Below are 144,179 nucleotides of genomic sequence, written 5' to 3'. Positions count from 1 at the left end.
TTATACATGGTGCTATTTATTTTTTTCTCATTTTCAGGAAATTACTAAATTTTGAATGCATTTTTTCTCTTTATGGGTAAATTAATGTAGTTAAGAGGAAAACCACAAAATATGAGAAATTCAGGTAGGATACGATGTATGATAAAAGGTTAGTAAAGCTGGGAATTTCCCAATCTGGAGAAAAGAAGGCTAAGGGGAGACATGTTAGCCTCTGAAAATATGTTAAGGGATATTCCCAGGAGGATAGGGACCAATTCTCATTAGTCAGTGAGAGCAGAGCAGGAAGTAATGGGCTTAAACTGCACCTGGGAAATTTAAGTTAAATATAAGAAAACTTTTTAACCATGAGAACAATTAAGCAACGATGCAAATTATCAAGGGAAATAATGAATTCACCTTTACTAATAATATTCAAAGTAGCACTTGACACTCATACATCAGGTATAAATTAGGAATAATAAAAATCTATTCTACCAACATTCTGGGAATAGATTAGATGATCCAAGAGGGAATACTTCTCAAAATCCCCACCATGTACAAAAATAGACTCAATGGAAAGAACAACTTTTTTTTTTTTTTGAAAGAACAACTTTTAAAATATGTAAGATGAACAAAATATTCTAAAATAGTTATTTGTTTACTACCATGTGCAAAGCTCAAATTTAGCCTCTGTGGAGGAAATAAAGATAAATCCTAAATGACTCAAGCCCTCAAGTTGCTTATTTGGTAGTAAATTGGTACCCCCAATTTTAATAAATTACATATCTTTATTAAGAAAAATACTTTGAGCACTCAATCCTAATGAAAGTATATTAATTTATTTATAGATATAACATATACACAGTAAAAAATAAGTATAATATAAATTAAAAAGGGTAAAATAAAGATGAAATAAATCTTATTTGAAAAATATTTTGCCAATAGTTGTACCCTTATCTATCATTAACTTGTTATTTAAAGCCACGATAATCAATTAGACCAGTTTCATATTTAACAATGATAATTGTTACTCTTTATATAAAATCAACTTCTTCATAAGGTTAAGGTTCTTGGCTGGCTTCTTGTCACATCTAATTAAACTGTCATTATTTTTACCTTGTACAGTGGCCAAAAAAGAACTCATCCTGGGTATAGGAGAACTGTCAGCTCTGCTACTATAGATGGTTTTTTATGCTTCAATTTAGTGTAACTTGCAATCTGTGATTTTTCTACAAGAATTTTTTTAAGGTTCTTGTCCCTTATATGAGGTTTATTTCATTGGAACTAGATAATACAAGTCATAAAGCTACTTAATTGTTGACTGTAATATATATCAATATTTTAAGCAAAAATGCATTCATGAAGGGATCCCTATCAACTCTTATCTGAGTTGGGCAGATTCCTTTCTTTCCTCAGGACCTCATGTTCTGTAGGTGACTTTTGACCTTAGAATCTGTGCAATGAGGGATGGCACAACCATCAATTTATATATTGTAGTATTCGTAAAACTTAATTATGTTTACAAGTAAAATAATAGAAATAGACTACTGCTTCCAGAATTATAAGAAGACTAGACTATAGGAAAACTATAATAATAGACTAGATTATTCTAAAAGCCTTCTGGTGTAAATCAATTTAGATTTTAAATGAACATACTTTTAAATGCATTGATAAACTCACAGGAACATTTTTTAAATCCCCAAGGATTTTCCCCCTCAATAAAGTAAAAACTAGAAAAAAATATTTAGATTTTATGTACAATAGAAATATATTTTCCAGTAATGAGGGACTTCATTACAAATTTACCCTCATCAAGTAAAAAAAAAAAACTTCTAAAGGATGCATATCATAGAAAAGAAAAATGACCATAGAAGATCTGAAGTGTAAGGAATAATAGTGAACAGAGGTATTAGTGAGTATGCCAACAAATGTAGACATACATTGTATAAAAAAAAAAAAAAGGTTATGTCCAATGTATGAGGTTAAGATTAACTAGAAAGCAAGAGAGAACTAAAATACTAGGCAGTAATATAAGGTAATTTTCAATGGAGGCAATCAGAGTTAAAGTATGAAAGTTGAAATATTCTAAAGTCTTTATATTGTCTGGCAAGAGGAATAATAAAGGGATTTTTTAAATGTTAAGAATACAAGGTAAATTTTCAAAGATAACCACCAAGAACATAGAGTCAAATGGTGTAATGAAATTTTAAAAAATCAGTGCAATCAAAGCAAAAGAAAGAGGAAATAAGACAAAGGTAATGTAAAAAAGTAGGACAGATGAAAAACACAAAATAAGAAAGTAGAAAAATATGTACCAGCAATCACAATAAATGTAAGTGAAAAAAGTATTAAACTCATTAATGAAAATGGTAATATTTCTAGATTGCATAAATACCACATATAGCAAAAGCTGTTTTCCAAGGACACACCTAAATCATAAAGGTAAGCAAATATTTTAATGTAAAAGATGGGGAAAAAGGCAAAACTAGCCTGAAAAATTTAGATAAGAATAATTCAGGATTTTATGTCAAAAGCAATACCAAGGTGGAAAGGACTCACTAGACAGTGATAAAGTTCCAGTTTGCTTGGAACATGTAGCAATTCTAAACCTGTGTACACCTGATGAAATAGCCTTGAACATATAAGGTAAAACTTGACAGAACTAAAAGGAGACATGAACAAATCCACTATCAGAATGGGAGATTTACACATCTCTCACATTATAGGATATTGTTTATTTTTGAATAACACAACAGTTTTAGTGAACTTATAAAGAACTCTGCACTCAATAATTATAGAATATCCATTCTTCTTCAAGTACCATGAAAAAAATACAAATTTCAAAGGATACACTCTGTGAACATTAGACAATGAAATTAAGCTAGGAGGTGAAAGCCCTCTTAAACATTTTGGGAAAAGAACTTCATAAATAACAATGAAGGAATCTTAATAGGAGTTTGGAAACATTTAGGATGGATAATAACAAAAACACTTGTGTCAGTTTGAGTCCTCTGAGAAGCAGACACCAATACAGAATGAGATGTACATGAGCTATTTTGGGGAGATGCCCTTGAAGAATAAAGAGGGACGGGGAAGGAGTAGGCCACCAGAGCCTTCAGACTGTGATGCAGGACTGACGTCTGTGAAAAGACAAAAGAAAGGAGGATTAGGAGGGAAGAACTTCACACAGTCGCAGTTCTGAGAAAACCTCAGCCAAGCTGATGGGAGTCCCCAAGTCAAGGCTGCCCATTGAAAGAGTCCCATATCCAGCAAATGAGGCCCTGCTCTGGCACCCTAGCTGTGCTTGGTCCTTGGCTCTGAGCAGCCTGGGAGGGTATCAGATGGTGCAGCAGCTGCCGTTCAGCCGTGTTCTCACAGCACAGCCTTTCAAAGGAGAGACGAGCAGCGCACCTCCACAGTCACCACCACACAAAGCATATGCACTGACACTTCTGGAATAGAGTTAGACCACATTTTGAGAGAAATGTATGGCAGTAAGTACTTATATTAGAATAAAAGCTTAAAATTAATGAGCTTTGTGTTCACCGTAAGATAGAAAAAATGTCAATAGAATAACCCCAAAGAAAATAGGAGCAAGGAAACAGTAAAGATGAAAGCATAAATTAATGTGATATAAACCAAAAAAAAAAAAAAATATGGAATACACATGTTAAAAATAAATTGTTGAAACATTTAGTGAAATATATAAACCATTGGCAAAATGGATCAAGAAAAAAAAGCATAAAATATTAACATGAAAAGGAACATAATTGTAGTTACAGTAAACAGTTAAAATGATAAAGGAATAATATGAACAATGTGAATTATAAATAGAAAACCTTAGATAAAATGGATAAAATTACTAGAAAAATATACCAAAAGTGACTCAGAAGAACAGGAATACCAAATAACCCTAACTAATCTAGAAATTAAATCAGTATTTTAAAGTCTTCCTACCAAGAAAATACCAAGGCCAACTGATTTTTATGTGAGTTCTGCCAAACATTTAGGGATATGATCATTCCCAATAAATAAAAATTCTTCTAGAAAATATAAAATGGCAAGCACTTCCTACCTCATTTTACATAAGCACGTATAAAATTATAAATGTCTATTATATATAACATATATAATACTTATATATAAATATTTGTATATACATAGTATAAACTTTAGTACCCAAACTCAGTAAAAAAAAAAAAAAAAAGTATAGAAAATTATAAAGCTAACTCATTGATGAATATAGATGTTAAAATCTCATCATTTGTACACATCCAAACGTATGTGTCTCATTAAGCATAAGTAGAAAACCAACTTAGAAACTGCACGCAGCATGATATAATTTTAGAAAGTTCAAAACACAAAAGTAAGCACTGCATTGCTTAGAAATGCATGGATTCATTCACGAGATCATTTAGAATCGAGACTACCTGTGCATGGAAGGGAGGAGAATGAGGTCTCTGCGGGTACATGGCAGAGATTCAGTGTTATTAGTAATGTTCTCTGTAGTAAGCTGGATGGTGACGCTTTGAAATTATTTTTGTAGTATAAGATACTTTTAGAGGTGGAAAGGACCTGTGAAATAAACAAGTCTGGTTTCTAATTTTACTAGTCAACAAACCAGGCTAGATATTTCTAAGTGCTTTACATACAGTCACACAAAATCATGTGACTCTTTACTCATGTTCTTTTCATCATAAAACACTTATAGAAGTTGAATGATTTTTCTGTCTGGATTTTTTTGGTCCATTTAAACTGTCATTAGGTATGAAATCCTTATGCCAAACATTAAATAACCCATTACTTGGCATTCACATTTTAATATTTGTTTCAATCATTTACTTTACATATGGTATAAGAAATTATTTTTAAATAGGGAAATATAAATAGCTATCATTTGTTAATTGCTCCCTATGTGTTTATCACTGTGATAAATTCTTTTTTTTAATTTATTTATTTAATTTTTGGCTGCATTTGGTCTTCACTGCTGCGTGTGGGCTTTCTCAAGTTGAGGTGAGTGAGGACTACACTTCATTGCAGTGTGCAGGCTTCTCATTGCAGTGACTTCTCTTGTTGCAGAGCATGGGCTCTAGAGCATGCCGGCTCAGTAGTTGTGGCTCGTGGGCTCTAGAGTGCAGGCTCAGTAGTTATGGCGCATGCGCTTAGTTGCTCCGCAACCTGTGGGATCTTCCTGGACCAGGGTTCAAACCTGTGTACTCTGCATTTGCAGGCAGTTTCTTAACCACTGCACCACCAGGGAAGCCCTGTTATAAATTCTTTATAAATATTATTGACTAATTTGATGTCTGGTTTTATCAAATTTAGAGTCAAACTTTATTCTTGGGGACCATTTTCCTGATTGCATCATTATTAGCTGTAATATAGTGACTTAATTTGCAGAAACACTTAGGGGGGGTGAGGACAGTTTTCCTAGAGGAATACAATGAGAAGAAGTCAGCTAGGTAAGAAATGGAATTGAAGGTGGCAGAGGAACAGGTTGCACAGGAGAGGAAGAGAGATGCTCTAGGGGATAATGGACCCTGCAAGTAGGAGGACAATGGAGTCCTTATGTCCTAAGTGTAATGAAACAGAAACAGCAGAAAAGCTATGGACCCTGAACAGCAAATGTAGGCTAGGTACAGGGAGATCTTTTTAGAAATCTTGAGGTCCAGTTGTAAGGGATGTGCTACTTAGCTCTCCATTCCAAACCCAATGCCTATGACCCCAGAGGGGCAGCATTACTTGTGGGGACCCCTAAAGGAACTTTTTTTTTGTTTTTTTTTTTAAATCAGTCTATAGAGTAACATCTCTGAGATGGAATTTCAAATGAGTTGTAATTCTTAACTGCCTGCTTTTGTGGGTTGAGTTTCACACCCAAAAGGAGTGATTAGCACATACTATGAAAGCCATGGGAGACAATGAACATGTGACATGAAAGTGGAGGGTACCAGTGGCTGCAACCTGAGGGACAGCAGCATTTAAAAGAACAGAGGGAGCAGCACCTGCAACTACAGCTGAAAGGACATCCATGGAGACAGGCGGAAACCTGACAAGTGTGGAGTTATATAAATCAAGGAGAGGTGGAGGATTTCAAGAAGTTAGGGTGAAGTCAGGGCCAAACACTGCTGAGGATTTAATGAAGATAAAGGCTGAGATGTTCACACTGGATTTCGTGACAATGAGGTCACTGGTTTCGTTGGAGTTGTTGGGAAAAACAGATGGCAACATGTAAAGGAGTGACCACTCAGTGAGGAAGAGGAGACAGCCAGGGTGCATGACAGTTTTGAGATGTTTGCTTCTGAACAGGTGATAGAGATAGGACAGCGATTGAAAGCAGATGTGAGCAGGAGGAAAGGTTTCCTTTGTTTTTAATTTTATTGAAATATAGTTGATTTACAATGTTGTATTAGTTTCAGGTGTATAGCAAAGTGATTCAGTTATACATATACATATACCCACTCTTTTTTAGATTCTTTTCCCATATAGGCCATTACAGAGTATTGAGTAGAGTTTCCTGTGCTATACAGTAGGTTATCTATCTTGTTGGTTATCTATTCCTTTGGAATGAGTGAGAGTCGGTAAAGAAGATGTAGTACATATCGGGTTGGCCAAAAAGGTCGTTTGGGTTTTTCCATAAGATGTTTTGGCCAACCCAATATATACAATGGAATATTACTCAGCCGTTAAAAAGAATGAAATAATGCCATTTGCAGCAACATGGATGGACCTGGAGATTATCATACTAAGAGGAGTAAGTCTGACAGAAAAAGACAAATATCACACAATGTTGCTTATATGTGGAATCTAGAAAAAATGATACAAACGAACTTATTTACAAAACAGAAACAGACTCAAAGACTTAGAGAATGAACTTATGGTTACCAGGGTGGAAGAGTGGGGGGAGGAATAGACTGGTAGTTTGGGACTGATATATACACACTACTATGTTTAAAAAAGATAACCAACAAGGACCTACTGTATAGCACAGGAAACTCTGCTCAATATTCTGTAATAACCTAAATGGGAAAAGAATTTGAAAAAGAATAGATACATGTATATGTATGACTGAATCACTTTGCTGTACACCTGAAACTAACACAACAATGTTAATCAACTATACTCCAATATAAGATAAAAATTAGAAAAAGAGAGTGGAGTGTGTTAAGTACCAATGGGGAGTGGACAGAGCAAATAGATGGGAGTGACTGATGGAGAGAAATTACAGAGAGTGTGGGAAGGGACAGAGCCAGAAGAGAAGTGCAGGTACTAACCATAGCTAGGAGGAGGTTTGTCTGTGACTTTAATGGCAGAAAGGAATGATAAAATAGTTTTTTTCTGATAGCTTCTATTTCCTCCGTGAAGAAGGAGGCAAGGCCATCATCTTCTGTGAGTTGGAAGGAGAAGGTTGGAGACCTGAGGACCGTGGCTCTAACCAGTGGGTCTTACCCTTGTCTACACATTGGAATCACATGGAGAGTTGTCAAAACTCCCAGACTGTACCTTAGGCAAATTAAATCAGAATATGTGAGGAGGGGAACCCAGAATCAGTACTCTAAATAACTTCCCAGGTGCTTATTATCTGCTACCAAGGCTGAGAACACTGCTGTAAATCCTGATTGTGTTAGAATCATTTGGGGAACTTTGAAAATTACCGATGCCTCAGTCTTGCCACCAGAGGATCTGATTTCATTGGTTTGGGGTGAGGCCCAGGTACCAGGATTTGAAAAAAGCTCCCCAGAATTCTAATGGTAGCCAGGGTTGAGAATCCCTGATGTAAGTGGTGGTCAGGCAGTGTTGAGGACTCAACACAGACTGGAAACCTCAGGTCTATAACAACAGCAGCTTACAGAATTGAGTGATGCCCGTGGCGCTCGGCAGTCCTGATACAGAATGGAAGGATGGAAAGTTGGATTCTTCTGAACCCAGGGTTTTGTTAGTTGTTACTTTCTTGGAAGGAAAAATAGAGAACGAGACTTGTAGATTTTTGACAACAGAAGGATTTTTGGAAAGTTTTATTGAATTATAGTTGATTTACAATGTTGTGTTTAATTTCTGCTGTATAGCAAAAGTTGTACATATATATTCTTTTACATATTCTTTTCCATTATGGTTTATCACAGGACATTGAATATAGTTCCCTGTGCTATACAGTAGGACCATCCTGTATATAATAGTTTGCATCTGCTAATCCCAAACTCCCAATCTGTCCCTCCCCAGCCCTCCTCTCCCCGTTGGTAACCACAAGTCTGTTCTCTATATTGACAACAGAAAGATTTAAATGATGGATTAAGAAATGTAAGCTTAATAGGGAAGGAGGTGAAGAGATGAGTGTGTCCATAAGAAAGAAAGAAAAAAGGATCCTGAGGCAGGAGCTTCCTATGAGGTTGAAGAACAAATGTAGACAAGCAACTGTGTGAAAGAGCTGGTAATAATTGTGGAGGATAATCTAAAATTGATTAAGTTTCTGAACTTTTCCTTTGTTGTTTATTGACATCACTGACATAAGCGTATGCTAATGTCAGTAGTTATGCAAAAATGAATGAACTGATGAGTATTAGAGATGATCCTTATATAAAACACTGTGCCATTTTAGGATAATATAGAGTAGCCACGGAGTCTTACATTTCTGTGTGTATTTTGGAAGTGTTGACTCGTATTTGGCCTTGGCATTTAGAAGTGGCAGTTATGACAGATGCCTGATTCTGATGCTGTTTTAAGAGACTGACCTCCTTTACGATCCTGCCGTTTGCAACAACGTAGATGAACCTGGGGGACCTTATGTTAAGTAAAATAAACTAGGCACAGAAAGGAAAAATCCTGCATTGTCTCACATGTAGAACCTAACAAAGTTGAATACATAGAAGCAGAAAGTAGACCAGTGGTTATCAGGGGCCACTGATGGGGGTCATGGGGAGATGTTGGTAGAAGGATACAAAGTTGCAGTTATGTAGGATAAATAAGTCCAGAGATCCAGTGCAGCATGGTGACTATAGTTAACCATACCATGTTGAATACAGGAAATTTGCTAAGAGGGTACATTTCATGTGCTTATATCACACACAAAAATGGAAAGTATGTGAGGAGAAGATGTTAATTGGTTTGAAAGTAGTGATCCTTTCACTGTCTATAGCAAATCATCATGAGGTCTTAAATATGTACAATTTTTTTAAACAATGAAATTTAAAACAAAACAAAAAAGATGTTGGCTTCCTTTATATAAACTCACACAGAAATCTCCAAGGCTTAAGATCTCTCTGAAGAGATCTCTCTATAGAAGTCTCTCTGTGGCCTTAAATAAGGCATTTAGTTGGACCACCCCTCCTCACTGTGTACCCTTCTTTTTGAGGGTGCTTCATCTTGATAAACTGCCTCGATCATGTGTGGCTTTTAGCGATAGGGTTGCTATCTTGTTTTCACTTCAGCTTAAATGATGACATTATTTTCTTTTTGAATTTTATTATTTTTTTTATACCGCAGGTTCTTATTAGTTATCTATTTTATACAAATTAGTGTATATATGTCAATACCAATCTCCCAGTTCATCCTACCCACCCCCCGCCCTGCTTTCCCCCCTTGGTGTCCATACATTTGTCCTCTACATCTGTGTCTCTATTTCTGCTCTGCAAACCGGTTCATCTGTACCATTTTTCTATACTCCACATATATGCATTAATATACGATATTTGTTTTTCTCTTTCTGACTCACTTCACCCTGTATAACAGTCTCTAGGGATGACACTATTTTTTTCCCAAAGGTTAATGAAACAGACAAAACCTTCAGGTAATAAAGGAGAAAAGAAAAAAAAAAAACTGTAGAAAATAAAAAAGTAAAAAAACAAACAAAAAAAATTAATGTTTCCAAAGCCCAAGTTTCAAATTCTACAATAATTGAATTCAAAAATGTTGAAGAGATTTGCTGGTCTTGATTTCCTCCCTGCTTCTTCCAGCGCTTACATGGTGTATTTGACTTTATTTCCTGCCACATGGAAGAAGTTTTTAGGGAACTTGTATCCTTCTGAAGCAAGTCTTCAGTGTTTGCTGTAGTCCTGCTGCCATTTTGGGGCTCCCCAGTTCTGTTGGGTTTGTACTCTTACAGGGTCAGTGGCAGGGTCACAGAGAGATGTACCTAATTTTGGAGTAGGTCCTTCTATTGCCCAGTCACCAGGGAGTACCTTTATTCATTATAGATCAACTGAATATATGTATTATACAACTTTAATTCATCTGTATTAATAATAACAGCTAATACTTGTTGAGCACAACTGTATCAGACACAGCTCTAGATACTACCATGTAATCTTTATAACAACCCTTTCCTTTACAGATGAGGATACTGAGATAAATGAGTTTCTCAAGATCATACAGATGATACATGGTTAAATTCTATTTTTGATTTGAAAATTAAAGTATCTTTCAGATAAGATGGTTAACTAACCAAGGCTGTTGGCTCCCTCTTCAAATCCAATATGGGAAATGTCAAGGTGTTATAAGAAGATGGAGATTCCTCAAGAAACCCTTGAGGAGATATAATGCAGTTTCATCTAAGCTTGGGATTAAAAATCAGTCTAGCGTGAGGAAGGTCAGCATCATAGATTGTGACAGGCTGGTAAAGTTTACTCTAGGTAGGCCTGTTATCCCCTGCCCCACATTTCCCTGAGGAATTTCCCCTTGCCATCATCACTGCAAAGCAGACAAAGCAAAATTTCTTGGCTAAGGTGCAAGATATCAGCTAGAGGGTTTAATGCCATTTCTTGTGTTAAATCTATACATTCATGAATTACTGAATATCAGAGCCAGGTCTCTAATTAAGGAACTATGCTTCCTATTCCTACCTCTCCCGGCTAGCCTAGCTTTCCCAGATGGAAAAGAATCTACAACAAGGCTTGACTGGGGGTAGTGCGTTTTGGGAAGTGATTTCCTGAGGCCATAACATTCTTGCACTTCCAAGCTGTGCTTGTGTTAATACCTAGTGGGTCTCTTTAAACACTACCTTGGAGGCCTTCTGACCTTCACAGCATGACCTGAGTTTATAATTAGCTAATCTGAGGTTGTCTATTCTTTTTTCAAGGTTCTTAAGAAGTTAACAAAAGGGTTGGTAATGGGACATTATGTCCCTTTCACTTCCAGACTGCTCTCTTACGGGGGTCTGGTAGTTCCCAAAAGTGTCCCATGCTGCTGAGGAGTCACTGAAGCCCCAGAGCCTAAAGCAAGTGCTATTTGGAGTCGTTGAGACAAGGTGCTGTCAGGATTGATTCTGTTTCTGGTTATGGCAGTGAAGGCTAACGTACAAGATAGGCCAAGGGAAGGGCTCAAGAGAAGTCCAGTACATACTTATTAAATACAGTCCTCCATTCTGGACTGCTACAAGTGCTCCAATATATCTGTTCTGTCATAGAACATCAGAACAGAAAAGAACTTTAGGGATTTTCCTTCACCTCGGGATCTCCTGGCGTGGGGCTCTGTAGTACATCAGTGGTCCATATTTGACTAGTAGCAACATATCAAGATAATCCATTGATGAACTGGGTCCACATGTTTTTCTCTTCTGCCATTTGGGTTATAACATTGGCAACACCCCCAGGAGGCCTTAGGCCTTAGTTGAGGGAAAGTGCTGATTGAACAAAAGTAGGAGAAATAAGATTCTGGGCCTTACGCTCATAGAATTTCCTTGTACTCTCTGGACCTGCTTGCACACAATCCACCTAACCATCACTGCCTCATTTACCCAAACTTATGGCTCAGTGGTTGGGATAATATTCAGCTAAGAATAGATAGCTTTGGTGGCATATTCACTGTGCTCCATGGTCAAGGTGTTCTGTCTCTACTAATGCTTGGTAGCAAGCCAGGAACTGCTTTTCAAATGGAGAAGAGTTCTCTGCATTAAGACTCAACTAATGGAACTTACCAGACCCCACATTCAAACTTGGAACCCACCAGAGACACCTCTAGAATCATTGGATCCACTGTATCTTATGGCCCGTTGGTCAGGGCAGCTTGCACTGGAGTGAGGAACTTCTGTAATGCCATCTCTTGCTCTGAAATCTACTCAAAACTGGCAACCTTCTGTGTCCTCAGATAAATGGGTTTGAGGAGTATTCCCAAGAGCAGTGTACACTGACTCCAGCATCAAAATAGGCTTACTAGATGCTGTACATCTATCCTGGTAGTGAAGGTGCAAGGTCCAACACCTTGTCCGTTGCCTTACAGGATTAGTTTAGGGTTTGGGGATGCCTTGGCTTGCCCCAGACCTTTTGACCCCTAAACTTTTGTTGATGTGGCAGGCTTAGAGGTATAGATTCTTTGGTCTCACATTAAAAAAAAAAAATCATTCTGTTATTTCTTTTTTCTGAGGCTTATGGCTCCTTCCTCAATCCTCTCTAAGGCAGAGGATATCTCTATATTATTTATTGTAGACCAAGCTTCAGGGTGCCATCCTAGCAGCATACTGAGACTGGTTCTAGGTTCCTTTGCTAGACTGTTAAATCCTAAAACATGAATGCTTTGATGTCAATAGATTTTCTTTCATGCAGCATTACAATCTAACCTCCTGGTATGAAATTCCCCAATCTCAGATCTTGGAATACTATTGATTTTTCTATCATGTCTTTGATATTGGTATATAAAAGTTATATAACCCCTGCAATTCAGTCTGCTTACAATTAAATTCAGGGCTCAGATTGGAGCAAAGTCTGCTTTGCAGATGCAGAAGACAAGAGCCGAAATACTTCCTTGGGATTCTTATGACTTATATAACCTCTCAACTAAATTTTGGTGCTAGCCTCAATAATGGTGGGGGTACAGCATGCTAAAGGTTATCAGGACTTCACCTGCTACTACAATGATGAGGTCTTTATCTTAGTGTGTTTGGTGAATGATTCCGTTCCAAAATCCCACCCTGAGGGTCTGCTTTCCAGACTTGTTTCTAAGTCTGTGATCTATCAGCAAAACATAGCATGAGACAAGGGCTTGTGTTCAGGTAGCTTAATTTGGGAAGTGATCCCAAGGAACAGGAGTGGTGGTTTAGGAAGTATGAAATGGGGAAGAGGGAAAGCCAGTAAAGATGCAGGCTTGAGTTGATCACCACTGGGGGGAACTGGGGTTTCATCCTAGCAGGACCCTCTGAGAAGCCCTATAGCATCACCTCAGAAATGTTTACTTGAGGGATAGAAGAAGGGGAGTTTTGTCCATTGGATCTTGTCCTTCATTGATGAAAGTTTTCCTCATTGGGTTTTGACTTCCTTGTACTCCCAGGCTGCCCATGTGTGAGTGCTGGTGGGTTTCCTGAGGAGTCCGTGTTGTGCAGTGAGGTTACAACTGAGGGAAGCCGGTTGCTGCACTGACTGGAGTGAAAACTGGGCTGAGAAGCTGTAACTTGGGCACAAGAAGTGACCAACCATACTCCTTTCTTTTTTCTAGTGCTTTCCTCAAGTCTGGTCTTGCATTTTGGATTCTACTCCAGGTGCCTCATCAATCTGTTTCTGTCATAGAATCATAAAACCTGAGAGCAGAAAGGAACCTCAGGGAACTTTATGAGAGTCCTATTATCCAGATGATGTTACTGAGGTACAAAAAAAGTTCAAGAATTTGGGCAAGTCTCTCAGCAAATCTGCTACAATTAGCCTTGGAACTCCAAACTCTTGGTTACCTGTATCTGGTACCTTGAAACTGAACTTCTTGGAGTCCAGGAGGTCATATAATTGCTAGTACGTAAATGATCTTAACATTCATCTGTGTTCTCTGAGAATAACTTCAGTAATGCTTCTTATATTTATCCAGTACTTTACATTCTGCCAAGCAATTTCATGCATGTCAGTCCATTTAATCCTCACAGGAACCCTAGGAGAGCTGTGTTATTGTTACTTCATAGATTAAGAAACAGAAGTTTAAAGATTCAGTCACTTGTCTGCTTATGGTCTCAATTAGAAAATAGAATGCTCTCTTCTGAAATAGTTGGGATTCTGTCCTCTGAATTTATTTATTACAAGCCATGGGAAAATGCTTTATAAATGCTAAAGGGGTACACATATATAAAATCATGCTATCATCAAGCAATCTTTAATATATTGTGGAAATGTGTGAAGTTCAAATATAATCACACACACAGAGAAAAATAATTAACTTAAAATATATAAGCTCCAGGTGTCATGCACAAAATAATTATTGTTTATGGTATTCATTCATTCATTCAATAAAAATTACTGAGCATTTATTGTATGCCAGGCATTTTTACAGCATTGCAGATTATAGTCAAAACAGATAAAGCCTTGCTTTCAGGGAGCATATTATTTATATTAAAATCCACATAATTTGTTATTTGTACATATGGCTAGAACTCAAACTGACCCCTTGGGTAGTGTGATGTGCTTATTAAGCAAAGCACAAAAGAAGAAGTCACTTAGTGCCTAGAACAGAGAGGTGAGTTGGAATACACATTCTTTACGTTGTAGGTGAATTTCAAAATTGTTTCTCTGTGAGTAGGGAGATCAACAGGAGGAAAGGAGATGAAGCAAAGAACTTCTGCTTCCGCTAAGAGTTTCCTTACACACTGGTACCATTTTCACTTACGTAAAATTATCATACCCTCATCTCCATTCCTCTTAGACCAAGTTCCCAATTCCGCTCTGCCACCAATAAAAGCATTGTCCTCATTTCTAACTTTCAACACTTGCCTGCTACTTCTGCCAGCTTGTGGTTACCTATGGAAGGCATTTTATGGACTGCAAATGCCTGGCTTAAGAAACTTTTCCCCCCCAAATATGCATAGCAAAACTGATGGTAACATATGGCCCTATATTTTTTCCCTTCTTGCCAGTTCACTAAAATAAATTTACTTTCAATTTACATATTCTTGTCTACATTTCAGAGCTTTAAAATATATTTGTAAGGTCTGTCCTGTCTATCTTTTTCTGAGATTATGCAACAGCTTTGCATGCTGTTTAGGAAATAAGAGGAACTTTTATGATTTTTAGAATCTTTCATTTCCTAAGAAATTTAGAAAAGTTTATGAGATCAGAAAAAGAAAGGCCAGCATATCCTTAGAAATGTAAAATTAGGTGAAATGTATTGTTTCTATAGGCTTGATAGTAACATACCTTTCAAATTTAAAAGCACCTCTGCTGCTTATAAAACTCTAATAAAATTCTATTAGATAGATTTTGCTGTCCTTATACAATTCTGTTTGGACCCTTTAATCAAAGGCCATATTACTAAGAATTGTAGAAATATGAAGGCGCTCATGGTTAATTTTTAAATGAAGAAGAAACTTATCATGGACCTTTGAATGTGCTGAAGTAGAAATAATAGTAATTTCATCCAGAGACAAGACTATTCTTTTGTTCTGTGAAAAAACCTGGCAGGCTCTAAGAGAATGTCTCTGAAGACTGACTTCCCTCTTCTGGGTTCCAACCTCAGCCTCAACCATTCTTGGGATTTTTGTCAATAGAGTGTTACATATAACAAAGGATGTCTTGTAGGTAAAGAGCATCATGTGCTCTTAGTTAGAGTGTTCAAAAAGTATAATGTGGAGACACCAGGTCTGCTTTGCTTGCTTACCATCTAGATTCTATTGTGGAGAACAGAGCTGTAACTGGGTCTTTATAAATGTGTGATAAAGCTGGGTCATCAACTTCCTTTTCTGAGCAACCAGGCGGCTGCTTAACCGTTACTATTTGGTCATAAATATGGAGTGTTTAAACTCTAAGGACCCTTGCCTTTGCCCTGAAAACCATAGCAGGTAATATTAGGGATGCCTGTGAAGTCAAAAGTAAAGTGAGACATTTGAGATTTTTAGAAGAGTGGTTCTCAAATGGAAGAAGTTTTGCTTTCCAGGCAGGGGATATCTGGCTGTGCCTGGAGACATTCTTGGTTGACACAACTGAATGAAAGCCTACTGGCATCTGGTGGGTAGAGGCTACAGATGTTGCTAAACATCTTACGATGCACAGGATTGTCATCACGACAAAGAAATCTTGGTTTAGAAATTTGATTTGTCTTTTTTTTTTTTAACACAGTCATCTTAATGTCCCAAACAGCCATATTAAGATATAAATACAGCTTATTGTTACCAAGTAATATGTGCAAAGGCACTCCTTGTTTTACACCATCCTAGAGTTTACCCCATTCCTCCCTTCTTTGCTGAGTCTCACATCATTCCCCATAATATCCCCAAATCTCTCTCCACTCCAAACACCCATTGTATCCCATTCCTGACCCCATCCCCGAGCATCATCTCATACCTGAGTTTCAACTGAGGGATTGGATTCAAATATGTTGTGTTTAGAAAAAAAGAAAGAAAGAAAAGAAAGACAAATGGTTTAGTTCTTTAGGCTGCAAAATGGCCTTACAGAATATGATGTGCCCACGAAGGAAGACTCTTCAACAACACATCCTACCTATAATACCCAGGTGACTTCTGGCTCCATTTTCATTCCTGGTATTTTGCATTGTTGGGTAGGCATGCTCTGACACAGGAAATGCATATTGCCTCCCCCAAATGGCTGCAAACATTCATATCTATGTAGGCCATGGAAAGGAGACACAAAAATAATTAATAATAAAAATTAGGAGTGGTTATTTTATTTAGAAAGCAAAAGAATATGATGAAGCATCATACAACATTCCTTTTTTTGCATAATGGAGTAGATAACTTACGTTATCAGAGAAGTAGAGTAGGATTCAGTTTCCAAATTTTCAGAAAGGTAGATATTTCTTAAATTGATAAGAACTATTAGAGAGTGACGGTCAAGAAAGGTAGAATTAGTACAAGTAGGAGAAAAATTATGAGGCTGGATGGCGATTTGAAATTCGTAAAAAGTCCTACGTTTAAAATATATTTAGAGAGATGGAAAGACAAGATTAAAGACGCAGTAAGGGGGTGGCATTGCTGCATGTGTGTTCAATCATGAAGGTTTAAAAACAGTATAATTAAGCTTGCATCTCAAAGACAGTAGCCTGTGTGATTGTGGGGAAAAGTCTTATTGTGAAAGATGGAGCCGATGTCATGCTTGTGAGACAAGACAACAGAGATGTCTGATTTGGAGAGATCAATACTCTACGATTGTGGAGTTTGACATTCTTAATCTGATAAAGAAAAAAATCTCTCACATGGTACAGCGTTCTCTGCTCCTCTTGACAAACAAACTGCATTTAGAATGTGATTTATTTATTTTTTTGTAGGGAGACAATTAAAGACAATCATATGAAACTATTCCTTTCTAGGCATTTTCACTAGAATACAATGTCATAAAAATGCAGAGAGAAAGGAAAGATTAACTAGAGCTAAGGGTCCATTTTGCTCCACGAATTCTTTTGGAAGGATGGTCTCACTTTCTGATCACAATGGCAAATCACACTTTTTTTTCATTCCCAATTAGAATGTATTACTTGTGTTGGTCCCTTTTGAATATGCCCATCTCCACCCCAAACACTTTCCCTCAAAAGGGAAAGGCTGTTTTTATTTTTAATTTTACTTTAAAATTTCTCTAAGCCACTTTTTGTGATAGGTTCCTTTAAACAAATGAGCCCAGCCAATCTGCCTGGGGAGACAAGAAAGGCTTCATGTCCTGAGGACTTTCTGTCTCCCATAGAGAGTTGAAATTTGGCTTCACACAGCCTTGTCATAGCCAAGAAATTAAAGGATTTTCTCTTCCAATAGCTAGCTGCATTCAGAGATGTTAGCCTAATAGGAACACGTGTGTACAGCCACTAGCACCTAAGACTGATAGGAAATGAGATGTGTCAGAGAATTCTCTCAAAAATTGCTTCAGCTGCTGGGTTTCTGCTAGAAAGTAAATAACAAATATATTGACATGCATTTTCCTTAGAAGAGCAGCTGCAGGGATCAATGCTGTTAGAGGGGCTGCCTGGCCAAGTCGGGGTTGCGTATGACAGTCTGAGTTGATGCCACATAAACTGATGTCCTTGTTAGTCTAATTTGCCAAAGGAGAGTCCAATTCTCCCAAATTGAATTCTCTGGATACTCTTCTAATCCGACACTACAATTTTATGTCATTTGGGGGTGATAATGAGGACCTCTTCGGTGTTTTCTCATCACTGACATTTCCTGAGTTGAACCATGAGGAAGGTATGTGACTCTCCTGCCCTCACTCTCCAGGTCTGTTTCTCCAACCAGGCAATAAAAACATTTTACATAAATAAATTCCCAATCATCACTAATCATATGAAAGCTGACAAAAGTATGTTATCTTACACTATGAAAATACTAATCAAAGCAGCTTGTCAATTGTTAAAGTTAATGATTTAGATCTGTAACACTCTGCCTAAATTTTGTAGGTAATTAGATAATTATACACAGGTTAACACAATCAAAAATAGTAATTGCCTCTTCAGTCTTTAAAATATGTCAAGATACCACAGTCCCATTCTGGAAATGATGCTTATCTCACAGTGTTTGAGAGCCTGAGTGTGGCACAAATATTCCACTTAGGGAAGATTTCCATGTATCTGGGTCAACTCCTTTGAGATTCAAGATCAGGAGATTTGTCTGTTAGTGCTCAATCAAATTTATCGTTAAAAACACTGTATTTACAAGTTTCTATCTCTTCTGTAGAATGAGCAGGCTTATTAGACGTTACACGATGATCCATTCTAATTCATGGTGTCATTTTCTGCATCTGAAACTTAGGGATTTAATACAAATATCTGTTTATAGATCTGAAGTGTTTCAGGACAGTTTCCCTCAAAACAAGTTTCTGGAAAGCAACATTTTCTTTATTGATTTTTTTTTTTTTTGGTAATTTGAAAATTTAATAATTAAACCCTATTTAAATTTATACTTCTCCTTATATATCTGTATTTAACATCTCTATTGGAGTATAACTGCTTTACAATGGTGTGTTAGTTTCTGCTTTACAACAAAGTTAATCAGCTATACATATACCGATATCCCCATATCCCCTCCCTCTCACGGCTCCCTCCCACCCTCCCTATCCCACCCCTCTAGGTGGTCACAAAGCACCGAGCTGATCTCCCTGTGCTATGCAGCTGCTTACTTCCTACTAGCTATTTTACATTTGGTAGTGTATATATGTCCATGCCACTCTCTCACTTTGTCCCAGCTTACCCTTCCCTCTCCCTGTGTCCTCAAGTCCATTCTCTACGTCTGCGTCTTTATTCCTGTCCTGCCCCTTTTTTAGATTCCATATATATGTGTTAGCATACGGTATTCGTTTTTCTCTTTCTGACTTACTTCACTCTGTTTGACAGACTTTAGGTCCACCCACCTCACTACAAATAACTCAATTTCGTTTCTTTTTATGGCTGAGTAATATTCCATTGTATACATGTGCCACACCATCTTTATCCATTCAAATGTCGATGGACACTTAGGTTGCTTCCATGTCCTGGCTACTGTAAATAGAGCTGCAATGACAATTGTGATACATGACTCTTTGAAATTATGGTTTTCTCAGGGTATATGCCCAGTAGTGGGATTGCTGGGTTGTATGGTAGTTCTATTTTTAGTTTTTTAAGGAACCTCCATACTGTTCTCCATAGTGGCTGTATCAATTTACATCCCCACCAACAGTGCAAGAGGGTTCCCTTTTCTCCACACCCTCTCCAGCATTTATTGTTTGTAGATTTTTTGATGATGGCCATTCTGACCAGTGTGAGGTGATACTTCATTGATTTTTGTTGTACACTTGAAAGCATGCTTCAATCAGAAAAAAATCTCCATAGGATTGATTTAAATATTTTGTGGTACAGTGCATGAAATATTGTGATGTTTTCTAAAACTTTCAAAAATATGCAGCATTATTTTAACTTTGGACTCTCTTCTTCAAATCCAAAATCTGGGGAGAAAGAAGGAAAGGAAGGAGACTGATGGAGTACATTGCTGTGGGGATTTATTTTTTCCTTCTCCTCTTTGTCCTTGTTAACCTCTTTGGCCTGTCTATTAGTTCCTTTTTGACCAGTCCTTATCATGTCTCAAGGGTCATGAAACATATTGGGGATATAAAAGCAAAAACAACACAATCTGAAAATTTAGGGAATTCCCACTATGGTTAAAATGCCAGTAGAGCTCATCCACCAGAGGGCAGACAGCAGAAGCAAGAAGAACTACAATCCTGCAGCCTGTGGAACTAAAAACATACTCACAGAAAGATAGACAAGATGAAAAGGCAGAGGGCTATGTACCAGATGAAGGAACAAGATAAAACCCCAGAAAAACAACTAAGTGAAGTGGAGATAGGCAACCTTCCAGAAAAAGAATTCAGAATAATGATAGTGAAGGTGATCCAGGACCTCAGAAAAAGAATGCAGGCAAAGATCAGGAAGGTGCAAAAAATGTTTAACAAAGACCTAGAAGAATTAAAGAACAAACAAACAGAGATCTACAATACAATAACTGAAATGAAAACTACACTAGAAGGAATCAATAGCAGAATAACTGAGGCAGAAGAACGGATAAGTGACCTGGAAGACAGAATGGTGGAATTCAATGCTGCAGAGCAGAATAAAGAAAAACGAGTGAAAAGAAATGAAGACAGCCTAAGAGACCTCTGGGACAACATTAAATGCAACAACATTCACATTATAAGGGTCCCAGAAGGAGAAGAGAGAGAGAAAGGACCTGAGAAAATATTTGAAGAGATTATAGTCGAAAACTTCCCTAACATGGGAAAGGAAATAGCCACCCAAGTCCAGGAAGCGCAGCGAGTCCCATACAGGATAAACCCAAGGAGAAACACGCCAAGACACATAGTAATCAAATTGGCAAAAATTAAAGACAAAGAAAAAGTATTGAAAGCAGTAAGGGAAAAATGACAAATAATATACAAGGGAACTTCCATAAGTTTAACAGCTGATTTCTCAGTAGAAACTCTACAAGCCAGAAGGGAGTGGCATGATATACTTAAAGTGATGAAAGGGAAGAACCTACAACCAAGATTACTCTACCCGGCAAGGATCTCATTCAGATTCGATGGAGACAACAAAAGCTTTACAGACAAGCAAAAGCTAAGAGAATTCAGCACCACCAAACCAACTCTACAACAAATACTAAAGGAACTTCTCTAAGTGGGAAACACAAGAGAAGAAAAGGACCTACAAAAACAAACCCAAAACAATTAAGAAAATGGTCAGAGGAACATACATATCGATAATTACCTTAAACATGACGGGATTAAATGCTCCAACCAAAAGAAACAGGCTCGCTGAATGGATACAAAAACAAGACCCATATATATGCTGTCTACATGAGACCCACATCAGACTGAAAGTGAGGGGATGGAAATAGATATTCCATGAAAATGGAAATCAAAAGAAAGCTGGAGTAGCAATACTCATATCAGATAAAATAGACTTTAAAATAAAGAATGTTACAGGAGACAAGGAAGGACACTACATAATGATCAAGGGATCAATCCAAGAAGAAGATATAACAATTATAAATATATATGAACCCAACATAGAAGGACCTCAATACATAAGGCAACTGCTAACAGCTGTAAAAGAGGAAATTGACAGTAACACAATAATAGTGGGGGACTTTAACACCTCACTTACACCAATGGACAGATCATCCAAAATGAAAATAAATAAGGAGACAGAAGCTTTAAATGACACAATAGACCAGATAGATTTAATTGATATTTATAGGACATTCCATCCAAAAAACAGCAGATTATACTTTCTTCTCAAGTGTGCATGGAACATGCTCCAGGATAGATCACATCTTGGGTCACAAATCAAGCCTTAGTAAATTTAAGAAAATTGAAATCATATCAAGCATCTTTTCTGACCACAACGCTATGAGATTAGAAATGAATTACAGGGAAAAGAATGTAAAAAACACAAACACATGGAGGCTAAACAATACGATCCTAAATAACCAAGAGATCACTGAAGAAATCAAAGAGGAAATCAAAAAATACGTAGAGACAAATGACAATGAAAACACGATGATGCAAAACCTATGGGATGCAGCAAAAGCAGTTCTAAGAGGGAAGTTTATAGCTATACAAGCCTACCTCAAGACCAAGAAAAAGCTCAAATAAACAATCTAACCTTACACCTAAAGGAACTAGAGAAAGAAGAACAAACAAAACCCAAAGTTAGCAGAAGGAAAGAAATCATACCATAAAGATCAGAGGAGAAATAAATGAAATAGAAACAAAGAAAACAATAGCAAAGATCAATAAAACTAAAAGCTGGTTCTTTGAGAAGATAAATAAAATTGATAAACTATTAGCCAGACTCATCAAGAAAAAGAAGGAGAGGACTCAAATCAATAAAATTAGAAATGCAAAAGGAGAAGTTACAACAGACACCAAAGAAATACAAAGCATCCTAAGAGACTACTACAAGCAACTCTATGCCAATAAAATGGGCAACCTGGAAGAAATGGACAAATTCTTAGAAAGGTATAAGCTTCCAAGACTGAACCAGGAAGAACTAGAAAATATGAACAGACCAATCACAAGTAATGAAATTGAAACTGTGATTAAAAATCTTCCAACAAACAAAAGTCCAAGACCAGATGGCTCCACAGGTGAATTCTATCAAACATTTAGCGAAGAGCTAACACCCAGCCTTCTCAAACTCTTCCAAAAAATTACAGAGGAAAGAACACTCCCAAACACATTTTTGAGGCCACCATCACCCTGTTACCAAAACCAGACAAAGATACTACAAAAAAAGAAAATTTCAGACGAATATCACTGATGCATATAGATGCAAAAATCCTAAACGAAATACTAGCAAACAGAATCCAACAACACATTAAAAGGATCCTACACCATGATCAAGTGGGATTTATCCCAGGGATGCTAGGATTCTTCAATATATGCAAATCAATCAATGTGATACACCATATTAACAAATTGAAGAAGAAAAACCATATGATCATCTCAATAGATGCAGAAAAAGCTTTTGATAAAATTCAACACCCATTTATGATAAAAACTATCGAGAAAGTGGGCATAGAGGCAACCTACCTCAACATAATAAAGGCCATATATGACAAACCCACAGGAAACATCATTCTCAATGGTGAAAAATTGAAAGCATTTCCTCTAAGATTAGAAACAAGACAAGGATGTCCACTCTCACAACTATTATTCAACATAGTTTTGGAAGTCCTAGACATGGCAATTAGAGAAGAAAAAGAAATAAAAGGAATCCAAATTGGAAAAGAAGAAGTAAATCTGTCACTGTTTGCAGATGACATGATACTATACATAGAGAATCCTAAATATGCTACCAGAAAACTACTAGAGCTAATCAATGAATTTGGTAAAGTTGCAGGATACAAAATTAATGCACAGAAATCTCTTGCATTCCTATACACTAATGATGAAAAATCTGAAAGAGAAATTAAGGAAACACTCCCATTTACCATTGCAACAAAAAGAATAAAATGCCTAGGAGTAAACCTACCAAGGGAGACAAAAGACCTGTATGCCGAAAACTATAAGACACTGATAAAAGAAATTAAAGATGATACCAACAGATGGAGAGATATACCATGTTCTTGCATTGGAAGAATCAATATTGTGAAAATGACTATACTACCCAAAGCAACCTACAGATTCAATGCAATCCCTATCAAATTACCAATGGCATTTTTTACGGAACTAGAACAAAAAATCTAAAAATTTGTATGGAGACACCAAAGACCAAGAATAGCCAAAGCAGTCTTGAGGGAAAAAAACGGAGCTGGAGGAATCAGACTCCCTGACTTCAGACTATACTACAAAGCTACAGTAATCAAGACAATATGGTGCTGGCACAAAAACAGAAACATAGATCAATGGAACAAGATGGAAAGCCCAGAGATAAACCCACACACCTGTGGTCAAGTAATCTATGACAAAGGAGACAAGGATATACAATGGAAAAAAGACAGTCTCTTCAGTAAGCGGTGTTGGGAAAACTGGAGAGCTACATGTAAAAGAATGAAATTGGAACACTCCCTAGCACCATACACAAAAATAAACTCAAAATGGATTTGAGACCTAAATGTAAGACCGGACACTATAAAACCCTTAGAGGAAAACATAGGAAGAACACTCTTTGACATAGATTACAGCAAGATCTTTTTTGATCCACCTCCTAGAGTAATGGAAATAACAACAAAAATAAACAAATGGGAACTAATGAAACTTCAAAGCTTTTGCACAGCAAAGTAAACCATAAACAAGAGGAAAAGACAACCCTCAGAATGGGAGAAAATATTTGCAAACGAATCTACAGACAAAGGATTAATCTCCAAATATATAAACAGCTCATGCAGCTCAATATTAGAAAAAGAAACCCAATCCAAAAATAGGTAGAAGATCTAAATAGACATTTCTCCAAAGAAGACATACAGATGGCCAAGAAGCACATGAAAAGCTGCTCAACATCACTAATTATTAGAGAAATGCAAATCAAAACTACAAAGAGGTATCACCTCACACCAGTTAGAATGGGTATCATCAGAAAATGTACAAACAACAAATGCTGGAGAGGGTGTGGAGAAAAGGCAACCCTCTTGCACTGTTGGTGGGAATGTAAATTGATACAGCCACTATGGAGAACAGTATGGAGGTTCCTTAAAAAGCTAAAATCAGAATTACCGTATGATCCAGCAATCTCACTACTGGGCATATACCCAGAGAAAACCATAATTCAAAAAGAACGTGCACCCCAATGTTCATTGCAGCACTATTTACAATAGTCAGGTCATGGAAGCAACCTAAGTGCCCATCAACAGACGAATGGATAAAGAAGAGGTGGTACATATATACAATGGAATATTACTCAGCCATAAAAAGGAACGAAATTGGGTCATTTGTAGAGACGTGGATGGATCTAGAGACTGTCATACAGAGTAAAGTGAGTCAGAAAGAAAAAAACAAATATCATATATTAATGCATGTATGTGGAACCTAGAAAAATGGTACAGATGAACCAGGTTGCAGGGCAGAAGTTGAGCCACAGATGTAGAGGACAAACTTATGGACACCAAGGGGGGAAAGCCGCGTGGGGGTGGGAATGGTGGTGTGATGAATTGGGTGATTGGGATTGACATGTATACACTGATGTGTATAAAATTGATGACTAGTAAGAACCTGCTGTATAAAAAAATATATAAAATAAAATAAAATTCAAAAAAAAAGGACAGTAGAAATATAGGTGCTGTCTATGAGAGAGGTGTTGGAATAGAAGTATAAATAGGAGGCAGAAACAATTTTGCAATGAGAAGGAGGGACAGTTGGGGAAGTCACAAAAAAGGTCTTTAGCTGAATCATCAGTTTTCAAGGTAGAAAGTGTATGTGTGCGTGTGTGTGTGTGTGTGTGTGTGTGTGTAGGATATTCAGGGGGAATGAATAGCTTGTGCAAGGACATGGAAGTCTGAGAGTTTTATAGTGTTTTGTTTAGAGAAGTTCTATATATACAGAATTTATGTGTAGAAGTATTAAAGGACATCTTCAGGAAAGTCTCTTATGGGGCCTAATACTTCTGGAACCACAATGTAATGACTTTTTTTCCCATCTCACATAAACATATAGGATTAATAGGCAATCACTAATTTCCTAAATTGAGATATGTCAAAATCTTCTTGTCCTTTCCTGAAGATAAAATCAGGGTAGCATCTGTACCATCTGTAAATCCACAACTAAAAACCTTGTGTTTGTGCTTTTTATCCTTTTGTGTTTCTATAAAAAATAGAGGACACTTGATCCATAGTGTTCTGAATTAGGTAGACTTTTGATTAGATATTATCATGGGCCAATAATTTCTGCTCATGATGTCATTCAATCAAAATAATGAAATTTGTCAGGCATCCGCGCTTAGCCTTAGACAACAGAATGAATCTGAGGTGAAATCTATATGTTGATGCTTTATTGTAGAGTACAGTTCAGGGGCAGCAAGAGTGAAGGGAAAAAGGAAGTGAGGAAGAGACGAAGGGAAAGCATATGTAACACGATATGTTATCGAAGTGGCCACAGCTTCAAAAGAAGACATAGACATTTAACTAGTCTTTTGGGATGGCTCTGGGGAACCATGTGGAACCATGGTTTCTTGTATAGTCTGCAGAGGGGAGGAGGGGAGAGGAATTTATCTTCTGGATCCCTCTGCTTACTGTTCAAAGTGTATCCCATTGAACATTAACTCCCTCCCCCTTCTAGGTTGCCAGCACATACCGTACGTGGCCCTGCTACAGCCTGAGGTTCCAGAAGGAAAGGAGTATGGAACGTAGTAAGGCCCAATGCAAATGTGGAAGAGAGTTTGCTGAGAGGGTAGGAGTAGCCTTTGAGGTTTAGAAATGAGTCTTTTAGCCAGAGGTAGTATGCTGAATGCTATCAGGGACAGGAACGACTGCTCACCTTGAATGATGTACTTACCTTACTAACCACATGTGTGCCAAAATTTTCTAGGTCAACTTTAGTCCTTGGGGAGTACTTGTAGATGAAGACAGGCTTGAGGGAACGCAATTCCTCTGAACAGACCTAGTTACCATAGGACACCAGGAACATCTGAACTATGGCTCGCTCCTCTGACTGCATGTTGAATGGCTGGAAGTCACTTCCAATTTCATAACTAACATTAAGAACATTTATCAGAGTGACTTTTCCCCTAGTTAACAGAGACTCTCCCCACCATCTCTTCATAATATGGCCTCTCTTTTTAAATTGTTGTGTACAAATGTTAAAACTTTCAAAACCTAATTCTAACTTTCAAAAATGACAGTAGTTTTGTAAATGTCATTACAAAAATAGGGTATTTTCAGTTTAGGCTGACCGATTCCTTCTAGGCACAATTCCTGCATTGTAGGTAGTGAATCTGACATAGGCAGCATTGGCTATAGATTGTGGAACTCAGACTGAATGAGTTATTCTTTTCCTAGTACGATAACTTGAAATAGAGGAGAAAAAATACCACACTTCCAGGCTAGAGTATGAGTTCTTTAAAATACACACACACACACACACACACACACACACACACACACAATATATATTTTGATGTCACCTTTCACTATTATTTTAATTTTGATTTAGACAACAGGAATATAATTTCTACTCTTCAAATTACATTTAAGAGTTCATTTCTCAGATTTGGGAGGCAAGACTGAAAGAAATACCAATACCTAAACACAAGTATGTTTTTAATCTATTTTTAATTTCTGTTTCAGTCCAACCTGAAATGTTGATCTATTGTCCTTTGGATTGCATTGAACCTATTAGCTGCTCCGCTCACAAATGCTAATATTTCTGTGACACGCGGAGCCTGGCTCCTGCAGCTTTTGCTTCAGGCATCACCTCATTATTCTTTTCAGCTCCTTATTAGAGAAAAGCCACTGACCTCTTACCTGGGTCTCTCTATCCAGTTAGTACTTGTGAAAGGGCAACTCATCTCAAGGCTTCTGTATACCTGCTGTGTTTCTAAATCACCTTATATTCTTATCTTTCCCATTTCCACCTCAGAATAGAAATATATAGACAAGGTACCATCTTTCTGCTCTTTCTTCCCTAGTTATCAAAGAACCCATGATAACTTACCTCCATTTAAAAAATGGCTACTTTCACAATATTATTGCTGATGAAGAGAAAATGTCCTGCTATTTATCTTTTTAAAAATAACTTCTCTCACTTCATTTTTTTTTCTTTGTTAATGACTACTAATGAGTATTACTTAGAATACACAACTCTGATATTATATTTCCTATGTGCTTTTAAGGAAACCTGGTTTTGTTCATCCCCACTCCCAGTTTTAAATCTGAGTCCTTTGCAGGACCAAACTTTTTTCTTCCTTACATTTAGACATATTTTGAACATAACATGTCAGAACTGTTTTTAAATGAAGTGTTTGGTCACAGCAACCAATACTAAAGTCTTTCTATTACCGGAAATCTTTCCCAGGACCCACACCTTCAGGTGCGTTAAAGCTGATGGAAGCAAAACATCATTCTAGAGCCCGAATTTAAGATATTTCCATACAAATTCAACCAAAGAGACAATTTTCACAGATGACACCAAATTTCAGTTTCTTTTTTATTTTTTATATTTATGTGAGTCTGATTTATGTAAGACTTTTACTTTGATCAATTACCCTGAATGAGAATACTTCTATCACTTGACATCTGTGCTTCTGACCAGGTTGGAAGATAGGGTCAAAGGGCCATGTACCACGTGAAATGAAAACATCAGTGTGTACAGATGATAGTTTTACAGAAACCAAACTGCTCACTACAAAGGAATAACACTAAAAGATGAGATAGGAGCAGTTTCAGGAAAAAAAAACAAAAAAAAGTCCTTGAACAATAAGAGAGTAAAAGATTTATTATAAATAACTGCAAGAGAATTATTTTTGTATGCTATAATATTTCTCAAATCAACACAGTCTCCTCTTTTGTCACTGAATGACTGGGTAAAGGCAAGCATCGAAACTGGACCAGGTAAAGCCCGATGTTTATGTGGGAGGGGTGTTGTTGCATACATTAGTGACTTCTGCTCCTCATGTGCCTCTTTTTTTTTTTGGAGTGCACATCCTTTTGTCCAAAGGTTTCTTCCTCATTTCTCAAAATGCTGGGATTGATGGAGAAGAAGCAGAGTTCACAAAGTCTCTGCATAAATGAAATTTTTAAAGATATGTATTTAAATTGAAAATGCTTTAAATTTTATTAAGTTAATCATTTTATATGAAAAAAAAAAGGGCCAGAATATTGAAAAAAAATTGGTTAAATATTGGGGAGCGAATTATTTTCTCTCTGATACAGTCCTTGTGTTTGTGTTTATAGCAGTATTGGTCACCAAGTGATTTCTCCAGCAAATGATATTATAGAAGACTGAAGAGAGTCATGTCTTTGTTAAGCATGAGTGAAATCAGAAATGGGAAAAAAAAATCTGTGCATAGAGAAAATAGACTTGAATTGCTAATCTAGATTCTGAAGGCTGGCGTACTAATATTTCTGGGCATTGTCTAACAAAAATCTGAGGGCCACTTACTTTCCAAGTATGAGAGGTACCAGAATTCTTATCCACTAAGTCGTGATCAGTTCTGGAAAAGCCAGGGAAATGGAAAAACCATCCCACATCTCTTCCTCTCCTTTACCATCTAAAAAATTCAAACCAGTCATTCCCCCATCCCCCATACTGCCATAAAATTGGTCTATTTCATGTTTCTTGCCTATTAAAACACTTCAATGAACACTTACTATCTATCAAAGTATAATTTCTTGACTGGTGAAAAAGAGTTCCTAGACTCAATTCCAGTGTATGTGTGTGTGTTTAATCTCACCCACACCAATTCTTGGATGCCAACAGAGTGTCCAAGGATTCACCTCAATTCTGACACTATCTACCTGCAGATAGAATCAAATTCCACAGGTAGTTGGCTCAGTCTCACAAGACCACCCACCACTCAGATTCCAGTCACAAGCCCGTTATTTCCTCTACTTCTGACCAACTGGCTATATATTAGAGGTCCCATGACCCACTCCTTAGGTTCAGTTAGTTGGTTAGAAAGGCTCACAGAACTCAAGAAAACCCTTTTACTCACTAGATTATCAATTTATTATAAAAGGATATTAAAGGATATGAATCAAGAGCCAGATGAAGAGATACATCTGGTGAGGTCCTGAACAAAGGCACTTCTGTCCTCCTGGAGCATGAGACGTGGCTTGGTGGCACATGGAAGCATTCTGGTTTCCCAGCATGGATGCTGTCCAAAAAAGGACCAAAAAGTTTTTCTGGGGAAGGATTTTATGGAGGCTTCATTACATAGACATGATTGACCAACTCATTGGCCAATGGCAATTGATTCAACCTCAAGCCCCTCTCTCCTTCCCAGAAATCAGGGCATGGGACTGAAAGTTCCAACCCTCTAATCACTGGCAACCAGCCCACACCCTTAGCTGCTCTCCAAAAGTCAGCTCATTGACATAACAAAAGACACTTTTTATCATTCTCAACATTTAGGCAATTCCAAGGATTTTGGGAGCTGTGAGCCAGGAACCGTGGATGAAGACCAAATATGTATGAGAAATATATTTGGGTCATCTGAATGACTAAATGTATATTTTTTATTAATCAGTATCATGACTAGTATATAAATTCATTTATTATTCAACTCTTGAGGAAACAAATGTTCAGTTTTGTCAAGCTACTTCCCCAGTTACACCGTGCACTGCATCTGTTTGTGTTATATATAATTCCCTGAAGGTGACTTTTGCATACATTTTTCCTTTAGTTTGAATGCCTTACCATCCTACTCTTAGTCTATCAGTCAGACCATGACTTAGTTTTTGAAAATCAGCTCAATATCACTCACCTTCAGAAGAAAAAAAAAAAAATATATATATATATATATATATATATATATAACACTGTATATATACTTTCTATTCTCTGTATATGTTTTCATTGTTTTGCTCTTATCAGTCTTGTCATTTTATTTGTTTGTCTCTCATACTGTAAGCACTTTGAGGGCAAACTCTAGGCCTTATTCATCTTGCACACCAGTGTATGGCTTGATATTTGGTGCACAAGAGTTGCAAGATGGACATCTTTGTAGGAAGAGTGAATGGATGAATCTAGGAAATTAAACCGTCCTAAATTGTTTCTGGACACTATATAAATCCATCACACTTAGTCTGGAAAATGGATCCCAGTTCAAAGGTCAGTTTTGGATTTAGGGACATCTCCAAAGCAGGCTTAGAAATCTCTTCTTAGAGTGGACAGTACCCTTTACACAATTCCAGAACTGCCTTAGCTGTCAATAATGGAGACAGTTAAGTTGATACTGCTGAGCAAAGTGAAAGTCCTTTGTCCCAAACCATTGGTGTTGCCTGGTGTGTTTTTTGGAAGAAACCACTGAATAAATATTTTAATAAATTAATTAATTTTGAATTGGTTAGGTGTTTTAAAGATATATTTATTAAAGTAGAAAAGCTTTACACTTTCAAGTGAAGTAGCACATCTGCAAAGCACTGAATCAACTTGCAAATCACTGACCTATATAGGATAGTAAGTATAAATAGGGAAGATGGGGAAAGAGTGGCTCTAAAATGAAGAGAGTTTGTAATGAGAAGAAAAGAGGAGCATTAGGAGATGACTTATTCATCTTGCACCTAGAGCAGGGCTTGATACTTGGTAGATGCTCAATATAGTTTTGTTGAATAATTGAATGACAGAATGAATGAATAAGCCAGGCAGACAGAAGGAGGGAGATATGAAGAGCTGCTATATTTGGGTGAGTTTTCAGTAGAAGATCACAGAATGAAAAATGTTCTACTCTGATCATGAATAGAAAGCAGAGAAATATATGAAGTATTAGTAGAAGGAGAATAGAACAAGCCTTGATTTTTTTTTAAAGTTTTTTTTTTAGTGGTTTGAGGGTTGGCAATTTTATTTATTTATTTATTTATTTATCTGGCTGTGTTGGGTCTTCGTTGCTGCGCGTGGGCTTTCTCTAGTTGTGGCGAGGGGACTACTCTTCGCTGTGATGAGTGGGCTTCTCATTGCAGTGGCTTCTCTTGTTGCAGAGCACGGGCTCTGGGCACACGGGCTTCAGTAGCTGTGGCATGCAGGCTCAGTAGTTGTGGCTCGCGGGCTTAGCTGCTCCACGGCATGTGAGATCTTCCTGGACCAGGGATCAAACCCATGTCCCCTGCATTGGCAGGCAGATTATTAACCACTGCACCACCAGGGAAGTCCAAGCCTTGATTTTTAAAAGCTCTCTCTATATGTAATTTACCATAAAATCCACTGATTTTATGTGTACACTTTGGTGGAGTTTTATTAAATTTAAAGTTGTTCAGTCAGCAACACAATCTAGTTTTACAACATTTTCATCATCCCCAGAAATTCCCTAATGCCCAGTTTAGCCAATCCTCACTCCTATCACCAGCCCCAGGTAAACTTTGATCTGTTCTCTGTCTCTACAGTTTTGCTATTTTTAGAAATTTCATATAAATGTAATCATACTATAAGTAATCCTTTGTGTAAAACTTCTTTCACTTAGTATAATGTTTCTGAGGTTTCATGTTGCATGTATCCACTAATTCATTCCATTTTCATTGTTGAGTAGTAGTCCATCATGTGGATATACCACAGTTTGTTTTGCCATTCAACTGTTGATGGATTTTTAAACTGTCTCTATTATTTATAAATTTTGAATAATGCTGCTATGAGCATTCACATTAGTCTTTGTGTGGACATACACCTTTCTTTTGGGGGACGGGGCAGATACTTAGGAGTAGATTTGCTGAGTCATATAGTAAATGTATGTTTAACTTTTTAGGAAATTCCCATCTACTTTCCAAAGTGCAAAACTACATCTAACGTGAAGTTTCTTTTTTGTTGTTGTTGATCATTATTACTGAAGTTGTTTTCTCTTAATGTATACCGGTTAAGTGATTAAACTTAACAATTAAAATCAATTGAGTCACTTTTTCCCATACTTATAAATAGAGATGCAAGAGTCACTACGGTTTTTTGAAATTTTTGCCAAGAAAATCAAAGCAAATCAAAACCCAAGAGCAAGAATATAAGAATGCTTAAAGGCTTATAAGCTATAAGTGTGCAAACTTTAAAATCAGGTTGGTTTTCACTTAACAAATCTGATAACAGTTATATGAAAATGTACCTCGTTTGTATCTTACATTTACTTTCTTTATATTGCATTTCAAATATTTGTATATTATTCACATTGTGCATTTAAATTATACTGTTGAAATGTAATAATTTTAGAAAAAGGGGCTACATGATTATATAATCTAATTTGTACTAAATTTTAATTATCTGTGATGAAGAAAAATCATTACTAGTCCATATAACCAAGTGCTAAATGATAGCAGTTTCCTAAATTACAAGTAATGATTTTCAGTAGATGCTCAAAAATGTAACAGCACTTTATTGGTGGAATAGGTGTCAGTTTGTGAAACTAGATAATTTTATTCCCACTTGAAAAGTCTTTCTTTTCAGTTTAAATAATTGTAGCATAAAGTCGCTTTCGAACATTCAGTGTACAACTTGGGCCAGGGTTTGCAACAAGTAAAGATGAAAATGATTAAACTGCAAAGGAATACTTTTTGGTTGGTTGCACAAAATAACACATCATTCATTGCGAGTGCTGTGTATATATGGGCATACATATGAGCAAAAACCATTCACGTTTTCCAGGTTTTAAATCTCTTAATTATATAAAAGTAAAAGCATTGTCAGAGAAAGGCATGTTAAAAGCTTCCTGAATAAAATGGCTGCTTTTGGTTTGAGAGTCTACTCCCTTAAAATACTCTAGTTCCAGAGGGTTTGCATTTCATTTCTTTTTTTTTTATTATTATTAATTTATTTATTTATTTTTGGCTGTGTTGGGTCTTCGTTTCTGTGCGAGGGCTTTCTCTAGCTGTGGCAAGCGGGGGCCACTCTTCATCGCGATGCGCGGGCCTCTCACTGTCGCGGCCTCTCCTGTTGCGGAGCACAGGCTCCAGTCGCGCAGGCTCAGTAGTTGTGGCTCACGGGCCCAGTTGCTCCGCGGCATGTGGGATCTTCCCAGACCAGGGCTCGAACCCGTGTCCCCTGCATTGGCAGGCAGATTCTCAACCACTGCGCCACCAGGGAAGCCCCCCCCCCCCATTTCATTTCTTATAGTCTTAGTATACATGGTATGAGACAAAAGGGGCCGAGGATAAAATCAGGCAGAAGAACCTAAAGAAGAAACAAGGAAACTTCTTTGTTTCAGTTCCTGGACCTCTCTCTTTAAAGCACACTCTGCAACAGGCCAGGGAGGGGAGGGTGAGAGTGGAGGCGTGAGCGGCTCAGTCGCACCTGGTGGTGAACAATGAGGCAGGACTAGCATCCCTCTCCTTGGTGCCAGCTTCCATCGCAGCGCGAATGAGACTGCAGCGTCCCCACGGGAAGTCAGGTGAAGGCCTGGCTCTGGTGCTCCTCAGAATGGCTTGTACTTATTATTCTCATGTTCTGCTTCTCTTCCTTGTTCCCTACCTGTAATACAAGTAACGCAAATGATACGGTTTTTGAAATCTGTGCTTCCATCAGGCACTCATGTTTCTCTTTACAACCTAAGAACAAACTTCTCCGTCCTCAAGATGCTTTAAGGTGAGTCAGCCAGTTAAAGGAATGAAATCACCATGGTCCAAAGTAGAGCTCACTTATTAAAAATAATAATAATAATAATGAACTTGACTATGCATTGTGCAAAGCAAGGCCTCTACTATTTTTAAAAGCCAGTGATCTAGAGTTAAGACCAAAATGAACATGACTCAATGACTTTGACTTCACAAAGTAACTTCACAAAAGAAAAAAAGAGAGGCTTATAGAAGCTAACAGAGGTAGAGTCTGCTCGTAACTATAAACATTTCTGAGACCCCTTTAGCATCTCAGTATTATGTCAGTTGTCCCCTTTAAGTGCCCTCACCATATCCTTGTTGACACGTCTATCTTATTTATCACACTTATAGCTATGATTTTGAATAGTCCTAACTCCCCCAGAGTTACAAAGAAGAGACAGTTTTCTTATTTTTCATATGACCCCCTTCAAATGGTTTTCGCATTCAGTAACTTCTCAGGTAAATCCCATGGTTGTCTGATCAATTTCAGGTGTTATAAAAAAGATCAGTCCCGTCAAATTTAAAATTATAACCTCATATCCAGGGTAACACTCCCGTCTCTCCAGCCCAGGTTGACTAATAGCTTGAGTCAGGAGTGGAGCTTATCTACTCAACTCCGATTTCCTTTTGGTTTTGTGTTGAAACAGGTGGGAGGGATTTGACACAGGAGGTTGGTTCTGTTTCTTTAATGGCTCCTGCTGTAGACCCTTGTCAGTCACTGCTCTTACCCACCCCCAACCCAATCTTCAACTGGTCATAGACACCATCTGCGGGGCAAAGTACCCAAATGATTGCACTTCTTTGGGGTTCCCACGTGGACACTTCAGGAGCGTCCTCAATTTTGTGACACAAGTATCCACTCTAGCTTGACTTCTGACCTCTCCTCAGCTCCTTCCTGATGAAACCCCCCATCCTACAGCCTCTAGATGTATTTTTGCCCAGTTGCTAGTCTTCTTAGGTGTGGTATCAGCATGCTGATTTAAGCCCAGCTACTTCTTAGGCCATAGGAAAGGCAACAATTCTTGCTAATCCACTCCTGAGGCAACTGGTATAGCAGCAAGCAATGTTCTAATTACACATCCTATTTCAATTGCCTGATGGCTGACTTCTACTACACTACCCTGAAACAACCTTGAGCATGGCAGAGGGAGGGATTGTGGTCATATCTGAATTTTCAGAACCAGGCTTAGTGTCTGGTACAGAGCAGGGGTTCATTAAATAGCTGTAAAATTAGTGAGTAGATAAATTAACAAATGCATTTTTACAGTGCAGAAAAATCCCAGGATACTGATGATGTTATAAAGAAAGAAATATAACCATTTAGTTGAAGTATAGTAGCCAACTCTTTTCCTACTATTTAATATTTTTAAAATTCCACATATGAAATCCTATGATACTTCAGATGAATTGAGTATTATTTGTGCAATATTTATGCTCCGTTTATAAAGCTTATCAATTTTGGGAAAAGGTGTGAGTCGTGGAGACTGTGTGACAGACAGATTTCAGGACACCTCAGCCAGGCAATCACTTTACTTAAACACGTTGTCAAATATAAATATAGTTGACACTTGAACAGCACAGGTTTGATCCACTTATATGCACTGATCCACTTATGTGGATTTTTTTCAGTAGTAAATACAGCAGTACTACATGATGGATGGTTGGTTGAATTGGGATCTCGGATATGCATGGCTGACTAAATTAGATGGCATTTTTCAGCTGTGTGGAGGATCGGTGTTCCTAATCCCCAAGTTGTTCAAGGGTCAACTGTAGTCTTATAGCTTTGAAGAAACACCAGTTGTCCCTGGCAACAGGATGAGTGACATTTCTCTAAGCCATTCAGTTCACAGTCCACACTCCATTTCACCTCAATTCTTAGAGCCTAGAGTTTCTACATGTGAGCATTGGGACCTTCAGGGCAGCGTGTGAGTTTTGTTGTTGTTGTGTGTTTGCTTTGTCTAGGCAAGGGAACATGGAAAACACATAATAGTAGCAATTTCACTTTTGACCAATCACAAAAATTTCTTAGTGTGGTAATTTCTAACACTACTGGTTTATTCTTATTTTTTTAATAAAAGTAAAAAAATAGTAAACTGCATTTTGTAAATTAGTATTTTTGCTTTACCTTTACATAAGTTTTCCTTAACCAATCCTAAATTCTACTCTCTACCCCCAAATTGTCTGTTAATAAAAAAAAAAAAATTTACAGACAACCCTTTTTGTTAACAAAGCTTTTTAGAAGCTACTTTAAAGTATAAATGGAAACAAAGACAAGGGCCTCGTGGGACAGGTGACTGACTGCTTGGATTCAACGCCCTGCTCCATTACTTCCTAACTGAGGACCCTAGGACAGTCAACCACATCTCTGCATTTTAGTTTCATCATCAATAAAGTAAGGAAAGTAATATAACTTACCACATGAGTTCATTAAACAGAGAGCCAGGGACTAAACTAATTTATCAACAGGTAAAAAGCTCTGGATTATTGACATTTGACCAAAGGTGTGTTTGTTTGTTTTAAGCACTCAATGTTCAGAACACATTATAACATGAAAAACATCAGTTTCAATTTCATTACCCAGGTTGTTTGTAGATTAGAAATCCAAGGCATAAGGAGTGGTTTGCTGACAGATATACATGCCTCCTCTGCTCAGTCCAAACATCCTGAATGTGGAAAGTACTTGAGGGGTATCCCTTGGCTATGGCTTCAGAAGGATGCTCCTGGAGGTCCCCTGTTCACTGAATTTCCTTCTGAGAAATGCTTTTACAAGCGCACAGCTCTTTTCCATTAAAAATGTGCTATGAGCTTTACTAAAACTCGGAAAAGTTGTCAGATGAGGGATTACTGTCCCCATTTTACAGATAAGGAAAATGAAGCTCAAAGAGGTTAACTGAGGCACACAAGGTCACATCACTATTTAATAGCAAAGTTAGGATTAGAATCCCATTCCTCTGCTTTTCAACCCCAGATTCCATCTGCTGTGTGTTGGCAGAAAACCTGAAAGGTTATCACAACAGAAAGAAAGTTAATTCAGCTGCAGATTGATTAACCTAAAGGGGAATCCAATCAATGTTGGTAGAGAGCCAGAAGTGCTTTTCTTTCTACACTGATGTTTTTACCAGGACAGCCCAGTCTCTCGCATCTGGATCAAAATCAGAATTCCAAATATCAGAACAAGTTAAATGACTTTTCCCTCTCTGTAGTTGCATCCGTCTGTTTTGTGTGGTAGTTAGATATATTGTTAAAATTTCTGGCTGACATCTTGGAGTAACTCTCTTCATTATACTGATTTTTGTGGTCATCCCCAGCATCTTTCTGGATTTGTGATTGTTGGATGATGAATCTAATAAAAGATTAAATATTCACATGATTCAAAGTCAAAGTACGAGGGCAGCTTAGAATTTCTGTTAGATCGATTACCATTTAGAAGGGTACGTCTGCAGCAAAACTTCCTCCTTTGAATGGAATACTGGCTCGCATTCAGGAAATGACATTTTAAGTGCGGCCTTACCAACTTGAACTGAGAGCTTGTTTTGCTTAACAACCAGAGGGAATAAAGATCTAGGTAAAACCAGGAGGGTAAGATTTTATGATTACTATAGGAATATGAAATATGTGTGTTCCTTTCATTTTCATAACACATAAATAGTCATAACTTAAAACCATCTATCTGTTGCAATTTTGCTTTGTGTTGCCGTGATTCCCTTTTAATTTTTTTCACATTCAATTTTTCTTTGTGAACAAAAAAGGCTGAGTATTCATTTTGTATTAATTGGAATACATGTGCTACTTTTGGCAGAAATGTCTATATTTTCATTTATTATAATAATCAATTTTTCTCATTAATTCTAAAACTATCCCACCTTACCATTCTATATTTCTAAAGCACATTACCATCTGTACTTGTACATTCATGATCTCATTTGATTCTCACAATATCCAATGAAGTAGAACTTTATAAAAGATGTTGTTTGCCATTGTAAATTTGTATGTTACAATGAGATGAGACTTTTTGCTTTGGGGAAAATATTATTTTGACTTGAATATTGCATAGTTTGTGAATGTGAAAACAACTGGATAGTCCCTTAATTCATAACTTCCTAACTTCAGGTGATTTTCCAGAAATGCTTACTTCTTCAAAGTAAAGATACATTCTATTTTTAAAGAATGATTAGAAAAATGGGTAACAATGATTATTTAAGGAAAAAATTGGGGCAACTTCATCTTTTTATCAGAAAAATGAAATAATTCTGTAATCTAACCTGTCTCTTTAAGATGTGCAACAAGGGCCAGGAGCAAAGAATCTGCAATATTCTTTATAATTTCATGGGGTCTTCTGAGGAAATGTGCCAATTTTATGGGGACTCGTAGGGAAAAATTTTGATTTCATGTGGATTTGAGTGAAAAGGTAAATTTCATGGGATTTCTAAAAATGGCCGGGTTTCTCAGGATCCATGAAATCTATGGCAGCCATGGAGAAAATGCACTGCTCTTGTTATGGAGTAAATTTTAGTACAGTTTGGCAAAACTTTATTTCTTATACACCTGCTATGATGTACATTACACATTTTGAGTCTTTTTAAAACACTTACCTTTTCATAGATGTGTGTGAATACTAAAGGTGGTACTTTGTGTACATAATGACAAGGTGGTTACTTTGTCAGTTGCTTAGAGCATATGTTAGGTGGTCACTAACACACATGTGACTCATGTGGTCACTTATGTTGGAGCCAAGGTCAGGATGGTGGTGCTTAGAGTTTTGGTGTTCCTAGTCAGGGAATGGATAGAAGCCCTTCATTCCCATTGCCATAGTCTTCAGCGGGTCAGAGAACATTAGGCTTAGAGGAGATCTTAGACATCATCCCGTGTAGTGGTTCTCCAAGCTGTTCCAAGGCCTTAACGTCTGCAAGTGTCCCCTGGGGACCTTGTTAAAAATTCAAACTCTTTGGCCTTACTCCTTGAGCTGACCCAGATTCTCAGAGGGTAGAGCTTGAGAGTCTGCCTTTTAAATTCAGCTCCCGGGGTAATTCTCATCCTCACATACAAGTACACTGGAGTTGGACAGCCACTGTTCAAATCCAATTTTCTTTCCAATTCAACTATTACATTGTCTCTCATGACTTCTAGATCTTCTTTAAGACCACTCCTTACAGGAGGGTTGGAGCCTGGTGAGGTACCATTAGCAGGACTTGTGGCTGGAACTGGGGCTGGGCCATAGAAAAGGCTCTTGTGAGAGAAAAGATGTCAAAGCTCAGGTCTGGAAGCTTGGGCCCGTGGAAGCATAGTCACTACAACTGCTGTAATTCAGGTATGCTACATCGGTAACAAACTGTTTCCATGATGCATTTTTTTTTTTTCTCTGAAATGGTGAACAACTCTTGATAAAGTCCCAAAGAAAACAAAATAAAATTTTACCTCAGTTTATATGGTACCCGCCTTCATGCAAAATTCACTATAAATTAAAACAGTGAAAACCACTTTGTTTTAATATGTAAAATGGTGTTAAATTCTAATTCAGATAATTAGGAAACAATTTTTCACATACTTGATTGTCCAATGGGACATTAGGAAGTAGTGTGTGGTACAGGAACAATCTTCCTTGTTCAGAGCTGCTGGCATTGGGAGACCTCCAGCATCCCTGTCCTTTAGTCTTCTAAATGCTCATAATGCCTCCTAATACTGTGACAACAAAAACTTCCCCAAATTTTCAGACTGCCTTCTAGGGTGGTAATTTCCCTCTGAGAACCATTTTCACTGGTTTTCTTACTTTTCAACCACACCATGTATAGATCTTAGTAAAATGGAAATCTACTCATGTAATTCTCTTGCTTCAAGTCTTTCAGTGTTTCTCCATTCCTTTCAGGGTCAAGTTCAACAATTTAGCTTAGCACACAGAAACCAGCATGGTCTGGTCACTTTCATTCCTCTAGTTTCATCACCCATAACTCTAGGCATATTGGTTTGTTTAAACACCATGCTACTTTACACCTCCATGTCTTCAGATGTGCATTTTTCCCCCCGAGAATATGATCTCTCTTCACTTTGCTCATCCAAAGCTCAAGCGTGACATTATTGGCAAGGCCTCTTGGACAGCCAACTTTGATTATATGGCCTCTCCTCTGCGTTCTTGTAGCAGTAACCTAAGCATACATTTTACTGTGATTGTTGGTATATTCAACCTCTTAAAGTAAGAACTTTGATGTTCCTCTGTAAAATATTTATATTTTTTTAACATGGCCTACAAAAATCTTCAAGGTATGCTCTTGCATATCTGTCTGGCCTCATGGCTCATCATCATCCACCAACACTTAGTTTTTCAGCCATATCTAAAACTTGCCTTACAATTCTTAGAACTTGTTACCCTAGAGCCTCTACTCTTGGACATGCTGGAAAAGTCATTTCTTTTCTCATAACCTGTATAACTCTTGCTCATTCTATAAGTCTCAGCAGAGATTGTCATCAAATTCATTGGGAATCTATTAGGGGTATGTACAGTGGTTGGTTTTGAGTGAGGGTGTAGAAGTTATGGAGACATGGCCTTAGTTGATATGGAGCTAGTAATCCAATGATCAATCTTCCCTCTCTCCCTCTCCTGAGGCTGGATTAAGAGCCCTTCCTCCATCCAATCTCTAGCACAGCACTTATACTATTGTGTATGAACTGTCAGCTTCTTGAGGAAAGACAGTGAGCCATCTCATTGTCAGCACCTGGCAGAGTGCTTGACTCATAGTAGGCACTCCAAGAGTGGGTGAAAACCTAGGATGTTCACTAATTATCAAGACAGCCAATATACTATTTATCAAAAAGTTCTTGAGTGGCAGTATTGAGGATACCTCCTTCTTATTTTGAGTCCTGATCTTTATCTAGTACAGTATTTTGAAATAGATCCTCGCATAGTTTTCTAGTGATTTTTTTTCCTTTCCTTCTTCATTTTTCAGTAGAGTTTTCCTTCTTGATAACAGCCTTGGAGCTCTGACTTACCACTTCTGACCTCTCTAATTTCCTATACAGGAGAGGTCAGGAAGGGGAGGTTAACATTTATACAGATCACTTTGTGTGGACCCTGGGTGCAATGATGGAGGTCAGCTGTATGTGCCTCCCACCCCCCAAATTAAATATCTGAAAGGAAATATTACTTCTTAAAATCCCCCTGCTTCCTAGCTACCAAAAAGTTGAAAGGAAAACAGATGGCAGGCCTGGATCCTAAAGACTGTACATTTTCTTAATTCTTTATGGAATACTTGGTTTTCTAGTTAGGTAAAATCTGATTTTGTTTATCTGCATGTGAGTAGGCTTCTGCGAAATACGAAGGAAATTTATAAGTTCTGGAAAAAAGTCTGCATGTTTATAATTTTGATTCCTAAAGCACAAGACTACAAGACAAACAGATGTCCCTTCCCCAGTTAACACAAACTAAAAAATGAAATTTCTTGTATTTTACTATTCTGTTTATTTAGAATGAAATGAAAAAATTAAGGCCCTTCCTAGCATAATAAGTGACCTTGAGAAAAGTTGTAGAACTTTTCATTCTGGACTCAGGGGTAACCTTTAAAAATCGGAAAATACCCACCCTCTGTGTAGAAATATACTGAATGTATATTTTTAAAGTATTGCATAAAATAGTTATTAAGTTATTTTAAATATAAAAGTCCAATAAAGCTAAAAATGTTACATGCTATAAGATGTTTACATAATGATCTTAAAACAGTCTTACCAAATTCCCTGCCAGTAAACCTTTTTACTTTTCTCCCTGAATTGCAAAATTACATTTGAAAAGTATGTTACTTTTATAGTAGAAAGCAAGAAAGAAAAATTCTCGGATAAGAGATCCATGGACTTGGGGCACAATAATTTAAAAAAAAAATCTTTCAAATAATGTAGATTGGGTACTGGGTCCATCTTCATTGTCCACTGGTCTAGACCACTACTCTCAGAGCCGAGAGGAATTGACTTCTGGTCCTGGCTTTACTTTCTTCCAGCCAGGTTCCTTGGCAAAGAACCTTCAATTCTCTGAGCTCCGATTTCCTCATCTGTATAAAAGAGAATTTCACTTCACAGCGTTGTTGGTATATAGAAACAATAAAATGAACTGTGTGTAAAAAAAAATATTCAAATGAGCTAGATACTGTATGATAGTAAAATATTATTATAATTATTGCAATGTCTTATTCTTGCCTAATGTAACCTCTAATCCTAACTTCGTTCTTTGTGAAGATAAAAGTTGCTCAGATACACTTGATATACAGAAACTCACTAAGCTTTTAAAAAATCTTTTAAGGTACATTAGCATTCATCCTGCTGGATGCATTCTTAAGATACCTCCATGATATCATTAATACTTTGGGTACTTGTAGAGTTAAGTGATTTTCATAAATCAAGCCCTTAAATTATAGAAAGTAAGCAGTGTGGAGAAATAGATATTTAAAATAGAAAATTAAAAATACATAAATTTCTTTAAAATCAGCCCCCAACTTTATTTTGGTGGCTTCAAACATTTTAAATTAAATAAATTCAACAAAAAACTAAACATGTTACTAATATTTAGCTCTATTTCCCTTCTAAAAGGACCATGGCATGATTTTTAAGAAAATATTTCATACAGCTTCATAGTATGTTGTTGTTCTTCCTATTATAATTACGCCCATTTTTTTTTTTTTTTTTTTTTTTCTCATAGAGTCAGAGTTTCTATTTTTGCTAGCTCTTGGTACCAATTTCACTATTGAATTCTGTGAATATCAACCTGGGCAATCAAAGGAACTCATTCAAGTGCTCCCACCCCCTTGAGACATGATCAAGACACAGGGCTAAATTTGGGGTTCCAGCTCCTACCCCCAAATGGCAGTGGACTGAAGCCACGCTTAGCCTTCATAAAAGATTCATGACAATCCGGGGAATGGCTGGGCTCTGACCCTGTATTAGGTATGCGAAGATCCAAGCTGCTCTCTACATAACTCAGGGCAGAATAGGGATTGCTTTGTAGGTACCCCGGATGTTTTAAAGTTTTCTTTTAACCCAGTGTCTTTGAAATTTCTCAGCATTTTTTTGTGTGTGTGAGTGAAGAGAGTCAGAGGAGAGCTGACGTTCCCTAGGGGCAAATCCTGTTTTCGGCTCCTCTTTATACCAAAGGTCTTCTTGCATTTTATCTTATATCTCCTCCTACAAGCTAAAGATTTGAGCAGCTCTTCTTTTCTGACGAGATTTAAGGGATGGACGCTGCAAGGACATCCATCGTCCATTGGATCTTAAATGCTTTACTCGATGTATAGAAAGTAAATGCAGGAGTTTTCATTCATCCCTAACCTTCTTGTTTGGCCCTTAGGCCTTTTTATTAGAGTCCCTGGATTCCCAAATCCCTAGACATTTCTGGAGAAATATTTGAAATCTTCACTTCAAAAAGCAAATGATAAAGTGATATTTTTATCATTGGATACTTTATAAGAATTAGCTACAAGTATTTTTTGTGTTTTTCTATTAAGACAAAGAGAGGTAGTCATAAACTTTCATGCCCCAAGACCACTTGGGTGTGCTCCTACACAGTAAATTAACTGAATTTTCACACAAGTCCTAGTGAGTAGGTATTATAAATGCAATTTTAGATGGGCAGAAACAGGCTCAGGAAGGTTAGGTAACATACTGACATTACACAGCTAATATATAGTAGATCCAAAATTCAAAACGAATTTTGTCTGATTCTAAAGCCCACGCTTTTTCCACTGACTCCTAATGCCTCATAGAAAAAAAGAAATTGAGGTACATAACCTAACCAGGGAATGGTGGAGATTTATGCTCCAGTTCCCTGGTTTCTGAGCAGTTCTTCGATGTAGTGGTGATAACATCACTATATTTCGTTTCAGGGTTGTCGAATATAGTGGACACTGGTAACTAGAACCAGTAAAAAACTTAACGTCTCTACCTCTGTCCTATTCACAGCCCTTCTAAAACTTGTATAAACACTTCCTCTCAAGAGATTTCCTCTCCCCTCCACCCATGCTTTGCTTTGCTAGAATTTTCTTGAGACACCTACTTTTCCACCTGACTTGCTGCATGGCACTATGAAACAGCCGGGTAGATAAACGGTATCAGAGAAAAAGGAAGGGAACCATAATAGGTCAGTTAGGGCTTACCTTCTCCTGGGTTAAAAATGATGCATGAGGTATTTTGGTAACATGACTGCATTGTAATTTCTCATTAAACAAAAACTTCTCATAAAATAGCAGAAATGAAAAAAAAATCCTTTTGCACTTGACTCAGCTTTACTTCCTAGTCCACAATTGGCTAGGATCAGGTGAATTTTAATCCTTTATTTGCCACTGACAGTAAAGTAAGCCACTATCTGGCTGGAACCAAAAAGGAGGCACTTCCGTGGAAGGGAACTAAATTTATATATTTATTTGGTAATATTTACTCAACCTTAGTTTATAACAGAAGACTGTGTTTGCAGCTCCAAAAGGTTCTAAAGAAATGGAATACAAAATATCCAAGATTTTCCTGTCACTATCAGCTGTTTCTGAGGAGTCTTTAACAAGACTCACTTGCCTTTTCATAGAACCATTTATTCACACTTACTGACAAAACTTATGGGTTTTGAGGCTTTTGCTAGATGTCAGGCGCAGTTCTAGGTACTGGCGGGTAATAGCAGAAAAGAAAACCTGAACTTTTGGTAAGCAGCTAGTATTCCACTGTGTGTGTATGTGTGTGTGTTTGTGGAGGGAGAAGTTAAGGGTGTGTATGTGTATATGGCAGGAGGGAAACAGATAATCAAATATATATATATATATAAAATCTATTAGGTCCCATAAGAGGATGCCACTGATGATGGGTGCCATAAAGAAAAATAAAACCAGGGTAATGAGTTCGAGAGTGACTGAAGGGGCTGGTAGTTCCCATCTCAGAATCGTCCAAGGAGCCTCTGATAGGTTATTTTTTGAGCAGAGACCTGAATAAAGCGAGGAAATGAGCCTTGTGATTATCTGGGTAAGAACATTCCAAGCAGAGGAAACAGTCGAGACAATGGCCCTGAAGCAGGAGCACGTCTGACATTTTTCAGCAACAGCAAAGAGAGCAGCTTGGCTGGAAGGGAGGAATGAGGGGAGTGGTAGGAGCACCATGAAAGGCTGAACCTTATAGGGTCTTCTTGGCCATAGCAAAGGTTTTGGACTGTACATTGTATGAACCGGGAAGCATTAGTGGGTTTTGAACAAAGAGGGCTCGCTCTGGCTGATGTGGTCAGAATAGACTCAGGGAGCATGCATGGACCTTTGTTATATTTATTTACCTCCTCTGGACAAAATTATAAGGTTGTAGAGGGGACTGAGGGAGATAATACATATAAAGGGCAATTGAGTTCATATGCACTAAGATCCTAAAACATGAAAGTACTCAGTATGTTACCTGGAGAGCCAGCATCATTAAGTGGTTTGGAGATGAGCTTGGGCATTTCACTGTCTGGGTTCAATCCTAGCTCCATTTCTTATCTGTGTGATTTTGGAAAATTTACTGAACTCCTGCATGCCTTTCATTTCTCGTCTATAAAGTATGAATAACAATAGTGTCTACTTCATAGACTCATTGTGAAAATTCAAATAAGCCCATCTTAGTAAAAGACTTAGAGCATCACATTGCACATAGTAAATACTCAGTAAAAGGCTGGGAGTATCCCTGCATAGCATTTTTACTTTACAAAGTGGTTTCACATGCTGTGTCTCATAAGAGTGATCTGCATAAGTATTGTTATTCCAACTTTGTTGATAAAGGAGTTGAGGTTCAGAGAAGTGAGTTGGCTTGCTCAAGCTCACCTAGCTGGAAAGCAGTCAGGCTAGGATCAAGCCCAGATCTTCCAAATCCAAGTCCTCTTTTCATTATGCTCTGCTGACTTTGAATATTTACATGAGTCTAAGAGGAACTCAAGGTCAGGCCTCCTGACTCTAAATTGATTATTACTTCTATCTTATCATAGCTCTTAATAAAATCTTTGTGTAAAAAATGAATATATGCATTAATGAAAGAAATGACATGAGAAAGGAAGACCCTTTAGAGAGAAGACAACACGTTTAGGTTTCTAGAACATGAAACATAGATTTGGGAGACTGGATATCAATCAGTTGGTGACACACTGTATAAATCTGAGAAAATTGCTTAACATCTTGAGTCCTTGGTTTCTTCATATGCTAAATGAAATCTCAGTATATTCTCATATCTGCTGGCTAGATTTTTGAAAATATATGCCAAGATAAAGATGGAAACATTTAGAAAAAAATGCTACATATACCACATGTGTTGCTACTATTAAACTTCTCTGAGAAAATTCAGATCTAGACACCTCTAAACTACCTTCTGGGGTTGGTTAGTAAGCATTTGCTCAAAAACTTGAATTCTTTGCACTTTTCGGAGGGGGAGAGTAGATTAAAAACTTTTTTCTAGTGGCTTGAATTCATGGGAATTTTTACAGCTAGCTTGGACAAAGTCATTCACTCCCACCTTCTTCTTGACTTTTCGTGGTAGAAGAAACCACCTAAGTTCTTTCCCAACCACTGGTACCATGGGAACTTGAACATCCCACTCCTGGGAAACACTTAACAAAACTGTCTGTTGGTGTCACTGAGCAATTATTGTGCTGTAATAGAGACTTTTACAAAGTGCTTTTGGGGTGTGGTAGTTCAAAGTATGCCTAATTTTGGTGCTGGGTGGGGAGGATCAAGGAAGATGGGCCACAGATGATGCTTCAACCAAGCCTTGAAGTATAAGGAAAGGTTTTCCAGGTAAATAATTGGAGTGGGAGAAAAGGTATTTAAGCAGAGGAGGACCTTTGCAGTGTCATCAAGCACAAGAGAATGTGTTGTCCTCAAGGACATTAAAAGGCTCAGGACAGGTTGGATGGAGCACAGGAGGTAATGGCAGGGGATGAGATTGAATATGGAAGCAGACTTTAGAGCACTTTTTCTGGGGGTGATACAGTAAATGGCCCAGTTTAAGCAGGACAGTAATGTAATCAGATTTGATTTATAGAAAACTTTGCTAATGGATAGATTGGAGTCTGAAATATCAATGAGGTTGCTATTTCAGTAGGCTGAGTGAAATATTCTTGAAGCAGGAACTAAGGCTATGAAGCTGAGAGATGGAAACTGAATCTAAAAAAAAAAACCTTTTTTTTTTTTTTGAAGTAGAATGTATAAAACTGTTGACCAATTGGATGTGGATATTGAAGAAAAAAGAAAAATCTAAGATTATCTCTCCATTTATGAGTTTTCATTCACAGTGGTAAAATGGGAAGAGGAGGAGGTTGGCAGATAGGCAAAGGGATTGAAGGTCAATGAGTTACAGTCATGCATGTAATAAGCTTGGGGTATGTGAGGGACAGTCAGACAATGTATTTGTAGACAGTTTCATATGAGGTTTTAGAACTCAAGCAAAGATTTGGAATGGAAATACAGATTTGGGAGGTTCAGAAATGTGGGTGATAATTAGATAGGGAAGTTCAGGGTAAATAATAGAGTGAAAAGAAACAAAAATAATGAGATCATCTTGGAAACACCAACTTGAAAGAGAACATAGAGCGAGAGGAATCCACGGGGGGAAGAAAAAAAAAAAAAAAAAAAAGAGGAGCAAACAGAGCAGTTGGAAGGACAACGAGGAGGCCCTGACATCTTTGAAGCCAAAGACAAGAGTTTGAAGCAGAGTGTAAACCCCACACTGAAAATGCTCTTTGTGTTTGGCTATCAGGAGGCCATTAGTGACCTTTACCGAAGCAGTTTTACTGTAACGGTGAGGCCAGAAGCCAACTTGCTGAGGCTTGGGAGTTAATGGGGTCTGGGGGCTGTGGAGAAGCAGAGCCCATGAGTCTGTGCCTGTTTTTTCTCCCCCCACCCCCGCCCCAGAGAAAATTTATAAAGGGATGGCATACAGTTATAACTAGAGAGGACATTTTTGGTGAGGAGATATTTGAGCATACTTACAGGTTGAAGGGAAAGAAAGAGATTGATGTTTTAGAAGGGAGGAGAGATTTAACAGAGCAATGTCTTAAGGAAGCACAAAGGTTGAATTCGTTTGGAAGGAGGCAGAAAAATTCTTTCCGTGAGACTGAACTTCTACTCAGTGGATGGACAGAGGTGGCTCAATCATCCACTGTGTTAAGGCTGTTTTCTGGATTTAACAGCTTTCAATGTTCAGGGAGAGTGTAACCTATATACATCCCCATAAAGAAGAACAAATATGAGTTTGCCCCTAAACCATGAGACAGTTGGGTGTCAAAATATTTCATAACAATAATAGACCAAAGCATGGTAAAACTGATTTGTATAGGTCATTTTTTTGAATTTCTACCCTCCCTCCAGAGGATAAGAACTAGTCAGGTGATTGGAAGAAGGTCAGAGGCTCTATGGGACTGACCAGTTTAGATAAGCACTCAACATTATCTGATGTTTAGCAAGACTGAACCCGAATTCCAGACCTGGAGGTTTGCCCAGCTGCACATCCTATCTGGCTTATGCTTCTTCCCATAGGCAAATAAGTCAGGATCAGACGGCGGGTGGCAGATACCAGGCCATATGCATATTTATAATATTGCAAACTTGCCATCAAGCTGACTAAGCCAAATTAAGCACATAAGAAATGAAAAGTTTAGATGGAAGCTGATGTTTTTAGGATTCCAGGATGTGGCTCTGCCAGATCAGTGTGTTAACTTAATGAGAGAGAGCAGCTCGCATTTCAGGAAGGAAAGCAGCCACGTTGCCCTGACAAACTCAATCCCTCCGCGCAGGTCGTGCGCCTTGTAGAGCCCCTCCCAACCCCGAAAAGCACTCATTTAACTCACTGTAAAAATACACCCAGGGTTAGGGTACTGCCTGTCTGATATCGGTAGCCTTTTCTGCAGGCGGCAGTAATTACTCTATAAATACATTGCTTCTGAATTCTCTTTAATGCACAGTTCTTTGTTCCTTTCTGCTCATGTCCTCTTTTGCTTTTGAGCCATTTCCTGTCTCTCCCTTCTCAATATGCAGCGAGTTTTAGACACCTCAGTAATTATCCCTTCTAATCTCTTTTTTCTAATGAACATAAAGCTAATTCCCCCCCTTCGCAGTTATAAACATTGATACTATTTATCATTTTGTTGCTGTTTCTGTGCCTTTCCAAGTCTCTGATATACTTTCTTGTAATCTACTTGAAACCTTGCCCAGTATTTCAGTGGCCTATCCTACTGTGATTAGTGTCCATTGCTAATTTTTGTCAGATCTCTAGTTTTATGTCACTCTTTGTTTTGAATGTTTTACATGGCACTGAGTAAGTGGTTTCAAATTTCTACTTCCTTTTGGCTCTAGATCTTTCTCTTGGTCCATATATACTGTCTTAGTATGTTTGGGCTGCTATAACAAAAACACCACAGACTGAGTGGTTTAAACAACAGCATTTATTTCTCACAGTTCTGGAGGCTGAGAAGTCCAAGAGCAAGATGCCGGCAGAGTCTGTATCTGGTGAGAGCCCAGTTCCTATTCATAGTCTTTTTACTGTGTCCTCACATGGCAGAAGAAGTGGGAGAGCTCTCTTGGGCTTCTTTTATCAGGGCACTAATCCCATTCATGAGGGCTCCACCCTCCTGACCTCATCACCTTCCATAGGCTCCACCTCCTAATACCATTATATTGGGGGGTTAGAATTTCAACATATGAATTTGGGGGCCATGCAGACATTCAGTCCACAACATGAGCTTAACAGCTTGTGAGCATTGCAGGCTTTATTTTCTTCTGAGGTCCCAGCCTGAAAATAAAACAGGACTTCACTTGTCAGAGTGTGGAGTGTAAGGAAAAATGTCAAAGCTCTTCCAAAGTGGATTTATGAAGTCCATCATATCAATGTTTTTCCAAGTGAAATGCTGTATTTCTTAATTCATTCCCCTTTACCCACTAAGCTTACAGGTCCTTTCTGCTCTTGTTTCCTCTACCTTCAACTTATGATCACCCAAGCCAGCACCTAATAGCAGAGCTAGATGGGGAAAATTTCTGTGCCAGATGGCAACCTCTCTCCCATCTCCCCATACCTTACATACACTGAGAGATAGACTTGGCCAAAGGCTAAGGAATTGTTCTGGCTGGAGAACCCTCACTTTTTCATTTTCTGTGCATAGCAGTTAACCCCCAAACAGACTTACTTCCTCTTAAAAGTACTGTGTATCACACTCACCTTTCTGTCTGGGAAAGGAAGTTTATGTGGGGCTTTCCACTTGCACATTTGATAAAATTAAGCTTTGTGGGAGACAGCTACATTTTGCCTTTGTCTCATTTGGGTGATGCAGGGAAGGAAAGAGGTCCAACAAAGGAATATTCTGGGAAGAAAGTCTATTCCCTAATAGTTCCAGTTTATATATAGAACCTCAAGAACCTCATGAATTTTAAAAAGAATTTAATTTGGAAGTATGCACATATTTTATCTTCCAGAGATGTGGTGGTGACTTTACGCAAAAACTCAGATAAGAGGATACTTTCAGGGCAGTAGCTGAGTGGTTTACTGAAAGTATATCTTTCACATGGCAGTGAGCCTCACAACAAAGAGAATCGAAGCGGTTGCAGGAGGACTCTGGTGGAGGGGGCAGTCTGGCCATTTAGCGTGGGGGATGGCGAAGGGTTGGTAGTGTTAGCTCACAAGGTAGAGAAAGGTTGGGGTAGTTGAGGGAAGATTTCCACTGCTGCCCAAAGAAATTCTGAGAAGCCCACTGTGGGAAGAGAGACGGAGCCCCTCCTGTGTAAGTCAGGCCTTGAGGAGGAGTGGGAAGAGTTAGAAGAAGAGGTGACTCCCATTGCAGTTTGTCTAGGACACCAAGATACAGCATCCGGAGAAGGAGTCCCCTGGGGTAGAATCCAGGCTGTGGTCCAGTCCATCCGTGGTTGCGGGGATGATGGGATGTAGCAGCAACAGCCACAGTGATGAAAATGGACAGCAAAGGAAGTGAATCCTGGTTCTTACCCATTCATTTTTCCCTAAGTGGTACCTGGGGGAAATATTATTACTTGTACAGTTAAGAAGAGAAACTCCAACTCATTCAGGTCAGTTTAACAAACACTTATTTGGCCCTTTATATATCAAATACTTTGTAAGATGCTGGAAAAATCAGAGGAGCAGCACATGGTATTGCATTCAGGTTGTGTTTTGGGATGTTTGCTGATGTGAGGAGATCACTGTTTTTCATGAGGTGATGTGTAAGCCCTCACACAAATGGTCTCTGACTAATTAAAATGACAAGTTGATACAAGTTGCTGGTGAGGTGCCATGCGTTCTATTTCCTGGCCAAACAGCACAGATGGTGATTGCATGTAATAGAATATGTTCAACCTGGTTAAACCCTTAGGGAAACTTGAGACCACAAAGTATGCATACTCTGGTTCCTGATCTAGTTGTGTCTTTAAAGACTTACATAACTGCATACCCTTGTAACAAGAATGAAGGGTAAGGCTGTTTGATTTAGGGCTTTCAAGTGACTTACTTATGGCCAGGAAGTATCCAAGTTCAAAGGGTACAGAGACAAAACAATTAGAATTAAAAGTGGCATAAACAGAAACAGTATCATGTTTGTGACAGAATCTGATGGAAATAAAACAGTCATGGCTAAGGTGAAAATCTTGCTTTAGATAGTACTGAAATAGCTGTCATGTTTCTGACCACTTTCCCCTATTTCTACTACAGTGAGGTTTTCTGTTTTTCTATTTTTTGCTTTTTTTTTTTTAAGTTCTTTTTCATTCCATGAAGACAAAGGAACATACCCAAGGACATAGGACCCTGTATTGGAGCCAAGGTTGGAGCTCAGATATTTTTGGCTCTTAATTCTCTGCTGAGTCCATTAGACTATGTCTCCTCTTAGTTCCATTATTTGATTTGCTGTTCTCTGTGTGTTTACATACTCAAAGTGATAAAATACATTTTTGTTCTTATGTTACTAATGCAGTAGAGGTATTTTTCAATTTTGCTGAACTACAGTGCTCTAAACATGGCAAATAACTGCTTTCAACAAAATGTTTTCAAGGCATGCCTCGAAATGGGAGTTAAAAATAGGAATGCAAATGTTAATAACAGTATTGATAAAAGAAACTCTGGCTTCAAAAGCAAGAAATTCAATTAGAAAAAAAAGTGAAAGTATTTGAGGAAAATAGAATATATGAGAGTACTAATGGAAAATTCAGTCCCACGGCATTATTACAAATTAGATAAAGTTTTCCACAACATAGTTCCCTGCAGGTCAGCTAAGATAATAGGGGAATGGTTTTGGGATTGCCAGTTCTCTTTGACTCTAGAGGTTACATCCTAAAACTTTGATCCCTTTGGTATTTGTAAACAATGAAAATCAGGACTATTTAGTCAAGGGTTCACCCGCTGGACCCAGCTTCTTAATGTTCAGACACTCATGCCGATCCTAAACTTTATCCATCTGCATTTCAAAGAGGTTAATGCCTCCCTATGTTTTAAAATCATCTAATATACAAGTGCTTAGGTATGTTGACAAAGGCATTATTATATGAAAGTACTTTAATTTTTATTTGGTTTTCCCCAAAGGAGCCCAAAGTATTTATTAGACTGTCTGTTATTAATTTTCACAGCATGTCTGTGAGGGAAAATCATCCTGTTCATTGCTGTCATCAACATTTTTAGACAATATACTCTTAAGAAACTCTGTGAAACTTAAGAAAGCTACTGTGTCCATCTGAACGGTGCTTACAACCTAAGAGAGCCTGATAAGTTCAACCTCACAGATGTCAAAACCATTTATAGTAATGAAATGTTAAGTGCTCTCCAGAGCCAAAGATTCCATGTTCTCCCTCCTTAACACATTCCAGTTAATAACTGGAATCTTAATATTTTATATTTTGATACAAAGCTGCTTACTCTGGATCTTTCCTCAAAGGACATGAAGTTCAGCTCATCACTAAACTTTGTGGGAAAGACCTGAACTTATATCCCTGAAGACCTTGAGTGAGGAGGAAATTTTCATATCAGACAGGAGTTTTCATATAACCTGAACAATTGCCCGTAGTTGATGTGGGGATGGTCAGGATAAAGACTTTTGAATACATGTAGATATGTGGAATTCTTTTATATGCTGCATATAAATAATATTATATATTTAGAAAGAGAGTTGGGTGAGGAATAATTCTTAAGCCAGCCTTTTAAAAAGTATATATTCAGGAACACCAGTTGCATAACATGCTCTTGAAATGAAAGGTCAATAAATTTGGTAAAGTCTTCATGACTATCTCTCCTTTAGATATTAACCATATGCAGTAGTATATTAAAGACTCTGAGATGTCTTTAAGAAACATGTTTTAACCTTGTAAAATCTGTCCAAACTTATTTTAACACCAAATTATTTGTCATGCAGCATCCATAAAGAACAAACACTAGGAAAATAATCTTAATTCATTTCATCTGTGTATTTACCAAGTTTGGTGCATTCCCTCTACACTAGGGGAGATATGTAAGCCATGGTACTTGAATTCAACAAGATCACAATCTAGAAGAGATCTTGTATTTTCTTCATGACATTAAAAAGTTTAAAAAGTTGTATAAAATTATAAATGCTAAGTTCCAAATGACTGAGACAGGCAAGCACATGCCTTGGAAGTTGAGAGGAGTAGTACAGGAAGTAGATTTTTGGTGTCATCTTGGAATTGTTTGTGTCTCCCAAATACACGTTGAAACCTAACCTCCAATGTGGTGGTGCTTGGTGGTGGTACCTTTGGAAGGCAGAGCCCTCATGGATGCAATTAGTACCTGTTTAAAACACCCCCAGAGAGCTCTCTGGCCTCTTCTGCCAAGTATGACACAGAAAAGATAGCTGTCTATTAGCTAGAAAGCAGCCCCTCAACAAACACTGAATCTGCTGGCACCTTGATTTTGGACTTTCCAGCCTCTAGAACTATGAGAAATAAAGTTTTGTTGTTGGTAAGCCACCTAGTCTTCATGGTTTATAAACCACCCATTATAGCAGCCCGAATGGACTAAGACAGTTGGACAGTCTCGGGCTATGCAGGAAGGAACAAAGCAGTCAGAGTGTGTGTGGGCGTGGTATGGAGTAGAGGCTGGGAGAGGGGAAGGAGGCATGGAGCATTGTATTGCATCTTACAGGGATGAGCAAAGAATGCCTGATGGACCATCTGTATGCATAGTAATGACAGGTTAAGGAAAATAAGCTTTATTCCCTGATCATAGGCTTAGCTACATCAGTAGAGCCTTAGACTTCACCTCATAGACTCCAATGTGGCTGCTGCCACCACAGTTACTTTTCATTGAAAGGCAGCCTCCAGCTCTGTTCATTTCCTCTCAGATTCCTCACCTCTCTGTCCAGGCACATCCACCAGATCTGCAAAGTTGGAACAGGAATACAATTGAAGACCTACATACCATATATCTAAATACTTAAAATAGTAAAGTTGGAAAACTGTTAAATAGAATATGTTCTATCTTCCTGCATTGACAAATATGCCCTCATAGAAACCTTCAAGGCTGGGTTCACATTTCTAATTCTTGTGGTAGGCAGATTTCTTAAAGTAGTCCCTAGTATGAGCTGAATTGTGTTCCCCCAAAATTCATGTGTTGAAGTCCTAACCCCCAGTATCTCAGAATGTAACTGTACTTGGAGATGGTATCTTTAAAGAGTTAATTAAGTTAAAATGAGGTCATATGGGTGGACCCTAATCCAGTATGATTGGTGTTTTTGTAAGAAGAGGCAATTAGGACACAGACATGTATGCAGAGAAGATTATGTGAAGACACAGGCAGAGGGCAATCATCTCCAAGTCACTGAGAGAGGCCTTCAAAGAAACCAACCCTGCTGACACCTTGACCTCAGACTTTCAGCCTCCAGAACTATGAGAAAATACATTTCTATTGTTTAAGTCCCCAGTCTATGGTACTTTGCTTCAGCAGCCTGGGCACTAATATAGCTCCCAAACGTGTCTGGCCATGATCCCCATAATCTGTAAATATGATGAGACGTCACACGTCATGTAAGTTTGTAGGGCACAGATGACCTTAAAATAGGGCTATTATCCTGGATATTCTTGGTGGGCCAAAGAAATCACATGAGCCATTAAAGGCACAGAACTTTCTCCATCTGCTGGCTGAAGAAAAAGTCAGAGAGATGAAAACTCCATGAGCTGTTGCTGGTCTGAAGATGGAGGGGCCATGTGAGGAGGAATGCAGAGGGCCTTAAGGAGCTGAAAGGCCCCTGAATGACAGTCAGAAAGGAATTGGGACCTCAGTCCTACAACCATGGCGAACTGAATTCTGCTAAAACCTGAGTGAGCTTGGAAGCATATCCTTCCCCAGATCCTCTGTAACACCCTAGCCCAGCCAACACCATAGCTTTGGCCTTAGGAAACCCTAAACAGAGAATCCATCTGAGTTCACTTGGACTTCTGACCGGCAGAACCGTGAGATAATAAATTGGTGTTGTTTTAAGTTGGTAAGTTTGTGGTAATTGGCATATGTAGCAATTGAAAACTACTACAACACCCTTAGTGTTTTAGCTCAGAACAGGAGAGTAGTGAGCCTAGAGCTCATACCCCTTCTCTTCCTACCCCTACCTCCATCCCTCAATGTGAAACCTGGGGCACTTGAGCATACATGTTTCAACTTTATTTACACCCTCTGTAAACACCTATTCCTTGGCTACTCTTTGGGCCTAGACTTGGACAAATTTGCTTCATGACTCCATCAGGAGGACAGATTCAGGGAAGAGGGCCACACAGGCCCCAGAAGCAAGCCCTAGGCTATTTGGGAAGGAACCATCAGGGTCACAGGTATCTGGAGTGTAGTTCAGATTAGGGAATGAAAAGCTCTCCACCGGTAACTGTCCTGCCCTATGGATTTCTTGTTGGGGGTAGAGGGCAGGGAATTGCTGGGAAGACATAGTCAGAGGAGGGCCAAGTGGGATCTCGAAGTGCAGGACCCAGGATTGGGTCTAGTGATGATACAGTCCCTAGTTAGTGTTTTTGAGAACTCAGAAAAACAAGAGTTCCTGTACAAGATAGGTTAAGAAACTTTGTTATATTGGAAAGGTAATTAAGCTTTTTCCTTTTAAGTCAGAGGAATAATGTGATAAAAATGGAATTTGAGTTCTCTTTAATTCGAAGTTAGGTATAAGTTGGATTTTGAAGTGGAAGAGATTGAAGGAAGAATTTCCAGATGAGAATGCATGGCAGTCATCCGAACCCAAGGTGAGGACCACTCAGATGCAGGGAGTAACGATGGGGATGTGTTTAAAAACAGAGGTGGAAAATATTTCTTTAAAAATATTGGTGAATTTGAAGTGTTCCAAATGGAGATGTTTTGTATGCAGTTAATACTATGAAACAGGGATTCAAGAGAGAAAGAGGGACTTCCCTGGCGGGCCAGTGGTTAAGACTCTGTGCTCCCAAGGCACAGGGCATGTGTTGGATACCTCATCGGGGAACTAAGATCCAGCATGTCTCATAGCACGGTCAAAAAAAACCACCAAACAACAACAACAACAACAAAAACAGAGAGAAAGAGGCACTTTAATATAATTAACATTATGAGAATACCTAAAACTGTTAAGAGTATAAGGTTTTCCAGGGGGGGCGTGCAAGGGGTGAGAAGAAACCTTAGAGGACTATCAAAGATCAGGCACAGAATAAGGAACACCACAGAATAAAAAAGAGAAAGGGCATGCACAGAATGAAAAGCTTTTCCAGAAGTTTCCTATGGAAATGGACCTGAGTAAAAGAAAGGGGAAGGCTCTTAGTCAGGTGAATATAATCCTCCCTTTCCTTCCAGGATCTGCTTCTCTCTTGCAATTCTTGCCTCTGAACCAACATCTGATTCTCTCTATGCTGTTCTGACTTTGGGTTGATAACCTTGTTTAGATTTTCTGTCTCTGAGCTTGTTCCTGTTCACTGACTCTTCTTCCTTGCAGGCATATCCTAGACTCAGTGTTTCTGACCTTACCTTTACCCTCAGTTCTCCCCCATTAGAGATGACTGCACTGGAAAGTTTGAGACCTTTCTGTAGCAATACTGGGTAGTCTTCAAGGTTAAATGCAGCAATGAGGAGACTGAAGGTTAGGGGAAGGAGTAAGAGTTGAGGTAGTCATCGCTGGCCTTGAAGTGACCATCTCTTGCCAGAAATATTAAAAGAAAAATCAATGGATAAATCAATCATCTAAACTTAGTCTTATCACTTTGCATTATTGATTTTCTAGGGAATTTTAAGAGTGTCCAATCTGAAAATTAATTTGGTGCTCATTATTTGGAGGAAGAAGGTAGAGCCAGAGTTCAGGCAGTTTTGTCATTACATTTCTCATTTCTGTTCTCTCAGAATGTCAGAAATGACCCCGATTTCATTGATTTGACAGGGCAGGAAGCAAAGTACCACATGAATACTTAGGTGAAGATGCTATGTAAACTATGAGGGTTCCTGTAATCAGGATCTCAGTCATATTCAACGGGCTGTCATCCAGTGCACACATATTTATTGAGCCCTTACTCTGTACTGGGGACTATTCTATGTGTGGGATTTAGAGTGGTAACAAGAATTATAAAATCCCTGCCCTCAAGAAGTTTACATTTTAGGAATGTGGGGTAGGCAAAATTAAACATGAAAACAAATAAAATGCTTTCAAATACAGAAATCACCCATTGCATAGTTTAAAATCCAAATTGTTTTTTCATGTGCTCTCCAAATTTATTCTAATGGTAGCATTTTCTAATCTTTACCACAACAAAACTTTACCATGAATTTTAAACCTAGCCTGATAACTGGATCTTTGTTAGATGTTGTTTATTTGCCTCCCCATGACTATAGAGTTAGTTCCTAGTATGTCTTTGATTTATTAAGTAACCTAATCAGAGACCTGGGAATCATTATAGACTCTGTTCTTAGCAAGGAAATCTATTGGTCTCTATATCTTGTCATTTTCACCTTTTTGATATGTCTAGAATCATCCTTGTCTACTCCAATTCCATGGTTAGTTAACCGGATGGGCATTATATATTGCTTTGGGTTATTTAGCTAGTTTACTAATTGTTCTCTCTGCTTCCCAATTTGATTGAGTCTCTACACTTCACCCCTTACCCAGAATGACCTTAAAGCTACAATATGATCATGTCATTTCCTCATTTAATATCTCTCAAAGGCTTCTTGTCAACTAAGAATAAGCTGTAAACACTCTCACTTGGCTTACACAGCTTTTTGTGACCCGTGTCTGTTCAATTCACCAGGCTCAATACCACCACTTTCCTTCCCCCCTGACTCTGATCCAGCTGCACCAGTGATCCTAAGACTTTGGAAAGAACAGAGACTTTAGAGATGCTTGGATCTTAGTTTCAAACCAGGCTCTGACATGTCAGACATTTGGTAGGTTACTCAAAACTTTCCTGGGCTCCATCTTTTCTTCTTTAGGTTGAATGTAGTATCACCTACTTCATTAGATCATTATGAGAACCATATAAGTTATGTTAATTTGATAGTTATATACTTGTACATTAAGAATCTGACACATAGTAAATGCTTTAAATGATGGCTGTTATTATGATTACTCACACTTTGTCTAAAATATTCTTCTCCAATGTTCACCTGTTCATAAAACAGGCTCAATTCTTTCTTCAGAATTCAGCACAGACATCACCTTCTCTGAAATACTTTGGTTTAACTTACAAGAATTAAGTTCTGAGTTTGTTACAACTGGGTTCAATCTTAGTTCCATTACATCCTGTTGGTATAACTTTCATCAAGTAACAGTTTCTCAGATCTTCAGTTTTCTCATTTGTGCAATGAGGATGAAAATCCCTATCTTATGGGTTTCTGTGAGTATTAAAACATTTTTGGAAAGGACAAACAAATCTACGCCTTCTTTCCCAACACACAAAGGTTCTCTCACTTCCACTTTTTCTCTCCATCTCTTCGGTGTTTTTATTGTTTCAAATAAAAGGAAAGCTAATTATATTTTCCTAAATTACGGGTTTATTATTTGTCCCCTTTCCTTGAAAGCCTCTGAATCATTTTAATTATTTCTTTCTATATTCCTTTCAGAAATAGGAAGACCTTTATTTATATTTCATAGGTTCAAGGTATGAGTCAATGTGCATTTTTGTGTTTCTATTTATCAAATATAAATGTGTGATGCTTCATAAAACCTGCACCATCAGAGCCCAGCACCCATGGAAATATCCATGTATAGCGGACAGAATTAATTAATGTAGATGATCTAGTTTTGTGTTGGATATTGGCAAATGAAGTACAAGTCCTGTGTGGGGTGAGAAACACCTAGTTTCTCTTGAAAAAGAGATAAATTAGTTAAAGTGGTAGAAGAGGTTCTATTAAGGATAATGGGCCAGCTCTGGAAAAGGCACATTTTCATGAGCAGAAGAAATTTTAAATAGGCACCTTTAAAAAATTACTACATGGTTATTTCTATAAATATGCACAAAATATGCTTTGATCATTACCTTTTAAATAATAAGGGCATAATGGAATACAGTAGAATTTGCAATCTGTGGTGTTTATACATTTCTTTTTTGTTTGTATTATCCATCTTCATTTGTAATTTGCAAATACATTCCTTCACAAAACTCTCCTGGTAAAACTTCAGAATCTCTGCACAACCATGTTATTTGAATAATATGTACTATTTGAATGTTCATATCAGGAGTTTAACAGAATTGATAGAACATCTTCCTAGATTTATAATAATGAGAGGAGTGCTTATACTGCGTGGTGCAGGCATTTCTTGTAACACTTAACAATTGGTCACTAAATGAAATCTACAGTAGGCAACCCGCAATCTCATTTCCATCTGCCTCTCTCTTTCTAAACATAATTGTCTTCAATCAGTTCTTATTCTATGTGTTTTTAAAGTCATGTAGAAGTGCTTCCTTTACTGATACAATATGGGATATTGCAGCTTTATCCCCATCGGTTGAGGTGTGTCTGTAATAACCTCTCGAGTTTATAGGTGTTATACTAGCAACCGATTGCTAAGTTGCTATGTACTATACAGTCTTATAAAAGTTTTCATTTTCTTTCAAAATGTTTGCAAACCATTTGGGCCATGCTGAATGATTTCTTGAATGAGTTGACTCATCTTTGGCTGTTTTCACACACACATACTCCTGAAAGAGATGAGTCACCAAGATGAGTGAACCCTGAACACATACTGAAGCTCTGCCAACGTAAATAACAAGCCAAATAAATCAGCATTTCCTTCAGCTGGGTTGCCTGTGGACTAAGGAAGAATAAGCTACACATACACAGATGCCCTCAAATCTCAATGAACAGAGAGGAGAGGGAAGCTCCAGGGATGAGGAGATCCTGACACAGCCAACCAAATCATTCTGGATTGGAAAGGCTGAGGGAAGCTAGAAGATAGAAAATGCTGTAAAAATCCGTCAAGTTAATTTCACGCTCTTCCACCTTCAACTTTTGCACAAATTAAATTTAATGCTCCTCAGCCTGACTGGTCTGCATGCAAAATGGTACCACAGTGGTTGGGGCTGATGGAGATAAAAAGGGTTCAGTGTTATTTACAAAATAGTAAGAAAATATTTGTTCTGTGTTCATGAGTAACTTCACAGTAATTAAAATGTCTTCTTCTCCTCTCTTTAAATGTTCTGAAACTCTTGTAATTCACACAGCATTAACATTAAACCATTTACTGTTCCTTGATATGAGATACCAAGTTAAGGTAACCAAATAGTTCAACCTCTCTTAATTTCCGTTTCAACACAGAAGTGAAGGCTTTTGCTCATTAGATAGTTATCTTTGGTACCTTGTTGTCCTAACTCTTTAAAATTTAAATTTTAAATTGGTGACTGTCTCAACATCAGTGTTAGAATAAAACGTCATAGGACAGGGAGATGTGGTGTGTGCATGGCCTGTAACATAGGTTAACTAGATGTTAACTAGACTTATTGTGGTGGTCATTTTGCAATATATGCAAATATCAAATCAATAAGTCATATACCTTAAACTAATACAATGTTGCATGTCAATTACACCTCAATTTAAAAGAAAGAATAAAGCTCCACAGGACAAGGAGATGTGGTATGTGCACGGCCTGTACCATATCTAGAAACAGACATATTTCTTTCTTTTTAATTTTTATCTTATATTGAAGTATAGTTGATTTACAATGTTGTGCTAGTTTGACACTTTCCTGATATTCACTAAAATTGCTGACACCAGTCTTTACCTAAGATGAAACAAATCCAAACTATCTATGCCCACACGATACCCCTCAGCAGTATTAGAGTGTTTGACCTGTAAATATTTGTGAGAAAATCATAAACAAACGTATTCTGCCTTCCTCTCCTATTTGGTCTGACTTACCAAGGTGCTCTAAAGAGTTTTGGGACTTAAGGAAAAGTCCACCTCTTCTAGATCTGTTCCCTCAGGAATGAGGAAATGATAGAAACTGTTAGGAAATATGTATGTTTTAAGAGCTGGAGGGAGAACCTAGGGTCAAGGAAGGAACCTGGCAGAGTTGTCAGAAATGTACTTGGTTTGTCCATTTTTCATCTCAGTTAACATACTCCTGCACTTACACACTCCCAGAACATTTTTTTCTCTACTTTATCCTAAAACGTGGTTATGTTCCTAATAACTCATGAGGGAAGCTTTTCCCGACAGTACCTCCCGTATAACCCATTGGTCTTGGGATGGTGAGTTAAAGCCAAAGTCAAAAGGTTGCATTTTTGCTGGTTGTCTTCACTGGGTTGGGCTTGCTTGGTTATAATGTTACTTTTTTGTTGAGGCAGAAGAGGCGCTGAGAGCTTTTTTTATTTTAATTTTTTCCCAATCTGGGAATGCATATAAGGGCATTCGAGATGCAAATGCAGATACTGGGTTGCCATAGCCGTCATCGTCCTTTCTTCCTATTGCAAGGTCACTCTTAGGAGGAGGAGAGAGGGCAGTGATGCCTTCTGAACTGCACCACAAGAAGGTGGATGAAAGACAAGAGAGAGTGTGATCACATCAAACTAAACTAATCCTTCTTCTCTGGATCATGCTTAAAGGTGTCTTGATAATTTTGTTTACTGCAATATCTCTATAAAGTATGACATGAATCTCAAAGATTTCATCTTTTCAGTAGGAATTACAGGGACGGCGTATGCTCTTGCCTTGAGCAATCTTAGGCATTTGTGGAAAAAATTTTTTTTTCTTTAGTCCATGCAAGGCATCTTTGAGAAATATTATTTCATTTGCCTCTGAATTTCATTTTGCTCTTTTTTTGTTTTTCCTAAGCCTCCCCTTAAAATCTTGCAGCTAAGCTACTATCCAGGTTTTCTCTGCTGGAATCCACCCCCCTCCCTGCTCCACCACACACACACACACACCCAACCCTTTGGTCTGTAGTGACTCTGTCTTTTCCTCTCTCTCTTCCTTCCCCATCCTCACTGCCACCTCATGGACTGGTAGCCCCTTAATCATCTTTTTAAAAGATGCTCAGATACCTCTGTGAAACTTCATCTGTCCCAGAAGAATTAGTTGCCTCATCATTCGTGCTCCCAGAGTACCACGGAAGCCCTCCCATTACCAGTTATCTAATTGCACTGTGGGTATCTGCTCACATCTGTTTCTCCCACTGGACTGTAATATCCTTCAGGGCATGACTGTGCCTTTGTCAACTTTGTATCGCTAGCGTCCAACCTAGTACCTAGACACTCAATAACCGTTTGATAAATGAATGAATCAAGAGCAGGATAAAAGAGAGGAAAGCAGAGAGCAGCATTAAAGAATGAGAGCAAGCATATAAAGGACAGCATAAAAGGCTTTCTGCTCTCCTACTATCCCTACCCACGTCCCCTGGGGGAGATGGTAGGCAGTATCAATGTGGACAACATGAGGCAACTTTGAAGAGGAAGCTGGAACTGGTCAACAGGAGGCAGCAAAGCAAGTAAAATCACTGATCTGGTGGACTCTGGCCAGGAGGTAGAGGTTGTCATGTACCTGTGTGATAAAGGACTGGTGATTTTAAAAGCACTTAGGTATGCTTGTAACTTGTAGATACAGTGGTGATCTGGAATAAGTGACAATAATAATGATGAGATACCATTTATGAGCTACCTACGATGTGGCAGATGCCTACTGTGCTAGGCAATTTTTTACATTATCAGTAATCATCTCAAGATCCCTGTATCATTTTCACAATTTTATACAGAGAGAGTTAAAAAAAAAACACAAAAACTAAGGAAGTTCAAGAACTACTTCAACTTGGGCCACACAAGTGTTAAGTTTTGGCACAATCCAACCTGGATCCATTAAATGAGGCCAGAATCAACTGTTGCCAGAGATCCACACCGGGAAAGGTTCCTAGAAACCAATTTAACCATCAGCCATGAAGCACAGTGGATTATTTCTGATGTGTCTAATTTTAACTGTCACTGGCCTCCTATGACTTGCTGCTTTTTGCCAGAAGAACTTCAGAAAGGCCTTAATCATTTCTTAAAAGTGTTTCATTAGAACTTCGGCCAAAGGCTACATTTTGCCAGAATCACCAAGCTTACAGCAATTTAGAAGCTTTAGCCTGCAGAAGCACTAATACGACATTCCTCCCGAGTTTCATTTAGAATCTTCAGAAGGGAAAATGCCTCACGCTTCACATTCTCTTTTTCTTGTCCAAAGTCATTATGAAAGTCTCTGTTGCCTGTTCCTCTCACGCCTACTCATTCTAGGACTGTCATGTGGTTCTTCCCAGATTCATTCTCCCACTTCTTTACTCCCTCCTTCCCTTCCTCTGGTACCTCTGTAACACGGTAAACAAAGCTTCCCACATCCTCAGTCTCTTCTTAGAAAGCTCCTTCCACTTTCTTCTTTATCTGAAGCTGGAATCTCCCTTAAGGACACACACCTTTCTCCTGCACCCATCTCTGGAGGCCAGGAGTTGATCTTCTCAGCCTGAAGAGATGCTGGTTAGGGCTGCCCTGTCTCATCAGCCCCCAAAACCCCAACTGAGCTGCCACTCTCAGGCTTTGTCACAAATTTCTGCTCCTGCTGGCTAATCTTTATTTTTCACTGTGATTTTTATAATCTTACTTGAAGGCAGGAACAGGTTTTCATATCTTTGACTTCTCTTCAGTAACTGGCAATTCTATAGATACTCAGCATTTTTTTTTTTTTTTACAAATAATAAAAATAATAGCAAAATCTATCTTTATTGAGACTCCTCTCTCATGACCTACTTCTGCTCATAACTGATCTGGTTGTATTCTGTTGTTCTTACTTTTTCGAATAGTTTTTTGTTTTGGTTTTTTTTTTGGCTAATTAATTTTAGCCTCATGCATTTAGAGCATTTAAGACAAAAATTTCCCCCAAATTTCTACTTGCAGTGCATCTCTAAGTTTTGATATGAAGTACTTGCATTATTGTTCAGTTCAAAATTATCATTTCAGTTATGATTTCATTTTGATCAATGAATTTTTAGAACTTTTTAAAAAAAATTTTAAATGTATGTTTTAAAATATATCTGTTCTGCTTTGGAAATTTTCATTGTAGTCAGAGTAGATATCCTGATGACACATATTCTTTGAAATTTAGTAGAGGATTGCCTAGTATTTGCCCCTGCCCCACTTTTAAAATGTGGCTCATGTGTATCCAAGAAGGATGGAAATTCTTTAGTTATTAGACCTAGGGTTCTATATAAGTCTTCTAGATCAAGATTGTTGTATTCTTTATCTTCACCGAGTTTTCCATCTACTTTACCTAAGAATAACGTGGAGAGGTGTGTTGAAACCTCCCACTATGATAGTGGGGTATCGACTTCTCTCTGTAGTTCTGGTATGTTTTTGTTTTGTAATTTTTAAGCTGTTTTATAAGGTGCTACAAGTTTTGAGTACATCAATCTTCTGTGTTAAAACCTTTATCATTAAATTGTGAGCCCCCCTTTTTTAACTCTATTAATTCTTCCTTTGACGTAAAATTACTATAGATACCCTTGCTTTATTTTACTTGATCTTTGCTTAGAATATTTCTTTGCACCCTTTTACTTTCAACCTTTTAACAGCTTATATTTTAGGTGTGTCTCTTTGAAAACAGCGTAAGGTTGGATTTATTCCCAAGCTGAAAATCCTCTTTTCTGAAAGGAAGTCAGTTCATTCGGTTATGGTTGCTGATATTTGGATTTGTTTCTACCACCTTACTTTGTGTTTCCTAATTGTCTCACTTTTCTATGCATTTTTTTCTTGATTGATTGAGGATTGTTTGCTTTCTCATTCCATTTTCTCTACTTCTTTAGAAGAATAAAATCTATTTTTATTCCTTTAGGAATTATTCTTGAAATTTTAACATACATGCTTAACAAAGGTTAATCAATCTTAATCTACTCCCAAAGAACATTAGGACTTCAGAACACTTTCAGATCATCTCTCATCATTTATATGCTATTGTGATCCACTATTTTATCTTTCTCCTTTTTATAAAAGCATTGTAAATGAAATATTTTAATATTTTATAATGTGGAATTATCTAACTGATCACCCTGCTTCCATTCTGGCATCCTTCAGGTCAATTCACAGTCTAGCAGCCAAGGAATCATTTGTCTTAAAAAAACCAAACTTTACTTGTATTAAAATTTATAATATGCATGTAGAAAAATACAGAGACTTCACATGTACAGCTTGATGAATTTTACAAAATGAATACATTCATACAACTATCCAGCTCTAGAATTGGAAGATTACCAGCATCCTAGAAGCATTCTTTGTATCCCCTCCCAATCATGAGACCCTTTGTTCTCCTCTATGGGAGCCACTATCCTGACCTGGAACACCATAGATTAGTTTGTCTAGTTTTGAATTTCATGTAAATGAAATCATGCAGTACATGTTCTTTTGTGTTTAGCTTCTTTCACACAACATTACCCGTAGGAGATTCATCCATGTTGTTTAATTTAACAGTAGTCTGTTCAGTTTCATTGCAGTGTAGTATTTCACTGTATGAATGTATGAAAATGTATCCATTCTACTATTGATAGACATTGGGCCTGTCTCCAGCTTTTTGCTATTTTAAATAATGTTACCAAGCACACTATCGTATATATTTTGGGAGTGCATATGTATACATCTCTGTATGATATATCCCTAGAAGTGGACTTATTACAAAATAGGGCATGTATAGGTTATTTTGAGAAGAGGCTAAGTGGTGTTTCAAAGTATTTGTAACAATTTATATTTTATACTGATGATGAACATCAGTGTATAAGAGTTCCCGTTGCTCAATATCCTCAATTCTTTCTAACTTTTACTTTTGAGATAATCTTAGACTTACACAAGAGTTGCAAAGGTATGACAGAGGTTCCTGTTATCTATTGCCTAGATTCCCCTTTAGTAAACATCATACAAAATCATAATGTACTTATCAAAGTAAAAAATGAACTTTGGTTTAATACTAGTAATTAAACTACCCATTTTACTCAGATTTCACTAGTCCTTACTAGCCCTTCTATTAATGTCCCTTTTGTGTTCCAGGATCCAATCCAAGGTCCCACAGTACACTTAGATGTCATGTCTCCTTAGTTTCTCTTTTACTTGGTGACCTTGTCTTTCATGATCTTCATATTTAAAAGGTACTGGTGGATTCGTATGTAGAATATCTTTTTATTTGTGTTTCTCAAATATGTCTTCATAATTAGATCAAGGTTATGCATTCTTGGGAAGAAAGCTGCAGGGATGATGTTCCCTTCTCAGGACATCAAATCAGGTTAATGATGTTGAAATACATTCATCTTGATGATAACTTTGATCATTTGGTTAAAGTGTGTGCCAGTTTCTTCATTGTAAGCTTATTGTTTTCCCCTTTTTGATGAATAAACATATGGAGGAAGCTGCTTTGAGAATCTGCAAATACCCTGTTTAAATTTTCACCATGACTTTTCTCATCCATAGGTGAATCCTGCCTGCATAATTAGTACCATGCTCTTCTAATGGTGATTTTGAATTTTCCTCATTTATTACTTGTAATTTTTATAAGGAAGCATTATGCCTTTTATCTCACTTATTCACATTTTTATTTATATTAGTATGAACTCATGGATACTTCTTTTATTTTATGAGTTAGAATCCAGTACTATTGTTGTTTATTTTCTTACTCAAGTTTTTATCTCAGCAATAAGGAGCCAAAGGGAGGATATACCCTCATTCTAAAAAAAAAATGTTTTTGCATACTTTTTTTTACTTCCTGGTACCACAAGATGCTTCAGGTTCCTCTTGTGTCTTCCCTGCCCTAGCCCTGGAAACAACCACTTCATCAAGAATCTCTGGTTGCTTTTATTGAAGAATAATATTTAGAAACCAAAACATCTGGATACTAGTTGTTCTCACGGCCACAGGGATGTCATTGCTTCTAATACTTCTTGTCAGTAGAGCTAGGAAATGTGTATATGTATACAAATCCAGGCATAAACATATGTCACTGTTTATCTATTTATCAATCATCTGCCCATCTAATATATGCTTCTTTATGTATCTATCTTAAATAAAATCCAGGAGTCCATACTGACGGCTATGACTCCAGCACTCCAGTGTTCATGCTACTGTTCTCTATTTCTTTTTAATTAATTTTTATTGGAGTATAGTTGATTTACAATGCTGTGTTAGTTTCTGCTGTACAACAAAGTGAATCAGCTATATATATACATATGTCTACTCTTTTTAAGATTCTTTTCCCACATAGGTCATTACAGAGTACTGAGTAGAGTTCCCTGTGTGACATAGAGTCAGGTATCTGACACCACGTTTTCTTACAGAAGAGTTCCATCACCCCCAAATTCTCTTGTTGCCTCTTTTTAACTAATATGCAGTACCTTCCCCATTCCCAACTTACTTCTTTTCTGTATCTGTATTTTTGCTTTATCCAGTGTGTTGTATAAATGGAATCATTCAGTTTATAGTCTTTGGGGTCTGGTATCTTTCACTTGGTAAAATGAATTTATGATGCATCTATGTTGCATGTTTGTTCCCTTTTATTGCTGAGCAGTATACCATTGTATGGATGTACCACATTTTGTTTATCCATTTACCATTTGAAAGACATATGGATGATTATGTCTTTCAAAATCTGCTATAATGCAAAAAGCTGCTAAAAATATCTATATACAGGTTTTTGTGTGAAACAGTTTCTATTTCTTTTAAGTTAATACCTAGAAGTGAGATTGCTGGGTCATATGGTATATACATGTTTAACTTTATAAGAAAACTGCCACACTGTCTTTTAAAGTGATAGTTCATTTTAAATTTCCACCAGCAATGTATGAGCACTCCAGTTGTTATACATCTTTGTCAGAATTTGGTAGTGCTATTTTCCTTTTTAATAAGAATGGGTGGTATCACATAGTTTTAAATTTGCATTTCCTTAATTAACTGCTTATTTGCCATTCACATATTCTCTTTGGTGAGGTTCCTGTTCAGATCTTTTGCCAATTTGTTTTATTGGGCTGTTTGTTTTATTACTGTTGTGTTTGGAGAATTTGTTTTATAGTCTAAACACAAGTTCTTTATCAGAAATGTGATTTGCAAATGTTTTCTCCCTTTCATTCTTTTAACAGTATATTTAGCAGAGCAAAAGGTTTTAATTAGATAAAATTCAATTTATCAATATTTTCACTTACAAATTGTGCTATTAGTGGTATATCTAAAAGCTCTATCAACAAAACCAAGGTCATACAGATCTTCTCTTATATTTTCTTTCAGAAGTTTTAAAGTTTTATATTTACATTTAGGCCAATGATGTTTTGCATTAATTTTTGTGTAAGATGTGAGGTATGGATTTCCTGTTGATATCCAACTATTCTAGCACCATTTATTGAAAAGACTAATCTTTCTCAATTGAATTGCCTTTACATATTTGTCACAAATCAATTAACTATTTGTGAGGGCCTATTTCTGGGCTCTCTATTTTGTTCCATTGATCTATATGACTATCCTTCACCAATATCATACTTTCTTGATTAATGTAACTTTATAGTAAGTCCTGAAATTGGATAGTGTGATTCCCAGAATTTAGTTCTTCTTTTCCAGAATTGTTTAGCTATTCTAGTTTCTTTAGAATCACCTTGTTGGTATCTACAAAAAGTCTACTACAATTTTCATTTGTATTGTGTTAAGTCTGTGGATTAAATTAATAGAATAGTATTCAGTGTTCTAACACATGAATACAGTATATTTCTCCACTTACTTAGGTCTATGATTTCTTTCATCAGTGTTTATGATTTTTAGCATACAGACCTTGAGATTATGTTTTTAGATTTCTATCTAAAATTTTATTTTTTCAGTGCTACTGTAAATGGTATTTTGAAAAATTTCAAATTCATTGCAAGCATACAGAAATAAAGTTGATTTTTTGTATATTGAACTTGTGTCCTGCAATTTTTCTAAGCTCATTTACTAGGAGTTTTTGTATAGATTCTTTGAGAAGTTATCTACAAAAAGAGACAGATTTTATTTCATCTTTTCAGGCTGGATATCTTTTGTTTCTTTTCCTTGCCTTTTTGTACTGGCTAAGACTTCCAGTGTGTTATTGAATAGGCGTGATGAGAGAAGACATCCTTACCTTGTTCCAGATCTTAAGAAGAATACATTAAGTTTTTCATATGTATCATGGTAACTTTTTTTTTTTCGAGATAGCCTTTTTCAGGTTAAGAATGTTCCCTGTTCCTAGTTAGCTGAGACTTTTATCACAAATGGATGTTGAAATTTATTAAAACCTTTTTCTCCATGTATAAAGATAATCATATGTATTTTTTCCTTTAGTCTCTTAATATGGTGAATTATGGTGTTTGATTTTTAAATATTGTACCAGGTTTACATTCCTGGAAAAAGCACCTACTTGGCCATGATATATTATCCTTTTTATATATTATTGGATTTAATTTGCTAATGCCTATATTTATAAGATTTATTGGTCTACAATTTTCTTTTCCTGTTATGCCTGTTTGGTTCAGGAATTAGGGTATGCTTGCCTCACAAAATGAGTTGTGAGTTGTTATCTCCTATTTTCTGGAAGAGATTGTACAGAATTGTAATTATTTGTTCCTTAAATGTTTAGTAGAATTCAGTGGTGAAAGCATGTTCTGGATCTTGCTCTTTTCTTTTTCTTAAGATTTTAAACTTCAGTAGAAAAGGTTATCTATTTCTTCTCAAGTGAGTTTTGATAGTTGGTGTCTTTAAAGAAATTGGCCTATTTTATCTATGTTTTTGAATGTGTGCATATAGATTTTTCTAGTATTCTCTTTTAAGGTCTGTGGAGTCTGTAATAATATCACCTCTTTTACTTCTGATATTTGTCATTTTTATTTTCTCTCTCTTTTTTCCCTTTAAAAGTCTGGTTACAGGTTTATCAGTTTTATTGATTTTTACAGTATTAATTTTTGTTTTCATTGTTCTTTTTTCTATTTTTTGTTTTTAATTTCATTGATTTCTGCTATTAACTTTAATATTTACTTCTTTCTGCTTAATTTGTGGTTAGCATGCTCCTCTTTTTTTCTACTTTCTTAAAGTGGAAACTTAGATTACTGACTGAGAACTTTCTACTTTTCTAATATAGCATTTAATACTATAAAGTTCCCTGTAAGTATTGTTTTAGCTGCATCCTTCAAATTTTGCTATGTTGTGTTTTCATTTTCAGTCAGTTCAAAATATATTCTAATTTCTCTTGAGATTTCTTCTTTGACCCATGTGTTACATAGAATTATATTGTTTAATTTCCAAATACTTTAGAATCTCCTATGTATCTTTCTTTTCTTTTTTTTTTTTTTTAATTTTATTATTTATTTATTTAATTTTTGGCTGTGTTGGGTCTCCGTTTCTGTGCAAGGGCTTTCTCTAGTTGCGGCAAGTGGGGGCCACTCTTCATTGCGGTGTGCGGGCCTCTCACTATTGTGCCTCTTTTGTTGCGGAGCACAGGCTCCAGATGCGCAGGCTCAGCAGTTGTGGCCCATGGGCCTAGTTGCTCTGTGGCATGTGGGATCTTCCCGGACCAGGGCTCGAACCCGTGTCCCCTGCATTGGCAGGCAGACTGTCAACCACTGTGCCACCAGGGAAGCCCTCTATGTATCTTTCTGTTATTGACTGCTTCTTTAGTTCCATAATGATCTGAGAACATACTTTGTATGAATTTCCAATGTGGAATTGAAAAATGTGTGTATAAGCACATTTGTATCTATATTATGGTGCTATTGTTGGTAGAGTGTTGAAGACTCTCAAGGTTCCATCACCAGACAATCTTCTATTCTCATTCTTATGCAGACTCCTCGCTACAACTATCGTATACATTTTGAGAACTGTAAAACCTGTCTCTGCAGGATAGATATCTATTTTATGTCCAGGCTTTTGTGTACACTCAAATATTTATTGCACTTCTTTTCTTGGAGGTCACAAAGGCTCTTCAAATTTAATAGGTCTCCAAATTATTTATGACAAATCTACTCTTCTTATTTTGATGAGTATTATTTTCATTATCAACCCAGTTGCCCAATCCAGAAATATGTGGTTCATCCTTGACTCCTTCCTTACTTATCTCCCATTCCAATAGGTCGTCAAATCCACCAATTTTCTCTTCATCACCATAAACAGTCTTTCTTATTTCTTACCCCGATTTTTCAGTAGTATCCTAATATTTCCTGTCTCCAGACTTCAATTTCATCCAATTTAGTCTCCATAACATTAGTGACCTATTTGAAACATAAATTTAACAATTGCCTTTCACCCATCTCTCCTTACATTTTTCTGACTTGCTTGCCTTACAGTTGTTAGAACAAATAAGCAAACACTTTAGCCTAGCACAGTAGGTTATTCATAATCCAGCTCTTCCCTGCTTTATCTCAGTTTTATCAACACTATTCCAGTCTGTTTCCACCTTAAATTTTGACCACACTGAACTACTAGCAAAACCTTTCCTACCTTCATCTGAAATAATTTCATCTTTTACATAAATTTATGTTTAATCACTTAATATATCACTATAATTGTTTGCTATTTTGTGTATCTCCCCTATTAGATTATAAGATCTTTCAGTTTAGGGAATGTAATTTCATCATCTACACATCATTTCCTTATACCCAGCAGAGTATCTGACTCATAATAAATACTTAATAAATCTTGCTTTGAATGAATGACTAAATGAATGATTTATTGAGTAAAAGAATAAGCAATTGAGCCAGGACTGGAAACCACATATCCTACTTCCAAGTAACACATTGACTTTATCTTCAGTAGAACAATAGTTACTTATTGCCTTGTATACCATTTCAGTAAAGGATAGGTCTTACTTTATAAATGGGTAAAATAATATTTGCTCTTTGATTTTACTTTTTTAACCATGTTCCAATGTCTTAAATATTCTGCACATATACTCAGGTCTAGTATTTTGAAAAGGATGTAACTGATGGCTAATGCATTGCTTTGCAATTGCTCCCATAGGAGCTTGGCTACCATTTTTACGCCATCTCACAGTCTCACGTTATCTTGCTACGACATATTCCCATCTGTTTCTTTCATCACTAACTAGAAGAGCTTAGTGTTACCTGTAACTCATGAGCTCCCTCCAGTTAATTTATAAAAGGTTAAATAAAAATTGTCCTCATTCAGGTTAAATAACAAAAGTCTTTATTTTTATTTTATTTATTTATATTTTTGGCCGCACCATGCGGCATGCATGCAGGATCTTAGTTCCCCCACCAGGGATTGATGGAACCCGCACCCCCTGCATTGGACTGCCAGGGAAGTCCCAACAAAAGTCTTTAACTACTCTTTATTTTGTAAAACTCAACTAGTTTCCGATTCTTAACCTTTGGGGCAGAGCTTTGCCAAAAATACTTTGAATATTTAACTACATTAAACTCAATGTTTTTTTTCCCTTATATAAGAGCCTAGTTTTACCCTTTAACATCTGTAAGGCTTTAGCCAATAATAAAGTCTCCTTACAGACACTGAATTGATGTGGCATGGTAAAGCTGTAGAACTTAACAAATAGATGCATTGGTTATTCAGGAAGTCCAATGAAATGTGGTAAGTAGGTATCCTATCAAGGACTTTAGATGATTTTTTTTGATATAAATGTTTTGAAATATTGTCTCTTTAGGTCTGATTACGGTGGATTAAGTGGTGGATTAAGGATGGATTACGGTGGTCTGTAAGGCATCAGGGCAATTCACTAAGCACAGAGGTTAGCACATAGTAAGCTCTTAATAGATGCTAACCTTTATAACTATTCTTTTTTGTTTAAATTTACTCTCCAGGAAGCTGTAAAAATGAATGCATTAATTTCTGTAAAATCCTTAGTAATCCTAGAAAACATTTTAAAAACGAGATTCTGCTGTTGTTTGGTTCTTGTTAGTGATATGTCTTTTGGTTCTTGGATTGTATTCTACAATCTAGGTTGTGAATATCAAAAGGATTATTTGGTCTCAAAAGAGGACTGTTTTGGAAGCCCTGTTTGTGGCTTTCCTATTTATTTCTACCTCCAACTCAACATTCTCAACATGAATTATAAGAAATATGAGAGTTTAATATTAACTGTTATGATTTTATTTTTCCTTCTCATCCTTTTTCTTATTGAGAAGAAAATTGTGTGCATAATGTCCCCCTTCCTGAATGAGGAGGATAAATGGAATGACGTATTTTCATTCATTGAATATGGCACATTTCCTCTTAAGGATTAAGTTAATTTCCTCTTCAAAATGTCCCTCTCCACCATCTCATGGTGTTCCCCTAATTTCAGATGCTCATTCACAGAATAGGACAATATTCTGCATGGAATAACAAAAACAAAATGTAACAAAGATGGAAAATCAGATCTGGCATTTGGGAGACAGTTCTAATATGGCACAAATTCTCACATTCTAAGACGGCTGCAAAGTTAATAGACTTATTGTATGTCCTGTGGCACCCTGGTACAGAAAGAACTGATAAGGAAACAAGTTAGCTGAAACAGAGTTAAGACACCTCCTTTGCAGTGATTGATTAAAATTTGGTTCACATTATATTATTTGTGACTGATGCAAAACAAGGAGTCAAACCAATTAAGGTCGTTAAAGAGCCCAGAGAACTTTACTCCAAAAATCATGTTTACCGTTGCTTCCAACTTAAAAACATTGTTCTCTGTTCACCTGAAATCTCCACTTCACTCACCCTATTCCTTGAACAGAAAACCTCAGAATGCTTTCTCACGATTAACCTTGCTTTGCTCTCTTTCCTATCCTGCTTCTCCCTCTGCTCTCCTCACTGTACCCCACACCCAGCAGATCTTTTTAACATCAGCTTCATTTAATTATCAGTTAAGCACCTTCTCTTAAGATGATAATCTGCCGAGAAAACCATCATCTCCCCAGCTCTGTTCCCTTTACCTACGGGAATCACTTTCACAGGTATTCTGCAACAACAGGATGACTAGTGATCGTCCTGGTTCTGACCCTTCAAGCTATATCCCTCACCTCTTTTCTTCACTATGCATGCAATTCATGTGCATTAGGATCTGTTAAAAGAAATGCAGTACATCGGGCGGAAGTAGCCTTACTGTCCTCTACAGTGGTCAGGGAACACCCAAAAGAAGTGCTTCTGTCAGTGCTGGCACCACTTTTTAAAGGAGGCGCTGTCAAACAAGAAGTAACCAGTAGAAGGTGTTCAGGTTACTCAGGAGTATTAAAAAGATATCAGAAGATAGTTGGAGGGCTCTTCAATATGGAAAGGAGATTTCAGGAAGGTCATGTGTACTGCTTTTCCATACTTGAAGGGATTAAATCTATTCTGCATTTCCTTAGAGGTCCAGACCGAGTCAGTGGGTGATGATAATGTGGAGACCCTCGTAACTCAATTTAAGGAAGCAAATCCTATTGACTCAACTTTTACCACATATTCTGCTCTTTCCACTTCCCTTCCCCAGGCCAAGACACCACCATCACTCACACCAACTGCATCAGTAAACTTCTATCTGGTCTTTCTGCTTCTACTCTTTTTGTCACTCTAATCCACCCTCTAAAGAGCAGCCAGAGAGATATTTTTAAAAACAAAATCATGTTGTGCATTTTCTGCCTAAACCCATTCTAGTATCTTCTTACTTAGTATGAAAGTATAAAATTCAAGTTCTTTTCCATTGCCTCCAAGGCCCTAAATGACACAGTCACTGCCTACTACATTTTGCCCTCTTCTTCCCTGTTGTTTCATGTGTTCCCGCCATACTGGCCATCTTTCTTCTCTAGGAACATGCCAGACTCCTTCCCAGTTTCAGACCTTTGCACTGGCTGTGGCCCCTAATGCTCCCACTGCTGACTCCTGCTTGTTATTTAGCATCAACTTAAATGTCACCTTCTAAGAGATGCCTTACTCAAGCCAAAGGAACTCTCCCTTGTCGTTGTAATTTATCTTTATTTTACTTTTCCCCATAACCATGATCACTCCCTGAAATCATCCATTCTACTTACTTGTTTTCTAACTACAGTATTAGATTCATGAGAGCAGAACTTTGTTTTAATCACTACCACTCCACAATGTCTGACCCATGACAGAGAATCAGTAAAACTTTGTTGGTCTTGGTTACCTCTCCAGCCCCTAATACTCTAAGATTCCATGATTTGAGGTCTCATTATTCCTTTTTTTTTTTTTTGGCCTTGCTGCACAGGGATCATAGTTTCCTGACCAGGGATTGAACCTGTGCTCCCTGTAGTGGAAGTGCGGAGTCTTAACCACTGGACCGCCAGGGAAGTCCTAGGTCTCATCATTCTTAATTTCATCATATCCGAAAACAACTTCAGTGCAGCTTATTCCTTAAGTGAATGCTTATTTACATTTAAATATTGTATCTGCAGCATATTTTATGCTTTTTTTATATTTTACATGATAGCACAGTAGTTGAAAGTGTGATCCTGGAGTCCCTTGGACTGTGTGAATTTCCAAGACTAGATTCTAACTAGATTCTGTCGAGTAACATTGTGATAGTTATTTAGACTCTATATTTTAAATATTTTCATATACAAATTGGGGATAATAAGAGTGCCGCCTCATAGTGTGTTTGGCTGAGTAAACAAGACATATGTAGAGTACGTAACACAGTACCTGACATAGGCTACATTTTCAAATATTAGCTATTCGTAGTAGTAGCAGTTTTAATGTTTTTACACAATTGTGCAACTGTCAAGTAGGTCCTTTTATATGAGAATAAGTCAGTACCAAGGTGAATTGAATAATGGCCAAGAATTTAAGTATGTCTTTAAAGTTGTTTAGTCCAGAAAAAGAAATGTATACCATTTGTCAATGCTATCCTTTCTAACCTTACATGTTTATTTTGACAGGTGATAAGTTTTCTGATTACTTCAGAGAGAAAGAGGGGGGGATAAAGAGAGATTTTTTTAGAGTATTTCCATCTTTTAACCCTTATGTAACTCAGGAATATTCTCATTCTAAGAGATCCTGGTGCAAAAATAAGAATTTAGCGTGATGATAAACAACTGTACTCATATTGTATATATATTCTAACTACTTTCACTTGTATGTGTTATTTTTATGATAAAAAAAGGAAAAATACACTGATTTTTAATATGAAAGTGAGATAATATAAAAATACCAGTAACTGTGTAATCAACGTTATTTAGCAAGAGAAATGAACTCTGCATGTTCTTGTCTGTACTCATAAGAGCATATAGAAGTCAATACAAGACATACATAATTATGCATATCTACTAACTGTTAAAATTTACCTTAACTATTAATTCTTCTTCATTCAAATGAATAATTAGAATTAGCTTTATTTTCAGTTTTTTAAAGTGTTTTTGAGAACTAGCACATTTCTAAGGACTAAATACGCTTAATCTATGCTTTTTCATCGTGATTCAATGAGATTGTTCTGCTTTCTATTTTCCTTTGTACAACATATTAAGTAGCCAACCCACAGTTTGTACTTCATGACTACCCCTAACTCTTGTCAAGGAAGAGCAAACTTATAGTCCTGTCAAAACATATTAGCAACTGTGGACAATCTTTAGCTACCTATAGATTTCATGTGTATTCATATTCTTAATATTATAAATATAATGTTTGGTTGAAAAGTACATTGGTTCAATCCTATTTAGTAAAGCTCTCTCCTTTACTAAAGAATAGGTGATTATTCAGTTTATCCTGTACATTGTATTTTTTTAGCACGGTAAGTATGATTTCCTTAGCAAGGTAAATTTCCTCTGACTTGTGAGAAAAGTAAATTAGAAAATGAACCAAATTATTTTCAATAGGAACTCAAGGAAACATGCTTGCAGGAGTTTCAACAAGTGCCCTGTTAGTTAAAAGAAAAGTGATGTGTGGGCTGAGTATCTAACTAAGCTCCTAATTTCTCTGCACATATTTATCATTAACCTATAAACCTAACTACTCATTTTCACATCTGGGTGTACACCATGGTTATTGTTACAGAATCAGGTATTTCACCAGACATACTTTTTTAGCACAAAGCAAACATAGTGTGTTTGCCTCTTTCATTCAACTCTCAACAACTAATGCTTAAGTCAAGTATGCATTTTCCAAAATTTAATGAAACTACTATCAAAATAGAATGTCAAGGTGCCAGCTGTCTCCTGTTGGGCTTTCTAGAGCTTTATTTATTGATTAAGTGGCTTGCATCTCTACAAGGCCACCACTCACTTTTCTAAGGCCTTGACCACAGACCAATCTATTGCTTGGCTGTTAAATTTTCAGCAGGCAGTGTCTAGTTGAATATAATCTACCAAAAGTTCCGTCTTCTGATATAAGCCACAATAAATCAGTGGATAGATACTTAACCCTCCCAGAACTCAACCTAGGGGAAACAATTCTTCTCATGCTCAAGGAGTCATAACAACAGCTGAGAAATGCTTCAGGGAGAGCCGGATATGCCTATTTATGGGTTATTTAAGCTTTGACTAAGTAAGAGTTTTATGTTGAGGATACTCATGAACCATGCTTTACAATTTTTCTAGTAGGATATATTGCATATGTGATGACCCAACTACATGTGGAAGTTTCCTTTGTACGTGAGGGATTCTGGCAGTGACAACTACCACTCTTGATAGACAGGAAGCTCTTGATGATAGGACTCTAGGAGGATTTTTCCCTCCTTCTTGGCTACATAGGCATTTCTCCCTTGTCTGTACACTCCCTTTGGAGTATCTTTATTTTGAACAATGGCAAGCATTTGGGATATAGTTAACTGGGGTTACAGGATTAGGGTTAAGGAATTGAAGTGTTCTGTGAGTTGGTGCTGAGGGCCTTCCCCTAGGGGCACATATACCCTTCTTCCTTGTACTAATGAAGAAGTATGCAATGAGTACTGTCATTTCTTCTAAGCCAAGGATCTCAGTGATGTCACTTCAACTTCTCAAGCCAGGTAATAAAAGATGTGGTAATGGAAGGGAATGGAGGGAACCCAGAGAGAGAGAAACAAAAGGATAAAGGCTATGCTGTACGCAAAGCCCAGAGAAGAAATTTGTAGACTTTTATCACGATTTTAAAATAATAACACTTACCATTTACCAAGAAGACAATATACCATAGCTAAAATATTGTAAGAAGGAAAGAAATTTTGTATGCTAAACAGTGCAAATGTATACAAGTGACAACATGAACAGTCAAATTTATGGGGATGGGCAGATAGAATGGGAAGTAGATAGAGGTGGCATGATGACAATGTCATCCATGATGAATAATATTCAAGTGCTTATTTGTGTTTTTTTCCATATTGATAAAACAACTGTCATTTTGTACTGAATTTCAATTAAGGGTGCAATCTAGAATGATGAAGGTAAGGCAACTGGTCATGGTTACATGCTTCAAGTTGGGTGAATAGACACAGATGGCATCAGATACCACTGACATGTTGAATATTTGGGACAACTGTGTCATTAATCATGATTATTTTTTCCATTAATGCATTAGGAAGATATAAGACATTTTCTTTCTAAAAGAAGTCTATCAAACAGAGATTATTTATAGACATTCACATGGCATATCTGACACACAACAGAAGAAAAGTAATGGTACATTCAACTAAGTATAAATCTGTGAGTAGATGAAGTTAGATGCCTTGGAAACAAAGTAACAGATTATGCAGAAGAAGTGTAGTCAAATATATAGGGGTGGGATAATTGGAGTGATGTATCACACCTACATAGCTAAAAAGCTGAACACTATGGGTAGCAGCTAATTTGCAAAAGGACACACACATAATGGTAAGGGAAACGCAGGTTCCTACAGAGGTACCATGTTGAAGGATAATATCCACAATCCAAGCTGAGCTCCATGATTCTAACCAATCGTCTTCCAGAGTTCCCAGTGCCCGGTTCTGGAGGGATATATTATTTCCTTCTGTGCTGAAAGTCCGTGGAATATTTTTGTCTCTCATTTTGAGCATACTGACATACATACCAAGAAAAGGCCATTTTAATAACTATCATTATCAATTAGCATAATCAATCAATAAGTCACAGAAAGACTACAATTCTGAGCATTCTGTTAAATTGGTTGAATAGATGTGGCACTGCCTTATATACGTATCTTTGTACAAGACTTGGTATTTGGGAGGTAAAAAGGTGGGAGGTACGGGAAGGAGGTCAATGAGACCAGTGAGAGTCTTGGATCAAGCTGTAACTAAATTGATTAGCAAGAGGGCAAATAAGGAAACAGGATTGATATGTATTAAATGTATACTGTGTGCTACACTTTGTCATGTATTCTACATATTCTATCTTAATAAAAAAGCCATTTTAACCCTTTATTCCTACACTAGTCTTAAAGCTGCTCTGAAGTATCACCTGATAATGTCTTCTCTGCCCTTTAAGCTGTGCTGAAAGTCCCTGCAATTTTAAAGTCTGTCATTTTGAACATACCAAAAAAAAAAAAAAAAAATTTAATGACCATCATCACCAATTAGCACTTACCAAATATTCACAGAAAAAGTGCCAGTGTGAACATTTTGTTAAATTGGTTGAATAGGGCTGGCACTGCCTTACAGGCAGTTTAAAAATAAATTTTACAGCTATGTTCTAATTAAGAAAGTAATATATAATAGTATAAAAAACTGGAAAATATTGAGAAGCATAAAGAAGAAAATAAAAGTCATCCAGAAGACTCTCACCTATATTTGACCATTATTTATAATATTTGACCAAAATTTGACCAGTATTTATATATTAGTACATTTCTATTCCTCTTCATATAAACATGCATGTTTTAGCATAGTTGAGAGCATATGATACATAAAGTGCTATATTTTACCTTTTCATTACCCTTTACTTTTAAATAATTTCTTGTATTAAGAACTTCATAAAACATAATTTTGATGCTTATATATTTTGTGTACTATAAATTATTGAACCATTCATAGGATACTTTTTTTTCCTAATTCTTTATTGTTTCAAATAGTACTGTGGCAACTGTCTTCCCTCCTCTTTATTTGTTCTTTCAACAAATTGTTATCAAATGCATTTTATGTGTCAGGTACCCTATGCCAGGCACTGTGCTGGGCTTTGGCGGTACCAAAGTGAATAAACGAGGAGGATAGCCTATAAACACAAACAAGTACACTAAAATATGATAAATGCTAACATAATGTTGATATAAATCTATGTTTACATTTCTAATCATGTATTGTTGGGTCAGTGTGAAAAAACATTTTGAAGACTTTAGCTGTGTGCTGCCTAATGGTTTTCCAGAATGATTTTCTCAATTCACGAATGCATTGGGAGTGTGTTGAGATCACATTTCTCACCAAACCACTATTAGCATATTATTAACATTTGATAAATATTTGATAATTTTATAAGTAAAAATATTTCCTAATTGACTTATTTCTCATTTCCTTATTAGTGAGGTTAAAGCATATTTTCATATGCTAGTCAGCTTTTTCTGTATCTTTTATGAACTATTAGTCCATTATCTTTTCATATTATCTCATTGCAGCATTAGTATTTTTCTTATCCATATGTATGTTCTCTTTACACAGTAAAGTTATTTACCTTTTTTGTGATATGATTTTAGTAAATATTCATACTCAATTTGTATACCCTTAAATTTTGTTTATATTTTTGCTAGGTGTTAAATTTAAAAATGTAAATGTTTATTTTGCTATTTTATTTTGTGATTTATTTCCACATGGAATTATATATTTTTTCACAAGCATTTAGTTGAAGGGTGTATTTAAGTGTTTCTCATTCATATATAACTTTTTTTTTTTTTTCAGTTGTAAAGACAGTTTCTCATCTAGGTCACCATAAGATACAGAGGGTTTATTGACTGGTACTAGAATGGGTCAAGGTAGACATCAGGAATGTAGGGAGCTCTGGCAATCCGCTAGTTCTAGCATCTCCCTCTGGTGGAATTTCAAGTATCTCCAAGTATAAATTCCCCCCTATAACTTGGCCTCGTCATGATCCCACATGACCTCCACTTACTTCATTCTCTCTCTCTCTTTATATGGACTGTTCACATTTGCTGACTGAAGCTCTCCATGTTTGCCTATTCAGATTCCAAAGACCATGGCCCACTTCTTCTTTATATACCAGATCTCAATCTGAATTGTTGGTCAGTATATAGATTGGCTGTTCTTGTGTTGGGGTCCACCCTTTGACTACTCAGCTGGGACGAATAGGAAAGGAGTGTAGTGCCAGTGAGTCAAATTGAACAAGATTTGTCTGTGGGCTGGCCGGTATCCCATAGAATGGATTGTGGGTGTTGGAAGTCCTGTGATTGACACTGCTGTCAAAAAACAGTTGCAGGTAGGATGTAATTGAGCATTCAGGAGATGATAGTCCTAATCTCAGCTCCGCTGCCAACCAGCTCTGAGTCCTTATTCAAATCTTTTAACCTTTCATAAAGCACAGTTTGCTCATCTGAAAAGTGTCATAATTCTATAGTCTTTAAGGTTCACTCCAATTCCAAAATATCTACAGTTCTCTTATACTGTATTTGACCATCTGAAAAAAAAAAAAAAAAAAAAGGAAAGCAGTCCTCTCTATTCCATAAAGCTGCTGGCTTTGATGAGTAATCAAAGCACTAGTGAGTACTAGCATCACTTAGCTGTGAACTGAATGAAGCAACATATTTCAGAATATTCAAGTCTTGAGGTAGTTTAGAGAACTGATACTCAGGAGGAATAAATACACAGCGTCTTTGGTTGAGTACAAGGTAGTTCAGTTAATAATATGGTGTGAGCAACCCATTTATTATTTTAGTTATTTCTTTTGAACTCAATAATAAAATCTCCTAAATTCCTGCAGAGAACAATCAGCACAAAATGCTCCTCAAACTACCAAACCTAACACTTAAACACAAAACCAGTAATGTCAACAGAAAAACTTTTAAGGGCAGGTTTGCTATTCAGGGATGATCAGTGCTAGCTGCCATAAGAACCCCCAAATCTCAGTAACTTAATGAAGTAAGTGTTTATTTCTGGATTATATCACAGTTTGGATATTTGATGTGTGGCCTTTTGCATGATGATTAAAGGATCCTAGCCCTTTCCATCTGTGGCACTGCTGTCTTCTAGGCCTTCTTCAAAGTTCTCCATAGGTTTCTCTGCTTTGAACTGGCAACAAGCAAAGAGTGAGTGAGAGGAGATCTTGGTCAGCCCTGGAAGAGGTATAGAATACTCCCACTCATGTTCTTCCGACAGGAAGCAGGAACACAACCTTACCCTGAACGCAAGGAAGTTTGTGCAACAGAGTCTTCCTATGTGCCAGGGGAGGAAGCAGGACTGATAACGTCTAGCCAGTTGGCCACAAAAGGTGAAATGTGAACTATATGCTAAAATGAATACTCAAGGGACCATGTAAAATGAAGTTTCTATCTTATGGCTGCACCAATAATAATGAAATTGTCTGAAGCAAATTTACTTCCTAGAAACTGAAAATAAATTTTTATATAGAAATAAAAATCATTTACCAAGATAATTTTGGGAAATTCTTATTAATCAGGGAAAAATGTTGATAAAGTTTACATCAAGCAATTACATTTAGCACAGATTTTGGTGTTATTCTTCCCAAAGTAAACTTTTTTCATGAATTCTTTACAACGGAATTTTTTTTTTTTCTATTGAAATGATTTTGATTGTGTTTTGTTTTCTGGCTAATTGATCAATATATGTATATTTAAATTTAAGGTTTCCTAGATTCAGTGGTTTGGGGCCTGAAGGTGACATTCTTTTTATTTCATATGCTTGACATAATTCTTTTCCTCAAATAGATAGCATAGAAGCAATATCTTGCATCTTTTTCCTTTCAGATACAACCATTGCCTTGTCAGAAAAGCAGAATATAAAGCTTATTCTCCATCATCTTGGTTAGAAACCCATTTATCAATAAATAGTCTTCCTTAAGTTGTCTTCATTTTGTCACAATAAACCATCAACAATTCCAAAGAATGTTGCAATTAAAATATTTTTAAAGAATCATGGTTGTTATGGATACTGCTGAATATTCTACATTGTGGAATGGTGCATTACTGTGAGATCTAATATTTATCAACCCTTAACCCCATTAAGACCTTATTAGGAAAAATATTATGAAATTTACATTTCAGTCTCAGTTCCACAATTCTGAATAACAGCATCAGGTAACAGTTCCTAATGGAGTCATTTTGAATTGAACATTTAGTAAAAGAAAATTATCAGTATAAAATTGAAGTTTTGCAATACCAATAATTAAATCCACTGGCTTATCCCCTCTTGTGGTAAAACATCATTATTGTAACCATTTTTATGATTGATCTACACTAACTGAATACCTACTAAATACAAAACATTGTTTATTTTGCCTATAAAAAATAACGGACAATAACACACATATGCCCAATATATTTATTTATATAATGTATATAAATAAGTATGAACAGCATATGATGGAATGCTAATGAACCATTAAATGATTTTTTAAGATTGATACTTGCTAATGTGGGAAATATACACCATATGTTCTTAAATGAAAAACTAGCAGACTCCTTGATATCTGGTTGTCTTGCACAGTGATATGTTCTGAACTTACTCTTGATTCAGCGGCATAAGCAATTTAGTTCCCAGTGCAAATGGATTGTCTTTTGGTCTATCTGCCTAATGCACAGGTCAGCAAATTTCTATCAAAGCACATGTAGCTCAATACAAACTGCTAAACATTGCAGTGAAATAAAGAAGTGATTCGCTTACTTTTATACTAAACACTCTGTAATTGGACTATTTTTCTGTGTTTTTTAAGATCCACAATGAACCAGCCAATGAAGAGTGCATTAACCAGAACTTCATAAAGGATATCGTCTTCAGAGGAGATGATAAAATATGGCTGTACATAGAAAGAAAAAGACTTGCAAAATCATACCATTAGCTTATGCATCTTTTTTTTTTTTTTTTTATAGCTACTTTATTTATTTCTTTTATTTTTGGCTGTGTTGGGTCTTCAGTTCGTGCGAGGGCTTTCTCTAGTTACAGCAAGTGGGGGCCACTCTTCATCGCGGTACGGGGACCGCTCTGCATCGCGGTGCGCGGGCCTTTCACTATCGCGGCCCCTCCCGTTGCGGGGCACAGGCTCCAGACGCGCAGGCTCAGTAGTTGTGGCTCACGGGCCCAGCTGCTCCGTGGCATGTGGGATCTTCCCAGACCAGGGCTCGAACCCGTGTCCCCTGCATTAGCAGGCAGATTCTCAACCACTGTGCCACCAGGGAAGCCCCTAGCTTATGCATCTTTAACAGCAAAACAGAGAGGAAGTTATAACAAAGTATAAACTGGTACATGTGACAGTAATTGTTAAAAATCTTAAAAGCAGCCCAGACCTGGTGTGAGGGAACATTTCTGGATAGCTGCTGGGAGGGGACATGTTTGCATAACAGGGCCCTAAATGAGAGAAGCCACAGACCCCGATTCTCAGCATCTTAGGATTTACTGAGAGTGTTCAGTCATGCCTGCTATTTTCAGGCTGCTCAAAACATTTCTTCTCTAGATTTTTCTGGCCTTTCCCTAACTCTGTCCAAGAATCAAAGCAGGAAAACAATCTGATTAGACTTTTTTCTGTCAGCATGGTGGCAAACAGATGGTCTGACCACTCTTTTCAACCTGGTAGAATGACATAATCTATAGTACTGTGTCCATTTCAGGTGTTGATTACTATGCATGTGTGAATGTGTGTGAGTGAGAGTGAGTGTGTGTGTATGTGATTATGTTCTAAAATGGAGATAAAGATAGAAAAACAGAGAGATGGAGATGAGGGAGAGACAGACGCACAAACTGTGAAGAGTGATGATGATCATTTGCCTGGGTTTCTAGACAGGTTTCCCTGCAAAGCCAAATAATATTCCTAATTTATCAGGTTCTATAAGTTCATATTTTAGGGATTTATTCCTTAGACCTAAAATTTTGCCTTTTATCCTAGCAATTTCACACCTCAGTGTGAAGCAGTTTGCTATAACTTTTTCTGTTTTGAACATTCAGTTAATTTCATTGGAATACTCTTTCTCCCATACCTAATGGTTAAATACCTGGTTTAAGTGTCTTTTCCCATTTAAAACCTTCTCTGAATCTTCTAAGTGAAGTTGATATCTTTCTTCTGACTCATCTTTATGCATAGTATCGAACTCTAAGTATTGTATTTATCATATCAGTTATTTTGTATCTTTCTCCCCATTATACTATGAGTTATTAAGTTTATACTTTATGCCTTATGTGTCTTAATAAGTCTAGTATCTGGCACTTGACTCTTACAACTTGTTCATTGAATGAATACCTGATTAAATGAGTTTGTGTAGTCAGAGAAGGGGAAAGCTTCAGGCATTGAGAAAGTTTTCAGAGGAAGAGAGGTGAAGGAGGAAGATACCACTGTGTGCACTGAAATGAATTTCACTTCACAATTTCATTTAGGGCTGACCCTTTGTGCCAGTTACCACCTGAGCTGAGCTCTGTGTACCTACAGTCGGGCCTTTGATTTGCAACCAGAGCTGCTATTTGCAAAACCGGTAGGAGATTCTGACTCTTAGAGTCTGCAGAAAGCCTTTTCTTTCTTTCTTTTTTTTTTAATATAAATTTATTTATTTATTTGTTTTGGGCTGTGTTGGGTCTTTGTTGCTACGCGTGGGCTTTCTCTGATTGTGGTGAGCAGGGGCTACTCTTCGTTGCAGTGTGTGGGCTTCTCATTGCAGTGGCTTCTCTTGTTGCGGAGCACGGACTCTAGGCACGTGGGCTTCAGTAGTTGTGGCTCACAGGCTCAGTAGTTGTGGCTCACAGGCTCTAGAGTGCAGGCTCACCAAGTAAGTAACTAAGTTGTGGTGCAGGAGCTTAGTTGCTCCGGCATATGGGATCTTCCTGGACCAGGGCTTGAACTCGTGTCCCCTGCATTGGCAGGTGGATTCTTAACCACTGTGCCACCAGGGAAGTCCCTGAAAGTCTTTTCTTAAAAGAGTGTTTCTGCTGTTGCAACCACCTACTATGATTTGTCTTTTTTTGTAATTTCCCAGAAGTCTTCACCAAATTGTTTGTTCAATTAATCCTGGAAGATCTTCAGTGGCCAAATAGATGGCTTTAAAGTATTGAGGAGCTAAAAGAAATAGCTGCATGTAGGAGGAAAACAATCTCATTTTAGAGGTGTTACAGACTTCTGAATGGGAGAGGTAATTTACAACAGTTCTTCAAGTTAATTACTGTCAATATCAACAGATACAGCTCTGCCATGACATAGGGATTATCAAGGTAAAAGGTAAAATTTTCTGGGATGATTTAAAAATGGGCATTTGTAAATGTATATAAATAAATCTGATTTAAAAGGAATACTTTATCTGTATTAATCTTCCTGAGAGATAGAGAAACAATTTTTAACTTATTTAAGTACATTTTATAATGTACTCTGGAGAATTAGAAAGCAGTTCAAGGTCAGTGTTAAGGTTGTTCTTCTCTTTCAGGGAAGATACTGCTAAACCATGAACTACTTCACAGCACTTGTGTGATATTGAGATGCTAGAAGACTCATGGTACTCTATCTTCCTCACTTATCTGCTCCTATGTATTCATAGGATGCATTGGTTAAGCTCTTTACTTATTTCTTGTCTACTTATTACCTGAATGTGTAATACTGAGGGGTTTTATCATATTAAGTTCAGGACTATTTAACTTACAATTTCGACAACTTTGTTATTCCTCAGAGATTTATATGTCTTGATAAACTGACCTCTCCAGCAAAATAGAAAGTTCTCTTAGAAGTTTGGGATCATAATACACACTTTTGCCCAATGCACTGTGCTAGGTACATAGAATCTTGTGGAACTGAATTAGTTTGTAATAGATAGCCAAAAATGGAGTGTTGAAGAGGGAGATACAGCGGCAAAGTTGATCTTTGTTATAAGGGTAAAATATAGAATAATTGGAAAACCTTCCCCAGTTTTTGATAAATGAATGGATATTGCTAGATTATTTTCCCTAGATATAATTCTGTAGGTGTTAAAGAAATGATGGTATGGTTGATTCTGAGAAACTAAAATTAACAGACTGAGAATTCTGATGAAGACATAAGCTGATTATTTTTCATATATGGAAAGACAACCTAGATATGAAAAGAGCTTGGTAGAAGGACAACAGAATTTTGAGGAGGAATTTTAAGTTGTAATTCCTACCTTTTCTCACATGGAACTGCATGGATTATTGTCTACAGTAAGAAAAATAAATAAATAGTACCACCAGCCCAGCACCAGTGACAGATGGTGGGAAAATAGCAGAATGGAACTCATGCTTAACTGGGGTAGAAGGTGAATAACAACAGATTCTCAGGCATTTTAGCTGCCTCCTGAGAATCCCCTCTTCCCCACTATCCCTGCCAGGACCAGACAGGAGGAAAGGAGGATCCCCCAAGAGTGGAGTTGTTGACTGTGGGGAGAGATATGCAAAGAGTGGTTCACCTCAGATTGTAAAGTTAGAAAATCTCAAACTTGAGGTGAATCCCTCCACCTAATACCACATAATGGAGAGTTAGTGGACCAAAAACTTAATATAAATGAAAAATTAAGTATAACACAAGCATAATCAGCATTCTCAAAGAGATAAAGGAGAATGTTGGAAAAGAGAAGCAGAATAACGTTTTAAAGAAAAAAATAAAATAAAGTACTCAGTAGAAGGATTAAAACATGAGAATGAGTACAACTAGTTAACAAATGAGTGACTTTAAAGATTAAGTTGAGGAATTCAAAAAAGTTATCAGGAAGGGACAAAGAAAAAGAATAGTAAAACAAATTAGGGATGTGAAGGAAGGGTGTGCAAGTGTTAACTTCCACATTAAAGGTTTTCCAGAAAACCAATTGGAAAAAAAAATGGCAGGGAGGATATATTTGAAGAAATAATGACCTAGAATTTCTAAGAATTAAAGAGAGATAAACATTGACAAGTTTCATAGTAAACATTGACAAGTTTCATAGTACCACAGCTTTAGGACAACAAAAAATACAAACATATTAGAGTGAATTTTAAAACATCAAAGACCTCTCTTAAAGCTCCCAATAGAAAGAGCAGATTATTTAAAAAGACACAAGAAATGGACAGTAACATACTTCTCAATGAAAATCTTATATGCAAAATGCATATAACATTTTGTTTTGTGGATAAGAGGAGTAACATTGTTAAAGAGTCAGAATAAAAGAACTTTAAATCTAGACTACCATATTCAACTAATAGTAGTTTAAATGTAAAGGAAATATACTTACATATTCTTAGACAAACAACTCAAGTTTCATTAAGCAAATGGCTCTTTTGAAAACTTTTTCAGAAGTGTACCGGTGAGTTGTCAAATAAACCTAGGAAGATCTACTCTCTATGGAATGTAGAGGTGAGGAAATAACTTAGTAAGTTTTCTTGTTGCTAAAACAAACCTAAAATCCATAAAAGATCCATAAATCTCAGAGTTAAAAATGTAAAAAATACAAACGTGGTGGTGGGAGTGAGGAGAGCATGTCATGAGAGACTTTAGATGATATAGACATTGATAGGCATAACAAATGGGTAGAAAGTAAAAAAATTAATGCAGACATATGTCATTTTCCTGGTAACCAACATAAGAAATTAAATGCAATATCAACTTCTATACAATAAGAAGAAACTTGATATGCCCAATGGAAGGCATGAAAGGAGAATTAATGTATAGAAAATGTGTAACAGAAAGAAATCAATAAAATATGAAGGTAGAAATGAGTGCTAGCAACAGTTGTAATAAATGTAAATGTGTTAAATTCACTGACAAAACAGATCTTTAGAATGAATTAGAAAAACATCATCCAACAATATATAAAATATAAAAGAAACACTTCAAATAAAAGATAGTGAAACTTGAGAATAAAAATGGGGCTTAAAATTACAAAAAAAAATGTATTAGGTTATTAGAACCAAGCCTCTCATTGTAGACAACTAAAAAAGACATTAAATATTAAAATTATTTTTATATTCCCAGAAGAGTTGATAAGAACAGGCCAAAATTAAAGGGAAAATAAGAACCAAGAGAAGTAAGCAAGTACAAAAGCTATTTTGACTAAAATCTGGCAAGTTTGAAATATGCCTCTACTATAGGAACTCCACTTTTTCTACTGAGGTTCTTTGTCCACACATGCAGAAATCTAGAAGTCTCTGGGAATTTAGTCCCTTTTTGTAGAGCCCTTGCCCAGTGGCTGATAGATACAGGAGTATGACAGCTTAGTTTCCTTGCCTTAGACATCTGAGAAGTGTAACTTCAGAGTTCCTCTGTAGGATCAGGCTGAAGCTATGCTCTACAGGTCTTTGTCTGAGATTATACTCTTGCTTGGCTTCTCTTCCCTCTCTTGCTTCCCTTTCATATAAACATATGAGCAATGTGTGAGGTTTACAGTGAGCAAGTCTTTTATGGCTAAAACAGCTGTGTGTGTATTTGGTGGTATATTTGGGAAATGAGACAACAGAGAGAAGGTAGGGATTGTTAAAGGAGCAACTGTGTCATTGGGCATAAGATTGAAAAATTAAGCTGGGACTGAGTTTTGCAGCATCATTAACACCAAACTAAGTAGATTCAGTTACTCTCCAGGTAATGGGAAGTCAGTGAAGGATTTTTACGAATAGGAGTGATGTGACAAGTTCTATATTTTACAGCAAAATTGTTGGAACCATGAAAGATAGCATGCAAGTTTTTATTGGAGTCCAAAGAAAAAAATGATGAGGAATTGAGCTGAGTCAGAGAATAAAGAGGCATGGATGAATGAGAGACAAATTTTAGAGACACAATTTGCAAGACAAGTTTACCATTTACATGTGAGAAAGGGCAGGGGGAAGAGTTAGAAATGACTTCAAAATCCTTCATTTTTAAATTTAGGTAGCTTATTTATTGATATATGGAAGGAAGAATGAGGAACACGTTTTGACAAGAAAGATATTGAGTTCAACTTTGCATTTTTGAGACACATATTGAATAATCATGTGAAGATAAATAAAACCTGTAAAAGGGAGTCTGTGATTAGAGTTTAGAGATTGGTAAAATTTTATAAAATGAGAAAACGTGAAAGCTGAGGAAAAAATCCTGGGTAAAAACAACATGTAAGGAGTAGAAGCACGAGTTGAGCAAAATAGACATAGACAAGAGGAAATAGAACTAGATAAGAGGAGACTACGGTAGTATCATAAAAACAAATGAGAAAAGGGTGAAAAATATAAGGGTCGTTGCTATAAAATGTTGCAATAAGGATTGAAAATGTGCTGTTCTGCTTGGCAATTAGAATGTCGTTGATAACTTTTCTTCATACAGCTTTAAGAGAGACTTAAAAGTAAAACTAGAGACTGCTCTTTGAAGAATTTGGACTGTGAAGAGTGAGACAATGTCAAGAAATGATCTTTTTTCAAGAATGGGGATAACTAAGCATGATTAGTTATGGAATTTAGGAGAATAAGAAGAGGCCAGTGGAAAGGTGGAGGTTGAATAAATGAAACATTTGATTAGAAAAATATTTTGAAAAAGGTATGGCACTGAAATTGAATTTATGTGAGCTAACACATAAATGTTGCTCTAAAGGAGTCCATCAACTGATTCTGAAATCCACATGTAAATTCAAGAGACCAAAAGTAACCAAGGCAATCTTGAAACGGAAGAAAAAAGTTGTAGAACACAGTTCTAAAACTTATTTACAAAGCTACAGTAATCAAAATGTGTGGTACTATCATAAACAGATCAATGAAATAGAAATGAGGGTCCAGAAACTAACACTTACATCTGTGGTCAATTGATTCTAACAAAGATGCCAAGGCAATTCAATGGGGAAGGAGTAGTCTTTTCAATCAATAGTGGTGGGACAACTAGATATCAAGATGCAAAATATTGAATCTGAATGCTTAATTCACATCACACACAAAATTTAATGCAAAATGGGTCAAAGACCTAAATGTAAGAGCCAAAATTATAAAGTTTGTAGAAGAAAACACATGAATAAATCTTTGTGACTTTGGATTATACAATGATTTTTTTTAGCTATGAGATGAAAAGCACAAGCAAAAAAATGAAAAAGTGATTAACTGAATAGCATCAAAATTTTAGATTTTTGTGCTTCAAATGACATCATCAAAAAATTGAAAAGAGAAAATATTTGCAAATCCTGTTTTCGATGAGACCTGTATCCAGAATATATGAAACTCATTAACAAAAAAGGATTGGAAATATCCAAAAAGATACAGGAACATCTAATAAGTACATTAAAGATGTTCAGCATTATTAGTCATCACAGGAATGCAAATCAAAGTCACAGTGAGATACCACTTCACAACTCACTATAATAGCTGTAGAAAAAAAAAAACCGACAGTAAAAATTTGGTGAGGATGTGAAGAAATTGAAACCCTCAAACATTGCTGGTGGGAATGTTAACTGGTGCAGCTACATTGGAAAACAGTGTGGCAGTTCCTCAAAATGTTAAATATAGAGTTACCATATGATCTACAAATCCACTCTTAAGTATTTACTCATAAGAAACATATGTCTACATCAAAAGTTGTACACAGATGTTCACAGCAGCATTAGGCATAATAGCCAAAAAGGGGAAACAACCCAAATTTCCAACAACTGCTGAAGGAATAAACAAAATGTGGCATATCTCTTCAGTGGAATGTTATTAGGCAATGAAAAGGAATGGAGTACTGATAACTGCTACTATGTGAATGAACCTGAAAACAGTATGCTAAGTAAAGAAAGCCAGTCATAAAAGACCGTAGAGGGCATGATCCCATTTATATGAAATGTCTAGACTAGGCAATTCTATAAAGACAAAAAGCAGATTAGTGGTTGTCTGGGGTTGAAATGGGAAGTGAATGCTAATGGGTATAGATTTCTTTTTGAGGTAATGGAAATATCCTAAAATTAGATTATAGTGATGATTGCATAACTCAGTAAATAAACTAAAAAACCATTGAACTTTAAATGAGTGAATATTATGGTATAATTTTATCTCATTAAGCTGTTTAGAAGGAGTCCACCCTATTGCTGCTTATCACAGAAAATGTGCTGCTTAGGTTCTAGAAGGAAGGCTTTTATTATTTTGGAATTTTTCCAAAGGCTACTCTCAGTTTAGGCCATATAGTGAAGGAATTTAATACTACTGTTTAGGAAGATTGACTAAACTGTGGATCTGGGTTTTTGTTGGACTGTTCTACAACTCTATTTTCACACTCATAAGAATGAAACAAAGGCAATGGAACCAAATAATTTTTAGGATGAAAACTCCATATTGCCTATCATGTGTTTACAGTTTATTGACTTGATGTTCATTATTGATTGGATTTTCTTTTGTACTTGAATTTTATCTCTGCTTCTACTCTGAGATTATGAATGAAAACTAGTATTTTTCAACTTCATTCTTAAAGGTAAATTGACCTGCAAAGATTTAAATTTCACAACTGAGGTCAGTGCACTGATCAATCTGGCTCAGAGTGCTAGACAATAGAAAACATAGATGATAAGGTTGTGTCAATCTCATTCATGCTATTTTGATTTACTTTAAGGGCTAAATTAATATTTTTTGACAGGACACTAAATTCTCACTTTTAATTATAAACTAAGAAAACAGGATTATGTTGGATAGTCTTCTTTTAGTCTATTATAGTGCATGCAGTTCTAAACACAAATAATTTTTAAAATTATTTTAAACATGATTTAGAACTGCTCAGAGCTTAAATTTCACGGCACTCAGATTCTTAAAACAGGACCATTATCCTAGGTGTTATGGACTAAATGTTTTTGTACCCTCCCAAATTCACATGTTGAAATCCTTACCCCCAATGTGATGGTATTGGGAGGTGGGGCTTTGCGGGGAGTAAGGGCATGAGAGTGGAGCCCTCATGAATGGGATAAGTTCTTTATGAAAGAGACCCCAGAAAGCTTTCTGGTTCTCTTTTGCCCATGTGAGGATACAAGGAGAAGTCAGCAGTCTGCAATCCACAAGGGGGTTCTCACCAGAACCTGACCATACTGACAACTTGATCTTGGACCTCCAGTCTCCAGAACTGTGAGAAACAAATTTCTGTTATTTATAAGCTACCCAGTCTATGGTACATAGACAACCTGTTATAGCAGCCTGAACTGACTAGGATATTAGTCAATTCACTTGTACGAAAATTAAAAAATCAATTTATAAGTTTGTACAAATATACACCAAAGGCATGTACTTAAGATCAGATAACATACAAAAACCTTTGTTTCTAAATGGGTATTGTACTATTTGTTCATTTCGTGCAAAATCTTGTTAATAGAAGTGTCTTTTGCTCCAACTGCATTTGAATTTTCCCAGAATGTGAAAACCTTTGTTATAAGATGCTTAGGAAATAAAGCACTCAAAAGCAAAGCTTAGATCTCTGATAAAATTCAGAGTCAAACAAGAGACTCTCTCTACAGTGAGCTGAAGTGTCAAAGTGCCACACCTCAGTGTGAGATTCATTGGAATAACACAGCCTGTAGTAAGTCACACCCCAGGTCATGAGTTTTTATGCAATCTCTGGACTTTAACTGGCAGTACCCGCAAGCAAACACAAGCTCTCCTTGGAGGAAAGTACCATTATTGTAGTCTTCAAAATATTTCCCAAATAATTTTTCAAATACAATGTCTAGAATGTAGTAAAATATATCAGACACACAAGGAAATAAATTCTATGAGTCAAAGAAAAAAAACAAAACAGAAAACAGTTTAATGAAGGCCTTTGACAGCGAATGTAGGTAAATTACAACAAAATTGGAGCCTATTACCCACTCAGCTATAATAAAAATAAAGAGTGTGTAGAGTTATGGATTCAGGAACATATAGGGACAAGTTAGAACAAAGAGCACTAATTTTTAAAAATTTATAACTTCAAAATACAAGAAAAAAAGTGTTAATTTTTCATTTACATAAAAAGAATGTCAAATAATTTGACCTAAGTAAAAGAGGGATAGAAAACTTTCTACCTTTTCCTCATTTAATTAGATCCTCTTGTCGTGGAGGGAAGAATTATGCCTCGCTTTCGGATTCTATCATTATGAATGAATGAACTGTTGAGGAAAATGTTGCTTTAAATGAAGTAACATTGAGCTTATATTACTTGTAACCAGTATGTAAATAATTTTTTTATTGATTTTCTTCAAGAATCAGTTGAGATTTTAGGCTAAGCGGGAGTTACAAATAGGATCAAAGTCACAAGGTGATGAAAGTAATAGACAAAGATCACTGTGAAAAGGTTTAAGAATTCATAGGTGTAATAGAGACAATGAAAAGGATTAACAGTACTTGTATAGGTGGAAATATTTCCTCTCTTTCGGTAGTTTCTAATATTATTGCTACCAAGGATCATTTTTTATTATTAATACCCACAACTTTGGGTATTAAAAATATTTTATTCCTCAAACTTAAGAAGAACTCAATTCACTTTTCCACAGTCAAAGGCATATATAATTGGACATCAGATCAGCAAAAAATTAACAATAGACTACAGGGTTGATGTAGACAAAAGCCAATGTTCTAATTTTTTTATTCATTCATTTACTTTTTTCATTCATTCTCCCATTCATTCCTGAATTCATTAATTATGAAGTGGTTTTAATGTATCAGAAACTATACTGGGCTTGTAAATCTCTATTGTGGTTAAGTACAAGGTTCCTAAGAGTTTGTTGACATATTAAAAATAACTCAAGGACTCCCTACTACAAAGTTCATAAATTGCAACTTTTGGAGAGCCTAATGTTTTATATGGAAAAATTGAGACCTAGAGAGGTTGATTTGTCCCAGATTGTCCAGATAATTCATGGTTGTATTAGCACGAGGTACAAAATGAATTGTAAATATATTAGTAATACTTAAAAAATTAAAGACAACTTATTTGTCTTCTCTTTTGGAATCACTCATTACACTTGGCTAAAGAATTGTTGCAGAATAGTTTGTACAATAACTTTCAATTGTACTAATCAGCAACAATTTTTCTCTCTTAACCCTAATCAGAGAAACATACTTCTGGGTCTCAGTCAATTGTAGTTGCTTGTAAATGGCCTTTGACTGATTAGTATAGTCAGGCAAGTTGTCATCAAGCATGTAGACATAGCCCAAGATAGTTTGAAAAGATACTGGAGCAAGTGATCTGTAGCAATAGATCAAGACAATTGCTGTATGCCAGTGTTGAACAGAAAAAAAAAAAAAAAGTAACCAAACAGGATATTTTTGTCAATTGTTCGAGAACCAATCTGGCTGAAATCTACTTAAATTTTAAAATCAGAGGAAATCAGGACTATTCCACTTTCCTGTTGGTAGATAACTTCTTAAACACTCACACCCTACATTTTTAATAGAAACTGACTGTGTTTTCATTATTTATTAATCCCAGGATGCACTTATAAATATGAAATATCATTATTTGAGTTTGTTATACCGTTAGCTTTAAAATTTTATAAACTAGAGAACAGGTGACAAATTGGATAAGCTAAGGAGGTTTATTGTTGTAAGAAAAGTGTATCAGTAAGAAATACCCTCGGTAAAATAGGAAGACTAAAGACTGTAAAATTTACCAAGAGCATTTGATTTAAAAATGTATTTTTCAACCTTTCAAATATTAAATTTGTCTTAATGTCTGAAAAGTGTTTTAAAAAATTCTAAACCAGGAGATTTGTTTCATTTTTGTCTTTGCAAAAATGGTTACCTCACTTTTGTTTTCATATGTTCCCATTTGTAAGGATACACTTCACATGCCTCAAAAAGGAATTTATAATGAGTCATGGCTTTCTGATTGACTAGGTATGGATACTAGATTTTTTCCTTTCTTTTTTCATAAGAAATATTATTTTGATAAACACCTTAGAGGCCCAACAAGTACCCTTTTATTGGGAAAAGCTCTGAATAAATTGTTACACTGGATTTAGTTCTGATCACCAAGGAATCTTGTTCATGGTGACATGGCCATAAAAGAAGTCTTGGGAAAAAATATAAGAATTGGAAAAACGTTAACATTAACAAGGACCTTTACATTTTCAATTAATTTAATAATCGTTAATATTAAGTACCTCAAGTGCTAAGCACTAAAAATCTCTGCAGAAAAAAAAAAAAAAAGGTAACGGCCTTGCCTTCTAATGTCTTATTGTTAAATGGGGAATGCAGATACGATAACAGGCAATTACAATATAGTGTGCTAAATTTCACAGAAGGCTATCCTGAGAGAATGTAAGATGTAGGAGAGGTGCTTAGTTTAGGTTTGGAGGATCAATGAAGCCCTCTCAAGGAGATTATTTCTAAGGTCTGATGGAAGAATAAAAGATAACAAGAAGGTTGAGAAGAAGAGTGTTCCCAATGAAGAGGATTTATGTAAAGGCTAGGAATCATAATTATGAATATACAATAGATCTTCCTACTGTTTAGAAAAGATGGTGAAATGCTAGCAAATACAGACAGGAGGCAGAATCATTCCACTCCTATTTTGCATCTGTCCTTGTCATTATGGAAAAGTTATTATCAAACTAGAATGAAAAGAAAAACACCATTAAAAGTGAACTGCAGTCCCAGAAAAAAATAGATTATCAAGTCACCCAGACATTTTAAATGAATTCTAGCTTGTAGCCATAGATAAATTACATCCCAAAGTTTTGAAAGGGCTTACAGATGTAATCGCAGAATGGTTGCCAGCAATCTACAGAAATCATGGAGGAAGGGAGTGTTGCCAGGAGATGTGATCTGAGTGAATGTCATACCAATTCTCTCAAAGGTAAAATGGTAGATTCTAGAAACTATTAGATCAGCAGTGTTGATCTTTAATAGCATTCTAGAACGGATTACTCTAACAAGGAATTGTGAGTATTTAGAAAATAATGAAACCACCTGTAGGATCCATTAGTTTTCCATAGGTTGAGTTACCTGGGAGATTTCAGGAGGTTGGGAGGTTGCACTATTTGTATCTAAGTAAGGATTTTGATGAAATCACTCAGAATGTCCTTGTGGAGTGGTATAGAAATATGTTAGTAGGGGTAGGTGGATATGTAGCTGGTTGAACACTGTGTGTAATTAGTAATCTGTGGTTAGCTTGCAGGGAGATTTCTCAGGCTGTGTTTCATGGCTTTGTCCTTGGCGTTGTCTTGGTCTCATTTTTAAATCTAATCTGATTGAAGAGACATCAGTCTGGAAGGAGGAAGTTCATATATTGACTGATATAAACAGAATTCAAAAATGCCTTAGAACAACACATAAAAATCTGGACTTTGAGATTTAGCAACAGAAATGCAGGTAAAGTTTTGGCTTTGAAAATCAGTTACCTAAGAGATTTTTAAAGTTCATCTCAAAAGCAATACAAAGCAAAATGAAACTCTAGGTCCTTTTGTTAACCACAAAATCCAAAAGTTGTACCTGCTTAAACAAAAGTGAATTCAAGCTAAGACTGTATTAATAGAGGAACAGTTTCCAAATGAGGGGAGTGGCAATAAGACTGATTTCGAATATTTCACTGAACTTGGACTCTGGTCAGACTCATCTTGAGTATCACATACAGTTACAGATGCAAGATATGGCTATTTCCTCAATGTCCATTCCACCTGCCCTGTTGATACCAGCAGTAAAGTTTGAGTGGGCTTGACCTCACTCCAGCTTCAAGGGTAGGCAATGTCCAACGAAGGCCAATCAGGAAAATTCCATCTTCCTTTGCACTGTAATTGGTTTAATTAATCCAGGCCTAAGTTTATCAGTGTGTGGCATTTGCCTGATTTTAGGGATTGGTTCAGGGGTGGCCAATTGATGTAAATCTCAGTGTTTTCTTTTTTCCCAGCAGTTAACGGGAAGCAACCTGCCCTTCCTGCTGAATGAGGCATCAGGCAGCACTAATTGCTGCTGGCAGGCATCCAACAACTATGAGGGAAGTCATCAGTCTGAGGAGAAAGTTCACAAACACAGAGATAAAGGCAGAGAAGAGCAAAGCAATGGAAAATGGGCTCAGAGCTCTGACCAAACTATGCCTAAATTGCCCTGAGGCTGGAGTTTTTAGTTATTCTTTAAGCCAAATTGAGTTGTTGCATTTTGTTTGTTTGTTTTTTGATCATCTTTAACTGAAATCATTCTAACAAGTCCAAGGGCAAAATTCTAAGATTCTTGTCAGAACAGAGGAGGGCCATGCCATACGAAGAAAGTTTAGAAGAACTCGAGAAGAGGGAAACTTAAGTCACATGTGTTGTTTAGAAACATCTGCCCCATGGAAGGGAGAGTAGATTGTTGTTTCTGTTCGAGAATGCAAGGCTAGGACTATTGCTACAGAGTTGTGGAAAGGCAAATTTTAACTCAATATAAGACACTGAGAATTACTCTTTCAAAGAACATTTCTAATTTTTAGAGGCATTCCATTGTAGAAAGAGCTGTTTGCCAATTATTGGAAGTGCTAAAGCAAAGAATAATGAACCATCTGTAAGTTGTATTCAGTTCCAGGATTTGATGGTATTTTGCCATCCTTCATTATTTATATGAAGATAAGGTAGTTGCTGGATAAGAGAGCTTGATTCCTGCCTTGGCTTCTCTATATGACGTGATCTATGTTTTCTCTGGGTCTGCATCCTCATCCGAAGAGTCAATAGGTTAGAATACATGGTTTCTAAAACTGTTTCCAGCTCTAAAACTTTTTGCCACCCAAGGAAAATTACTGGAAGTGTGGCAGCAAGACTCTTGACCTGCTACCTCTCAAGGTAATAGTCAAATCTAAAAATGGGAAATTAGAATATCACTTTCCCATTAATCACATCACTTCTCAAAGTTAGAATGAGGGATTGCCTTGGGAAATACCACCTAGATCTAATTCCTGAAGATATTATGAGCATATTTCAGAAATGGAATCTTCTATTGAGTGAATTATCAAAAATTCAATCAATTAACAAGAAGTTATTGAGCACTTTCACCCCCAGGCCTGTGCTAGGCACAATGATAGAGAAAATCTTACCTGTCTGGCTTTGTCTAAGATGCAAAGTAATCATAAGTTTTCAGTGCAGTACATTTTCTGTTATCTAGAGGCCACATAATAAATACCTCCCTTAGATTTGCTCTTAGTACTGAATCTAGGATATTGCTAAGATCTTTAATACAGAAAGAAAAAGAGAAGAGAAAGTATCACTTTAAGTGCTTATTCGATTCTTTTGAGAGTTCCAGAAAGATCCTCTAAATAAAGACTATAAATTTGTTTTATATTACATACTCATGTGTAATAACACACTGAAATTATATTAAACAATAGATAAATGTTTTTATACTAACTTATTTAAATGTATACTTTTTAGGAAACATAAATCAGCACAGAGAGGGTTTATAAACATCCTAGGTGTCTATCTATAAATTCCTGCTATGTATTCATTACTGAGCAGGTGCTATGAAATCTGTATAAAATATAGTTCCTGCCTCTTAGGAATGAATAATTGGAGGAACCAAAATGGTTGAATGAGCTTTTGAATAAGTTTGGTGGACATGTGCTCATCTCTGTGGCACAGGCCATGGGTGTCACAGGAGCACAGAGGAGAGGGAAACAAGGGATGCAAATGGTAAGCTAACATGGAGATAGTGGGTCTTAGCTGGGTCTTGAAGGACAGGCTGAAATTTAAGAGGCAGAAGTGGTGAAGAATGCTGCTTAGGTGAGAAAAAAAGCGTTATGAAGGCTCAGAAAACATAGATTTTCACATGGCTATGAGGATACTGACCTTATTAGACAGAAGGGAGATCTCACACATCTGGCACGAAAGGGGGCAACCCACCTTGGACAGGTGGATGGCAGGCAGGACGCAGCAGCAGTCTTCCCTCCCAGAGGGAAGGGGAGATTTCCAGTTATACGGGGAATTACCTCAGGTTGGCTCATTAGTTACCAGGGAAACCAGCAGAGGGGCATGGCCCTCCTAGCCCCTCAGGCTAAGTTCGTTCATGGGGCGGAAGTCTTCCCTTTGTTAAACTATCATTCTGATCTAAAGACTAAAACAATCATTGGCTGGGGCCGGGGGACAAGTATGTAGGCATTAACTGATTAGGCCCTGCAATTAAGGGGAGAGGTCAGTCCTGTGAGTGGGGTGTTGGTTGCAGGTGCAGGTTGGGCAGGGGATGTACCGAGAGAAAGCAAAAAGCCATCTTGGGTGGTCTGATCACACACTGGTGTTAATATTAATTTAAATAGCCATGGACCATCATTCTAGAAGAACTTAACTAATGCTTCCTTTTATAAGAATGGGATGGAAAAATGAAAGAAATTGTTTGTTATTGATCATAGCAAACTATCCAGAAGGTAAATATGCATAAAAGTTTGCATAAGATCCCTTACTTTTTAAATATTCTTTTCATCTTTTAATCTTGGGTGACATGTGCAGACAGCTCAAGCTTTCCTCTTCTGGTTTGTCTTGCCACCAGAAACGTTGGACACCAGGGAATAGTTTGCTCTCTCTATATTATATGTTGTATGTTATGGATGTAGTTTTGGACTATGTACATGATTAATAATTTGAAAACTCAATATGCTGAGAAACGCAGAATTCATTATGGGAATCCAATAAGAAAGTGAAGATGTTACGTCTATTACTTATTTCTGCAATCAATTGTGCTGATAGGTGCACAGTTACTTTGGGGAGAATAAAACTACTGGGATACATCTTGAGAGGAAAACAGTAACAGATGAAAATTTAAAAAAAACATTGGATATAGGTTCATTGGGTTTTGTTTAAATTTTTAGGATATATAGTTGGATTTCTAAATGATATTGAGAGTTAATATATTGTGAAATAGAAAAAAATGTGGTTGGAAGTGGGCTTAGATTGCAATCTCTTTTGAAAGGAATAGAGGCAGAGTAGTGTGCAGGGATGCAAACAGGTTGGAGGTTTGCAGGTAGGAGGGTGAGGATGGTCTATTTTTATGGATTCTTACTGTTCAGGAAACAAGAGGCAAGATTATCACCTATGCAGGATGAAGTAGGTGATATTTCAGGTTTGTGGAGGAAGGAAAGTCAATGAAATCGTTATCTTGAACTGGTAGAGAGAACTGATTAGTAAAATGTAGAACTACTAGACAGTGTTGAGGTTTGCCTTCATTTAAAGTAAGCCCGACTACATTTTTTCTTCAGGTTCAGCTTGACAGGCTTGTAAGCGTAGGTGAAGAACTAGATTCAACTGGGATTAGAATTGTGTCAAGCAAGAAAGATTGAGAAAGAAAGGGGCAAGGAAATAGAGGGTGTATTCAAGGGAGCAATTGTAATAATAATGCATGGAATCCAAGCAAATAAGAAGAAAGTAGGGAAGTGGTGTGGTAGAAAATTGTGGGAGTGGAGGTCCTAGAACTTTGAAGTGGAAAGATGAGAGGTAGTGATTACACTGTGGGACATTTGAAACAGATTGGGAAGATGGGGCAATTAGTGGTAATGACAAAATCTAGTGGGCACTCAAAGAGGTGCATGGTAGAGGGGATGGCATCAAGGGGTACTGAAGGGATCTTTCCCATATCTATTGCAATCAGCAAGACTGATGACAGGACTAATAATGCAAGGGGAAAAAAAAAACAAACAGTGAGCTAAGAGTTAAAATCTTCACCGAATGAGACGCAGTGGCTGGAAAGACGGAAGATAATGGCACCAAGTGATGGGAGGCAATATGACACAGTTATTAAGAGAATGGACTCTGGAGCCCAACTGCCAGTGTTCAAATCCTGGCTCTCACATTTTCTAGCTGTTTGACTGTGGACGGCTAACTTAACATCCCAGTTACCTCAAATGCATCTGTAAAATAAGGAAAGCAATACACATAACTCACAGCTTTGTTGTAAGGATTAAATCAGATCAATGCCTGGCAAAGAATAATCAATATATAAGTGCTATTAGCTTGTGGAATAAACTGAGAGGTGGGGTTTTCAGAGTGTGTGTGTGTGTGTGTGTGTGTGTGTGTGTGTGTGTAAGCGTGTAAGCATGTTTTTTATCAGGGATCATCCAGGAATGAGCAATAAAGAGCAAGGCCCAGCAAGACATGAGGTGTTGGAGAGAAGAGAGATGCCACTTGAGAAAGCCTCAGAGGAAGCTGTGACCTTAGGGAGGGTCAAGTTTCAATAAGAGTACGGAAGTGTGAATGCTCAGCAGAGGCTGCAGATACAGAGCTTAGCTGATAACAGACTCAGTTCTGGAAGGTACCAGCCAAGGATTTAGGGTGGTGCAGAGGAGAGGAAGACTGGGTCAGATTTTAGGGAATGTACACAGCCAGAGAGGGACAAGGGTCCTTATAATGATGAATAACTTGCGAGATTTGGGCTGCTTCTGCTGAGTCAGGTAAACTGATAAGGTGAGGTATGAGGCTGACAGTCCTGATTATATTCCCTCTGGTGACCAGTCTCCTCGAGTTGCTCAGAAGATGGTGCGTGAGAGTCCTACAGAAGCCTGGCAGAGCTCCTCTGTAGCCAGTGTGTAGGCTAGAGGAGTCATTGCCAGGCAGAGAGGCAGAATAATTCCAGGTGAGTGATGAGAAGTTCATTTATCGGTACTGAAACTCAATCCTAACAGCTAATTCAGGTCCCCAAGACTAGATCAAAACACCATTATACATTTTCAAAGCACCTGTATTTCTTCTTCAAGGCACATAATATTATATACTTAATTGTATGTTTATTTACTTAATGCCGGTTTCCCCTCACAGAATGGGCAGGAAGTGTGCCTCTTCTATTCTCTGTTGGAGCTTCAGAGCTTTGTATGTGTGGTAGGCACTATATCTGTATCTAAGCCATATCTATGCATCTATATCTATGCCTCTCTTTACATCTCAATCTATAGCATCTGTCTTTGTGAGAGGGTTATATTAGAGGTTAAGTTGCCAAAATAGATTTATTGGCAATGATCATATCTAATTTCAAAGTTTCACTCCCTAAGCTGGCTGCCTCTGTGTTCACTTATCCACGGTGAATCAAGGTTGTGTTTGGAAGAGCAGCACAATGAGTAATGGAGGTCTGGTCTCCAGCTGTCCTGAGAGCTTTACTAACAGCATCTTTCTAGACTTTCCTCAAGGGAAAAAAATGGGGACTTGACCTAAGGGATGAAACAGTCTTTGAACTGTTTCAACTTGATTAGCAGCGTGTGATGAGCCTAGAAAGAATAAGAGTTCACTTGAGACGTCCTTCTCGTAGCCTAAATTTATGGACAAAGAGATCTTATTTTTATGTTGCCTGGAATTGTTCAGTGAGTATTTCATGTAAGCACTTTTTTTTTTTTTTGGTTCCCCAACTAGATCATTACTCCCTAGTGACAAGAAGGAGTGTCACTCAGGCTGGAGACGGCTAAGCCTCATTTGGCCAAAGCCAGTGGTTTCTTATTATACTACGCGAGCTATGTTTGGGCAAGTCAGAGTGGTGTCATGTAATCCTACATGAAAAAGGCCATCTTGTGGTCAGGGCACTGTGGTTAATGGGTGAGGAAACAAGGTTACAGAGCATTGCCACCTTTTTAATGGGGCCTTCTGGAATTAATGAGGCTGTGTTCTCAGGGCAAATGGGATGAGAGCAGACACCAGATCATTTACTGCTGCATCCTCCATAGTACATAATACTGTCGACAGTGGCTATGGGGTACACGTTAATAATTATTTTTCTCAGTGACTGGAAATAGTGTATTTTTTCACTGTCACATTCTCAGCTGCTCTAGCGTTACTCTTTTGTACGTGTCCTCGTAGCACCGTCAGTTGAAGCTGACAGTTTTCTAGAGTTGAGAACGCTATTAGGAGACTTTGCTGAAACAAGGCAGCTTGTAGTTTGTTCCCTGGGCTTCTTTCACTACCTCTAATTGAATTAACAAACAGTTTAACAGAAATCTCTGCATTCAAATTGAAGAAAAGGAAAAGAGAAGGCCCAGATAGGGATTTCATGGAAAAACTATAGTGCTTTGCAAATAGCTGGAGTCCAGTGAAATTGAAGCAGTGACCCAGGCTGGACCAAGCTAGAACAGGTAACATCACAGATTCAGAAAAAAATGGCAGGAAAATGAATAAAAAGAGATGGTGGGAGGAACAGGTGTTGGAGCATAAAAAATTAAGGGACCTTGGGATCAGCTAGACCGGAAACCATTTGCACATTTGACCTTGTGTTCTGTTCTTCTCATCCTAGCTTTGTCTGTTTATTTGGCTGAAATCTGTGTCCCAACGCAGCTATTTTAGGTGGGTTTGAAAGTGCGATCATAGAAACTCTGTACCTAGAGGCTTGGTTTAAATCCGCTCAGCTCACTCCGTCCTACCCCTCTAATCCTGTCACTTCTCCAGCTGACAAGCCATATTGGCAGAGGCTGAGAAGGAAGGCTAACTTGTTCTTGGCCTTTCTTCCTACAAGCACATTCTACGCGCACAAACAGCGCACGAACACAATTCTGAAATGCTCATGCGGAGTTTTAAGATCTGGTACTCAAATGGCAACATCCAAAAACATGCTATGTTGTCTTAGTAAGACTCTTGAATAAATTGTTGTGCTCTCTTCTCTATGATGACATTCTTGACTCTCATCCCTCACGGATGATACTATAGCCTCCAGTCTCCCTGCCACTCTCCCCTCACAGCCTGAGCCATCATCTCAAAAATGTGAATCACAGGGTGGAACTTTCCTACCTAAAATCGTGTAATGACTTCTTATGCTTCCTGGAATAAAACCCATAACCTTAGTCTCCAAGGTACTGAATACACTTGCCTCCAACCTCCTCTCTTACTGTTACATGAAAAGCCATTTCCCGCCAAAGAACCTGTGCACTGACTTGTCCCTGCCTGGAATGCTCATCTTCCACCGATTATTTTTTGAACTTATTGATATTTCTAATTACTTCAATAATACACATGATTGCTTTTTAAATACATTTTTAATGTTTGTCTCTCCCACTAGAATGAAAACTGCATGAGGACAGGAACTTTGTCACATTCATTCATTGCTCTATCTCTAGCACCTAGTACAGCATTTGAGACATAATAGTTAACCTACAAAATATTCACAGAATGAGTGAATACTAGCTTAAAATTCTCAAAGCATCTTGTCATGAAAGTATCACTTTTTTCTTGGACTGTCTTATTAAATTTTTTTTTCTTTAGCTTATGATTGCTTATGAAACGCATATTTGCCTTTCCAACTCCACATTTATAATTAAATATGGGCTGCCTAGTGTTGTCCTTCATAGCTAGGAATAATCCTATTTATAATATTGATTATTCTTTAACATGTAGAGTATCCATCAGGCTTCTCCCCAGTATTACCTTGTGACCTGGGACACTGGGCCCAGCTCTGAGCCCTGCACTTAGAGGTCCTTACCTTGCCTCTCTGCTGACCTCATCGATGGGATCAGAGTGCATGAGGTCAAGGGGATGTGCTCACTCACACCTGAGCACAGCTTTCTTTGTGTGTATTTTCACTTTCTTTTTTTTTTTTTATTGAAGTATAGTTGATTTACAATATGTTAATTTCTGCTGTACAGCAAAGTGATTCCGTTATACATATATCTACATTCTTTTTTTAATATTCTTTTCCATTATGGTTTATCATGGGATATCGAATATAGTCCCCTGTGCTATACAGTAGGACGTTGTAATCCATTCTATATATAGACGCTTACATCTGCTAACACCAACCTCCCACCCCAAACTCCCCCCCCAACCTTCCCCCCTCCTCCTCCCCCTTGGCAACCACGTCTGTTCTCTATGTCCGTGTGTCTGTTTCTGTTTCATAGATAGGCTCATTTGTGTCATAGTTTAGACTCCACATATAAGTGATATCATATGGTATCTTTCTCTGACTTACTTCACTTAGTATGATAATCTCTAGGTCCATCCATGTTGCTGCAAATGGCATTATTTTGTTCATTTTTATGGCCAAGTAATATTCCATTATATATGTACCACATCTTCTTTATCCATTCCTCTATTGATGGACATTTAGTTGTTTCCATGTCTTGGCCATTGTGAATAGTGCTGCCATGAACATAGGGGTGCACGTATCTTTTTGAATTATAGTTTTGTCTGGATATATGCCCAGGAGTGGGATGATATGGTAATTCTATTTTTAGTTTTCTGAGGAACCTCCATACTGTTTTCCACAGTGGCTGCACCAACTCACATTCCCACCAACAGCGTAGGAGGGTTCCCTTTTCTCCACACCCTCTCCAGCACTTGTTATTTGTAGACTTTTTAATGACGGCCATTCTGACCTGTGTGAGGTGGTACCTCATTGTAGTTTTGATTTGCATTTCTCTAATAATTAGCGATGTTGAGCATCTTTTCATGTGCCTGTTGGCCTGTATGTCTTCTTTGGAGAAATGTCTACTTAGGTCTTCTGCCCAGTTTTCAATTGGGTTGTTTGTTTGTTGTTGTTCAGTTGCATGAGCTGTTTGTATATTTTGGAAATTAAGCCCTTGTCCATTGCATTGTTTGCAAATATTTTCTCCCATTCCATAGGTTGTCTTTTCATTTTGTTTATGGTTTCCTTTGCTGTGAGCACTGCTTTCTTGATCACATTTCACTACATAGGACCCTGGACTTTTATGCTCAAGTTGCCCAAGCCATCTTCCAGGTCCCATGGGACCCCTTTCTTCAAGAACTGGTCCAGTGTGCACCACACCCCTTGGCCTTGAAGTAACTGTTGCCATAGATGTGAATGGAGCTTAAACAAGCAGGCCAGAGTGTGCACATGCCTGTGTGTAGGACTGGAAAGACCAAGAGCTGGGGTTGGATAGAGAAGTGGGTGTGTGGCCATCAGTAATCCCAAAATTAGTCAGAGAGACTTGGTCCCTAGTGTAAAAAGGGCCTTGTTTCAGAGATTTATCCCAAGATTTTTGTTGGTTTGTTCTATAAACTTGGAGTTAGAATAAGCAGACTAGTCATAGAAAATTAAGATAATAAACACACTAGTCATGGAAAATTAAGAAAAAAGAAAACTGAAGAAAGTGTGCTGTTAATAAGAGGCTCTAAAGAGTTAAAGAAACCCTAAAGTGAAAATTATATTACCAGGAAGGTGATTTATTTATTGTTTGGCCAGAGTATAAAGATTTTTAGAACACCCCAAGTTGTATATTTTACCTTTTCTCATGAGCCAGTTCTTGAGGAAGGATGGAAAGTTACTTCCTGTTTCTTCATAAGTGTTTTCATAGAATTTAATACAGACTAGAAAGTGGTTCTTTAAATGCTTTATGCCAGCCTTCCTGAAGTTATGCTCAGCTGTACTGATTGCCTCTGTGGCTATAAAGTGGCAAAATTTGTGATTTGAAAGCAAAATAATGACATGTTCTGATCATTCCCTGAACCTACCTTAGTATTTCATGCTCAGGGTGGGAGGATGGCTACGGAGCAGTTTTCGTGGACTAGCTCTTGCTCCCTTAGTGAAAAGACATGAAAGTGGCCTTTTGCTCTAGACTAAAGGATCAGCTATCTAAAGTTATAGCCATTCCCTCCTTTTATTCTGGTTTATGTCCACACATGCAGGATTTAAGCAGTATGAAGTATGTATCCCCCAAAAACAGAATCATAGAAAAATAGAGAACATATAAATAAACTGTTAATACATTTGCATTTTGCAGAGGGCCTTAAAGTGATGAATCTTATGATTTGGTTATGTAGATCACAGCTATCATCGTGCATACTTAAAATTGTCTTACTGGAGATACAAATGTTAATTGTATATCTTTTTAATAATTGATTTTAACACTATACAGTTTTCACTTAGAAATTTTTATTAGTTTTTTAATCACAGAGACAAGGTAATTGTTAAAAACCTAAATGAAATCAGTAAGGACCGGATCAGGAAGGTGAAAGTGAGTAAGAAAAATAAAGGGGCTAAACAGAAATACAGTTGGGTCTATTGATGAGGCCAATAAAAGTAAACAATGCAAATTATCCTCACTAGGCTGAAGGGATTTGCAGTGTTAAAAGGCCTCCTTTCCATTTTAAAACAAAATAAAACAAACACCTTCCTTTCTCTGTCTACAAACTCATAAAAATATCATTGTCTCCATCTGTCCTCAGTAGGGTGTGTGATCAGATCAGAAGTATGTTTTGACGGTCCAAATGTAGATTAGGGCAAGGATAATATAAGTCACAGATTTTGCTAATGGAATAAAAAAATCAGCATCCTTATTCACGTACATTCATATTTCTCAAATTTGCTGAAGTAAACTATACAAAATGACATATTTTATTTATAACATACCTATTTTATTTCTTCTAATTTGAGCAACTTTGCAAATTACAAGTTATTGGTTTATGTAATTTTCTTCTGAGATATGGTATTTTAACTGTTTTATCTTCGATTAGTAAATACAGAGTTTATACAGGTGTAGTGAATTCTGCTGAGCAGGCATGAAAGTTTAGACATTAAACTTTTGAACTATTACATGGTAGAGTTTGGAGTAAGAAGAGATGGTAGTGAAAGTGTATCTTTGATAGTGTTACAGACGAAGCATCATGGAATCCAAAATTTTTGACAGTGAGGAGCTATTTTCAGGTGCTATATTGCCAATCTGGTACCGTGTCTCTGCCAAAAATCCAGGTGCTTATGTGAACACATACTCAACGCCATAGAGCAGATTAGAAAATGCACAAGAGATGTCATCCCCAGGAAATAAGCAGCTATGGTTGGCATTTTGCAGAGCATATTGAAATAAAGTACACCTTACATTTCAGGATGACATGGACCAGGCATAGAACTATAGAAATACTGTTGGTGAAATCTGAAGTTTGAGATCTTTCTGCCAGAGAGACTGAAATTAGGCAACGTTCACTATAGATTGGCATGGTACACACATATAGACTCAGAATGTAAACATTCAGACAAAACTGGTTTAGAATACAGTTCCCTAATGTGGATGGCCTGGAAGTTAATGCAGAATCACTCTGCATACTATTCCTAGTTCTTGAAAATACAGCCAATTAATTTTTGAAAATCTATCACTCCTAATAAGTTGTATGTAGTTTTTATAATTTGTATTTTGTGTTGTGGAATTATTCATTCTCATGTAATTTTGAGGATTTAAGAAAAAAGTCCTGATTAAAAAAAAGGGTTTAAAAAGTAGGTATGTATAAGGAGAGTTTTTAAATTGCATAAACTCACACTAAAAATTACACTTAGGATTCAGGTGCTTAGATTTGAAAAACAGGTAACAATTACTCCAGCTGAATGGTGTTTGAATGGAATAAAGTTTATTATTTTCTGGGTGGGTTTCACAGAATCCTTGAATGCATAGGATAAAACAGGCTGTAGTCCATGGTTTTTGTACCTAAAATCACTAAAAGTTTCCCAGGATGAAATTTCGTTTTGTTCTTTCTGAAAATGCATCAGAGTCACAGAACAAAATAATGACAGAAATAACTTGGCCCTAGGTCTGCTCCTTAACTCTCCCTCCCAGTGGTATCATTTTTGTGGGGGACAGAATTAAAAGTTATATATATGATACCACTTTGACAGACTGGGCCTAAGAGCTAATTGCTGCATTTCCTAAAGTGCAATCTAAATATTCCTCACCTAGCCTCCCAGGATATTTCAACTGATTAGGAGTGTGGTTACCAGGCAAAATGCAAAAGTAAGGTTTAAAAACATTCCGCTTCCTGTTCACAATGGAATTTGGTTGGTCTGATAAATCATGTATGCGCTATCAATTCTCTCTTTTATTGATGATGGGTCAATAAGAGCATATGCAGTTTTAACTCTACAAATGGACATATCATACTTTGGATGTAAAATATTAAATTTGAAAAAATTTAAGCATCCATTATTCAAAATGCAAGTAGGTGGCTTTGTTGAAATACTTGCGTTTCCCAGATGCAACCTGTTCTCTCATGCCACTTTGCCTCCACACAAGCTCCCTAGAAAGATCTCTCCCCTTGTTCTAGTTTGGCTAATTCCTGTTCATCTGTTAAAACTCAGCTTGGCCATCACATTTTCCAGGCATCCTTCTTTAATATTCTTCTGCCCAATTCAGCTAGTTGATTTTGGATATTCTTCCTGTGTACTTTTGTCTGTCATAAGACATTATCATCCAATATTGCATTCATGTCTTAGTTTATCTGTCTTACCAGAGAACACCAAATTTATCTTTTAACTCTGAATTATCAAGGCTTAATAGAGTACCTGGTAGATAATAGGTGCTCAATACTAGTTGCCTAAGAAATTAAAGTTTAGAAGAAGTACTACAGCATATCAATGATGCAAGGAATCAGGGCAGGCTTTTGATAAAGCCTTTGATGTGTTAAATGGTGAAATATTAGTTACCATCAGTGGAATTGTCTTATTACTGGATACCTAGAACAGGTCATACTTTATGAACCTCATGAATGTATAGTTCTGCTGAAGAGACCTCTATTAGATGAGACTGAGTTATCTTTAACCAAGAAGACATTGCTGGCCTTAGAGCTAAGCTAACTTTAAAAGGTCATAAAATGGAAGACTGTTGATGCAGGTTTCTAAAACACCAATATCATCGTCATCCTAGTTAACATGTACTGAGTGCCTATTCTGCAACAGGCACCATTAAGCATTTTCTGTGAATAATTTTTATTTGACCATCACAACAATCTTATGAAATAGGCATTGGTATTTTATACAAACTACAGATGAGAAAACTGAGGCTTAGGGAGAATAAGTAACTTGTCCAAAATCACATAGTAAATGTGTGAGGCAGAATTCACACACCAGTCTATTTGTCTCCGGTGCCCATGATCTTCACTGTTGGGCTATCCTGTTTCCATTACGTACAACACAGATGTGTCCGCAGGTGTTTCATTTCCTTACTGCCACTACCAGGTATTTTCTAACTTTTCCCCTTCACGTCAATGGATCCTGTAATGGCCTGTGACTCCCCAAACCAAAATCCTGCTTCTTATCTTTCCCAGTGTTCATCTAGTAGCAAGAATAATTGATGAGGTTTGGATAGAATAAAAGAAAAGTTTGGTGCTTCCACTTTAAGCTCCCACTTGTAATCCTCCAACTCCTTCTGCTGTAGTATTAATTATGCAGAAGGGAACATAGAATTAAAATGTGAGGAAATGGGTGGGGAGGGGGAAGTAAACTCCATTCTGCTTCTTTAATCCTGATCTTAATTGCCATAGCTGACACTTCTACTGAAGCACTGCCAATATAGACTGTGTGTTAAAGAGAAAAGAGTAAGGATGAGAAAAGGGAATAGTGTGGAAAATATGAGGTTAAGTACCATTCAGACTTTTTTCTTCTGCCTTCTACCAGCCAAATTCCCCTTATTACCACATCCACTTATCTCTCGTAGAAAGAAACATTTCTATTGAAATATGATATACATATAAAAGTGCACAAATCATAAATGTACAGTTTGATGAATTTTCACAAAATGAACACACATTTGTAATCACCATCCACATCAATAAACAGAACATCATCAATACATTGTGGCTTTAAATTGTATTTTCCTGATGACTAATGAGGAAGAACACCTTCTCATGGGATTAACAGACATTTCAATAACTTATTTAATGAGAGGACTCTTCAAGTCTTGCCTATTTCTTTTTACTGTGTTGTCCTTTTCTTATTAATTTGTAAGGTTTTAAAAAATATTCTTGACATAAATCCTTTATCAGTTGTATGTATTGCAAATATTTTCTCCCCCTTATTTACTTGCCTTTGAATGAATAGTGTCTTTAATGAACTGAGCTTTTTAATTTTTATGTAATTTTTAAAATAATTTTATGTAATCCATAAAATTCTAATGTAATACAATTTATCAATAATTTTCTAATACTACATTTTGTGTTCTGTCAAAGAAATCTTTGGCTTCTTTTTTTTTTTTTTTTTTAAGCATTTGATTCTTTAATCATTCTTTTATTTATTTCTTTATTTTTGGCTGTGTTGGGTCTTCGGTTCGTGCGAGGGCTTTCTCTAGTTACGGCAAGTGGGGGCCACTCTTCATCGCGGTGCAGGGACCGCTCTTCATCGCGGTGCGCGGGCCTTTCACTATCGCGGCCCCTCCCGTTGCGGGGCACAGGCTCCAGACGCGCAGGCTCAGTAGTTGTGGCTCACGGGCCCAGCTGGTCCGTGGCATGTGGGATCTTCCCAGACCAGGGCTCGAACCCGCGTCCCCTGCATTAGCAGGCAGATTCTCAACCACTGCGCCACCAGGGAAGCCCCTCTTTGGCTTCTAATAAATTATAAAGCTATTTTCTTATCTTCCAGAAGCTATATTTTCTCTCATAAATTTATATCTATAATCCAACTAGAAGTGATTTTTGTGGGTGGTGTGAATTGTGCAAGAATCATTTTTTCTTCTGAACATGCAGGTAACCCAGAATTATTTATTGAAGAGTCCATCCTTTCTCCACAGTGCTGTGTCATCTTTGCCCTAGTCAAGTGTTGGTGTAGGTGAAAATCTGTTTCTGGATTTTTTTTTTGCTCCATTGGTTTAATTGTCTAAATGTCAATACCACATTCCTTCAATTAAGGTAGCAGTGTAAGCCTTCGAACTTTGTTCTTCAAAATTTGGCTATTTGTGGCTCTTTACATTTCCACTAACATTAAAACCGATTGTCCATTTTTACAAAAACAAAGTATCTGTTGGAATTTGTACAGGTTTGCATAAAATAGGGAAATCAGTTTGCAGAAAATTGAAACCTATAAATACTGTCTTCCAATCCAAAAACTTGACATAACCTCTCAGTTTTCTAGGTCATTTTAATACTTCTCACAATATTTTATTGATTTATGTGTTGAGAAATTTTACATATTTTGTCCTATTTCTTTGTTGTTTGAGTTTTTGATACTATTTCAAATGTCAATTTTTAGTTTCATTTTCTAACTGGTGGTATAGTACATATAAATACCTTTGATTTTTTTATATTGTCCTTCTGTGCAAAGGCATTGCTAAAGTCTCTTATTTAATCATTTAGCTATATATAATTTTAGATTTTCTAAATGTACTATCATGTAAACTGTGAATGAGTTTTATTTCTTCATTTTCCATTCTTGAGCATTTCCTTTCTTTCCTTCTTCTCTTCCTCCCTCCCCTCTTCCCTCCTTTCCTTCTTTCCTCCCTCCCTTCCTTTTTTCTCGTTTTGTTTTTGCCTTTATTATACTAGTAGGGACCTTCAACATGAGGAGAATATAAGGGGTGATAGTGTACATGTTATCTCATCCTAGTCTCAGGGGGAAAACTTTTAATACTATATAGCATTAATACAAGGTTTGCTGTAGATATAATTTTATAAATACTCTATATCACATAAGTAAGTTTTCTTCTAACTATAGTTTTCTGAGGTATTTTAATTTTGGTGTTTAATTATTTCAAATGCTTCTTTTGCTGCTCTTGAGATCATCATATGAGTTTTCTTCTTTATTCTGTTAATGCAGTTAATTATTTTAATTTTAGAATGCTAAAACAACCTTGCTTTTTGGAATAAATATAACTGTTGTAATATAATATTTTAATATATATTTGAATTTGATTTGCTCATTTTTTTTCAGGTTTTGCATTGTTCATGAAAGATATTGGTTTGTAAATTTTCATTCTTAAAAATGAACTAATCATTTGGTATCAAGATTTCATCAGCCTTAAAAAGTGACTTGTGAACTGTTTTTTTTTTTTTTATTTTTATTTCTCTGGACTAGCCTGTATGGATAGTTGTTATTTTTCTTAAAATATTTGAAATAAATCACTATAAATTTGTCTGGTTCTTACAGTTCTTTGATATTATTGGAAGATTTTAGTTTCAATTTCAATTTGTTGAATAGATATAGAACAAAGTTGTTTATTGCATGTTTCTATCTTTTATAATAAAATCTGTAAAAGAAATCCATCTCTTTGTTCCTGATACTAGTAATTAGTACTTTCTTTCATATATATAATTTTAAATGTTTATTTTTAGAATATAGAAAAGCAATTAACTTTTGTATCTTGACCATGTATCCTGTGACCTTTCTATACTCATTAATTCCAGGAATTTTTTTGTAGATTCTTTGAGACTTTCTACATAGACAATTATGCCATCTATGAACAAAGACAATTTTATTACATACTTTTCAATCTATAAATCTTTATTTCACTTTCTTATCTTATTGCACCAGTTGCAACTTCCACTACAATGTTGAATAGGAGTAGTGAGAAAGGACAGCTTTGTCTTGTTCCTGATCTCAGTGGGAAGGCATCCAGTTTTTCACCTTTAAGTATGATACTAGTTTTTCTATAAATGGTCTTTATCAAACTGAGAAAGTTCCTCTCTATTTCCAGTTTGCTGAGGGTTTTTTAATCATGAATGGATGTTAGATTTTGTCAAATGCTTTTTCTGCAACAATTAAGATAATCATATGATTTTGCTTAAGCCTGTTGATATAGTGGATTGTACTGACTGATTTTTGAGTGTTGAACCAGCCTTGCATACCCAAAATAAATCCCATTCAGTCATAGTACTTAGTTTTTTATACATTGTTGGATTCAATTTTCTAGCATTTTGTTGAGGATTTTTGCATCTATGTTCATGAGAGATATCATTCTGTGGTTTTCCTTTCTTATAATGTGTTTATCTGGTTTTGGTATTAGGGTAATGCTGGCCTCACAGAATGATTTAGGAAATGTTTGCTCTCCTTCTATTTTCTTGAAAAGATTGTGGAGAATTGGAATCATTTCCTCCTTAAATGTTTATTACAGCTCACCAGTGAAACAATCTAGGAATGGTGTTATCTTTTTTGAAATATTTTTAACTATTCAATTTACTTAATAGAAATATTTATATTATTTGCTTTTTCTTGTGTGGGTTTTGGTAGTTTGTGTTGTCAAGGAATTAGTTCATTTCATTAAGTTATTAAATTTATGGGCATAGAATTGTTCATAATATTCATGTTATCCTTTTATTGTCCATGAGATCACTAGTGATTTCTCTTTCATTTCTAATAGTGATAATTTGCATCTTTTCTCCTTTTTTCTTTGTTAGCCTGGCTAGAGTTTTATCAATTCTATTAACCTTTTCAGATTTGGGGTTGATTGGTTTTATCTAATGTTTTTCTTTAATATTTCAATAGTTTGTTTTTATTTTTATGGTTTCTTTTCTTATGCTTGCCTTAGGTTAAATTTCTCTTCTTTCTCTAGTTTTCTAAAGTGAAAGTTTATATTATTGATTTTAAATCATTCTTCTTTTCTGATATATGCATTTGATGTTATAAATTTCCCTCTAAACATTACTTTCACTGAATTCCATACATTTTGATAAGTTGTATTTTTTATTTTCATTTAGTTCAAAATGTTTTTTAATTCCTCTAGAGATTTTCTGATCCATGTGTTATTTAGAAATATGTTTATTTAATCTCCAATGCTTGAGGATTTTTTTGTTATTGATTTATAATTCTATTGTCATCTGAGAACATACTTTGTATGAGTCTTATGCCTTTAACTTTACTAAGGTGCATTTCACGGCCTAGACTGTGGTCTATCTTACTGATCCATGTGAGCTTGACAAAAATGTGTTTTCTGCTCTTACTGGGTAGAGTTTTCTATGAATGTCAGTTAGATCAAATTTACTGATAGTGTTGTTTAGATCAACAGTGTTCTTATTGGTTTCTCTGCCTGTGGTATCTTATCAATTACTGAGAGGTGATGAAGTCTCCAATTACAATAGTGGATTTGTGTATTTCTACTTTCAGTTCTATTAGTTTTCCCTCATATTTTGATGTTCTGTTGTTAGGTACATACACAGTAAAAATTGTTATATCTTCTTGGAGGTGATCCTTTTATCGGTATGTAGTGTTCCTCTTTATCCTTGATAACTTTTCTTGCTCTGAGATTTGCTTTGTCTGAAATTAAAACAGATACTCCAGCTTTCTCTTTAGTAGTGTTAAGATGATGTATCATTCTTCATTCCTTTTAATTTACATGAGTGCTTATATTTAAAGTGTGTTTCTTGTAAAGACATACAGGTGGGACTTTTTTTTTTTAATTGGAGTATAGTTGATTTACAATGTTGTGTTAGTTTCTGCTGTACAGCAAAGTGAATCAGTTATACATATACATATATCAACTCTTTCTTTAGATTCTTTTCCCATATAGGTCATTACAGAGATTTGAGTAGACTTCCCTGTGCTATATAGTTGATCCTTATTAGTTATCTATTTTATATATAGTAGTGTGTATATGTCAATTCCAATCTCCCAATTTATCCCTCCCTCCCCTTATCCCCTGGTAAACATAAGTTTGTTTTCTACATGTGTAACTCTATTTCTGCTTTGTAGATAAGTTCATTTGTACCTTTCTTTTTTTTTTAGATTCCACATATAAGCAATATCATATTTGTCTTTCTCTGAGTTACTTCACTTAGTATGAGAATCTCTATGTCCATCCATGTTGCTGCAAATGGCATTATTTCATTCTTTTTTATTGCTGAGTAATATTCCATTGTATATATGTACCACATCTTCTTTATCCATTCCTCTGTTGGTGGACATTTAGGTTGCTTCCATGTCCTGGCTATTGTAAATAGTGCTGCAATGAACATTGGGGTGCATGTATCTTTTCAAATTATGGTTTTCTCTGGATATATGCCCAAGAGTGAAATTGCTGGATCAAATGCTAGCTCTATCTTTAGTTTTTAAAGGAACCTCCATACTGTTCTCCATAGTGGCTGTATCAATTTACATTCCCACCAACAGTGCAAGAGTGTTCCTTTTTCTCCACACCCTCTCCCACATTTATTGTTTGTAGATATTTTGATAATAGCCATTCGGACCTGTGTGAGATGATAACCACATTGTAGTTTTGACTTGTATTTCTCTGATAATTAGTGATGTTGGGCATCTTTTCATGTGCTTTTTGGCCATCTGTATGCCTTTGGAGAAATGTCTATTTAGATCTCCTGTCCATTTTTGGATTGGGTTGTTTGTTTGTTTTTTTATATTGAGCTGCATGAGCTGTTTGTATATTTTGGAGATTAATCTCTGGTCGGTTGCCTCATTTGCAAATATTTTCTCCCATTCCAAGGGTTGTCCTTTTGTTTTGTTTATGGTCTCCTTTGCTGTGCAAAAACTTTTGAGTTTAATTAGGTTCCATTTGTTTATTTTTGTTTTTACTTTTTTTTGGAAAATAAGTTTACTGGATATAGATCTTGCTGTGATTTATGTCAAAGAGTGTTCTGCCTATGTTTTCCTCTAAGAGTTTTACAGTATCCGGTCTTACATTTAGGTCTTTAATCCATTTTGAGTTTATTTTTGTGTATGATGTCAGGGAATCTTCTAATTTCATTCATTTACATGTAGCTGTCCAGTTTTCCCAGAATCACTTATTGAAGAGACTGTCTTTTCTCAGTTGTATATTCTTGCCTCCTTTATCATAGATTAGGTGACCATAGTTCATGGGTTTATCTCTGGGCTTTCTATCCTGTTCCCCTGATCTATATTTCTGGTTTTTTGTTCCAGTACCATACTGTTTTGATGTCTGTAGCTTTGTAGTATAGTCTGAAGTCAGGGAGCCTGAATCCTCCAGCTGTTTTTCTTTCTCAAGATGCTTTGGCCATTCGTGGTCTTTTGTGTTTCCATAAATTGTAAAAAATTTTTGTTCTAATTCTGTGAAAAATGCCATTGGTAATTTGATAGGGATTGCATTGAATCTGTAGATTGCTTTGGGTAGTATAGTTCAATCCAAGAACATGGTATATCTCTCCATTTGTGTCATCTTTTATTCTTTTATCAGTACCTTATAGTTTTCTGAGTATAGGTCTTTTGCCTTCTTAGGTAGCCTTATTCCTACGTATTTTATTCTTTTTGATGTGATGGTAAATAGGTTATTTTTTATATATTCTAAATCTGTCTTCTAATTGGTGTTATTAGACCATTTACATTTAAAGTAATACTGATATAGTTGCATAAATATTTGCCATGATTATAATTATTTTCTATTTGTTACATTCATTCTTTTTTTCTTCTTTTCCTCTCTTTTTCTGCCTTTTTCTTGTTTTAATTGAGCATTATATATGATTCCATTTTCTCTCCTCTATTAGCATATCTGTATATTGGTTTTTAACCAATCTAATTCCACTTTCAAATAACACTACTGTTTCAAGTATAGTACGAGTAACTTAGGGTATTCACAATTCCTCCCTCCCATTCCTTGTGATATTGCTGTTTTTATTTATTTACAGGCTATAATTATCTAAAACATTATTACTGTTATTACTTTAATAAAGTTTTTTGTAGCTCAATTGAGAAAAAAAATTATTTTACCTTCATTATTTCTTCTCTGACTTTTATCCTTTCTTTATGTAGAGTTGAGATTCTTGCCTATATCACTCTCTTTCTCCTAAAATAGTCTTCTAACACATCTTCCAATACATGTCAGCTCCCTCAGGTTCCCATACAATATGAGGTAAGCACTATTCTTCTGCTGGAGAGGAATTACCTCAATTTTTGTTTGTTTGGGAAAGATGTTACTTTTCCTTCACTTTTGGGAAATAAGTTTACTGCATATAGAATTTTAGGTTAGTGATTTTTTTCTTTCAACATTTAAATTAAAAAAAAAATTTACCCCACTCTCTTCTTGCCTGCATGGTTTCTGAAGTAATTTGCTATATATTCTTACTCTTGTTGCTTTGTAAGGAAGGTTTATTTTTCTTCCTCTCCTCTGGCTTCTTTCAAGATTTTCTCTCTTTAAAGTTGATATGTTACACAGAAACATTTGTGATTCTACAGTTCTTATTTAAAAATAGCAAATATCTTGGCAATTTTTGTTCATACGCCTTACATCATGTAAAATTTGAGGTCCGAATTTTTATCTCCATCTTATAGACATTCAAAGAGACATTGAGAGTTAGTAAGTGATTTGGTAGTCTTCAGAACCAGTGCCCTAAATTACTATGCTATATTTGTTCCCACCAGTAGTATCATCATGTCTTTTCTAAAATACTCTAGTGAAAGCAAATGCTGAATGACCAGTCTCCTCATATCAAGCTCTCATCTTTTACTGTGTGGGCTTCTTATCTCCCAGCTTCCATCTCTAAGTCCCCTCTAGATTTCCCTCCTTGCAGCAAATAAGAAATCAATGCTAAGAAGTATGTAGTTACCATCATCACTGTCTTTCTTATTGTATAGGTTGCATGTCTAAATATAATGATAATGTATATTTCCTTCTTGTCCACTTGTAACAAAATTCAATTATAACTACCATACTGGTAACAGACATAATGTTGCTTCAATACACTAATACAGATTTTCAATTTAAATAATATCCAGGTATAATTTACCCATTAGGAAAAATAAAAAAGCATGAAAGAATTTACACAGTAGAAACACCTCTTGTTGTGTATGCCTATAATTAATGACCCAGTATCCTTACTGTATGATCAGTGAATGAAAAAATGGCATGGAAATCCAACAAGTTTTACAAAGAGATCCATCAGTAATGTGTAATTTTCATTTGTTAAATTTCCCCATGATTAATGTCAAATTCATAGTTGTAACATTTGTTTTTACATATCTCTAGACAGGAAAGCCACATGAGGTCATCCTCCTTGCTTGAATCTTTAGTTCTGATCTGGAATAATGCATATTCTCCTCACCTAGGGGTTCTCAGGCTTCAGAGGGCTTATTTAAGATGTTTCTCTGTGCAAATGAGATACAAAATATCTTCTTTCCTCTTTAATAATTTTATCTGATTATCTTGATAGCATTTTTTATACATCTTGCTTACTGGTTTACTCCAATGAAGTCCATGCTTGGGTCACTCAGACTTTCAGTCAGTGTTCTCCTTCAAAACAGTTAAAGAGAAGGGAAGTCCAGAATGTACTCCTTCTCCTCACCTCCTGTGCATTAGTGTTATATAATATTTTACTTAGCCAAATTTGTTAGAGTTTGGGTATTTATTTTTACAATTGAGACTATAATAGAAACGTAATAAAGCATTTTATATCCATTTTTTTAAGAATTCAAAATATATGAACTGAAAAAAAAAGTAATACTTACAAGAAAATCTCACCATCCACCTCCCATACATTGCAGCCTTTGGTATATTTCAGGTCTGAAGGCTTCTCTTTAATTCCAGAGCAGAAGATAAAGAGGGAGTTAGAGCTTAGAATTCTAAATGTAAAACATAATATATTCATCAAAGACATAAAACAAACACAATCAACTATATGTTTAGGTTAGTACAGAGAAAGAGATCACTGATTTTAAATTCTCACATATAGAAGGAAAATGTACAGAAGGAATATGGAGAAGGGAATCATTTTTGAAGAAAATACTAGAAGCTAACTAGTATATAGATATAACAGTCAATCTTAAAATGACCAACCACTCCCTCCTCTCCATGAACCACATATCATGTTAAGAGGAGCATTTATTTCTCCACCCCTTGAATCTGGGATGGCTTTTGATCAACAGAGTGCAGAAAAGGAGGCATTAAGAGACCATCAGTTTCTGCTTCTCTACCCTTGAAATGTCACAGTTAGGGTACTCCCTTTCAGAAACCAGACACATTGAGAGGTCATATGGAGGAAAACTTAAGAGACCTACTTGCCAGCAGTTCTCAGCCAACAGCTAGCAACAGCTGCCAGCCATGTGAGGGAGCAACCTTGGATATTGTAGCCCATTCAAGCCCCCATATGACTATAGCCCTAGTTGACGTCATGTGGATAAACCATCCAACTGAGTCCAATCTACTCACAGAATGGTGAGAGAATGTTAAGTCCCTAAGTTTTGGGGTAAGTTTCTATGCAGCAGTTGATATATAAATATATATGTGATGGAAATAGTTGACCAGTGTGTGAAACTGGTAAAGTCCAGTATAGAAGTAAACATATTAGGCTGACGATGGCAAAGGGAATTTAAGATAAATACCTGACTAATATATGTATCCTAGTTAAATAAAATATCCTCATACAGGATACAGATTTTTTCATTTTAGGTATTTGAAAGTAAAGGAGACACAATTTTGGAAAGCATCTCTTCACAGTGCAGTTGCATACCTAATGTGCAAAGAAAAATAGAAGAGTTTAGTGATACTTGATAAAAGCCAAATTTTCTATGTTATTTAAAGAGAAAAAGCACAAAAAGAAGGGAAAAAATCCTTAAAATAACATGTAAGTTATTTTAAAAAGAGAAAATTATCAAAAGTTTACTGAAAAATATGGGGGCAGGGGGAAGAATAGAAATGTAATTCTGGGATGAAAAAGTAACTTTCAGTAACAGAAGTGAAACAAAGTTTGAAGGTGTTATCATGTGCCCTTTTCTCTCATAATCCTTTTTTCATATATGTTGTAGAAATTACTATACTCAATTTTAAATGATTTGTTCATATGTGTTTCATATCACTAAATTATAAACATTTCCAGGGCAGAGATTAGTCCTATTTACATTGTTATCACTAGGATAATATAGACATCAATGGATGGGTGTTTAGTGAATGAATGGATGAATAAATGATTTAGTATAAACTGATATGTGAAATTAGTTGTGAAATGCAAAATCAACCTATTGGCAGAAGCAGGTCCTTTGTCAGAGATGCCTGTGTTATTTTTATGGGGTGTTCTAATTCTCTTGACTTGAGACTCAAAGAAAGCTGGAAAACACTCTCTTCTAGAGAGCCCAAGAGACTGACCATAATATATAAGGAAGAATGCGAAGAATGCATATTTTAAAAAATCAATAAATATATACACTAAAACCTAAAGTTTTACAACAGCTCTTAGAGTTGCAAACAAACTAATTCTCAATATATACCAATCATTTTAAGTCACTGAGCACCAACTATGTGCTAAGCATTTTATCTGGAGACATGCATGTGGATATTATATGGTCCCTGCTCTGAAGAGGTCATGGGACATTGGGCAAGACTGAAATGTAAGAAAGAAGGGGGTCATTAAAGAAGTGCCTACATGTGCAAAGGGATTAGTCTAAAGTCCTTCGATTTTATTATCTTTTTAAAAGCACACACTGAGGAGTAGTTTTATTCCCATTTGTAGTTAAAATATTAGGATGAGAGAGATTCAGTAACTTGTTCAAGGCAAGCTAATAAAATGAGAGAGCCAATATTTAGAAATCCATTCTTTCATTTTTCTCTCTCTCCAGCCCCCAAATTACAAACCACAATAGCAGGAATTGCAAGTACTGACATAAGTCTATGCAAGGTGCTATGAGGGTAGGAGCAAAGCTCGCTTGGAATAAGGAACCTCTGCCTATATGGGACGCTATGATAAGGCTCCCATTGTGTCTGCGCCCCTATTCTCCTCTGCTCTCTACTGGCGTGGCTATTCTGCAGGAGCATAGAATGGCTAGGAACTTTTGGAGTCGTGCAGATTTGGGCTTAATCCTGGTAAGTGTGGTAGATGTGTGACTTTGGAGAAGTTATTTAGTCCATCGGAGTCTTTCTTTCCTGTCCATAAAATAGGAATAACCATGTGTACATGACAGAGCTTTATGAGGATCACACATGAGATATGTTAAGCACTTAGTACAGTGCCTGGTGTAAATACCCTCTTGGCAAGTGGTGAGAGTTAGTCTAATGAATTTTTCATTATAGCTACTCTGATTTGTGGTTGGTTGATCTGATTCTGTGGGTCTGGATAGGATGTTTTCCCAGAGATCCATGATATTGGCAGATATTCTTAGATACTCTTGTTAAAATAAGGGAAGGGACTTCCCTGGTGGTCCAGTGGTTGAGACTATGCACTCCAATGCAGGGGGCCCGGGTTCGATCCCTGGTCAGGGAACTAGATATTGCATGCTGCAACTAAGAGCCCGTATGCTGCAACTAAAAGATCCCGCATGCTGCAACTAAAGAATCCCTCATGCTGCAACTAAAAGATCCTGCACACGGCAACGAAGATCCCACATGTTGCAACCAGGACACGGTGCAGCCAAATAAATAAATTAATAAATAAATATTAAAATAAGGGGAATCTTGGAGCATCTTTTCTCACCTGACCAGTGATCACAGTCTTTAAATTTTAGACCATATCTCCAGGAATGAGGTATTAAATATCCTTTAGAATCCCAGCCCCACACTTTATGATCTATTTCTTCCACATTCAGAGACAAGAAATCATTCATGAATGAAGGCTTTGCTTCACATCATGGGGCAATTTCTCCCCAGCCTCTCTGGTAATCATCTTTTGCCTGTAGTTCTAGTGAAGCAAGCAGCATTGGCTCAATTTGCTAGGAAAAGTATTCCCTAAGCATGTATTCTTCACAACATTAAAAATAGAGTATTTGATCAGGGATCTTTAGGCACATCTACTGGTTAATACTTTTACTCAGCCCCTGAATCTGAACAGAAATAGTTAATTTTCAGAAGGCTGTAAATAAAAAAAAATTCAGTGCTTATTTCCACTCCAATCCTGGCCTCATCCCAGCCAAAGCTGGATCTTCAAAAATCTAGAATATTAGAGGTCTGAGGGTCTGCCTTCAATTCTCCTAGGCAGCAGGACAAGGAGGGAGGTCAGAGCTCAGAATCCTGACTCCAGATAACAAGGGTGGCACAAGAAACAGGAGAAAAGACATGAATTCACTAAAGAGTAACAGCCAAAGCAGGCACTTACCAGATGAACTGGGAAGGAAATTTCTTAGAAGGCCTTCAGAACGTGGAGGAAAAGGAGCAGTTAATCTGAAATACAAAATTGAAAGGCACGGCAGATGCACGATTCTAGTCTTTCAGATAAGATTCCTTCCAGAATTCAAAAGCATCTAAAAGAAGCAAGACAATTGGTTGCTGGGCTCAATATGTAAACACAGTGCTGGTTGACACAGTGAAGATGTTTATTAGAAAAGTTAATGCAATGTCAGGGTGGAAGATCAATGTTTAACCTGATTTCATTGCAATTATTGGCCTGCCTTGGAATACAGAATGGAAAATTAGCAAACCAGAAAAAGGAACATGTAAGGGACTTTTTCATAAGCAAGCTGTCAAATCATGGACACTGATATTTGTGATTAAAAAAGAAGTCAAGAATTATTTGCATTTTTAGTTAATGCATGCCCTTATAAGGTATATGCACATATTTTTATTAATTTGAGGAATATATTGAAATTTCTATTTGCCTCAATATCCAGGTAAGGTCACAGAATGTTAAGAGATTCACTGAGTTCAGTTCTCTGATTTTACAGATTAAACCCTAGGGAACAGAGCTGCCACATGACTTTCTGGAAGTTAGTCAGGTGGAAGTAAGGTCAGTGAAGTGCAATGACTCGTTTTACAGGTGAAGAAAGAGGGGCAGGAGACCAGTGGAAAGATGGTTGCCTGAGCCATGACTCCAGTCTTGTGTTATTACCTGCTGAGCCTGTGCTTGATATATGAGGCTTTCTCACTGTAAAAATACCCTTAGAATTCTTTGATGAAAATATCCCGCGAGTGTTATTTAATCCTCATCATACTGTACACAAAATAAAGATCATTTTCCACAGTATAAAAATCAAAATATATACATGATTGCTGGACACAGAGATGAGTTAAAAGAGCTTTTTTTTTTTTTTTTTTTTCAAAGTGCAATACAGACCAATGGATTTTAATGTAACCAAATACAAAAAGTTCATTGTTATAATTTCAGATTCCACATTTCACTAACCTTTAAGAAACTACTTGCTGAGCTTTGGTGCATTATTAAGGTAGACTATACATGATTCTTGGAAAAGATACTTAAAAGACCCCTTTTCTAACTGCATGTAGGTATGAGGCTATACCTTCTTCATACACTTCAATCAAAATAATATGTCACCACATTTTTTTTTTCCTGTGGAAATATGTTCATTGGTAGCAATCTTAGGATAACATGTATACATGGTATCATAGGATACGCTATAAGAGCTTTTTGATACCTCCACATGAACTCTAGCTTCTCTTTTTACTTGATAATTTGGATAAAATCTAATGAAGTTACTGTAATCTTTTTCTACAGTGAGTATTAAAGCTGATATTTCAGTCTATTTTTAAGAAATTCTTACTGGAAAAGGAAACTAAGAAGTGTTTTGTTTTGTTTCCATTGTATCATACTTCAGAAAGAGGAACACTCAGAAAGAAAAGTGTTGTGTTTCCTGGGCATGAGGACGCCTGTTCAGGGCCCTGGGAGAGTGAAGCGCGGGCTTCTGTACAGCAGTCCAGGGTTGACGTCACAAAGCCCCTGCTGCAGAGCTGGGCCCACCCGCGGAGCATACTCTCGTCCCAGGCACGATTAGTACAACCCCCAGTGCAGCTGTCCATTGAGGGTGACCAATTGAAAAGCAAGGAGTCAGCCAATTAATTACACTGTCAGCAATAAATGTAACAATGGGCTGTAGTGGCAATCCCGTCCCGTGATGCATCCAGGCATCTGTACGTCTGCCTTCCCCATCCACTGGGCACTTGTTGCTGCAGAATTGGTTTAGACAAGTGGCTTAGCTTGTCAGGTAGCAGGCAGGAACTGTCTCTCTTCCTCTGTGAGGCTGTCTTCATTAAGTTTTACCTCTATCAGAGGAATCAACTATGAGTACAAATTGTGGATTCAGCAACAGCCCTGGCCCTAATAATAAATAAGCAGATCACTAATTCAATCTTGTGTTTATTCATTTACTAACATTTGTTGAGAGTCTTCTGTTTGCCAGGCACACACCAGAGAAGTAAGTATGTGAGGAGAACTGAGTCCATCTATATAGCAGAAGTTAATGTACATTGACATAGCATCACTAGGGATATCTGTGTATTTCGTGGCCAATGCACTGGATAGCTGTCCCTTAGAAAAATCCATTTTTATGACCCATGTGGACAATTAAAATTGCTGAGTTCTTCCTTTTTTCCCCAATTGTTTTTGCTACTCCTTTTTCTTTGAATTCTTTGAATCAGTTTTGAAGATGCTTATTTAAAAAATTAGAATAGAAAGGCAGCACAGAGACGTCTTATCTAATACTTGTCAAATTAAGAACGGTGAAGCCTGTTACTTTATGTTATTGATTAACGTCCCCTTAGCCAAAGATGTGAATTGCTGGTTTGATAACCGTATCTTAATTTCAACTTGATTTCATCAAATTCCAGAAGGATATCACTCCAGTCCCACTCCTCAGTACCAGCGCATACCTGAGAATCATTTGGATTGTTCTCCTGTTCATGCTCAGAGGGAGCATTTAGAGTTTAGGATTAAAACAGCTGAAGAGCTCTGAACAAACGTTACTCTAAGACGATGACTTCTATTTCTTCTTTCCGTTGGATCATCTTTCTTTTTCTGTGGCTCTATTTTTAATCTTTTTCCCCCATTACTAACCACATCTGGGCTTCTCATCTCTAATACCTAGCCATAAATGTGAAGCACAAGTAAGTATTTTAAATGAATGAAGCTGAAAATTTCCTGTACTTAATATTAAAAAGCAGGTGAAACACATGTTCTACATGTGTCTCTTGCTAGAGGCTCCCCCCCAACCTTTTTTTTTTTTTTTAAACAGATCAGAGCCTTTTCCTAAAATGAACAGGAAGCAGGAAGAGAACCAGGAGAAGAAATGGAATTTCAGTCAATCTCCCTGGAGTCCATTTTGCCCCAAATAGGTTTTATGATGAGTTGACGTTTTAAAATAAACATCCTATTACTCTGATGAGAGGAAGAGAACACACTCACATGGGATTTGATGCAAAATGTAGATTTGGGTGGAGATGAGTTTTGATGATGCTGTAGTAACTGTCTTGTTCTTTGAACATTCTTTTCAGGGAAGAATGAAAATAAAAATAACCTTTTATTTCTTTCCTCCTTTCTTTCTTGCCTCTGTCTCTCTCTTTCCATCCTTTCCTCCCTTCCTTTCTTCCATTTTTTCTTTTACCTCATGTCTTTAAGCACTTAGCACGTGTCAAGACTGTGCTAGGTGCTGGTGAAAAGTAATGACATGGCCTGTGCCCTCAAAGACCTTGTAGTACAGTTGGGAAGATTGACAAGTCAAAAAGCAATTTTGGACTTCCCTGGCTCAGTGGTTAAGAATCCGCCTGCCAATGTGGAGGACAGGGGTTCAATTCCCTTGTCCAGGAAGATCCCACATGCCACGGAGCAACCAAGCCCATGCACCACAACTACTGAGCCTGCTCTCTGGAGCCCTTGAGCCACAACTACTGAGCCCGCATGCTGCAACTACTGAGGCCCATGTGCCTAGAGCCCATGCTCTGCAACAAGAGAAGCCACTGCAATAAGAAGCACGCACACCGCAATGAAGAGCAGCCCCGGCCCTCGCTGCAACTAGAGAAAGCCCGTACTCAGCAACAAAGATCCAACACAGCCAAAAATAAATAAATAAAATACATTTAAAAAAATAAAAAAGCAATTTCAATTCCTTGTTTAAGGGCCCTCTACCAGGATTTTATAAGAGAGCTGCTCTTTTATAAGAGAGATGCCTAACCTAGACTTGGCAGAGTCCTCTAAGCAGAATTCAGAAGATTTTTTTTTTTTTTTTTGAACTCAGAAAATTGATTAAGCACTAGTTAGGTAAATAGAAATGTGAATTATTTCAGGGCATTGGAAATATCAGGAACAAGGCCACAGAGCAAAGAGAGAACATAGAACTTTCAAGACGTCTTTTTCCTGTCACCTTTCCCCCACCCAATTATGGAAAATCTTGTGAGTTCTAGGGGTGTGTGTCTAAGTGTCTGTCTGTCTAGAATAAAGAGAATTGCACTTGTCTAGAGAATGTAGGATTGTCTGAGAATTCTGCTTTGAAATTTCTGGAGAGGAGAAAGGAGTATATATGGATGATATAATAAAAACTATTTACTGGGTGCTTTAAGATGTGACAATCACTGAGTTAAATTATTTATTGTAATTTTAATTTAGAAATGTATTACTACTACTACTACTACTATTATTATTTGGTTTATAAGCGAAGAAGTTAAAGCTTTGAGGGTTTAAGCAACTTGCCCAAGGTGCCATTGAGGCAGGTCTCAAATCCACCTGTTTGGTTTGATAATCTACTCTTTTCATATCTTATACTGCCTTGTGAAAATATAAAAAAATAAAGATCTAAAAGAGAAAAAACAAAGACACAAACAAACGTAATTAGGAGGATGAGCAGAAACAGTAGCCATATAACACTTCTCAGTACATATAAGGCCCTGTGCAGGGTACCTTGGCAAATATACGAAATAATTATATTTCTTATATAATTCTCACATAGTTGTTATTCTTATGTAATATATACTTCTTATATAATTATACAATTATTTTATTTTTATATAAAATGGTCTTATCTATAATATTTTACAGTTTAGAATGTGGAGATGAGAAGTATATATATAAAATAATTCATAATACTGAGGAGCAATGATCATAAATAACATTTGAATTGTGATATTCAATTTCTAAAATCATCTTCACATAAATATATTATTTTATAAAAGTATGTAAGATGGTTATATTATTCAGTTTTGGCTGAAACTAGGCTATGTGACAATCCTCAAATGTCAATGGCTTATAACCTCAAGCATTTTTTTCTCTTGACATTTGATCTGTGGGTTGGTTTTGGTTCTCTGATCTCATGTGGGCTTGCCTGGCTTTGAGTGGGTTACTCTCAACTGCAGGCTTCCATTTAGGTTTGGTTCAGCTTCATTTGTCTTCATTCTGAGGCCCAGGATAAAGTTATAGCTTCTTGGGGCATGTTAACCACAGAGTGGATCATAGGAGCACAAAGGAAGGCAAACAGAACCATGGAAGCACACTTAAAGTATCTGCTTATGTCATGTCTCTTAACCTTCCATCAGCCAAATCAAGTCACATGGCCAAGGCCAACATCAGTGGGAAGAGGAAGTGTATTCCACCCACAGTGGCAAGCAATGCAAAGTCACAAGGCAAAGGATGTGGATGTATAATCCTACTACAGGGAGGAAAAGAAATGAAGACAATAGTCCTATTTACAAATGAGGACAGAAATCCAAAGAGTTTAAGTGGCCTGCTCCTGATCACACAGTTAATAAGTAGAGGAGCTGGGATTCAGGTCTTCATCTTTGGGTTCCGACTTGTATGTGCAAAGTGCTCTAAAAAGGGAAAATGATTACTTAAGCCCAGGGAGTTTAAAAACTTTTCTGGAAAGGTGAGATTTGATATAGATATAGATATCATTTGATATAGATATGAAAATTTACATAGATATTAATAGGTTAATTATACATGCTGGTTTACCTGAGACAGTCCCTGAGTGATCACTTCTCTTCCTACCTGCCTCACCCCAACCCCACCAAAGGGTCCCCGTTTGGAAGATAAATTGTACAGTCACTTTAGGTTCTAATAAGTGGATCAGAATAAGAAGTGTGTTCCACTGAAGTAGAACCTTGTGTATAATTCCTGAAAAAAGGCAAAAATACACATGGTATATTCAAATGCAATGAAGAGACTAGTTTGTTTGGTATGGAGGCTACAAGTTGGGGAGTATTTGGAGAAATTTATTGGAGACACAGCTGAGACCAATTTGTTGGTTGCCAGACAGAGAAGATGGGGTTTATTTTCATAGTAGGGAGCCACTGAAAATATTGGAGCAGGAAGGTGGCAATATTACAGGTGGTGATTTAGAAAGATAAATGTAGGACAAGTTGAATAAAAGTATGGGGTAAAGGAACCAGTTATTAAACAAAATCAGTAGTCTTGATATGAGTCCATGATAGTCTATGCCAAATGGAAGAGAATGGACTGCAAGAGATAGGTATTAGAGCTGCCACACAAAAAAAGTGTTAAACACTCAAGTGGAAATGTAGAGAAGGCAGTTGAATATATGGAACTGGAGCTCAAGGAGAGGTCTATGCTAGAAGTATGATTTTGAGAGTCTAGTCTTGACATTTAATGTGTGACCTTATACAAGTTACTTAACCACTTTGAACTTCAGGGTCTTTGTTGTCCAATTTCTTAAGAAAAAATAAAAGTCACACTTCCATGAAATAGAAAGTGTCCACTCCTCCAAAAAAAGTTAGCTATGATTATTCATTTGTACATTAAGCAAACAAACATTTATTGTATTCCTGCTATTGGCAGGAACATCGAGTTATTGGCACTGGAGTATTTTCTCTGAGGAATGCATTGCTCACTAGAAGTAGTTCTACTCTTAGGAGCTCATGGTCTAGGAGAGATACACTTGATAAGCTAAAATATACAAAACAGGGGGACAGAAAAACACTTGAATTTTGGGGTGGGAGTTATTTCCAGTTGTAGGAAGCATTTACAAAGAAGGAAGCAAATGAGTTGGGCCCTGCTGAATTATTGGTATCTGGATATAGAAAGATGATGGGATAGAACATGTGTAACAGAATGACCAATATAATAATAACATTCAACTTTCAGCTTTATATCCTAACAAATAACAATCCAGTGGTTAAGTTTAGTTTATCTTGTGGTTATATGAGGAGAATTAGTGGGAAATAAGCTTGGGAATGAGGTCTTGGAGAGACTTAATGCTTTAAATGTTAGGCTAAGGAACGTAAAGGAGCCACACTGAGAGATTTGAGGGAAGAGGAAGGAATGACAGTATTAGAGAAGTGCATTATTTAGAAATATTTTGACCATATTTTAAATGAGTTAGTATAAAAGGAGGCTTCCATTAGGAGGTTCTTGCAATAACTTGAGAGAAATAATAAGGACCTGAACTGGGATATAGGCAATGAGATTGGAGAGAGGAGGGTGGATGAGGGAAATATTAAAAATGTAGATTCAAAAGTGCTAAGAAAATGGCTGGATTGGATTGTGGGGTTCATGGAGCAAGGGAAAGAAAACAATCACTGAGATTGCTGAAGTTTCAAATCCATGAAACATTGACAGAAACAGGATAAAGTTTGTGTAGAGAAACAAGTTCCATTTTGGCTTATCAGGTTTCATGTGTAAGTGGAATAGCCAAGTAGTGACATTTAGCAGATGACTGGAAATGTGGCTCAAAAACTTAGGAGAGAGGAAGAGTCTGAAGATATTAATCTAATTACCAAATACATGGAACTGAAGTCATTGACTGTCAAGGAATGTCAAGAAGAAAATGTAAAGAAAAGAAAAATAAATTTAAGGACAAAGATGGAGAATAATAACCTTGAGAGGGTAAGAAGAGGTCAAGAAGACATGAAGACATGAACTAGAAGGAGAGCCATGAAGAGGTAGTGTCAGGTAAAGGACAGAAGGATATGGACCCTTTCGAAGGAAATCATGCTGGGAGCTGCCATGGGGGAGAAGAAAGTCCACCATCTTGGTATTTGTAGAATACATTGAATTTGACTTGGTGGTGGAATGATCACAGAGAGATTCAGAGCAGCATCAGAAAGGTTGGCCCTGTTGAGGTAGACCTGTGAATCTTTTTTTTACAGAAGGATCAGATAAAGCTGAGAAAACCACACCTGATGATGAAAGTTTAATTAGAACAGAACATTAAGGCCAAAAGTTAGAGACAAGAGGAGGATGTGAGTGAACCTTTCTGTGGTTGTTTCAGGGATAAGTAAGTTTAAAATATAACAGCTTACCTACTGCTGTTCACCAGGCTCATAAGGAACACATAGCAGAAGTTTAGTCTTAAAGATATGCCTGGATCTGTATGCTCCAGATCAATACCTATTATTTAAGTACTCCTGCTTGCCTCCACTTTTTTTTCACCAATAAACACTTTCATTCAAACTTTATTTTCTGGAAAAAGACCATTTTCTTAAAAGTCAACATTCTAGTGTACTGACAGCAGTTCTTCATAATTTTCTATTTTGATTTAACTCACTCAAATCTAAGGTCATTTCTCTTGTAATGAACTAGCCTTGGCTTTTGTGCAGACTGAACTTATTGAAACTTCAGCTTTCATTTAGAGATGAGGGTTCAGGACCTGCACAAGCTCCACTGGACGTGTGTGGTAAAGGCAGGGAATCTACCTTATGACAATGTGAAGTGAACTGGTCACAGCAACAGGAAGGCATATGCCCCATCTTGGGGGCACTTTTCCTCAGTTAATGCTTATTTGTTGCTCATTCAGTGTACCTCACTATAATATATATCACTGGGGCTTTTACGGCTTAGGAAAAACCTGTTCTCTGTTCCCAAGGATTCTCTGAAGGGATCTAAAACCATCTGTAAGATTAGGTAATATTCTATTATGCTATTGAAGAGGGTTCTGGTTCTTTTACTAAAATACTTAACCTTACAGAAGATACTGGATGTTTTCAAGAGAAAAGCATAGGGTAGTACCTTATATCGTCTGTATTTTTCCAGAAGGATACGATTTCCAGGTTGTTTCCATTTATTTTGTCCAGTTTTCTTCTTTGTGTGTGTCTTACTAGAAGGCATCGTACTGCCTACTACTCTGTTAGAACCAGGTAAGAGCTTAGTTCCGTAGCTTCTTCCTGGTTAGCTCCTTTGGAACTGCACCTATCAATTTCTTCCCTATCCCTTTTTATCCCTAATAAATATGCCATGATATTACGGATGTCTCCATGCATGTATAACTTCTCTGTTCTCTTAAATCTCCTATTTCTTTCTTAAGTGATACATATTCTTGAGCTTCAACTCTGATTCTTCCATTAGTGCAGACTTCCCAGTTCCCTGCATGCTATAGCAAATTTATGGCAGGAAGTATAGTATGATGGAAAGAAGTCAGGAGTGATTAATCAGACTGGGGTTCTGACTTCAGGTTTTTTACTCTGAGTAAATTTCAATCTTTGGAGTCATAGTTTTCCCATCCATAAGATAAAAAGGTTGAGTTAGATAATCTCTAAGAACCAAGGCCGGGCCAAGACTTGGCATCTCTCCTTGCCAAATGATTTGGCAGTCCTTCAAACTGATAATCTTCAAAAATTGTTCAACATGTATTCAGTACAACCAAGGTCGATAAGGTCAATGCTGCAAGGATTTATTTTCCCCACTTGAAGTCCCTGTCTATATTGGCAGCAATGAGATCAATTTATATTTTCCCAGTTATATGAGGACTCCCTCACTCTTGTTAACTGACCCTTTATTTCTTATGAATTCTTGCCCTGTTTCAGCACACTTTTTAGAGCAATACTCAAAAGCACCCCCTACTATAGCTCTGATAAGGTCCCTTGGAGTCTCTATGATCTGCATGTGCCTAATTTAACCAGTGGCTCCCTGTCTTGCTTCTATTCTCCTGCCTGGAATATCCTCACTCTTCCTCTCCCTTCTTTATCCAAATGGTCCAATGTTGTTTTCTCCTATGGACAGCTTTCCTCCAACTTCTTGACAGAATTAAGTATTCTAAACTCTGTGTTCCCATGTGCTTTTTCATACCTCTTTGAAAAATTACTTTATTGCTATGAGATATATATATAACTCTTTGTTAATAAACTGTGAACCCGGGGAAGTTAAAATCCACGTATTTGGTTTTGTGTCTTATGTCTCTAGCTTTTAGTCTTTGTTAGTCAACTACTGCTAAAATGATGCTATACTGCATAATAAACATCTCAAAACTCAATGGCTGTATTAATAAATATTTATTTTTTATTTATGCATCTGTGGATCAGCTGGGAAGGTGCTGCTTTAATCTGCAGGTCTGTGGGTTGGCTAGGACATCTCTGTACCATATTACCATATTCTTTAAATTTTTTTTAATTTAAAATTTTTTTCAGGTTTATTGAGATATAATTGACATATAACACTGTGTAGGTTTAAGGCATACAATGTACTGATTTGATACACTTATATATTGGGAAATGATTACCACCATAGCAGTAGCATCACATCACATAATTACCATTTCTTTTTGGTGGTGAGATCATTTAACAAATTATTGACCTATTGACCAGAGACATATTAATACATCTTTTGTTACCCAAATGCTATTGACCAGACACGTTTCAATATTCATTTACATGATAAATCGCCAGCCACATGCATTAGTTTCTGCAAAAATCCCCCGGTCAATAATGAGTTAACATCTACTCTCTTAGCAACTTTCAAGCATATAATACTGTATTGTTAACTCTAGTCACCATGCTGTACATTATACCCCTAGAATTTACTCATCTTATTAATGAACATTTGTACCCTTTGACCAACATCTCTCCATTCCTCCCACCCTCCAGCCCCAGGTAATCACCATTCTAGTCTCTATTTTAATAAGTTCAGCTTCTTTAGATTCCACATATAAGTGATATCATACAGTATATGTCTTTCTCTGTCTGACTTATCTCATGTAGCATAATGCCCTCACTCCAGGCTGGATTTGACAAGATGGCAGAGTAGAAGGATGTGAGCTCAACTCTTAAGAAAACACCAAAATAACAACTGCTGAACACCACTGACCAAAAAAAAATGCTGGAACCTACCAAAAAAGATATCTTACACCCACAAACAAAGAAACCACAATGAGATGGTAGGATGCGTGCAATCATGATAAAATCAAATCCCACACCTACTGGGTGGGCAACCCACAAACTGGAAAATAATTATACCACAGAAATTCTCCCACAGGAATGAAAGTCCTGAGCCCCACGTAAGGATCTCAAGCCTGGGGGTCTGGCAACAGGAGGAGGAGCCCCCAGAGAATCTGACTTTGAAGGCCAGTGGGGTTTGATCTCAGGAATTCCATAGGAATAGGGGAAATAGAAACTCTACTCTTGTAGGGTACACACAAGGTCTCAGGCACACCAGGAACAAGGGCAAAAAGCAGCGACCTCAGAAGTGCCTTGGCCAGACCTACCTGCTAGTATTGGAGGGTCTCCTGTGGAGGGTGGCTATGGCTAATTGCAGGTACAAAGACACAGGTGGTGGTAGTTCTGGGGAGTACTCATTGGCATGAGTCCTCCTGGAGGCTGCCATTTTCTCACCAGGATCTGGCCCCACCCAACAGCAAGTAGGCTCCAGTGCTGAGATGCCTCAGGCCAAACAATCAACAGGGTGGGAACACAGACCCACCCATCAGCAGACAGGCTGCTTAAAGTCTTCCTGAGCACATGGCTGCCTGCTAAACACACCCCTTATCCTGGCCCTGCCCACCAGAGGAACAAGACCCAGCTCTGCCCACCAATGGGCAGGAAACAGTCCCTTCCACCAGAAAGCCTGCACAAGCCTCTCCTACAGCCTCACCCAGCAGGGGGCAGACAGCAGAAGAAAGAAAAACTATAACGCTACAGCCTGCAGAACAGAAACCACAATCACAGAAAGTTAGATAAAATGAGACAGCAGAGGAATATGTCCCAGATGAAGGAACAAGATAAAAACCCAGAAGAACAACTAAGTGAAGTGGAGATAGGTAATCTACACACACACACACAAAAGAATTCAGAGGAATGATAGTAAAGATGATCCAAGATCTCAGAAAAAGAATGGAGGCACAGACAGAGAAGATACAAGAAATGTTTAACAAAGATCTAGAAGAACTAAAGAACAAACAAACAGAGATGAACAATACAATAACTGAAATGAAAAATACACTGAAAGGAATCAATAGCAGAATAACTAAGGCTGAAGAACAGATAAGTGAGCTGGAAGACAGAATGGTGGAATCACTGCCATGGAACAGAATAAAAAAAAAAGAATGAAAAGAAATGAGGAAAACCTTAGAGACTTCTAGGACAACATTAAACATGCCAACATTCACATTGTAGTGGTCCCAGGAGAAGAGAGAGTAAAAGGACCGGAGAAAATACTTGAAGAGATAATAGCTGAAAACTTCCCTAACATGGGAAAGGAAACAGTCAACCAATTCCAGGAAGTGTAGAGAGTCCCAGGAGGGATAAACCCAAGGAGGAATATGCCAAGACACATAGTAATCAAATTGACAAAAATTAAAGACAAAATATTAAAAGCAACAAGGGAAAAGCAACAAATAACATACAAGGGATTCCCATAAGGTTATCAGCTGATCTCTCAGCAGGAACTACGCAGGCCAGGAAGGAGTGGCACAATATATTTAAAGTGATGAAGGGGAAGAACCTTCAACCAAGAATACTCTACCTAGCAAGGCTCTCATTCAGATTCAGTGGAGAAATCGAACACTTTACAGAAAAGCAAAAGTTAACAGAATTCATCACCACCAGATCAGCTTTGCAACAAATGCTAAAGGAAGTTCTCTAGGCAGAAAAGAAAAGGCCACAACTAGAAACAAGAAAATTACAAACAGAAAAGTTCACCAGTAAAGGCAAACATAAAGTAAACTAGGAAATCATCCACACACAAATATGATATCAAAAACCAGCAATCATGAGAAGAGGAGGGTACAAATGAATGGTATTGGAAATGCATTTGAAATTAAAAGACCAGCAACCTAAAATGATCTTGTTTATATATAGACTGCTGTATCAAAACCCCATGGTAACCACAAACCAAAAATCTACAATAGATACACACACAAAAAAGAAAAAGGAATCCAAACACAACACTAAAGTTAGTCATCAAATCACAAGAGAAGAGAATAAAAGAGGAAGTGAAGAAAAAATACCTACAAAAACAAATCCAAAACAATTAACAAAATGGAACATAAATATCAATGATTACCTTGAATGTAAACAGATTAAATTCTCCAACCAAAAGACATAGACTGGCTGAATGGATACAAAAACAAAACCTGTATATATGCTGTCTATAAGAGACCCACTTCAGACCCAGGGACGCATACAGACTACAAGTGAGGGCACGGAAAAATGTATTCCATGCACATAGTAATCAAAACAAAGCTAAAATAGGAATCCTCATATCAGACAAAACAGACTTTAAAATAAAGACTGGTACAAGAGACAAAGAAGGACATTACATACTGATCAAGGGCTCAATCCAAGAAGAAGATATAACAATTGTAAATATTTATGCACCCAACATAGGAGCACCTCAGTATACAAGGCAAATGCTAACAGCCATAAAAGGAGAAATCAACAGTAACACAATAATATTGGGGGACTTTAACATCCCACTTTCATCAATGGACAGATCATCCAGACACAGAATCAATAAGGAAACACACACCTTAAATGACACATTAGACTAGATGGATTAAATTGATATTTATAGAGCATTCCATCCAAAAGCAGCAGAATACACATTCTTCTCAAGGGCACATGGAACATTCTCCAGGATTGATCACATGCTGGACCACAAAGAGAGCCTCAGTAAATATAAGAAAACTGAAATCATATCAAGCATCTTTTCTGATGATAGTGCTATGAGATTAGACATCAACTACAAGAAAAAAACCGTAAAAAACCCACAAACACATGGAGGTTACACAATATGCTACTAACCACCCAATGGATCACTGAAGAAATCAAAGAGGATATCAAAAAATACCTAGAGATAAATGAAGACGAAAGCACAACCATCCATAACCAGTGGGACACAGCAAAAGTAGTCTAAAAGGGCAGTTTATAGCAATACAATCTTACCTCAGGAAACAAGAAAAATCTCAAATAAACAACTTATTCTTACACCTATAGAAACTAGAGTAAGAAGAACAAACATAACCCAAAATTAGTAGAAGGAAAGAAATCATAAAGGTCAGAGCAGAAATAAATGAAATAGAGATGAAGAAAACAATAGAAAAGATCAATGAAACTAAAAGTTGGTTCTTTGGAAAGATAAACAAGATTGATAAACTTTTAGTCAGACTCATCAAGAAAAAATGGGAGAGGCCTCAAATCAATAAAATTAGAAATGAAAAATAAGTGACCATGGACACCACAGAAATACAAAGGATCATGAGAGACTACTACAAGCAACTATATGCTTGTATATGCTACTATAAAATGGACAACCTAGAAGAAATGTACAAATTCTTAGAAAGGTACAATCTCCCAAGAGTGAACCAGGAAGAAATAGAAAATATGAACAGAAAAATCACAAGTACTGAAATGGAAACTGTAATTAAAAATCTTCCAACAAACAAAAGTCCAGGACCAGACGGCTTCACAGGTGAATTCCACCAAACATTTAGAGAAGAGTTAATACCTATCCTTCTGCAATACCATTCCAAAACATTGCAGAGGAAGCAACACTCCCATACTCATTCTATGAGGCCAACATCACCCTGATACCCAAACCAGACAAAGATACCACACAAAAAAAATTACAGGCCAATATCACTGATGAACATAGACACAAAAACCCTCAACAAAATACTAGGAAACAAAATCCAACAATACAATAAAAGGATCATACACCATGATCAAGTGGGATTTATCCCAGGGATGCAAGGATTTTTCAGTATCTGCAAATCAATCAGTGGGATACACCACATCAACAAATTGAAGAATAAAAGCCACATGGTCATCTCAATAGATGCAGAAAAGGCTTTTGACAAAATTCAATAACCATTTATGATAAAAACTCTCCAGAAAGTGGGCACTGAGAGAACATACCTCAACATAATAAAGGCCATATATGACAAACCTACATCTAGCATCATAGTCAATGAGGGAAAAGCAGAAAGCATTTCCTCTAAGATCAGGAACAAGACAAGAATATCCACTCTCACCACTTTTATTCAACATAATTCTGGAAGTCCTAGCCATGGTAGTCAGAAAAGAAAAAGAAATATAACAAATCCAAATTGGAAAAGAAGAAGTAAAACTGTCACTGTTCACAGATGACATGATACTATACATAGAAAATCCTAAAGATACAACCAGAAAACTACTAGAGCTCATCAATGAATTTGGTAAAGTTGCAGGATACAAAATTAATACACAGAAATCTCTTGCATTCCTATACACTAACAACGAAAGATCAGAAAGAGAAATCAAGGAAACACTCCCATTTACCACTGCAACAAAAAGAATAAAGTACCTAGGAATAAACCTACCTAAGGAAGCAAAAGACCTGTATGCAGAAAACTATAAGACGCTGATGAAAGAAATCAAAGATGACACAAACAGATGGAAAGATACACCATATTCTTGGACTGGAAGAATCAATATTGTCAAAATGACTGTACTACCCAAGGTAATCTACAGATTTAATGCAATCCCTATCAAATTACCAATAGCATTTTTCACAGAACTGGAACAAAACATTTTTAAATTTGTATGGAAACACAAAAGACCCCTAATAGCCAAAGTAATCTTGAGAAAGAAAAACGGAGCTGGAGGAATCAGGCTCCCTGATTTCAGACTATACTACAAAGCTACAGTCATCAAAAAGTATGGTACTGGCACCAAAACAGAAATATAGATCATTGGAACAGGATAGAAAACCCAGAAATAAACCCGGGCATCTATGGTCAATTAATCTACAACAAAGGAGGCAAGGATATACAATGGAGAAAATACAGTCTTTTCAATAAGTGGTGCTGGCAAAACTGGACAGCTACACATAAAAGAATGAAATTAGAACACTTTCTAACACCATACACAAAAATAAACTCAAAATGGATTAAAGACCTAAATGTAAGACCGGATACTATAAAAACTCTTAGAGGAAAATATAGGCAGAACAGATTTTGACATAAATTGCAGCAATATCTTTTTCAATCTGCCTTCTAGAGTAATGAAAATAAAAGCAAAAATAAACAAATGGAACCTAATTAAACTCAAAAGCTTCTGCACAGCAAAAGGAAACCCTAAACAAAATGAAAAGGCAACCCACAGAATGGGAGAAAATATTTGCAAACAATGTGACCAATGAAGGATTAATCTCCAAAATTTAAAAAGAGCTCATGTGGCTCAATATACAAAAAAAACCCTCAAAAAACAAACAAACAAAGAAACCCAACCTAATCAAAAAATGGGCAGAAGACCTAAATAGATATTTCTCCAAAGAAAATATACAGATTGCCAAGAGGCACAAGAAAAGATGCTCAACATCACTAATTATTAGAGAAATGCAAATCAAAACTACAATGAGATATCACCTCACACTAGTCAGAATGGCCATCATCAAAAAGTCTACAAACAATAAGTGCTGGAGAGGGTATGGAGAAAATGGAACCCTCCTACACTTTTGGTGGGAATGAAAATTGGTGCAGGCACTGTGGAGAACAGTATGCAGGTTCCTTAAAAAGCTGAAACTAGAGCTACCATATGATCCAACAATCCCACCTCTGGGCATATATCCAGAGAAAACCATGGTTCTAAAGGATACATGCACCGTAATTTTTATTGCAGTGCTGTTTACAATAGCCAAGACACGGAAGCAATCTAAATGTCCATTGACGGATGGATAAAGAAGATGTGGTACATATAAACAATGAAATATTACTCAGCCATTAAAAAGAATGAAATAATGCCATTTGCAGCAACATGGATGGACCTGGAGATTTTCATACCAAGTGAAGTAAATTAGACAGAGAAAGACAAATATCATATGATATCACTTATATGTGGAATCTTAAAAAAACGATACAAATGAACTTATTTACAAAACAGAAACAGACTCACAGACTTAGAGAATGAACTTATGGTTACATGGGGGGAAGAGTCAGGGGAGGGACAGATAGGGAGTTTGGGACTGACATATACACACTGCTACATTTAAAACAGATAACCAACAAGGACCTACTGTATAGCACAGGGAACTCTGCTTAATGTACTGTAATAACCTAAATGGGAAAAGAACTTGAAAAGGAGTAGATGCATGCATACGCATAACTGAATTACTTTGCTGTATACCTGAAACTAACTCAAGGTTGTTAATCAACTATACTCCAATATAAAATTAAAATTTTTTAAAAAAGAGAAAAAAGATAGTCACTCCATCCATGTTCTCACAAATAGCAGGGTGACCTTCTTTCTCATGGCTGAATAATATATATATACACACACAATACATATATATATATTTCATATGTGTGTATACACACACACATGCGTGCACACACACACACACACACACACACCCTCCCCCATATACCACATTCTGAGGTCCACTGGATAGAGAAACAGTGGTTATTCTTCTCATGGAAGTGGCAGCAGTACAAGCACTAATTAAATCATGACCACTGTATCCTATTGTCTAAAGCAAGAAGAATGGCCAAGTCAAAAGTCAGGGGGAATAAAAGCACACCCCTCTCACCATTAGGCCATGAAAAGGATAAGGACGCATTATATACTATAATGGTGTGAAAAACTAAGACCACGAATTTAATCTACCACAGTACTTGACAATATGTTTCTAGTTGAATGAATGCACATGCATGAAAACATTTCAAAATTACAGGTGATTCAGTAAGGATGTAATTTAATAAGTAGGAAAAGATGGGGGCAAAGTGCTAATCTGAGCTGCAAACTGTGCTGCTCTTTGAGGCTGTTCGTTGATTAGTAAGATTGAAGCCAAATGACATGACCCAGTCATGCCTAGTGGCACCACAAGGTCCTGGAAAACTGCAGTGTCTGTAGCAATGCATTCCTTAATCTAGACCTAAGCTCAGGTACAAAAGCAGCCTATTTTATGTCCTGAGAGCAACAGAGTATAAGGGAGAAAAGGAAAGCAGAGGTAATTCCTGTTTCCTGTAATAAACCCCCGACACTGAGGATAGGAAGTGATTCCCCTTTATTACCGCTCTGTCCTTTAGTTTCTGAGATGCCACACCCTCATTCCCATGGCAAATTCTCACTGGGATTAGTTAGCAAGAGATGGTTCTTCTCTTTATTAAAGAGAACAATATACCTATCTTAACAAACCAATTATTATTTTGGTTCTAAAATGGGAGGGAATATGACAGGTCAGTAAGTAAACTGTGAGTCTGGATGGAGGGATAAGCTCAGATAAAGGGGAGTGTGTGAATGAGGTAAAATGGCCATGTAGGGCTTTCATATTTTATATGTTTATAGAAAGACCATGAGAACTTCCCAAGCAAGGAGTGGTGTGACAGACACGTGAGAATTAAAGTCCTATGTGAGCTTTTCAGAAAGCCAGCTTCCAAGAGAAAGGGAAGAGAAGGAGCAGAGAGATTTGGGAGTGCAGGCACTTCACCAGGAGGGAGCGGTCCCCAAAGTCAGCTCCCAGACGAGTCTGGATCAAGGTGGAAGAGGCGAGCCAGGTGGGAATGCAAAGCCCCCAAGGCACTCTCAGGCACTCTGCCCAGCTGATGCGAGGAGACAGGCGACACAGCAGGAACAGCTTCAGCCAGAAGTCAAAGGAGGGTCAGGAAGGAGCACTAATTTTCCAGAGAATAAAAGGAGGTCGGGGTCTGGGCAAGATGGCGGAGGAGTAAGACGCGGAGATCACCTTCCTTCCCACAGATATGTTAGAAGTGCATCTACACGTGGAACTGCTCCTACAGAACACCCACTGAACGCTGGCAGAAGACGTCAGACCTCCCAAAAGGCAAGAAACTCCCCACGTACTTGGGTAGGGCAAAAGAAAGAATAAATAACAGAGACAAAAGAATAGGGACGGGACCTGCACCAGTGGGAGGGAGCTGTGAAGGAGGAAAGGTTTCCATGCACTAGGAAGCCCCTTCACGGGCGGAGACTGCGGGTGGCAGAGGGGGTGAGCTTCAGAGCCACGGAGGAGAGCGCAGCCACAGGGGTGCGGAGGGCAAAGCGGAGAGACTCTCGCACAGAGGCTCGGCGCCGAGCAGCACTCAACAGCCCGAGAGGCTTGTCTGCTCACCCGCCGGGGTGGGCGGGGGCTGGGAGCTGAGGCTCAGGCTTCGGTCGGATCGCAGGGAGAGGACTGGGGTTGGCGGCGTGAACACAGCCTGAAGGGGGCTAGTGCACCACAGCTAGCCGGGAGGGAGTCCAGGAAAAAGTCTGCAGCTGCTGAAGAGACAAGAGACTTTTTCTTGCCTCTTTGTTTCCTGGTGTGCAAGGAGAGGGGATTCAGAGCGCCGCCTACACGAACTCCAGAGACGGGCGTGAGCCGCGGCTACAAGCGCGTACCCCAGAGACGGGCGCGAGCTGCGGCTATCAGCGCAGACCCCAGAAATGGGCATGAGACGCTAAAGCTGCTGCTGCCACCACCAAGAAGCCGGTGTGCAAGCACAGGTCACTCTCCACACCGCCCCTCCCAGGAGCTGGTGCAGCCCGCCACTGCCAGCGTCCTGTGATCTGGGGACAACTTCCCTGGGAGAACGCATGGCGCGCCTAGGGCTGGTGCAACATCACGCCGGCCTCTGCCACCGAAGGCTCGCCCCGCATCCGTACCCCTCCCTCCCCACGGCATGAGTGAGCCATAGCCCCCGAAGCAGCTGCTTCTTTAACCCCGTCCTGTGTGAGCGAAGAACAGACGCCCTCAGGCGACCTACACGCAGAGGCGGGTCCAAATCCGAAGCTGAACCCCGGGAGCTGTACGAACAAAGAAGAGAAAGGGAAATTTCTCCCAGCAGCCTCAGAAGCAGCAGATTAAAGCTCCACAAACAACTTGATGTACCTGTATCTGTTGAATAACTGCATAGACAACAAAACATCCCAAATTTAGGAGGTGGACTTTGGGAGCAAGAAATATTAATTTTTCCCCTTTTCCTTTTTTTGTGAGTGTATATGTGTATGCTTCTGGGTGAGATTTTGTCTGTATAGCTTTGCTTTCAACATTTGTCCTAGGATTTGGTCCGTATTTTTTTTTTTTTTTTTTACTTAAAAAATGTTTTTTCTTAATAAATTTTTAAATAATTTTTCCTTATTTTTTATTTTAAAAAATTAAAAAAAAATTTTCTTAATAATTTTTTCCTATTTTTTATTTTAAAAAATTAAAAATTTATTTTTTTAATAAATTTTTTTCTTAATAATTTTTTTATTATAAAAATTAATAAATTTATTTTAAAAAATTTTAAAAAAATGGGGGCTTCCTTGGTGGTGCAGTGGTTGAGAATCTGCCTGCCAATGCAGGGGACACGGGTTCGAGCCCTGGTCTGGGAGGATCCCACATGCCGCGGAGTGGCTGGGCCTGTGGGCCACAATTGCTGAGCCTGCGCGTCTGGAGCCTGTGCTCCGCAA

At 37.1% G+C, this 144,179-nt stretch overlaps 1 long non-coding RNA gene across 1 annotated transcript; it reads right to left on the bottom strand.

Moving 5' to 3' along the window:
- Positions 1–32,847: 32,847 nt before the first annotated feature.
- LOC103013865 (uncharacterized) lies at positions 32,848–124,073 on the bottom strand. The gene is made up of 3 exons (XR_451832.2): positions 123,964–124,073; positions 120,392–120,458; positions 32,848–33,935 (listed from the first exon to the last, which is right to left on the bottom strand). It is a non-coding gene; the product is annotated as an uncharacterized LOC103013865 (long non-coding RNA).
- Positions 124,074–144,179: the final 20,106 nt, after the last annotated feature.

This window comes from Balaenoptera acutorostrata, chromosome 5 (assembly GCF_949987535.1).
Source record: "Balaenoptera acutorostrata chromosome 5, mBalAcu1.1, whole genome shotgun sequence".
NCBI classification, from domain to species: domain Eukaryota; kingdom Metazoa; phylum Chordata; class Mammalia; order Artiodactyla; family Balaenopteridae; genus Balaenoptera; species Balaenoptera acutorostrata.
The sequence above is the reverse complement of the archived record's forward strand: the minus strand, read 5'-3'. Positions and strand labels throughout refer to the sequence as shown.